The following is a 144,179-nucleotide window of genomic DNA, read 5'->3' on the forward strand; positions in this document are numbered from 1 at the left end:
AAGTTTTTTTCTTGTTTTTTTAATAAAAATTTTGAAAATTATAAAAATTCAACAGTAAATGAAAAAATTAAAAAAAAAATATAATTTTTTTTTGTGTTTCACTTTAATTGTAATTGAATGAGTTTTTTTTTTTTATACATTAATTAAATTTTTTTTTCATATTTTGAAAATTTAAAAATATTTTCTGTTCTTTTTTATAATTAATTTTTTTTTTACGTTTTTTTTTTTGTTTTCTTTTAATTCTTAATAACTAAAATATAAAATTACATAATAAAAAGGGTCATTTAATTTTTTTTTTGTAATTTTTTCATTTTTTTTTTTTAAATTTATTTTTAAATATTTTAATAATTAATAATTTATTGATTTTAATTTTCTCCTTCTTTCTTTTTCTCTTAAATTTTATTCAATTAATATTTTTTGTTTTTGTTTTTGTTTTTTTTTTTTGTTACTTAAAATATATAAAAATTGATTAATTTTTTTTAATCTTAAAATATTTTTTTTTCTGGATTGTTGTTGTTATTTTGTTTTTTTGTTTTGTTTTAATAATTTTATGGTTGTATGCGCGTTTATTCACTTGTTGTAGTAATTATTGTGTGGGTTGCTATTTTATCAGAATTCAAATAAGTTTATATATAAAATTTACATATATAATAATGACATCAAAAACTTTTGGTGGACATTTTGGTTTTTTTTTTTTTTGTTAAATTTTGTAATTATTTTTATTTTATTGTTTCAATTTTAATATTTAATATTTGTGAAATTTTACATTATGCGTTTTAATTTTTGTTTTTTTTTACAATTTTTTTTTAATTGTTAATATTATTTTATTATAGTTTTCATTCATTAATTTATGTATGTAGTATATACAGTCGGACCATAATCACATTGAAAAATTGCAAGATGTTTTTTTGTTTTTGTTTAGGATTAGAATTTTGTTTGTAAGCTTATTGAAATATGTTGCGTGACATATTGTAATGTCACAATTGAATTTTAGATGAAATTGAAAAAAATTTTTAGTGCTCAAAATTTTTTCTGTGTTTTTTTTGTTTTTTTAATAAAATGCACGCTCGATTCTAACTTGTTCGGCGGTCTATGCGTTTTTCACTCACAGAAGAGTAGTGCCCCTTTCTTTCTAAAGCGCACGTTTTACCTCCTGTAAAACAATGACAATAAATGCAATAAATGTTGCTCATTAAACATAATAAATAATTTTTTTAGTCATAGAATTAAAGCCCAAGAATTAAATTTTCACTTTTTTGTTTTGCACTGTTTGATAATTTTTATTAAGTTAATTTTGCTGTAAAAAGAGAGAACAAAAAATTTTTTTTTTCGAAAATATGAAAAGTGAGCATTTCTATTTGTGGTAGATTCACCGCTGATTAAAGGAATACAACAAAAAACATAAGAAAGGTATTAATGCGACGAATTTATTTGCGTTTATATAAGGTTTTTACTTTGTAACTGATCTGTTTATGCGAGTATATAGATAATTACGAACAAAAGAGTAGAAAAATGTACAAAGCCGACTTTATTTGTTTCTGCTTTTTTTTGCTAATAAAAGAATATTTTTTTTTAAGTGAGATGCTTGTATATGGGTCGGACTGTATATATTTATAATATTTTGGATTTATAAAATAATTGAACTGTATATATTTCAATTATATAGAATGATTTCGAAAAATAAAAAAGGAAAATTCAATTAAAAGAAAAAAAAAAAAATTCAAAAATTGTTTTAAAAAAAATTAATTTGATTAATTTTTTCTTTTTTAAATTTTATTTTAAATATTTTTGGCAGCCATTTTATTAATTTTTATTTTCACATTTATAAAATATGTAAAATACTACATATACTAGATATAACTGTTTATAAATTTGCAGCCATTTTGATTTGTGTTTTTTTTTTTTTTATCAGCCATTTTATGTCGTCGTTTACAATTATTTGGCAGCGAAAAAAAAATTATTTATTATTTTTTTTTTTTGTATTTTCATTTTAAACTTAATTCATATAAATTTTTTTTTATTTATTTATTTTTATTATTTATTTAAATGTTAATTTACATGACGTATATAGTCTATAGATAATTTTGAATGCATGTATGTATGAAACAATTTATGAATTTTTATATAAATATCAAATTATTTTGGTTTTTTGAGAACATTTTACGAAAAAAAAATTATTTATAATAAAGTAGAAAACAATTTTATATTTATTTAATTTTATTTTATAATTTTTTTGTAAATAATTTTTAAATATAATTAAATGAAAAAAAAATATAAAATGGAAGAAAACAAGGAAAAAAATTAAAATAAAATTTTAAATTTAATAATTTCGATTTAATAATTATTGTTTTTTTTTTGTTTGTTTTAATTTTGAATAAAAATTATTTTAAATTAATTTTTTTTCAAATTATTTATTTGATTTTTCGTTATGTTGAAATATTAATTTTGCGTTTTGTAAATTTCATTTTATTTAATTTTTTTTTTTTTTTTTTGAAAATTCAAAGATTTGTTTTTTTTTCTTTTTATTTTTTTATTTAATATTAAAATTATATTTAATGATTTTTTTATTTTATTTATTTATGAATTTCTTTAAATACGTTCTGTTACATATACTTTAGCAGTAGCTGGAGCATTTGATCTTCGTACAGCAAATGAGACAACAATACCAATTGCAACTAATACCATACCAGTTGATTTCATAACATATTTTTCCAATTCGGGTTTTGTGTTTCTGTTAAAAAAAAAAAAAACGAAAAATTTAAAAAATTGAGAAAATTGAAAAATTATGTATGATTAAATAGTTCTGGTAGTTATTAATATATAATGAGCCTTAATATGTTTTTTCGACCTAGACAGTATTTGGCACATCAACTCAATAATCGTGGAAATGACATTATAATGTCATAATTTGACATTTAATTTACCTCTTAGATTGTGCTCACACATTGTATTAAATTAAAATTGTGAGATTGAATTTGATAGAAAATTATAACACATGGTCTAATAATTAAAACAATTTATCTATAATAATTCAAAATTTTTAAAGAACTGGAAGTGATCGGACTAGGACAAGTGGTTATAGAAAATATATAAATTGTAAGTAAAAAATTCTTTTCTGCTCGAATTCAGTTAAGTAGACATGGTAAATTATTAGATTATGTTTCATATATAAATCGCGAGTTTTCTATCAGGATAACAAAGCTACTTCTAAATTCTTTCAGTCGTAAGAGAGCCACTGTCTGACATTCACACAATAAGTGTTCCACCGTTTCATACGTCTATGGCAGATCTCGATTATTGAGAGGCAGTGTCCAGTGAGTACACCCATCAAGAACTTCAAATCTGGTCGACGAAATAATATAAATTTGTTGAATTGAGGTCTGAGCATTTAGGATAGAAGAGGTGGGGTTTCTGGTTCGTTCCTCCCAACCATTTAGGAAGTGCAAGAAAACTCCTCTTCAGCATTCAAAGTATGGCTCCGGTCAAATGAAAGGAGTTGCCGCTGGGCGAGACCATCTCCTTATTTCCGTCTACGTCGTAATGCGCTACCACCCACATTAAACTTCCCTTTTTATACCTAGGCAGGACGGTAAGAGCATCAAGCATTCCCTTAGCAATTCAAATTCCATTATATCACACGGGAGCACCCCAACAACGGTCATACTGGTCAACTTAATAAAGATCGTGCTCTTAAATCAATAGTTAATTCATATTTCATTTCTATTTTGTCCACAAAATAAGCTTGTGCTTGTTGTCGGTAAGTGAAAATGGCAACATCTATTGGAATTGATGCGATAACAAAACATTATTATAAAAGGCAATTTAAAAATAGAAATCTGTTATAGTCGTATCGCATTATAATCTAATAAAATTTTTATAGTTGACGGAGAAAGAGTCTAAGCTTTGCGGGAGATTAAAGTGTTAATAATTGTAAATTTAGAAATGAAAAAAAAAATGCACTAAGTGATTTATTGTAAAAATTATTATGAATGTTTTAATGAATAAGTTTGTGGGAAATTGTTTTTTCAATTGAAAAATGCGATCCAATTTAAAAATTATCCCAAATATATACAATTGCGGCGTTGCGGGTACATACATATTTTATGACGTGCTAGTATAATTTTTTTCATTTGTTTTTTTTTTTGCATTGTCTTTTAATTTATACGATAAATGAATTTGATTCACAAGTTGGTATAATAAAATAATTAAAAAATTATGAATAAATTTTGTTTGTACGTATATAAATATACTTACTCGTCATATGCATCTAAAATTCCTGTAAGAGCTGTAGCAATTGCAAGCATTAATGTAACTACACCAAAACTTGCATGAATTGGTACCATAGCTGATCGACATGAGTATGTATAATTTTCGCAACATAATAAAATTAAAAAACTAAAATAAAATAAAAAAACATATTTATTTATGCACATATTAAATCAAGTCACATCTAATAATAATAATAAAAATGAAAATAATTTTATAACATACCTAAAGAAACCGACAACAAATTGTAAACCAAATAATCCCATTGTTACCAATCCTAACCATGTATGAAGTGAAGTAAAATGTGGTTTATCTGGATATAAATTTTCATGTGATTCAAATACAGCTAAAAATCCCAATACAACACATGGTACTGCACAAGCATGGAAGAACATATGAGCCAATTTAACATAAATATGTTTTAAGCATCTGCATAATCTGTACAATAGTATTGCTATACATAGATGTGTATACATATGTTTGATGAAGAATTTGAAAAAAAAAAGAAAAAACAGAATATTTTATTAATTTTTTTTAATATTTGCATTATTTTAATATAAATAATATAGTAAGATCTCATTTTTTGAATATATTCCTTTCGTTTTCTGTATTGACTCATAGCCAATAATATGGTAAAACAGAAATTTTTTGTTGTCTCTATACAATAGACTATGACTTCGTAATAAGGCAAAGATGATGCTCTGCGCTGGGGATTCGATTAGACCCGGCTAAGACCATGGTGGTGATTTTCAATAGAAAATAAGTTTGGGATGTCTGCGTGCATTACAATTGCAAGGAGAAATCATTGAACTGAAAAGGGGTTAATCATTGAACTGGAAACCCCTTGTTAATTAACATTTGACAAGGGGTTTCGGTGCAACAAACACGAAGAGGTAGTCATCGCAAGGACTACCAGAGCCATCATGATGCGCAGGGTTACACGGCCAAGTCTTAGGATGTGGCTCTTATATCATGGGGTGGATGTATATGATGACGGTGGTGACGTTTCTCACGTACGAGGCGGGGGCTCAAAAGTACAAAGTAGAATTTGGGGAAGCTGTAAAGGTAGGCATGCCTGTACATTACAGGTGCAATTAAAGAACAACAGCAACAATGGAGGTCATTCTCAACTTTTCGTGATTGCATTTGGCTATTGTGAATGCAGCAAGGGCCATCATCCTAGGGTTGAGACAATCTAAAACAAAAATAGTTGGCGGTAGTAGTCGGTTAGCTACCCGACGGAAGGCCACACTATAGATCGAAGGAAAAAGGTCTACCGTTAAACGTGGGCTCAATTTAACCTGGGTAGGGGTTACTGACGGAGCGATATAGCAATAATATACCAATAAACAATTGTGCTGCCATAAGGGCTCTAAATTTTTGTCAGATTCTGGTGTTCCGTCAGGAAACCCGTAACAACTCTCACACGATTTCTCGACATACTTATGATTGCCTTAAAGCGATCATCTTCTAAATGAGTCTGGAGCATTGACCAATGTGAAAAGGGACAACTGGGGGTGACCCTCGCGGTATGTCGTTATTGGATATTTCCGCGGAAAAGCTTTTTGGATTCGTTGAGTACTCTAGGCTAGACACTAGGCTCTTTCAGAGTGGACTTTTTTAGTCACAATAAATTTTTTTAGTCGCCCAATCTGCAATGATTTTACAAGAAATGAGTCGATTTTCGATGTAAAAAATTATATTATAATTAAATTTATACTTACAGTATCCTGAAATAGTTACAAGCCCACCAACCATTAATACTGGATGCAAATTAAATTGTAATTCAGGTTGATTTGACCATGCTAAACCACCACGATAATATAATACCCAGAAGAGTATTAAAACAATAACACCAATTAGGAGTATTGTTGATAGAATTACAATTAATAAATATTCAAACCATGATGCACAATTCCATGTATTTTGTGAACGATCTTCATAGCGCCTAAAAAATGATTATATAAAAGAAATTAATTAACTAATTAAAAATTTACCTTTTGAAATTTAGAGATATTCATTTTATAAAGTGTGTAATAATGTATGTATGTGTAGGTTATATTAAAACCAATATAAAATATAATAGCATATAGATATTTTAAGGAAAAAAAACAATGGATATATGTTCAACGTATTTAGTTTGACTGTGATCCTTGGAGAGAAATGAACACAGAACTGTGAAATATGAACTGTGACTCTTAACAAATCGTTTTCTAAAATTTTAGATTTTCAGTTCAATTTGACCAATGAATTAACAAAGTATGAAAAGAAAGTGGACTTTTTTAACGGATTCTTATATTAGAATATGAATAAGGCATATAAACGGCAAATTCTTCGGCAGCATATTGATTTTTGAAAGAAACGTTTCATATTTCGCCTTAATTCGCGATAGGCTCCCTCTTCATTGTGCATGATTTAAAAATTTTTAAAGATTCTCACATTTATAATTACCAATGCCTTCATATACGAGTACTTAATCATAAACTGAGAGCACACGCACAAATACTAAACTTTAAGCTCAATGAGTAAAAAATAATGAAAAGCTATGTAAAGAGCAAATAGGTAAATTGAGAATTATTACATAAAAAAAATTTAATTTTACAAAATCTATAAAATTAATTCTCTTTTAATAGTTTAACAAAACTGGGAAATCACTTTCGATTTATTGAACCGAATAATCAATTTAAGTGATGCATTTTACCCTTCATTTGAAAAAAAACCAAAAAGGAAAAAGCGAGAAAACTTTTTCTCTCTCTCTCTTCTGTTTAATACTTCTTCAATTAAAATCTTATAGGCACTCGAATTCAAAATAATTATCCGATAAAAATATTTTTCAATTGAAAAAAAAATTATTTCTAATATTTGATTACTAGAGAATTTTATTTTTTTTTCAATAAAATTTTTGAATCTCTAGAATCCAGATTCTACCTCTAGAAGTTTGAATTATGTTATAGGGAGAGAAGTAAATGACAATGTAAATTACTCAATATTTCTTTCAATTCATTTATTTTTTGATTTTTGCAAAATCATTCGATTTCCTATGTCCTATATTTTCTATTTGTTAAATATGGTTTATGAATTATGATATGTTAAATTAGAAGTGTTGTCAACGAATCTGAGTTGGGTACTCAATTTTTAAGAATCGATTTCTGTTCTTATTCTTGCTGTCATTTATTATTGTCTTCAAAATTTTCCCGAAAACGATTTCATTTTTAATGAGTGTTTAATTTTAATTTCACCCCTGTAGCAATTAAATTGACGTCATTTTCTCAAATATTAAAATTCACTGCTTTTTAATTGAACTGTCATAGTTAAAATCTATAAAAATTACTCTTATTATTTGATTAGTCTTTCTCTCACTTATGATGTAGAATGAAATGATGTGAAAATTTCAATTTCTTGTTATTCACATTCGCAATATTTCAGTTTAAATTTTAATAGCTTTTTTATGGAATATTGTTTTTCAATTTTTGTGCTTGTTATAACAACATTGTCATATTACAAGTAAATATTTGGAGAAAGTGTCAAAGCATTTGTTGAAACCAATGAAAATTTCATCGTAATTTACAAAGCTGTCATAGTAACAAAATCAAATTCTAAATTAAGATTATAGAGGGTCATACAGCAACCCTGACTTTGTTTGACAACATTGTTGTTGTTTTTTTTTTTTTTCTGGTCTTTACTTTTTTCCATTCTGGTCTATTTCGTCTTTATTCCAGTTTTTCATCAGGCATTAAAAGCAACGGATTTAATGGCATCATTTTTTTATCGTGAGTGTGACAAAGCGACTACTAATCATCATTTTAAAAATTGTAAAATGGTTGAACTTGTGACAGTAAATGTTTATAAAAAAAAGAAAAAAGTAAAAATATGTTTTTTTTTTTAATAAATTATCCTGCATGTTTTTTAGACGAAAAGGAATAAAGGAACTTCAATAATATTTTGATTTAAAAAAAAAAAGGAAAAGGAAGTGAAATGCTGAACTCTAAAAATAATGATTTTGGAGAACTTAAATTTAAAATCCAACATAATTCACACATTTTGTATGATTTGAATAAAGTTTGATGAGAGTTTGATGTGTAAACGTTTTTTTTTGCTAAATCGAAAAATATAGATGTCATCCGATTGCAATCAAACAAAATTTAAAAATAAGATCGTAAAAGTCTGATTAAAATTTTAAATTCCATTCGAATAGCATGTAATACATGACTGCTTACTAAGTATACAAGTGTCAGAACAATTTTAAAGTTTGATCAAACTATTATATAGCTTGGAAAACTTTTCAGCAATTTTTGAAAATTGTTGCAAGCTGTAGTTTTAAGTTTTGTCATAAGGTTAATTTCCATTCTAGAATAATAGAATATAACTTAGAACAAGTGCCAAGCAATGGTTATAATGTAAATTTTTGTAATATTAACACCATATATTTAATGTCAAAATTATTAAAATGAATTTATTAACCTATATAATTAAAAATATAAATATGCAGCTTTATAAATAAACAAAACAAATACACAGAGAAAAATAAATGGGAAGGAAAAAATAAAATGTGAAATTTAATATATTTTTATTTTTATAATAAATAAATATACGATATTAATGATGCACAACCAAACATACGGGTAATAACAACAAAAATTATTCAAGAAACAGGAAAGTGTAAACAGTATGATTTTAAAAAGCATCAATGAACGCTTATGCTATCCTCATTTTGCCATTTTAATAAAAATAAACCGAAGTAAAAAAAGAAAAAAAAATGAAAAATAAAAATTTTTTTTTTATAAAAAATAATTGAAACAAGAAACTCTTTAGAGTGAATGGCATGACTGCTCTTTTGGGTGTCATACTCATTTATAATATAAGGAAACTGCAAAAACACCTATACTTTTACTAAAATATAATAAATATACAAAACATACGTACCACAACTTACAAACTAGAATGTAATTTAATGAATTACCCAGTAAACCAAAATAAATATGAAACTACACAATTAATTTTGAAACAATCCCAATTTTGAATGCTAATTTTGATAATATTTTAAATTATCTAAAATATTATAATTATCGAATATTATTCTGACACAAAAGTATTGATAGAGTTACTAACGTTGGTATTGCTTATATGAGTTTATATGACGTTCGGCATTGTATATTTGAATTTATAGGTTACTTGGTTAAATTAAAGTAAAACTGTTATACAGATTGTATAACAGATTTTTTTTTTGTATAAAAGATTTTTCAAGCTAAACAAAACAAATCATAATGGTACGAATAATTCTAAAGTAAATTTAAATGTTACAATTTACAAAAATTATCGAACTTTTGGTCTTACTGGGTTATTTGTTATACTAATTATACTGTTATATTGCTGCATTCTTATATTGTATTACTGTATATATAACATGCACATTCTTTACTGTTGAATGCAACACAATATTATCATTCTAAGAGAATAAAAAAAATATGTAGAAAAATTATGAAGGATTTATTATGAATATTACAGTAAATGAATAACCATTAGAATTTAACATTATGTATAACAAAAAACAAAAAAGCAAAAAAAAAACTATTGTAATCATTGTTGTATGTCAAGTCAACGCTAGTGTTATTCCTTTTTTTTGTTTGTTCTTACACGGGAATCAAAATCCTTTAAATAGAGCGCGAAAAATCTTTATTTTTGTTTTGTTTTTGTCTTTACATCGCGAACATTTAGATTATAATATGAAAGGATCTGTGATTTTGTCATTGTTGTATAACAATATCTTTTTCTTTTCTTGTTTGTCTTTTTTTTTTATATATATTTTTTTTTATGGTTTGTGTTATATTGAGGTTTTCCTTTATTTCTTCTGTTGTCTTTATGTTATTTTGCATTTTTTTTCCAGATTTTACTTTTAGTAACTTTGAAGGATTCTGTATCAGGAACTATGAAAATAAAAATATGCCAGAGAAAATTTTTTAATTGACATGATGGGATTTAGGGGTTCTCAAAGGCAAATGAAATTTTTATTGTAAAATTTTTTTTTGAAATTTCTTGTTTTTGTTTTGCATTAAAATAAAAACATTTTTTTTTTCAGTGAAATGTCAAGATGATGAAAATTTTCAGGTATAAAGTTGTTTTTATTTTTTCATCGGGGAAATTTAGGTACAAGAGAAGGATAACATTGTTTCTGTGCATTTAATGTTGTGTTAAGAATAATAGGTAAATAATTAAGAAAAATATTGAACTATATTTATTCAAGTATTAAAAGAAATTAAAAAATTCGAATTTTAATTCTAAATAATTTTATTATCGTTCTTTGAATCCATATGCAATATTTGTCTAGATTTTTTCAATATTAAGACATAGAACGAACGAATTTAGACGAAATCAAATTAAGAGTATAGTAATTCGTAAGTTATCTATTCATTCTTTATTCGTGAGAAATTGAGAAAACTCACGAAACTTGGAAAACAAGAACGAAAAAAAGAGAATGTTTATTTTCTCTTTAAAATGAATAGATATTTTGATAATTAATGAAATATTCAAGAAATTACAACTTTTGGGGGCATTTGTAGATAATTTCGTAGCCCTCGTTCGATTTCAATTCTTCCGATGAGCTCAACTTGTTGCTTCGCTATCGAAACTCGTAGCTGTGTATAGCTTTTTAGAATTTTGGTTTGCTTCAATTTGTTCTTCTAATAATGTTCTCTCATTTCAGTATTGTTAGAATTCACCACAGAATTTTACAAACTAATTTATATTCACCATAGAGTTTTATTACCAAGAAATAGTATTTCTATCTTGAATTTCAAATAAAACTCTATTTAACATTGTGTTTTAAAAAATTTTGTCTTATTTTAGAGAATATTTTTGAGTTTTCTTTCTTCAACTTTTCTAAATTCTCTTCAAATATGAGTTTTCTTTAAAAAGGTGAATATTTCGGGGTGAACTTCATATAATTTGTCATTCGTCTCTGTTATAATTTTATCCAATTTCTCAGCATTTCTTTATTATTTCTATTATAATATTGTTTATGAGAATCATAAAAATTTTCCATAAAATTCAATTTTAATTTTTGAAGAGAATAAAAATTCTTTTAAAACATAAAATACTTAAAAAAAAACTCTTTTATTCATAATTTTATTTTTGTTTTAAACACATTACATATGTATGTATGCGTATGTATTTGTGTGCCTTTGAATGAAAATGTGTGCGGTTGTGTGTATAGAATTTTCAAATTAGAGTTTAATATTCTATAAAAATATAGAGTATCAGTAGGATTAAATTCTCCTTCAAGTTGTTTTATTTTTTCTCATTGTTCTAGAAAAATTTTCTATTAAAAAAGCGCACATAATAAAATAAAAAAAAATTTTTATATTCTGTTTTTAATAAAATAGCTTTAGGGGATGAAAACTAATTTTATTTTCTTAGAAGTATAAAAATGGATTTTAACTTTTTTCTCTTTTCTTAAATATCATATTTTAATTTAATATCAATTTAAACAGAGTGTATACTAAAATCTATTGAACGTGATTGCCGTGTTTGCCATTTTCAAAAAGACAAAAATTGCTGAAAGCAAAAAATATTTTAAAGAGTAGACGAATGAGAACTTGAGCAGTAAATAATATAAACATGACGTTACTACTTTTAAAATTGAAAAAAAATTTTGGAGCATGGTCTGTAAACTTGCAAGGTTTATTGGACAATTGATGACAGTCATAATTTTTAAAAAATCTGACGTCATTTGGAAATATTTTATATGGAGTAATATAAGCACGTTTCTTTAACCGTTTCCTTCTTCTTTTTCCCTCCCGCCGGATAAATTTTTCTTCAATGAGGTAATATTATCAAATATTAATGCTTCTTAATTTGTAGAAGATCTTTTCGAGTACCAATTTTCAGGGGAAATTGACTCGAAAAATAACAGATCGTAGTAATAAAATTCTTTAAATTTGAATTTGGTATGTATTTAATATTTTGGAGCTCATTTCTCATTTCTTACATTTCTTTGCTTAGTTTTATTTTAAACACTTTGTTGATATTCACACATTCACATTCATACAAAATATATATATACACATACATATATATCCAAAAACATACAAAAACATAAGAATTGTTTTTTTTCCAATTTATTTAGAAAAAAAAGGTCACAAATTGTCATGTTGTGTATATATATGAACAGAAAAATAAGTCAAGAATTTTATGTATAACATAAAAACCATTTCAAAATTTTGAGAAAATAAAAAAAATTTAAAAATAATTTATAAAAAATTTAATTTAATTATTAATCAAAAGAAGATTAAAGTATTTTATTCTATTTAATTGTTGACAATTTAATTGATAGATGCTTTCATACAATTTAAAACATTTTATTCAGGTTGTGAACCAATAGTATGAAATTGTTGAATAAATTTACATAGATAAATGGTAGTTAGTAGGGTTAAGATATCAAATATTGATTACACACAATAGATTGCGTTCTTTAAAAATTTAATGACATTTTAATTTCATCAATCAAACTAAATCGTCAAGTATTATTCAAAAAAGTAGGTTTGATTGATTATGTCTGATTGTATACGTAAGTCTAGAGCATTTTATTTATGATCAAACATAAATTAAGTTTTTTGGATAAATAAATCATTAATATTTGTCGGTATGAAAAAGAATTGGAATGAAAGGAATTGAAATCAAACATACACAAGCTCTTATCAATCATACATCATTTAAGCTCCTTCCTGCTAAAATTTTTGATTTATGTAAAAATTTAATTGCCAAATTAAAATATTTAAATTCAATAGTTTTTTTTTTTAAATTAATTTATTAAAATATGTAAAATTTTAATTAATTTGTTAATACCGCCTACGCATATAACATGCATGTTTAATATTCAATTAAATGAGAAATTAAATTTGGTACAAGTGTAAATGTATGTACATTCAAATTGTATAGCTCATAATATGTTTAGGCTAAAATATGTTCTGTTCTCTTTGATTATAGTTATACAAGTATACTCCAGCCAAAATTACGTAAATGCATTAGTAATATTATATGAGATCTGTTATATTTTATTGTAAAGTGGTATAAATCTCATTAATTCATTCTTATTCTTTTATATACGAGTATACAAATTAAATACGATGAAGACAAAAATTATTTTATATTTTACTTACATACATGTTTTTATTTTTTCACATTGAAAGTAAATACAGGGTGTGTACATATAAATAAATAAGTAGTTTAAAGGAAAGTCAATATTTTTAATTAATAATGTAATTTTCCTTATTCATATATAACTAATTTAATTAGCAATATTTTGAAAATTATTGAATAATAATTAGGGTAAGATAATTAATTTGTAATTTATTAATTAAAATTAATTCAGACTATTTCCAATGAGGCGCAATAAATATTTGTAAGAAAAATAATATTATGTTCACAGCAGGGACGAAGCGGTAATTAATTGTTGTTTCTAATTTGTACTTCAATCCTTAATTGTTTAAAGTAAAAATTACCAAAATTAAGATTCAATATTTGCAATTTGTTCATACGAAATACATAATTTAAAATTATATAACATAATTTAATAATATCAAACATGTTGTAAGCTTTAATTTTGTATGATAATACTTTAAGTATGATTACATTTTGTATGAAATGAAATTTAAAGCTTGAAAATAGAGAAATTTTTAGTTATATGTTTTGAAATATATGTATATAAGAATTGAGAATAATATTATATAGAAGTTTTAAGTTTAAAAACGAGAAAACACCTTGTGTTATACAAACAACAATATTTATCATACAAATGTGTTATACATATATGTATATATATACATAAGGTACGAGTATATAATATTGTATTAAAAACCATTTTCGAGTAAATTATTAAATAAAATAGTGAATTAAAAAAGAAAAAGGAAAAAATTAAAAATACAAAGTAAGTTTGTGTAAAAATAAATAAATAAAACTGAAACGGAAAAGTTTTTATTCTTTTCTCGAGAAAAATAATAAAAAAACTAACAAAAGCAACTAACAATTTACCAACTAATCATCTAACAAAAGAATTGAATAATATTAGATATATTGCATTACATATCCTCATATATATATTGTTATATAATAAAGCCATGCACACACACACACACACACTAGCAAACACGAACTCATATTATTTTAATTTTCAATTTACACTCTATTTCATTTTTCCTTCTTTTCCATTCATATTCAAATATAAGTGAACATATCCTATACACTTTGTATTTACACAATATTATATTCTTCAGTGAATCTGTAATGTGTGATATACTTTACAAGTATATAAGTAAAGGATACATAACATATTTAATAATAATAAGTACAATTATGTATATATATAATAATATAAATATACATATAACAATTTTAAATATAGGTCTATTTATTTTTGGTTAAAAATCGTAAAGTACTAAGTCATAAAATATAACAGTTTTAGTTGATTGATTTGCAAAAAAAAAACGAAGATGTAGAAAATTTGATTTTTAAATATCCGGCCATATTAATTTATATATTAGTATTAGTGTACGAGTATTTTAATTTAGCTATATAATTATAACAGAGTAATTCAATTATTATGTTAATATTCCTTAAATTTCTGTTTTGCCCCTCAGCGTATGCAATAACAGAGCTTATAGGTTTTCGTTTTGGTTTCTGTACAAAAACCAAAAATTTATAAATTTCTAACCCATTTCCTGTCCTTATGTCCGGCACTGGCAAACTACAAGGAAAAATTTCTTGGGTCTTACTTCTTCGGGTGCATTACAAACTGAGCGAATGTAAATGTTAATTGTCTTTTTCAGTTTTTAAAGAGTTCGGGCCGCGTCTACCTAAATTAGCATAACTCACTTTCAATAAATATATAAAACTCAAAATATTTATATTATGTACTTAGGAAATTCTGCTTTTTAACTGGGGCAATATAAATATATTTGGCATAAAATATAAAACTTTAAATATAATTTATGCGTGTAAATGATATACAATTTTATTATACATACATTTACTTTATATATAACTAAAAGTAAAAGGATATATTTACATATACTTTAATATATGAATTTTAAGAGCTATTTTTATTTGCATTTTATGTACTCTTATAAATGGGAGTAAATGGTATCTGTATCAGACGAAGAAGAAGAAGGATATAACTCAAAAGTTTTTACAAATATACATATGTATATAAAATTGCTTAAAGGGAAAATTTACAACATGATCCACTTTACACTATATTAAAGGCACATATATGCTTCATAAATACACATACATACAAAGTAAATATTAAAACTTCCACTTTACTTATGATTTACAGTCAGTTATTTTTCATGATAAACTTTTATACGTACGTATACACAAAAAAAAATGTATAGTGTGTTTCAAACAAAATTGTAAAACTTTGCTATCAATAAAATTTTTATATCGAATTAACGACAACGTTTGCAATATGAACGCGGCATTAAATGGAGTAAAATTAATCATAGTTGAGACTTTACACATAAGCTCTCAGTTTTTTAACTTTTATGGGATCTGTATACCAATAAATAAGTGCCCTTTATTGAATAAATTTGAAATAAATTTTTAACTATTATGTGGAAACACACACACAAAATTTTCGGAAATTTTTATAAAAAAATTCGATAAAAGAACGCATTGAGAGAATAATTATTGAGAGAATTTGAGTTTTATTTAAAAATAAACTCAGAAAACAATGAGATGAGTGATAACTGAATGGTTATCTCATTTATTTAATTATTGGTTATTAATTAAATTTTTCTTCATAAGTGACAAACAACAAAAATTAGAATTTTCAATGAAAAAGCTTATGAAGCTTAATTGATAGAATTAATCCAATATTTGCATTTTTGAATATTGTATTTTCAATATTCTCTCAAATTTGAATTTTCATTTCTTTTTTTTATAAAATTTCTCCAAAACAAGAAAAGCAAACAAACAAACTATGGTACTTTAAAATTAACCTTACCGAATTCCCCACAGTTTATATCAAAAATTCTATTGATTAGAAGAGAAGAGAGAAAGAGTATACTTAAATTGACAACATGTCATAAATGCCCAATTGTACATGTTTGTGTACACAAAATTTTGACATCTAATCAATTTTATAAGTGTCAAACAATATTGTCACTTTTTGTGAATGGTTTTTTTTTGTGATACACATTTATATATACGAGTACACAATGTTTAATATTTGTGATGTTGTCAGCGTAGCTACAGTGTGTATGGGAAGATGCGAGCATAGGTTCATTCTTTTTATTATTATACTAAGAACGTATATATAATAGAGAACGTATACAGTTTAAATTGAATTAAGAAATTTTTATACAGCTATTCTTTTACAATTTTAACAATAAATATTAGATTTTATAGATTGAATATAGTTGTAATTCTACTATAATAAACTTAACTATTATGAGATCTTGTATATAAGAATGAGAGAAAAATGAATTCAATAAAAAAATTTATAAAAGAAATAAGAAATGCTTGTATTTAAACGGAATGAAGCAAATTACAAGTGATTCTGTGTGTGTGTGTATTGTGTTTTTCAAAGAGAGGATGATATAGGGAACAAAATTTAAGGATAATAAGGAGGACAGAACTCTTCTTTTTTTTTTGTACAAGCGGGTGTTTATTATATAGTATGCCTTTAGGGTTCTTGTATCATATTCATCATTGTTCAAAATAGGGAATAAAATTTTGTAAAAATGAGAAAAAATGATAGAGAAGAAGCAAAAAGTTCTTGTACAGTTCTTTTTTTATGCCATTTTTCTACAATTTTTTCCCATTTTCCTTGGTTTTTTTTTTTTTTTTAGCATGTAATTTTCGTTATAGTTATACTTGAAATTTTTATACACTCAACTTACATGCATCATTTGGAAAATCATTTTTTTTTTTTTTTGTGAATGAATAAATGAGAAATATTTTGTCTGCATTTGTCGTACATAAAGTTTCTTTCACATTCACACATCACCATATGTGAATGTATGTCAATATTAATGCTATATGCTTGTTGAAATTCACATAATGTGAAAAAAAAATAAAATTTTTTTTTGAGATTTACAAATCACTTAATGACAAAATAAATTTAGTCAGTTTTTTTTTTTGAATTCTAATTTAATAGCTATCAAAAAATGTGATTTTTCTATAATATTTCACTTAAATAACTTTAATTTGCTTAAATAACAAATTTGAAAAAATTGCATATATTTAGGAGTAAAATGAAAATTCTTAAAAAATCAGTAAAATAAATCAGTGGTGTTTGCACATTTTTGTAATAAATTTTGATCGAATTTTTCAAATATTTTATTTTGAAAATGTTTTACAAATTATTTGAAGTATTATGCAAATTATATTATAAATATGAAAAAAATAAAAAAAATGTCCGAATTATAAAATTAATATTAATTATGTTTTAAATTTATTGTCTGTCGACTGCTACGGGTATTACGAAAGAGAGAAATAGTTGGGATAGACACAAATATTAGGGTTAATGCGTTTTTTGTCTAAAAAAAATATTAATAGTAAATTTTTAAATTAATATTAGTTAATTTATTTAATTGCATATTGTTAGGGACTATATATGTTAAAATAACATTTCTTTAAAAAATTTATTTAAATTTACAAAAATTGACAAAATTTATTTTTTTTTCAAATGTAGTATATGCTTTAATGTGTGTAATCATTGTATACCATTGTGAATACGACAATATAAATCCTAAAAGTATGCTTTTCTTTAAATAAGCATGTATTTTATCATTTGTTAGTTTGACATTTTGTAACACTTCAATTTATTTTTTTTGTTTTTGTGTGTTTTTTCATATTGTTGTTTTTATGTTTTATTTTTGTGTTTTTGCTTTTTGGCTTGAATAAAAACAATTTTTTTTGTTTAACATTTTATGAACTTTTGTACATCAATTTTATGAAAATTTTTGTTTTTTATTTTTGCATTCACATTAATTTTTGATTTGTAAAAAAAAAAAATATTTTTTATTTTCATTTTAATTATGGAATGAAATTGTTGCCATTTCAATACTTTGGTGTTTTTATTACAAAATTATTTTGAAGAGTTTATTTTTTCTTTTGAGAGCAAATGAAGGCAAAAGTTGAACAGTAAAATTTATTAAAATTAAATGCTTCATTAGATTTGAATAACGAAAAATTTTACAATGGAATTTTTTTATGTAATTGCTATAGATAGAGAATGAAGGATCATGTATATAATTTGTTAAAATACGATAGAATTATTCGATAACAATTCCAGCAAAAAAAATTTACAATGAATGTAATTGCGGACACAAATTTGAAAAATATGATATTAGTTAGGAAATTTAAAACACACAGCCAGATTGAGGCATGTTTTTTAACCCTTTGTGTCGTAGCTGTATAGGGATTTGGTAAAAAATAGGCCAAATTTGCAAACCCCTAAATTGTTTTCATTTGATGACATTATATCTAGTAAAAGTAGTGATTAATCTAGTGACTGGCCTTATATCTGAAGGCAAAATAACGGCCTAATTGTTGCAAGGAATTAGTAACATTTAAGGAAACGGCAGATTTGTGCTAATTGGGACACCGTCTCGTCTAGGTTATGGTAGATACTTAAACCAACTAACTAATTAATAAGAAATTAAGAGTTAAGGTATTTCATAATTTAAAATTAAAGTATAATATAAATAAAAATTTTCGAAGGATTCATGCTCTTAAATTCCATCCGTCATTCAATATTTTAAAATACATGTACTCACACTATAATTATGCATTCAACATGCCAATAATTTCTTGATTAGTCATTAGTAAATTAGAGATGAGCTAATTATGATTAGCCGATCTATATTTGGAATAACACAACTTTCTGCTCTTATCCATTAGAAGTTGAAATTTTATTATTTAAAAATTTGACTTTAATTTTAGAAAATTTTCATTAAATCAGGCTAACAATTCACAATAATTCCATAAATAAAAATATTTGTATAATTTAGAAAATTTGCAAAATAAAACACATGTACCCAATTTCTATTTGTTTTCAAAAAGAGGATTAAGGTTGGGTAATGTAATCCTAATATTTATAGAGTTTCCAAGTAAAATTTTAAAAGTAAATAATTTTGAAAAAAATATTTTATTAATAGCTTTAAAATTGGTCTCAGTTTTAAAAATAAAATTATGACTGGTCATATGAGTTATTGGCCGATTCACAACTTTAACATGTGTTTTTTTTTTGCTGGAGTAAAAGGTTAAATTGCAAATTTTTTTTCCATATTTTTTCTGTTCCATGTAAAATTTATTGTCAAAAGAAATAGAATAATAAAGAAATGGCAACAACAGGAAATTATTTTGTAACAATTAAAAGCATATCAAAAGTGTGTGTGTTCGAAAAATTTAGAGCTATTAGAACAAAAAATAATTTTTCTAACAATAGTTTTAAAAAAACTCTTATAAAAACTTTTCTTTATGGTATTGGCTTTTGTTATTTTCCTTTTGAAAATGATCCTTTTAATAAAGAAAAAGATTCAGAAAATTGTTAGGATATGAAACAAAATTTTACATAGTGTTATACGAGTACACAACATTACACACAATATACTATGCTAATGTAAATGATAAAATTTTTTGAGTTTAAAATTCTGAAGCATATTCTTTTTTACTCAATTTGTTTATAATATTTCTCTGGTAGCTATACGTTAGAACAAAAATATTAAAGAGTATTTTTAAGAGTAAATTTAATGTAAAATATAGCGGCATAGTAATAGTATACTTTTACATTTCATTCTCTTTCCTATTAAATCGATGAGAGTGAGAGTATAAATAAAATGGAGATTGTTATTAAATGAAAAGTAAGGGGTCTGGCAAACATTTAAATTTTAGTTGTGAAACTGTTTGATTGCTTTGCATACACATGCAACATGTATGATCGCATGCTATTGAGCAATCAAACAGTTGTTAATTTTTTTGAAAACTGATTGCAATTGAATTATTTTAAAGAGTTAAGTTGCATAAGTGTGCGCGCAATTAATTTGGATTGAAAAACCAAAATTTCCATGTGTACTAAAGCCTTAAAACAGTCCTAGTTGTGTGTGTTTACAACAACTTTCTGTATTATACATGTATGATAGCTTTCATACATGTTGTGTTGTTTAAATGTTTTTTGATAATTAACAGAACATAAGAATATTAAATGAATTGTTTGCGGTGTTGATAATGGTTTATTCTTAATAAATAAATTTTTGAAATAAATTTTATTTAACATTAAAAAATAAGAAAAATTTTACATTATTATAATTTTAAAATTTATTTTCCATAAATAACACTTTTAAATAAAATTTTTTATTCTCGGTTTTTAAAGAGCTTTTATTTTTAAATCGACAATTATACGAATTTATTTTTTCATAATATTTTTATAAGAGTTTCTAAAATAAATTTCTATTGTTCGTTATAGTTTTGTTACAATTTGTTCTGTTTTTGAGTTCTTGAAGTACTTGTGTATGTATGTATGAAGTTTTATGTAAAAAAAAGAGTTTTATGGCATTTATTTACAATAGTACAAAACAAATAATACAATTCTGATATATACTTAGAGTATGTGTGTACATTTCATACTATATTGCTAGGCACTATTTATGTAGTTTTTCTTTAAGGTGTGTATAAAATTCCTGCCTACTTTTCCATTTAAATAGTAGGAGAATAGTTGAGGAGCAATATCAACCCGAAAGTTTACTTTAATACATGTCAACTAGAATTAGCACAACTATAGTTACTATTCTGTAACTTTCCTCTACTAGTCATTCGGGAAAATATAAGGACTTGCAACATGCACAGATTGTATACTTATAGAATAACTTATTGTATCCAAAACGAACAGCTTGAGCCCCTTTGATTTATAAATGTCGACAAAATTTGTATCCGTCAATACTAACTAAGGAACTTATGAAATTGTACCAAAATAAAATTTAAGAAACATGTGATATGCGAGTTGTACAACATAAATACAACAAGAATTGAGTAGTCCTTGAGTGAAGTCTAGAGTACAAGCAGATCTAGAAATTCACAAGAATTTTTAATCAATCGTTGTGAAGCAGTTAAACGCAATAACAGGAGATGAGAGTTTAAATGTTATAAGAAATATAAGATTCACTATGTTACGTGAGACAAAGAGGCTGCCATTGCATTTACCTTACTTTTTTTAACAAGTTAACATTGTGTTGTACAGTGAGATTAACATTTCGGAATCTAGTATGTTAATGTTTTTGTAAATGTTTTTGCGCTCTCTAGCTGAATTTCGCCTATACGGCTATAAAAAATGAACAATATAAATTGACATTCAATTGACATGCCAAAGAGTTTGGCATTTGACCTAATTATTGAAAAAATTAAAGCCATGTACCGAGATAAATTTAAAGCAGTAAGTAGTTCATTATTTTATTTCTTCAAACAGCCGGCTGATATACCTAAGACAGCATATAGCAACTATAAGCTTATTTGTTATACAAATTAAAGAGGCACCAGTGGCACGGAGGAATAGACTAAAATTGAAAAATCTCTTAAAGAATTATTTTTTAGAAAACGAGTGAATAAATAAATTAATTTTGACATTATATGCAACATTAAATTTTTGTTTCAACATCAGCAAAAACAACAGCATTTTCTCTAATTTTTTATTTATTCTAAAATTTTCCTTTCAGTTTCAATAAAAAAAAATTAAATTTTATAAATGAAAAGCAGCTTAAAAACTAACGAAATAATTACAAATAAAAAAATTAAATAAAAATTTATTGTAAAGAGTTGCATGTTAACAAATTTTTTGCAACATGCAACCATCAGAAGACGAAATAGAATAGAAGAAAAATGAAAATATTTTCAGTGGAAAATTAAAATGAAATTTTCTTAATTGATAGAAAAATTCGTTTTCATTTTTTTTTTCTACTCGTAAATTAACAATTTTCTTCTTCTTTGGAATTTTATTTGTTGTCGGGGGTTACAAAATTGTCGGTGGTTCCATAAAAAAAAGTAAAAGTATATTGTAATTAATTAACGGAATTTCTATGGTTGCAAGTTACTACAATTTTAAAAGCGAAAAATTTCTTGAGAAATGGGAACTTTTTCAGATTTTGATAAAATTTTTCAAATTCCGTTTGATAATTTATTCATTGCTACTATTTCGAATTCCTTTTACATTTTAGGAACTCACACATTTCATGTCATTCCTCCTACATTAACGAAACCGTATCAAAGGCTATAATATTTAACGACAACTTATATAAAGTTCAAGATGGTACGAATTAAATTGGCGGAACTGGATAACATATTTAAGGTTTGGTATACAAGGTTAAACAGGCAATTTGTAATTGAACGTATAAGAAATATCTTCTTTTGCAAATTTATACCAGTTTTAATCATTTAGTGTATTATGACCGCAGTTCAACAGTTCAATCAACAACATTATATATTATATAAGTAAATTTTAAATACATAGTGTAGGTGTATGCATTCAAAGCTACCCGGGTATGAAAAACATAATTTCTAAACAATTTTATATATGAAAATTTTAATTATATTTAATTGAATTTAACCATGAAATTAAAAAAAATTTTATTTAATTTCATTTTTCTTTTAGGTTCTTCTTTTGTATGGAATTTCCAAATTGTATTCGAATTTTAAATGTTATAAAATTTTTGAACTAATTACACTTATAATAATACAATGTATGTACATTTTTGTTGCGTTCCTTTTACGGAAATATAACACTTAAAATGTATATAATATTTCTGACTACATTAGCCTATATACAAGGGAGAATATTGTATTGCAGTAGCTATTGAAGATAAACCATTTAAAAATTACTTTCAACTAGTTCGGAGTAGTCGGAAGTACATTCTAAATAGAAATTTTGTTATACATAATGTGTATAATAGTGAAATCTAAGTATATTTTTTTTAATATAAAAATTTTAAAACAATCTATGGGAATAAATGTGCAAAAATACCTCTTGTAAACATATACAATTATAAGTGTTATACAGGTAAAGTGTTATACGCTTAGAGTTAAAAAACTATTTTATTTATTGTATGAATTCAATATAAAAAAAATTATATAAAAAAATAATGAGCTAAAATTTAATAATATAACTGTTTTATAAAATTAAAATAGTGAAGGTAGAAATATAACAGAAGCGAAATATGAACCTAAAGTTAAAGTTCTTTTCAGTGAAATTTTCTCTTTATTACAATTAGGAGCATAATCTTAGATAAAGCGGTTCACATTCTATAATTATTTACAAGTACATTTTCCAAATATTCATTGGTGTGTGTCGATTGTGCTATATGCTTCATTATTTTTGCATCAAATTGGAAACCATGTTTAGTTTGAATACATCCTGATGCGGAAATCGGATCTATTTTTCTTTTCTTTCTTTTAACAATCTATCAATATAGTTTTTTAAATCATAAAATATATAGAAGCAATGATACTACTATTTTTTTTGTTTTCCAATTTTTCGATATTTTCGATAATATTTTACAAAATAAAAGTAAGTATAACAATATAGATTTGTATAAGAATATGTTATACAGATCCATAACAGTTATATAAAAATAAAATGGCTATAAATTGTGTTCTCTCGCAAGTTATTTTGTTATTTTTTTTTATCTAGTTTTAATGATCTCCAATTTTGCCATTTAATATTCTTTGCTTCTCTTGCTTTGTTTTTATTTGTTCTCTTTTCTCAGTCAGTTCCTTTTCTATTTTTAAGGGATGAAAAATATATTATGTGTTATATTTCTTTTTGTGTACTCTGTATGTTGGTTTGTGTGCAACAGTATAATTCTGAAGCATATATATATATGTATGTATGTAAAACTAGCATAGTATTATTTATTATTATCGGATTTTGATTGAAGATTTAATGATATTTGGTAAAAGGATGATTTTGAGGAGAGGATTAAAGTATATAAATAGTGAAAGAGAGAAGATAACATGTAAATACATATACAAATATATGCAAGCATACTGTATAGTATAACTATAGTATAACACTATTTTATAACATTTGTTTTTTTTTCGGTATATTTTAGACATCGACATGAATTCAATGATTTGCCAAAATCTTTAAAAAGAAATCTTCTTGTTTTCTTTTTACGTATATCAATGATATATTGCATGCAGATTTTATGTATATGTACATATATATATATAGGTATAAACTCTACCAATGACAAAATAGGGATAGGATGTGCGGTTAAATTTGAATCTTTAACTCTTGATAATATTACGGTTTATATAGTATATATGACAATTTAAATTTTATGGAAGAAAAGAGATTTCTGTAGTGTGTATAATATCAACAATATGTTCTCTTTTTTGCATATGTGTATAAAATAAATAAGTATGAGTAAGAAAGTATACCTTAATCTTGTATATTTTAAAAAAAATTATGAACTTTGACATTTGTGAACAGTTTACAGTAATGCAAACGAAAAGGCAAGAGAAGGGAAGATATGAGAAGAGAAGATATCAGAAGAGAGTATAAAAAATGAGATTTTATAATAGCTTATGGTAAGAATCGAATTTGAAACATCAATTTTCATTTTTTTGATCAAAGTATGCTTGCTTAATTTGATTAATTGAATTTTTTTTACAATTATATTTATTTATTCAAAATATAATTTTCTCGCTCGTATTTTTATACCTGTACGAATGTTAGATGTTCGTATACTGAATTTGTTTTTTATCAGCGTTGAATTTTGAGTCGATTTAGCTTTGTCTGTTCGTCGGTCCGTTCCAACAATAACTCAAAAACTAGTTGAGCTAAGTTCACAAAATTTTCACAAATGATTTATAATAATAAATGCCAGAACCCTATTTAAATTGGATGTGATCGGGGTACTGGTTCGGGTAGCTGCCATGCAACTTCAAAAGTTATTTGGTTATATCTCAGAAACTATAAAAGCTGTGATATTGAAATTTCACACAAGCGAATATATTAGTAGGGCCAATGTGTTTGATAAAAGTCGTGAATAAATAAATGTTTGTGTTTTTGTGAAAAAAAAATGAATAAATTTTTGTGTACATTTTAGAAAAAAATGAGATACGCCGTATATTGCGTATTCTTCTTACTCGAAAATTAAAAATATACGGTAGTTACTCATTTTCTTCTTACTTGCCGAAAACGCCTTAATTCTCTTCATATAAAATCCAACGCTTCCCTTTTCTTATGATATCTGGGTAAAAAATACACTATAAATTTCAATATCACAGAACTAATGTCAAAAAATATAAGCCATCTATCGGAATTAATTTGTTACTCATTTTTGTTCTTCTCAATCGATCTTTTGTATTATCTATGGTGTATCATTGCCACTCTCGAATACCGTATGTTACCGGAATACTGTATATACGAAATCTATATCACTTAAAAATAATTTCGATTAAAATTTTGAATTTAATTCTTAATTTGTGGAAATTATTAAAAAATTTTTTAACCACAGTATTAAAAAATTATGGCTACAAACTTGGAATTAAAAAATTTTCTCACACGTTACCATTTTCTAACTATGTATGTATTTACAAATTCAAATTGTGAATTCAAAATGAATAACAAGAGTTTTATTAATTAAATTTTTTAAATAAAAACAAAAATAATTTTTTTTTTTAAATTTATTAATTCATGTGAAATTTCACCGGAAATGGTTTTATTAAAAGATGCGTTTATTATAAATGCATTCTTTCTGTTTTTCTTTATTTTTTAATCGTTTTTCCCTTAGTTCATTTTTGTTTTTTTCCATTTCAACATGAAGTCTAATTAATTAAATTTGAAAGGAAATGATGACACTTTTTGTTATATATATGTATGTGTGTATGGATGGGACAGTGTTAAATATTTTTATGTATTTGTGTGATTATAATGAACGATTAATTATAATGAAAGCAAGTGTATAATTTTCAAATAATTCCTCTTGTTATATTTGTAAATGCGGTCTGATTGCAATCAATACAATATTGATCTGACAGATGGCATTCTAGACTAGTAATCCTGTTAAGTACTATAAGTTATGTGTCAATGCTTGGGCTGTGTGAGTTAAAGTGAGTTATCATTTATAATAATAAGTCAATTAAAAGTTATTTTTTAAGTTCTTCGGATATAACTCAGATGTGAACATTTTTCAAATGTAAAAAACAAATGAATAATATTAAAACGTCAAAAAAATGTCAAACAGTCAAATGGTGTTCTCATGTGATTAAATTATACACGAGGTAACAGTGCGTAATAATAATCGATTGCCCTCATTATATAAATTATCATGCATTTTTACAGTAAAATGTTTTTGAAATGGGAGGATATTGGCCGGACAGTAGACAATGAATTGCTATGAATATTTTGGTCTATGGAAACTATTTAATAAAACTGTAAATCTATTATGTCTCATTTCTCATTTAGTGTGAACGCGCATAACTGCATAATATTATTGTCAAATCAAAATTTCTCCAAATGAGAGTAACGTTACAGGGAAAAACAAAAAAACAAAATTAGAAAATGCTGTTATTGTGATTAATAGGAACTTTTCTCTTTAACATACACACACATATTTTCATACAAACTGTGACTTTTTCAAATGAATAATTAATATTATAAGAATGACGTCTATTGCATATGAAATTGTTACTCATTACAAAATTTTTTTTCTTGTTCAAATGTGTATTACGTATACCTAAGTATACCTTTTTCGACCTTCTTTTTTCTTGTAAATTTTTTTCAAATTATTTTTTTTCTCTTTTATCTTTTCCAACTTTAATATAATATGCGTGTATGTACACATGTTTGTACACAACATTTAACTGCATGTTTGACTATACCTTTGACGACTGACGGTTTGTGTAAACCTTTATTTTTTGTGCGGTTAAAATTTTCTTTTTTGTTTTTCATTAGAAAAATAGTGAAGAAACCAATAAGTGAAATTTTTTAATTTTTTTTTTTACTTTTATTCTTAAATCTAGAAATTCAGTGTTATGTTAAAAGAGTATAAGGAAGAGATGGTAAGCTGATAATTATGTACAGAAAAGAAACAAAAAAATTTTTTTTTTTTAATTTTTTGTACTTTTGCCTACGTAACCATAAGTTTTTGGTTTCATATTATGATGCACTTGACAGAAAATCCAACCATAACAATGGATGATTATTAAAAAACAAAAAAAAACTAACAATACAATGTAAGTAAGTCTGGAAACAAAACTCTTGGGCAAGAAGAGGAAAATAAAAACAGAGTTTGAAAAACAAAAAAACCGGTGTTTCAAGTGCAAGGGAAGTCTGTGATTTTTTGTTTCTCCTATTTTTTTTTACACGAAATTATTATGTTTTTTTTGTAAGTTTATTATTAACATTGTTGGATTTTTACTGTTACAATGTTTACATATTATATAGGTGTGTACTGTGTTTATGTATGTAATTATATTTTTATTATTTTTAATATTGGGGCTATACAAATAAAACCCGTTTTCCTTTATATCAAAACAAAATTTAAGAAATCATTTTTAATCAAGGTTTTGAATGCAGTCGGTGAAGCGAAATACAAAATAAATTTACATTCTTAGAAGTGTTCGGCATTTTCTTAGATTTTTGAAGAGTATTAAAAATTACTGGAATTCATCTGTTAAAGAATGTGTTAAATTTAAAATTAAAATGAGTATGAGAATTCCTGGACCTTCCAAGTTAAAATAATTCTAAAATTTGCCAAATATCCTTAATGACTTCAGCCATAATTTTGAATAAAAAGCTTGACCAGTCTGAATTTCCTTTTTTGTTTTAGAAACTATACTATAAGTAAAGTTCCATAAAACGAGGCACCGCATTTACTGTACCATCTACCATCAAAATGTAAGGATATACGAATTTCATAATTAATTAAAAATAATAATAATTATTAAGTATATTTAAGCTAAAAATTCTGACTGTACCATAACGACGTTATGTTACGAAGAGCATTACAAAAAATAAAGAGAGAGAGAAAACTAATTTAATGTTCTGTTCATATTGCTATGACACTTCAACAACAAAAATCATACGGGATGTGACAGTAATTTAACAAAAAAAAACTTATTTATTTCGCAATTTTTTAATACCGTAATTAAGAGCGACGCTTGTCATTCAATTGTCATCGCATTTTGCAGCGTGAGATATTCAATTTTCCGAAATTCTATGACTGTCTGTGTCACAGTTTCGCAGTAATGTGAACAATCTTTATAAACTTTATCATCTAATTAAAAAATGCGATTGTCAACAGTTTTTATATTTATACCTATATAACAGTTAACAGTTAGTTGCATTTACATTATGCATTTCATTTATAATAAATTTTCTTAATTAAGCCTACATACATATAGCTATTTATTTTCTATTCTATTTCATATTTTCATAACTAAAATTATGAAGTTTATTAAAAAAAAGAAGTAGAAATTCATTTAATTAAAATTAATGTATATCTTTGTGTTCATATTTACATACTTACTCACAAATAGTAAATTTACATATTGTGTACTCATAAAAAGAAAAGAAATTTTAAGTGAATCTTTTAATAATTTTTAATTTAGAGATGAAAAAACTCAACATATTATTCTCATTAAATATTTAACTGTTATATTCTACTCACATATACATTATGTATAGGTATATTAGGTACAGTATATAAAATAATAATTAGGAGACAAAAAAAATAATGACTATTTCTAAGACCTTATACTATAGAATTTTCTATATAGCCTGTCTGGTCATGTATATAGATCTATATTTCGGTTTTTTTCTTTTTTCGGATTCAAAAATATCTTTTCTATAAAAATTATCATTCTTTTTATCATACTAATTCTCCTTCATATATGAATAAATAAAATGTACAAATGCATTAGCCATAAAGTAAAAATTTCTCTCTCTATATGATGTACACACTCACAATGTGCATACATAATAATTATTAAGTATAATGCATGTATAAAAGTCAAGGAGTGAGATGTACGTGATGTATGAACATTTTCAATATACATATACTCGTATGTACATATTATACATTGTATAACAATTTATGAACATTTCTCTTATAATATTATGACCGACCATATATAATGGACTGTATATATATATATATATATAAGTTTGAAATATTTTTTTTTAATCTTTGCGGTAAATTATAAAATTGTAATGGTATATAAGTAAGTGAGATTTCATGTTATCCTATATATAACAGTATTATAAAAGTGTACTAATACTTTAATTATAAGGAAATTTTATATATAAGGAAAGAGTCAAGACTATTATACGTTCCGATTATCGAATTTTTATTTTTAAATTTAAGACTCTTATTAAAAGGTTGTCAATTATAATTTAATTGTAAAATTTTATTATAATTTATTACTGAGTATATGTGTATAACACTTGTAGTATAGGGAATTTGAATATAATAGTTTTTTTTTTAAATATTGTAAATAGCGTTAATTATTTAATTAAAATTTTTTGAATTGCTTGAAAATGTGTTAAATTTTAATAATTAATAGCTAAAAATAAGGTTATGTATTGAAAAATATATTCTCATTATTTAATTATATTGCATACCATTAGGATCGCTAATTTCCAATATAGGCTATCGTGAAAAATCTTTTATGTACTACCGAAAATGTTGCAGTTTTGATGAAAATTATAAGTTTTTCAAAAAAATTATCAAAAAATTCAGCGGAAAATTATTTGGAAAGTTTTGGATTGTTCGAAAATATTATTTCATACTATTTGAATTGGTACAGACAACCTTGAGGTTGATTAATTCGACACTCATTTAATTTTATCAATATTTCAACTTAATTGTGAATTAAGATGAATTTTGATTTGCTTATGGTCTGAAATAAATTCACAAGTAGCTGTTATAATTTAAATCAATTGATTGTGATTGCAATTAGTTAAAGCTTCCTTTAATAATTGAAGGTTTCAAAACTAAAATCTTAATTCTATAATGCAAAAACCAAAAAATATTGCGATAGAATAAAGACTATCATCGAATTAAGAGTGTGAAGTCACTCTGAACGTAATATTTAAAAGCTTTCCGGGAAAAATCAATGACCATATATGAATCAAAAAACTTATATGGCAGGCGACCTACCATTTAATTATTATTTACATAAAAATTTTCTGCTTCGTTTGCGGCCACGTACCTTCAAAATATTAATAAATTTGAAAAACGGAATTCAAATTTCAGAAAAATTATTTCCTAATCAGTTAAGATTAAGATTAAGACAAAATGAATTTTATCTAAATACTTTAAGATTTTCAATGATCTTGTCATAATTATGAAAAATTATTTTTAAAATTTTTTGCATTTTATTTACAAGACGAGTTTACATATCTTCAAGTAAAAATAAATAATACAAATGATACGGGTAAAAGTATTCAGAGAAGAATATTATAGCTGCTAATAAATGCTACCATGCCTATAGAAAATTGTGTAAATTGAAATTACTAACCAGAGATTGTAAACTGCAAATGTACAGGACACTAGTCAGACCTGTGATAGCTTATGGCGGTGAGGTATGGATATTAATAGCGGCAGATGAAAGTTCCTTGCGAATATTTGAAAGGAAATGGGATGATGACGGGAATTACTTTATAAGATCATACTCCGAACAATTGGACTTAATTAAGATTTATCTGAGAGTGCAAGACTGGAGTGCAAGATTTGAAAAAATTAGGTTTCACCAACTGGACAACCTGTGCTGTTGATAGAGATCTCTGGAAGAGAATTGTGAAATAGGTTATGGCTCACTCCGGGCTGTACCACCATATAATGATGATTTACAAGACTAAGAAATTTTAATAAAATTATACTTAAGTTGTATGTGCATAAGGATACTGATATTATTCATACATTTAAGGATTTTTTTTGTATATTCTGAAAAATATTTAAATTTCACAATATTATGCAATATATTATATAATATAACAATAAATAATCCTTTTTTATTATCTTGAATGCTTACAATTTTTTGATAAATGCGCGGTTATTTATTGCATATGCAGATTTCTCCTACAATATTTATTCACTAAAAGAAGTTTAAAAATCCATTAAAATTATATGTATATACATATATATATATATGTAAATATATATATATATGTGTGTATCATAAATATTTCAAATTTGATTACATTAACCTTTTTATATACCATAAGTGAATTTCGTGTTTTTTTATTTGTATACACTTTAAAATTGCATATTCTCAGCTTCTTCTCGTATCTTCGCTCTTATGCACTTTTTTTTAATATTATGTATAACAGAATATTGTTATTCTAAAATTTATAAAATTTATCATTATCCTTATAATAATACAATAATATTATACAAGGATAAATTTTCTGTTTGATAATTTTTTTTCTTCCCGCATAATCTTTATTGAAATAATAAATTGTATCAATTCTTATATATTATGTATGTACGGTAAGGCTTCGTTACATCCTTTACTTCAGGATTGTTAAACATAATCTCGCATCTTCGTCGCGGCAATTACAATAATATATGAAATAAGAATTAAGAAAGAGAATTTTATATCAACTATCGTTATAATATACTGTTATATTGTTATGTGATATACTGTTATACTGTTATATAATATGATTATATTCTTTATTTTCATAAAATGAAATAATGTAGAAATTTTACTGTAATAATCTTATATAATTCAATTTTGTTTCATGTGCTGTTGTGTGTGAACAAATTTTCATGTCATTAATATTGTGTGATGTTAGCATATATTGGATTAGTATGTAATTTGTTGTTGTTATACTTGATTTTCGTAAAAAAATATCAAATGAATTTTTATTTTAAAAAATAACTTTAATTTTGTAATTTAGAAAGGTTAAGAGAAAATCAGGCTATATATGATTTTAAAATTCCAAATTTTTCAATGTGTGATTAAATTTGTACACAAAATTTTTGTAATTTTTATAAGTGTCAGCCTGTAATATGAAATGTCAAATAATTTTCCTTGTATGATATATAGCTGTGCTGCTTTTAGCGGTAGAAGTTTTGATTAATGACAAAAATATTAATTACGAACATCTCAATCGATATAAAAAACTAATAATATAGAGAAGTTTTCCGCAAACAGGCTATCATTCTGTCAAAATATTTTCTACAACTGTCAAATTAATGACATTTACTGATAATTACAATTTGCTTGCCACTAGGCTTGTAATTCGAAAAAATTATTTTACGATGTTATAAAAAATGGACAACAGTACAATGCCCTAAAAATTATCCTTTATAAAAATTAAATTTTAAACTTTCAGAACATTGCGAAACTGTGAGTGATGCCATGGTTCCAATACAAAAAAAAAATTCAGAAAACTTTTCTATTAAATGATAACCTAGTTAATGTTTACTACTTTACTCAATATAAAGTCTAAGGGTACCGTTATTATTATTTACAGAAAAAAATATGAGAACAAAAAAAATTACAACAAAAATTAAATAAAAATAAACTAATTTTTCCCTTCATTTAAATATTTAATTAACAGTTATTTTTGTCATTTTTTTATTTATTTTTGTCATGTTGTTAATGTAAAATTTGAAAAAAAGAAGAGAAGAGTTCTGTTGTTGACATAAAAATGCCTAAAAAAATAAAACATTATTGTCTTTTTTATTGTATGCAATATAACAAATATGTATGAAGAGTGTATGTATGTATTTCTGTGTATATTACATAATTTTAACCCTTAAGTTCACAACAAAAAAAAAATTCATTAAATAACTTAATTATTAAGATTTTTAAAATTTAATATGAAACTTGTTATACATAGCCTAAAAGAGGTCAAAACTCAAAGTGTATAACATTATAATTAAAATTAAATTATATGAAATGCAAATTGCAGATAATAAAAGAATGTGAACGTAAATGCAAGTAATATATAGAAGTTGTGAATTTTTAATTTGCATACTAAAGTTAAAGGTTAAATGTTCATCAATTTTTTAACTGCATTCTTTTTTTTTAATGCCGAAAAACTTTTAAAGTCGATAATTTCCAGAAGAACTTTTCTACATAAATAGGAGGCTTGATAAATTAAAAGAAATTTCATTTGGGGTAAACTCTTGAAAAATACAACATGAGTGACAACGATTTGTGATCACCTCAAAATAGGATTTTGTTTAATATTTTGTCATTTAATTCAAAAATTGGAACCGTATTAAAACTGTATAATTCAGCATGTAAGTACGCCAATTGTTGATTAGTTTAATATAAGACAGAATTTTTGCAATAATTTCGACGTTTGGTAAACATGTGTTTGAGAAGACATTTTTTTTTATTTGCAGTGGTTCTTTCCAATTGCAGCCTAGTTGAATTCTATAAAACTTTGTTTAATTGCAATCAATTTTTGAATTCAATGAAAATCAGTATTGTCTGCTACTGTATGGCAATATTATTTATGATTGATATATAAATAAACGCAACGTAAATAGAAATATATAGAGAAAACAAAAATAATATAAAATCATTAAAATGCAAATAATATGCAATTTCTGAATGTTTTTTTTTTATATTGTGAATATTCATATAAAATATGTATGTCAAAGGCGTGTATTGTGAATAAATATGTTTCAAAAGAATACGACTACAAAAAAAAAGGATTTAAAAACAAAATAAATCCATTTTAACTGTATATATGAAATCTGAATTCTAGAGGGAATAAAATTATTTTGTAAAATTCTATCCTATATGAAAAAATGTTATTTGAATCTTTGTTTACCCATTCACAATCATCTAAATATACTTATTTGTAGTCTACGTATATTGAGCCATATTAACAAATGCAAATATATATACAAAATGTTCTTTTTTAACATTTTTTTGTTAAAAGAGAACATTTGACATTATTCAATTGGAAAAACTAAAAAAAAAAATGTTGGTTTGTGTATTCTATTTGGGTCAAAATTTTGTTTATACCAAAATGATGATGAATAGAGATTGATCCTTTAAATTTTGTAATTTTTTTTTTGTTCTTTGCACAAACAAAGTAATAAAATGAATATTAAAAATGTTTTTTTTTATTTTTACCATATCTGCTTATAGAATAATTGACAGAACTTCACCTGATCCAGTTTTATAAATTACTACCATTATTTTATAGGCAGTCCTTATTTTTTCTCTTAAATTATGCTTTTGTACCAAATTTTATTTTGAATTTGTTTTGTTTTATTTGTTTTTTTTATGCGAATTTACAAAGCAAATTTATTCGTAATATTTTTCATATAAATACTTTTAAAGGCGAAACGAAATATTGTTTATGAAAATTCCCTTTAATTGTGAATGAAATCTGTGAGAAAAAGTGAAGGTACAGAAAGATGAAAAGGATTATTAACGAAAAACTTTTTATTTCCATTTTATAAAGGGAAGATTTTTCTGAAAATTTAACTTTGAAATTCAGAAAGAAAATTTTTTCACTCAATATTTATTTATTAAATATAATGTGATGCGTTTATCAAAATTTCATTCTCAAATATTTCGAATAATCTCAGAATTTTATTGAAAAATATCAAAAAAATAAATATTTAAGATTAAAGCACTCTACACAAACTAAGTAATTTTCATAATAAAAATTACAATTGTTGTGAAACAAAATTTCCTTCAGAAATTTCCCCTTTTCTTTTGTATTATAAAAGTATACCCAAATAACGGTATAAAAGTAAATTTTCTCTAAACTTTTTTTTTCTATTTAAATAGACTTACGAGAAAAACCAGATATAAATAAGAAATAAAAAATTTTATCGCAATAAAAATAATATTTAATTCACAATAATGCATTAAAGTACATTATTACTGAAGTTTAGATTAGATTGAAAGAAAATTGTAAAGTACAAAAATAATTAATATTCAAATTTAAGAAGAAACATTATTGATTTAGAGATTTGCAAGGATAAATATTTATTTAAGATGCTTTAAAGTAGATTTTAATCTTAAAAATTTTGGTTTTGGTCATTTTGTTCCGATTTCGGTGATTAATGTATATTGCAATTTTCACATTTCCATTCTTAATTCTTCAGTGTCATCACAAAGGGATAATGTCAGAAAAGTTGAATTGCATATAACAAAGCTGTAAGAATACAGTTACGTAAAGGCCCATTCAACACCAAAAAAATTTGAATTACTCATAATTAAAATAATTTCCCACAAAATTTTTTGAATAAGTTTGTATGTATATGTAAATTTAATACCGCATATGCAATATATTTGCGGTTTTTTTTATTTTAATTAAAAATAAAATTAGTTATTAATTAATTTATTGCTGGAAAAAAAAATTTAACCTTTTTAACCGGATATTTGTAAAATATGAAATTGAAAAAAATAAAATCAATTAATAAATAAATATAGCTAGGGTTTAAAGGGATTAATTGAATGATTTAATTAAATATTAAAATGAATAAGTCAAAAGTGACAAATAGGCGGTGAATAGATAAACTAAAGTAGATAGAAAGAATTTCAATTAAAATTTTATTTCTTCAACGCATATACAGAGTTACCTTCGCTCTCTATTTCTAACTACTCTGAAAATTAATTTTGCAATTAGATTTTAAACGAGAAATCTTTATAATATTATTGTCGATGTCATTTTAATGTCACAAATGAAAAGGGTTTTGTACTTTTGTAGCTTAAATGACATGTAAGACATTTGAGCAGTGTATTTTGCAATAGTACTTTTTTTAACAAATTTTGTTAAAATTTAAGTTGAAATAGTTTGTTTTAATTTTTTATTCTAAATAATAGAAGATTTTCTTCAGTTGCCTATAATAAAAATAAAAAGGTTTTTATAGAATTGCCTTTGCTTATAAAATTATTTAATTCAAGAAGAACGTAATTTTTTTTAAGTAAAACTATAAAAATGACCTTTGATGTTGAATTAAATGAAACAAGAAGTGAAAAAAAGAAAAACACTCTTGATTATTCTAATTTAGTCATTTTTTGTTCATTTTGTACTTCTTATTTAATTTCATTTTAGTAGTGAGTGTAACTATAAGGTTTTTTATTTTCCATTCAATTAAATATTAAAAGAAGAATTCAATTACCGTGAATCAAATGCTCAATTAGCATCTTATAAGGAAACTAAAAGAAAATTTTATTTATTTATTTTTTTTTCTAAAAAAAACTTCTATATTTGCTTTGTATTAGGTTTTATATTGTTTTGTTTTTGTTATTTTACAATTTATTCTATATGAAAGTAGGGCTGAATGTATTAGGAATTCACAATCTTAGTAATTTGTAGTTGATTTATAAAAAATTTTACGGAATTCAGAAAAATTTTTACTTAACTTTATTTAATATTATTTTTGCGACATATGATCACCATGATTGATTATTTAATTACGATCTTAAATGGTCATAGGGTTAGCTTCAGAGCCCTCAAGATAATTTTACGATAAAGTTATCTTTATGTAGATTGAGCGAACCGACAATTTATTTTTAATTTGATAATGCTATTCAAGTTTGGGTTCTGTTTAAAATGAAAATGAGTTAAATGACCGTGCATTGACCACAAATGTCACAGAAATATGCAGCATAGCAACTCGTTTGACAGTTAACTCTTTCTAAATTTCTTTCGATAAAATAAAAGCAGTCGAAACACCCTATTTTTATTTGAAATTTTTTGTAGAAGTGTTTTGTATTCATTCATTTACTATAAATAAAATTTGACAAATACACTGTAAATGACAAAAAATTTGACTTATATTGTATTACAAATATACAAGCACTTAAAACAGGTTAGGAATACAAAAAACGCCATCTTGTTTACGTAAGCGTCATCTTATGCATTTATCTTAGTTCTTATGTCAAAATAAAGTTGAAATGTTCTGTTTTTAAGCCACTTATTTGTGATTTAACTTGTTTTATATTGTAAAGACAAGATTAAAATTGTAAGTTTATTCTGTTATAAACACTTATATATAAATATTATGTAAATATACACATATAAGTACATCTTTTGTATTTTTAAGTCACTTTTCTTTTTTAACCTATTTAAAATTAAAAATTATTATTATGTTAATCTTCTATTTGATTTTTTAGAAGAAGAAAGAAGTCGGCGTCTTTTCTATATATACTAATTCTATTCAAATGCAAACAGCCAGACTAAAACATATTAAAAATAAGAAGAAAACAGACTTATTCAATTTAAAATAATTACTTATGTATTTATGTAAGAAGTCTATCAGTAACTAGCTCTCGGAACTTGTTTAAAATCGAATGAAAAATAAAAGTGGGATACTTATAAAGGCATTAAATGCTTGGCTGCGAGATCAACTTTAATCTTAAATTTAGAATTTCAATCATAATAAGGTGGTCTTAATAATATCACTGGATTTTTTGAATAGTTCTCTATTGGTCAACCCTATATTTTACTTAGAATTTCCCTTATTAACCATAAGCATTTTATAATCTTTGGATATATTTGAGTAGGTACTACACACATAAATTTGTGGAATTGCTGTGTTATTTCGCGATTAATTGTATAGAAGTGTTTACAATAACAACGAAGATAATGAAGCAATTGAATCTCTCTCTCTCTCCTCCCTCGCTCTTTAAAAATAGCAAAACTACAAATAGTGAAATTATTGTTAATTAACAATTTATTAACATTAATTAAACTTTAAAATGTTGTACTCATATAGTGACCGTCCAATTTTTAATATTACAATATCGTATGTATATCGTAGGAATTTGAAAACAAAATTATTACAAATTTAAATATTCACAATTTTGAATAATGTAAATGGTTAATGTAACTATACAAATATTTACAGACATTCGTACACATTAATAAATTAAAATTAATTAAAACATAATTTTTTTTTTAGGAAATTTGTAATCTTTCTATTGGATTAATTAATGGACTTGTAACTAAAATAAATGATCCATCTGTTATATTAGTAATTCGATATGTATAAAAATATTCAGATTCTTCTAAGTGGAACAACTTTAATAAAAATTAATAAATCACCATTATAAAAAAATGTTTAAAAAAAAAATCTTAAAAAATATTTTAAATGTATAAAATTTTGTGATCCAGAAGATGAAATCTTATTTGCATAAAATTCAGTGAAAGTAAATTAGTATGTAAGTATTAACTTACATACTAAATACATAAAAATGTGTTATACATAATTGTTTGGCCGTGATAACAATCAATTTTATTTGACTCTTCTCATTTGATGTAAAATTATTACGATTTCACTCGGCTCACAAGAATCTCTCACAAAATTTCCTGTCGAAGCGTTTAAAGTGCTCTGTATTTAATCTGCATTATCATCACTTTGAGTAATTTCCCCGGAAAGAGAAAGTTAAGTAGTTAACATAGGAACTAACAGACAAAATAGAGAGTAAATTGTTAATCAGAGATAGCGCCTATTTACAAAAAAGAGTGAGCGAAATCACTATACAGCACGAATAAATTATTAAAAAAGATCTCGTTCAAAGAGACATCACCAGAAGCCCACCTAATTTACTAAAATCGTATTTTGGCCATAGTTTTCTTGCATTCCTACACGTAGGAAGAGCTTTCTAACTGCGATCAGCGCACGATATATGATGCCTTTAAATATTAATTTTAATAGTATGGGGAAAAAAAACACGTTCTACCCAAGAAATGTCCATGGCTGAGTATTAGTATTTTCTACTCATTTAGGTTTAGTGTAATGTAAAATTTTAGTTTACTAAACTCGTAATAAAAACTCATCGAATTGCCATGTGTTTGCAAAATCAGAATACGAACATAATTTGATCTTTAATTTAATTATGATAATTGAATTAAATTTTCCTATATAATTAATAATTATTAATTATGAATAACAAATTTAATCATAGGCCCCCATACATTATCAAAGATTACTAATTGGAAATATTTTATTATTGCAAAAATACATTTTAATTTCTTATTGACTGATATTTGAATATTTTTACGTGACTGATTATTAAAAATTTAATAGTATTTTAAAAAAAAAAAATAATTGTTATTATGAAGCCATAAATAGATTTACTTAGTCTATAACTATAGAAAAAATCCATCAAACTTGAATTGAATTTTAAAATTTGAACTTGAATAGTAAAGCTACTACTTTAGAATAATTAATTTTTTCGTGTTCGTGTAATATTTATTATTTAATTTAATTACAAAAAAAAAAGCAAAAATTTTAATATTTTCATTATAGTGGCGTAATTTCCCTTAAAATAAACAATTTTTAATTTGAATTTTAGTGTACATATATATTAAAGCTATATTAATGTGAGTGAAAAATTTATCACATTTTAAAACATGTGATTTTAAAATATTTAATTTTATATTTTCGTAATTTATTTTAATTTTTAAAATAAATTTGAAAGAAAGTGAAAATTAAGTATTAGTATTGCAGCTTATGCTGTTATATAGAAAATAATTTTCGTAATTACAGAAACGAACTACTTTTTTTGAGTGGCGCTAGTGAGTTAAAAGCTTTATTTTAGAGCAGAGACGCTCAAAAACAGTAGTTCGTTATGTGAATTTTAAACATTCCTGACAAAAGTAATTATTCTGAAAGTAGAATGTTTTTTTTAAGAAATTGATTTTATATTCACCATGCATGGTGAAATGGTGAGTTGAAATTCACCATATTTGGTGGAAAATTATTTGAAGGTAAATTCAGAACTATTTTATTATAAATAAATTAATTTTGGTATTGCACACAATAAACTAAAGCTCGGCAACAATTCTGTGTTTTTTATAAAATTTTAAAACCAATTGCTAAAAAAATCACCCTATATTTTAATTTTTTTTATATTTGTTCTATAGGATTCTTATACATTAGGTTTTATTTCAAAATACAGCTATTTATTTCAAAAACATTTCATAAGCATGCAAATAGTTTACACAAAGGTTGGAATCCTTTAATGCTTATCCTAGTACTATTCTCTCTTTTAAATTCTCATATATTATAGATGTAAAATTTCTCGATTATTTTTACTAGAAATATTCATTTCCAGTCCGTTTAACTGCATAATATGTATACATCTTGTATTATTATATTTTTATATTAAACTATTTATTTAATATTAATATAAACTTATTCATAAACATTATATTGGGGTATAGAGAGAGTAAATATACGGAATCATAAAATTCTACTTGGTTAAATTTCTATCATTTAAAAAAAAAAATGTTCATATTTCAAAGGAGTTTAAAAAAATCTACAATCTATTACAAGGATATTGAATTTATTATTGTTTTTATGTTGAACAATAATATTTTAAATATTTTACATTCATTGTAACACATAAGTAACGCAAATAGATGTGGAATTTTTCATAAAATTTATGCCACGTAGTAAAATGAAATAAAAACAAGTAAAAACGTTTCAGTCGGTATAAACCGATTGAATTATACCCTGCACCTTTCGTTGTTGTGTAGCAATTACTCAAACCTGTGAAACCGTTCTATAGAAATTTTACGGGTATGTTTGATTTATAACTCGACATACAACTGTCAAGTTTCATGAATCTGACTTTATTATTTTTCCAAATATTTAAAAGAAGCTTTTGGAGTTGTATGGCAAGTACCCGAATCTGTCAAGCAATTCCACTAAAACTTCACAAATATATCTGATATATAATCGGACACACAACTGCCAAGCTTAATGAATCTGACTCTATTATTTTTCCAAATATTTAAAATTAGCTTGTGGAGTTGTATGGCAGGTACCCGAACCTGTCAAGCAATTCCTCTAAAACTTCAGAAATATATTTGACCTGTAATTGGACACATGACTGCCAAGTTTCATGAATCTGACTTTATTATTTTGCCGAATATAAAAAATTTGCTGTTGGAGTTGTATGGCAGCCAATTGGACACATGTATACAAAATTTTGTATTTATAGCTTAATTAGTTTTTGAAATATTTAAAATAAACTCTTTGAGTTGTATGGCAGCTACCCGAACCCGTTGTCCGAATTAGTCCAATAACAATAGGGCTCGTCCTTGGCATAAAAGAAAAAACTTGTGAAAGTTTGGTGTCGATTGCATTATTCGTTTTTGAGTTATCGTGCGATCGGACGGACGGACGGACGGACGGACGGACGGACGGACAGACGGACATGTCTAAATCGACGCAGAATTTTACGCTGAGCAAGAATATATATATATGTCCATACCGCAGATGACTCCTTCAAGTAGTTACAAACTCCATACCAAAGTTAATATACCCTTCACGAAGTGCAGGGTATAAAAAATAAATATTTAATGTATGTGTGTATGTAATAAAAAATATTAAATTTAAAACAAATAATATAGGAAAAGACAAGAAAGGGAAATATTAACGACATTTCGTAATTCTTACTTTAATAAATCAATTCTTTTCTCTATTCATACTTGTATGATCGAACACCACAATACAAGTTGTATTACATGAGTTTATAACTATTTAATTTGTCAAATTAGTATTTACACAACAATACAAACCCAACAGTATTATTGAAGTTAAAAGGGACTGTCAAGATTGAAGCGAAATTTCTGCCTTAAATTTAAACGATGGCGGTAAAATAGCTTATAAAGTCCTATTTTAACACCACTAGTTTTTTTTTCCACATCATTTGTTTCAGGGTGTTGGAGACATTATAATATGCAAAATACTGAACAGATAATTATGCCGTTTCGCTGGTTTTCTGTATTTGGCTTTGTTTTCTATAACTACTGACGATAATATTTTTTGTCTTAAAATGTTACTTGAATACGGGAGTAAAAGTCTACAAAACAAAAGATCTGCAAGAGAGAAAATATTATTGAATATTGTAGATTTGTAAAACCGGAGTAACAACGCACCAAGTTTAAGGATCTATTGTTGCAACCCCTCCAATTCTGAGTGCCGAGCATGCTCTGTAGCATCTGCTAAAGATCGACTCTCCTGATGGTTTCGAGGACTTTGTGAGGCTCGGGACGCCGCAACTCACTCGCCATGAGAACAAAACTTTCCAGTATCTCTCTTCTACGACAAGAGGGTGTATCACATTCTTACAAAAGGTACTGAGCTGCTCTCTATCTTTACAGTGCTTCAATAAGACCTCGATGAGAATATACTTTAGTATTATCTAAATCTTAATTAAATTACTTCATTGGTTTGTGAGTTGCCGCCTTATTGCTTAAATATTTTACTGTTACTTTTTACGATACTTTTGAATACACGAGTATGTTTCTGAGTGCTTGTAAATGAAGTGGTACGCGTTCCATTAGTAACAATTTTCCTAGAAAAACTCAGTTTTTATTTAAACTTCATAATTTAAATTATTTGAAATGTTAAAATAAATAAAAAAAAATTTCTTCCATGTTAACGGGTTGATCTCAGTTTTAGACAAAAAGATCTCAAATTTTTTTTTATGCAAAATATTAAATTTCTTTTTTTGTACTCGTATTACTTTTAATACCTTTACCCATCGAGAAAATTAAAATTGTAAAATGAAAAATATTAAAAAAAAAAAAATTTTCTTATCTTTTTTATAAAAATTTATTTTTTTTTTAATATCATTTTTTCCAATTGTACTTTATTTGTAGATCCTTTTTTCTAGGTAAGCTTATACTTTCCTTACATTATTCTAAAAAAAAAACAGGAAGAAAGAAAAAAAAAACTGTTCTTTTTCGTGTTGGAAGAAAAGCCAACATAATAAAATTATTTAATATTTTCTTTTTTCACTACATGGGCTGCTTCCATACACACACATACACCTGTTATATAGAAATTGTAATCGTATAAGTGGGGAAAAAATTTATTTGTGTTTATTATGCGTTGTAAAATATTATTTTTTTCCTTGAATTGAAAGTAAAAAAAAACCTGTTTTTTTTTATGCTATGAGTTCGGAATACTTGAAGTTGAAAACAGAAAAAAAAGAGAAAAGAAATTGAAAAATAAGAAAATAAAAGAATCCTTTGAAAGAATTTTTTTTTCTGTGTGTTCTTCTTTGGATTTCCTATTCAGATCACTGGGTCTAACATGAAAAATTTATTAATTTTATTGAAAATGATGCGGAAATTTATAGTTTTCTTTTACTTTATTTAATTTTTATGATTTTTTGATTTTATTTTCGAATTCATAATATTTTTTTTGCTTTCTTCAGAGTACAAGTCCCTACAAGATATGAATATATGAATAAAATATACTTATTTAATTATTATGTAGGGATATAGATGAAAATATATATATATATATATGTATGTACACCTGTTGTAACATTAATAAAGTTGACCTGGATGAAACTTTTTAATAAAATTCGCACGAAATTGTAAATCGCATAAAATTACAGAATATTTTTAGCAGTGTAGTGATATTATGTAGCATATTTACAAGCGTACGTTCTGTTGTTAAATAGAGAATTTTGTTATAAAATATCATTACTCTATCGTATATACCTATTAGTTTGCCTTAGTTACTCATGGTATTCTTGAAAGCTTTTATTACCAGGCGTTACCACAAAAATTAGCCCCATAAAGTGGATTTAGTTAATTATCTTATGTTTCAATTTGAATATTTTGTAAAATATTTTGTAACATGTGTTATAAGTTATCGTTGATCTGCGAAACTTGGGTAAACTTCCTTCGTAAAATAGAAAAATTAGATGGTTTAACTCTCTTGAAACTCTTCCAATATTATAGAAAATGGAAAAAAAGCATACTTATAGGCTGAAAATAAAACAAAATTATAAAATTTTGTTCAATAACAATGGAATGAGGAAACAATTTCCATTTTTTTAAACAAAGTCCAATTGAATTCATGAAATGCTTTATATATATATTTAATTAATAAAATTTCTTAATTATTAATAATAATTCAATAGATCTAAACTATATTTTTTAAGTAGTTTGTATTGATTTCAGAAAACTAGAAAAATTTTTTTTAAACATAATTCGTAATTAAATTCGCATGCCATCATTTTACAATTGGATGTGCTAATTTAAATTTCCATATTTTTTTGTTCATACATATACACATACATACGTACATGTTTATATACATAAAGCTTTAGTTGTATAGAATCAAAAGATTGAGATCGATTTCAAGTAGAATAAAGAAAATAAAAAAAAAAATTTTGCTTTTCATTTCAGTTTTAAATTCATGCTATCCTATATGTACTCGTAGCATAATACATACGTACAAATTGTACATCAGCTCTAATTTGGAGCAATTTGCACACATCCTCACATATATAACTGTAATATCTATATATTTATTCACATAATAAAATTGTACTCATCTTCAATTTATTCAAAAACAGAAGTTTTAAATAAGCAAAAATTCAAAATTTATGACATGCCATTTCGTTTCAATTTATGAATTTTTATTATGTTATACATGTGTCAGAGTTGCCGTTTTGGAATATTTCCTCCAATATAGGATTATTTTATTTTTTAGCTGAAAATTTTATAAGAATCTTTCTTAATTTAGTTCAAATAATTATTGTTATATTTTTTTGGATATTAGGAAAATGCGACTAATTTTTTTCAGAACCGCTAGTTACAAAAGGTGGCTGTTATGTTTATTGAGAGTTAAAATGTCAAATATCTTACATGTCAGTGATTAATAACTGTAGACTTATTATCATAAGTCGCATATACTGTTTACATAACTGAATATTGTTGTTTTATACGGAAATATGGGGAAAAAAATGGTTTCATTCAGATAATGGCAACTCGGAATAAAAATAAAGTGAATGAGAATTAATCAGAATAAATTTGTGCGTGTATGTGTGTACAGTATACTTAAAAATTTATAACAGTTTTTTCATATAATTTTTTTTTTTCTTCTATTTTACCACCCATATGGTTTTCAATTGTTTAAGAATAAAAATTGTGTTCCAGTTATTTTTTTTCTGCTACATTTGTACTTTTTTTTCAATTTTTTTTAATTACATAATAATTAATATTCGCATATGAAAGTGATGAAAAGAATTCTGTTTTACTTTTTCTTTGTTTTTTTTTTTACTGAAATTTTATACAATACTTGGGAATATACATAAATTTATTTGTTTTTATATTGTACTATTACAGTAGATTCTAACTATATTGCCGCCGAAAATATTTATGACATTGGCAGATTTTAAAAATTCTTTTATATTGGACAAAATTGATTTCGTTTTTCAGGTAAATTTTAAGCGCCGATAAAGCAATGTTGATAATTGATCTATGAAGAGAAAAAATTGCAAGACTAGAATTGCCAGAGTCAGTGAAAGTAGTACATTAATATTACATTTGAAATTTGACTGAAATTTGAATATTCTATTGAGCATTTTAAGCAAAAAATATGTGGCACGTGATTTTATTTCAAGTAAATTCCGATTATTAAGATCTTACTGTTTTTAATTTATTAACATGATTTTTTTTGAGCAATTTTTATGTTTGTTCATATATGGATGCTATACACTTTATTACAATTATGAACAAATTTATTAAGAAAGAGTTCATTGCATATTATTAAGTGTTAATTAATAGAATATTGTTGTAGGGTTGAGAAATTTAAGTTTTTGATTACAGAATAAAAATAAAAAAATTTTTCATTTTAAAAATTTCATTTCAAATTTTTATTGAGAGCATTGAAGATTAAATTTAATAGTCAGATGGGTTTCTGACAGGCATGGGATCCAATTTCTATTTAAATAAAACAAAAATTAAAATTTTTGATAATTCGAAATTTAATACAATTCAATTCGTATTAGAATACAAATATGTATAGGCTTAAGTTTTTGTAAAAGTTATAAAATTTTTTTTGTATATTGTGAATATGAATATATGTATATTGTGAATAATTTGATAAATATGCGAAAAATCTTCTTAATTAGTAAATTTATAATTAAACATGAAATATGAAAATTAAACAAATGGACATACAATGAGAAAATTAATTGTTCTATAGCATTATGCACCCTACACTTTGTAACAAATGTAGATAGAGTAAATTATAACAAAATTCGAACAAAAAAAGTCAGAAATTGGAAATATTGAATACTTCAAAAAATTTATTAAACAAAAATTTTCTCTCTCCCTTCCATTTGCTTTCGCATCGCATAGCTAATGCGAAATGGTTTATTTTGTTAGAGAGATTTTTTAACAGGAATTCCCGGGTTGTTTTGATATAGTTTTTGTTACTTTAATCAATTATTTTTCAATAATCAAAATTTCTATAGCTGTCATGTTATTTAAATTTTGTTGCTGTTCGCGTTGTCGTTGTTATCGTAATTTATTTATACAAATAATCAATACGGGATAAAAATTGCTTAGTATTCAAATTTAATATTTTTTGTTTGTTTTTGGAGACTTGGTTTTTAAAATGTCAACATTTTTTTCGACGGAAAAAATTTCTCATATTTCTACTACACATACATATATACACATATTTTATACTTATTCATATTAAGTTTATATAAATAAGTTCAGAAAATTTTAATTGAAATTTATTTTTAATTTGATATTCGTGCGAAAAATATTTTTTTTTAATTTCCAATATTTTATTAAAACATATGACAGTCTTTTAATAAAATATTTTAGTCATTAGTAATAATATAGTTTTTTGTATGTCATAATATTTGTACATAGAATATTTAGAGTTCGAGTTAATATTCGAAGGGTTCAACGAACAGATAGAATTACTGCAGTAACATTTATTGCGACATTCGACAAAAGATATCTTGTATCTGCTAGACCTATGGTAGTCACAAAGCCATTTGCCACAGAGAGAAATTCTACAATTTGGAAATCATAATCACATAGTTCTGCAGATGCAGAGATGCAGATTCCGCCTACCAGCCAACAATAATAGAAAGGCGGGCATTCACAGAAAACGTAACATTAAAGGAAGTATAATACGAAACTGGTATTTGCATTTTTCAATTTAGAAGAAAAATTGTTTTTGAATTTTTAATTATTTTTCAAATTCTATAGCATTATATTCAAAGTTCTTTTTAATTGAATATTGTGAATGTAAAGTTAATTGTAAAATTACCTATACATATACATATTTTCGAATTATTTAATTCAATATTTGTCAGAAATTTGGATCACTTGCATAATAATATAGTAGCGCTAACATTGAATTCCATGTTGTAATTTAACAAAAAATTCTTAGTTTTGATTTCAAACACTTGGTGGAAAGAAAAAGCAGGTTATTTAAACATATAAAAAATCTTTTAGGTCAATTTTTTTTTTGCTTCAAATTGAATGAATGAAAGCTGGAGCACTTAAGTAAAAATTTTTTGCCTTTTTTTTCTGAATTTTATATAACAACAAAAAAAAAAAACAAAAATATTTGTTAATATTCCATATTTAGGTTAAAATAATTTTATAATCCTGCCTATTAATTTAATTTTTTAATGTCGATTTTCTTCATCATCATCATCGCCATCACAATCATTATCATTAGAATGTAGAGTAAATCTTGTATTGTAAAGTTATTGAGAAAAATTTTAAAGAAAAACCTGTTTCCCTTTACCTACTTTTTCATGTTATATGAAAATTCCTCATTCAGTTTATGAAAATCAAGTGAACAAGTACAATTGAGCAGCAGAATTTTTTTTCTCATTTAAAAAACGAACAAAAAATAATATTTTAATTCTTATTTTTTGACTTTCAGTCTCAGATTATATCACAGTAATCATCTATTAATGAACATTCAATATAGGAGCAGAATTTTTTTATTATTTTAATTTTTTTTTTACAGAATCAAAATAATCATTTCGCCCAGTACATGAGCAACAACAATAATAAATTGCAAGAATAATAATGAAAAATAAATAAATTTAATGGAGCATATCGCCAATATGTATAGATGGAGATATAGGTACACATGATATTTTTAAAATGGAATTGAATAAGAGACCGATATTGAATAACAACAATCATGTATCAACTATACATATAGCAAAGTACATGAGTATTTTGTATTTTTCAATTTTGAAAATAAAAAAAAAAATTGAAAATTCTGGAAAATATGGAAGAAGTTACGGTCAAATTCCAAATGAGAATATCATATTGCAATCAGACTAAATGAAAATTTGGAAGAAATAATAGCAATAAGTACAATTGCAAGTGAAGTTAGTTATCTAAGTATTTCTATCCAACATAGTGAAGGTATGAATCCTTTGCTTAGAAAATTCGTGAATAATTTAATTTTTACCAAATCATAGATCAAAAATTATTCCATTTTTTCGGTGAATAATTTCCGTTTTTTCGAGCAAATTTTAGTTGAAAAGCTATTTTATAACCCTATTTTGCATTGTGTGAAGCATGTTAATAGTTTCTTTTATATTTGTATACACCGTTTTAATAATTAAGTATACCCCATACCCCATATTTTCGGCCATCCGTTTGCCAATTTCACCTAATGCAGAATTCACTTTATCTTTTAATTGTTTTAAATTATCAGTTTCGAAAACGTTGCATATTTTATCAGAGTAGGAATATATATCCACAATATCACTTATATTTTGAATACTATCCATACAAAGGCTAAACCAGCTAAACAATAAAGAGTCTAGAGTGCTATCTTGAGGAACCATAATGCTATAATTCAAACAATTTAATTAAAAAATATTAAAATTAAGAAAAATAATATTTTTTTTCGCTTTACTCCTCATTCTCTCTCTCTCTCCGTCTCTTAAAATTTTATAAACTCCGTTTTGCTTTCGGAATTCCATCTTAACACGTAGAACTAAGTACTTAAATTGTACAAACATATATATGCATGAATATATTTAGAAATATTTGTATTTACTTCTATGCATATATAGGTATCGTATATTCTATATATTTTTATTGAATATTGAGTAACAATAATAGAAAGGTAATTACTATTCTATATAGCCATGGACTAAATAAATCAGGTGCACCTGCGGGAATAATAATAGTCAAAAAATCAACAAAAATTTTTCAATTTTTTTTTTTTTAAATTACCTTTAAATAAGCGTGTATATAGTGTAAATGTACACGAATTTTTATATTGGTCCATACATACATTTTATATAACATTATAATTTGGAATATCTGGCTATTGTTTTGCAAAATAATTTTTGTAAACTTACCTAAAATTAGAAGAAAAAATGAAATAAGAAAAAATTAGAAAATCAAAATAAAATCATTATTTATAATTTTCAAAAGAATTTTTGTTATTTAAAATAAACTATTATTTAAAAAAAAAAAAAAAAAATAGTAGAATAATAATAATTAAATATTTGCTTGTAATTCGAAATTAATTTCGAAATCAACATTATTGGGATTGGAGAAAATAATATTTTAGAATTTTTAAAAAATTTGTTAAGTAAAGTGTACAGTTACTTCTCATGTGAATCATTTTTGTTTTTTTTTTGCGATTTCGAAATTTTAGTATTATTCAAATTTTAAGGTGCGGTCTATTAATAGTTTTGTAATATTATTTGTGTATGTAGTACAAAAATTTGCATAGACATGTTGATTTTTAAACTTGGTTTTGAGAAAATTCGAATATGCATATGTGTACAGAAAATTTCATAATACCACTGGGAAGATCAATGTTACTCCAACGCAAACAAATTGGATTTTAAGTTGATTCTCGAATTATTGTTATACACGATTAAATGATAAGCGATAGCAGTAATGGAACAGTCAGTCTTGCAAATTTTAGATTTTTCGTACAAAAATTCGAAATATCACACTTTTCGATTTTCGAAAAAAATTTTGTGTTCGAAATTGAGTATTATTTACGAACCGTAGTTGAGTAAACAAAAAGATAAATTAAATCAATTAAAAATTGATTTATTTTCGATTTATTACAAAAATAATTTACAACACTATTAAATAATAAAAATAGTAAACTTAAAAGAATTTTTAAAAAAATTAATTAAAATTTGATTTCATGGTTTCTTTTTTCAATGAAATTTTAAATTTAGTTTTAAATTTCAAAACATTTTTGTTATAGACATGAGCTCAATAGAAGGAAACTATTTTCAACACTATAAAGTCACCACAGTGTTTAAATATTTGCACTAACTTTTACAAATAACAGTGTGTAATGAATATCACTTTGTTATTGTTATAGAAGATATTTAAGACCAGTTGGTGGTATTTTATATATTATCAATACCCAATAACGCGGAATTTAGTGCAAATATGTTTAAATAAATAAACATTGATCAAACACCTGAAGGTTGTAACCAAAATAAAAAATACTTTTATTTTAAATTCAATAATAAAGTGAAGCAACTTTTAAAGTTATTTCGTAGCAACTAGTTTAAGTAAGTTCAACCTCATGTGAGCAAATGGAACAACGTGTTACACGATAACGAAGTTGTGGCCAAAGCTAGACGTGTGCAGCACAAGGGATCTGATATATTTCCGAGAGGAGGATATCGGTTCTATAATAGGGGGATGATGTCGGTGCATATAAGATGACCGCCCCACAAATGAATTCTGAAGAAGCTGCTGTAACAACAAGAAGGAGGAAGCCGTGAGTCACCTTCTAGGTTCATATCCGGCGTTGATAAACGTGTAAGTGTTAGGAAGCTTAGCTGACCTTTGACGAATTTGTGCTGGTTTAAACGGGGAACAAAACAAATAGAGATACAGCGGTATATCTTTTTGGGGAGGCGGGATCAATTTAACTAGCTTCAATTATTACTTATATTTTAGTACCTCAGAACTCGAATTCGTAAATAAAGTAATTTCGTGAAAAATTGGAACTTGTTCTAGAAAACGAATCACTAAGACGAATGAAGAGTTTCATTGATACTGGTTTTAAATACGTGAGGCAAAAAATACCGTTTAGAAATTTATTTTGTAATATCAATAAATTTCGTGCTTATATGAAAAAATAGTCTTCAGTTTATTGTAATGGGTTCTGTTCTACTTTCAATGCGGGTATGACCGAATTCTTCAAATCATTCTACCTTTTGTCTTCATTCTTTACGGTGGCATAAGGTCGTCGAATCGCTTCAGTGTAGAATAACATATTTATGAATATAGTGTGTTTTAGATTCATAATGCGCTTTTTCATTAAATTTTTTTCTAGAAATTCAAATGTTTCAAAGTTAGCCCAATTATTTATTTATAATCTGGTTTAAAATTTTAAATTATTCAGGAAATTCAATAAATATTTTTAAAAAACATTTTATTTTAATTTATGTTGTAGGTACTTATATAGATTTTCATTTGAATGAATAAAGGAAATGCGAGTATCACAATTACATAACAGTCGGAGTTATATTAAAATATTTTGTTATACTTCATAAACTACCTATAAGTACATATAGAATAAATAGAGAAAACAAAGTATCAGGTGTTGTTGCACACAAGATTAAGTCTTTGTTATAAATACAGGTATTTATGAACGTTTGTATATTTTTGCGTACAGAATACAAACAGCATATTTTAAGAACTAAGAAGATTATTTTTTTTTTTGCTAAAATATTGATTATTTTTGTCACGTTTGATTGGCAATAAAATGGGTGTGTAAAATTTTACTTAAATACCTTAATATTTCTATTATAAATTCAAAATTTTTATTTTAGGTACACAAAGTAGATTGTATAGATAAATTACATAAATAGATTTTATTTTTTTATTTTTTTTTTTTTAAATGTTGGTAAAAATATACAGTCGAATTTAAGAGCACGGGCGGGTTACTTTATACTTTACATATTATAAAGAGGAGTGTACTAAATTCAAGTTCATATTTAAGTAAATTGGATAAATTATTGGTACTTTTAAGGGTATTCGGTAATAGGTTAGTAGTTGTCGAACTATGGTCAACTAGAAGATGACACAGGTTTCTGTAATTGAAGAGATTAATGAGATTTAATCTGTAATAAAAAACAAAATTATTTGCATAAGTGTATGAAAATTGCTCACACAAAATTCAATTAATAAAAATTAGACTTACAAATTTTATTAACGGTCTCATTATTTGCAAATTTTTTTTATAATCCTTTAACATATCATACACATGGTATATAAGTATTAACATATTGTTTTAGTTATTCATTTAAATTCTTATTGTTATAAAAAGCCGAAAAGAAAATAATAAAAATTGTAATAAGAAAATAAAAATGCGCACATCAAATAGAAAATGCAGACAATAATTGAAAAGTGCCATCATTTTATTACAAAAAAAATAAGATTAAACAAAATATTCTTCAAAGCAAATGTCTTGCGGGACGCAATTTTGAGACTTCATTATATTCAAAGTGATTTACACATTTATATGCCTTATATTCGTCATATCAGTAGCATAAAAGGGCCTCAACAATCAGGAAACATGCATTTTTTAGATTTATGACTGTTTGATTGTTTATTTACGCAACACGCGCTCGCACGCACACAAACTGTATGATTAGAATCAAATAAAGCAAGCAATCAAACTTCTCGAATATTTCAAAATAATCTAGAAATGGTGGGTGCCAAAAAAAATATATTTTAGATTAACAATAAAATTTTCAATTATAAGACAACAAAAACCTATTACTTATTTATCACTAGTAAACTTAAAGATATTATCAAACATATGGTATTAACAAACATACATACATATTATACATATATGAATTAATATACAACAAAATTTAAGTATGTACAACTTGTTGTCTGCATTTGATGTCAAGAGTATAAAATGTGATGCAATTTTTTTGCAATTGAAAATGAAAATAAAAAACAGAAATTTATTTTTTCATAAATTCAAACAAAATTTTAATGTATTTGTATGTGTGTATGTATGATTTTCTGTGACTCTGCTTGAATGGAACAAATGTAAAAAACAAATTGTTTTTCCTACTTACACGCAGACATTTTTGATCTGATTTTATTTTTTTGAATTTTTTATTTATAATGCACAAGTGTACACACATACTGACTAACACAAATAAAAAGTTTAAAACAATGTACTTAAAAATATTGTTTGTGTTTTAATTTTTCATTTTGTTAACATCAATATTGTAATGAATAAATACAGGGTTCTTTAATGAAGAAATTTTTAAAAAGAATGTTTATTGAATTCTTAATATTTCTTAAATATTTTAATGAATTTTTAGTTGGAGAAATATTGAAAGTGTTTAATATTGCATTGTCTAGTTGTCGACCATGTTATTTGTGGCCGCTTCAAACTAACTGAACATAATTTGTATGATATCTTGTGTGTTAACACGGCAACATAGAAATTTTTCTAAATTAACTATGAGTGAAAGTGAAACTTTTGTCAAATGTGACAATTAAAGGAAATTTTACTTGAAATAAAACCATAACGAATCTCGGTAGCGAAGTTAAATTTCACAAGATTTAGAATTTAATTAAAAAATTCCCCGAAAATTCAATGTAGAAGTCAAATTTGTGAATATACAGAGTATACTACTTATAGAATCAACACACATATGCTTTGCACTTAATCTCTCACTTTCTTAATTTTGAACTTAAAAAGAGCGATAGATGGATAGAAACACAGGATGAGAGTATAGGGAAAAAATTTATTGTCAAACTTTCAATACATGTTTGGAAAGCATTTTGAGAATATCACCCTACATGTTTGTATCCAAGAGTTATCAAAGTGTAATGAAATAATCATAATGATGATGATGGTAATACTGTTGGTTGTTGATGTTGATCGGTATGATGACGAATATAATAATCATAATGATGGTGATGATAATGATATCAATTTGGCCAATTAAGCTTATAAATTGAATATTATGTTCTTTATGGAGATTTTATATACCCTTAAAGCACCTAAAAACAAAAAAACAATAATAAAATAGAATAAAAATATCAGAAAAACCAGAACAATGAACTATAATGATGGGTTGAATCCAGTCCAATATTGCAATTTTAAAAGAGTTTTTTGCTTTTAGTGTTCTTTTAGCGTATACTTTTAGGCTTGAAGATGTTTGGAAAATAAAATAAATATGATTTATAAGTAAAATTATTTTTATTATTAACTGTTATACTGTTATAGTTTATTCCGTTTATATTGTAAATAGTAGAGAATATTTAAAATATTTTGAATTTTATTGGCTATCAGTGAAAATTTGCCTTTAAACAATTAAGAGAAACGTCATTCTCTCTATTTTTCGAAGAAAATTAATGAAAATTTTAAAAGAAATACTGCTGAATTGAAATCCCGTTTTTATTGTGAAAATGAAATTGAGAGTGATTGCGAATAAATTGAGAGTTTAGAAAATGTTATTGATAAAACTTAGAAAAACAGTGCGTAATTTACTACAAATTATTTTTGAATTGAAAATTTAGTGAGTTAGTATATTATTGCCGTATTTGAAAGACGATCATGATTTTTGAACTTTGTTTGCAGTGCTATGAAGTGAAAATTTCACTTGGAGATTTTTTCGAAAATGGGCTCCATGAGGATCTTCGTCCCAAGAAAGTTTCAAGAAGAGATTAATAAAAATATATCCATGCGGATTACCGTCAAAAAATGTTGAAGAACTGTAACACAGCTTTCTTTCTTTAAAAAGAAAGTCGTCGTCGAAAAGCTTTGGAAAAACTTAATAAGTTTTTTTGGCAACATTTGTGGAGATTCATATATTAGAGGCTTACCGATGGTCTCCGAGGATTGCAAATTCAAACTTCGTTCCATTAAATAGGAATGAAATGAATTAAATAATTAAAAGTGACTTATAATGACAGCGTGTAATTCAAATTTTAAATTAATTCACAATAGAGAAAAAAACAAATGCTTAAAATTTTTTTAGCTTCATTTCAGAAATTCAATATTCCAATCAAATTGTTTAGTATATAAGTACATGAGAACATATTTAAGTGCCATAAATCTATGTATGTATATTCTGTTAGTATATATATATATATATATAAAATGTACATAAAAATAGTTAAGAATTGTGAATTTAAACACAAACATACATGTACATATAAGATTATTATTTTAAATTAGAAGTATTTTTTTTATGCTTTTACTTGTATATGCAAAACCATTATAATCTGATCGAATGATTTTTTTATAACCAGATGTAGAAAATTATAATGATAATGATGGTGGTGATGAGGATGATTATGACGATATAATGATGATGAACGATGATGGAATTCATAATAAATTTTTATAATCATAAAGTCTATATGAGGAGGAAATCAATTTGTATTTATGTACTTGGTATATATATTTTTGTGAATATGAAAATAATATGCATATATGCATATAGCATAAATTATGGGGTGGATTTGAAAAAATAATTTTTTCTTTTTTATTTTACTTTCCATTTTTATAAAGGATGTATAATTATGTGGTACTCTATGTGTGCATTTCAAAAGAGAAAAAAAAAATTCAATTTACATTTAATCACAATATTTTTATATACGTATATGTACATATATGTAGTGTATAGTTGTCGTGATAAGTTGTGATGACAGTGTCGCATATATAAAATTACAAAATGTTAAAATTTAATTTGCAAATGTCATAGATACGCCCAATATACGCACCTACGCATAGTAATAATATTATTTTTAATACGTTTCTTTTGTAACTTTATTTGTAATAATATTCTGTAATCCAATGACTTTGTATGTATTTATAATGAGTACTTGTTTAATATTTATGAGAATTAAATATTACTGAACAAATTTGAGGAATTGTCAATCATTTTAAAAAAGAAGAATAATTTTTAAATATTGAGTTGAACATTGCATCTTCAGTACTTATAGAATTAAGTAAGTAAAATTTATATTTTACAAAGTTCATTAATTATGAGGCAAGATTTCAATTGAAATTCTAGAAAGGTGAGCCCTAGACGTGACTATAACGTCACAAAGCGTAACTCGACAGCAATTTCATACAATAAGGGAGATTATGTGGTGACACAAAATTTCGCATGTCAATATTTCAGTGGAAACGCACTTCTCTACACACGTAGAACATGGAGAGCCCGCGTACATCCCAAACTCTTAAACCGATTTTGTCTACGTATGTGATTTTTAGCTACGTATGTCACGGATTGATCAATTTTTTTTTTTGGCAAACCTCGCAAAGTAATTTTACATTTTTGATCATTTTTTAACAAATTATTCAGTACAAAATAACTTTAAATTTTATATATCAGCTTCGTATGACAGTACGAGATATCACTTAACTTTTGGAATAAATCATGTGTTAGCGACTGAACTTTTGGAATAAATCATGTGTTAGCGACTGAACTTTTGCTACTACCCAAATTTACACTTTTGTTCATACACAAATAAAAAATAAACCAATTTCATTGAAATTTAATTTTTGAATTCAGGATGCTAAAACAATGATGAGAAGAATGAATATTAGAGTTCGGAAACTATGAAATTATACTATAGGGTCTTTGCATTTTTGGCCATAGCTAGATTGTAGATTTTAAACGTAGGGTAACAATGAACCCCGACCACGTTAAGCGTCGTGAGTAATTTTTTTTTTATTGTCATATTTTTTTATTTAAAAGTCATTTTAATTTAGCACAAAATTTAATCGTATAACATGTATATATAATTATTCAAACACGTGTGTATAGACTCTCTATACTATTGTGTGTTACAAATATTTTAAAATCTTATTTTAATTGCTACACCTGTTATAACTTATAATATGCGTATACGAGTTTACACTAAAACAAAATTTTTTGTAATAATAACCATAAAATAAACATTTTGTATTTCATGATTACGTGTAGGAATTTGTATAGAGCAATTTATGATATTATTCAAAGACCTAAATCCATAAATTAATATTAAAAATTATAAATAAAAATAAAATTAAACCGAATTTTTAAACTGAATATTAGTTTTAATATTTCAAATGTAGCCCAAAGAATACAAAGAAATTTTTTTTTTTTTAAATTTAAATTTAAAATTAATTAAGTTTTTAAAATCCTACATCAAAAAAGATTAAAGAGAAAATTAAAACACAAAAAAAAAAAAACCTTTTTTTACAATAAATTTTCGACATTTTCAGAATAAAAAAAAAATTTTAATCTGTGAGCATAATGAGATGCACATACATAATTATACAAAAAAAAAATCTGAAATCTATTCTGCAGAATAATTAATGGAATTTAATAATACTCGTTAATCTATAAATAGAAAAAATTAATAAATGAAAAACCTATCATTTTGAAGGTTTGATAATAATCGATTTAAAAAAAAAAATCGATTGAATTTTGAAAATTCGTTTATAATAATTGATTTACGAGAGTTACTGATCAAATATTAATGAATTAAAGCGCGCTGTCAATAATTGTGGTGAATAATTAGGCGATTTTCAACCTTTAACCGATGAGGTGGTAGTAAATTGTACATCCTCCGATTTTTTCTTTTGTAATTACTCCACCATATTGAGAGTAATCCAGTATTACATTAGAAGGCACAGAAATTATGAAAGGGTAGGAATTCTCTCTCTCACTCTTTCATAATTTCTGTACCCCTCGTATTATTTTTTGCTCTCTTATTCGCTATTAATTTTGTTAACGTGCATAAAACACTTACAGAGAAAATGGGAGAGTGGTGCAACAATTACTACCATATCGACAAAAATTTCACCTCTTATCGTAGGATAAAGCTTAAAACTAAGCAATTAGCTATCAAGCTCAATTTTACTAAAAAATTTTGATTTTTTACTTTGAATTGAACATTGTCAAAAGTAATATTGTGAGCTATTCTCGATTCAACAATATTTTGTTATATCTTACATAATTAAGGTGACATCTTTAGTTAATTTTACTATACTAAAACTAAAATAAATATAAATTTAGATTTATAACACAATGATTAAGAAATTAAAAAGAAAGTTAATTGGCCGGTTGTGTTAAAATAAAAGTAAATCTCTACATAGATTTTCCTTGACACATGCATTATGCCAATGTACCTACCTGAATGTGTAGCAATTTTTAATGACCAATTAACTAATGATCAAAACTTTTCATTAGTAAAACTTTTCAGCATTAGCTTGACATTAACAAATACATATATTTTTATATACCTGAGTATTTGTGACGTAAAGGAAAACAGTTTACAAAGAGAAGCGAAAATTTAGGTCTTACAACAAGAAAAAAGTTTGTATTTTATAATTTTATCACAAATTCATAAAATCATGCCGATATTTTTTTTTAATTTTTATTTTTGTTTTTTGAATATAATAAAATTAAATGCGTATGTTTGCTGGTAAAATAAATGATAAAAGTCAATCTTAGAATGCTATATGCATACTATAGTGATTGACCTAAAAATAAAAGAGGTTTGAACAGGTCAACAACAACAAGCGTACGAAAAATGTTATACGAAAGTTTAGGTATACCTTTATATTATTAGCTTAGATGTTGATATGTAAATTACGTAAATGTATATGTATGTACGTAAACTTACGCATACTAATAACAATTATAAAAAAAATTTTGAAGGTGCTGTAAACCTATTGTGCGTATTCGAATATGAAATTTGAAAATTATTGATAAGTGTAGGTATACAAGACGGTTTTCTTAATTAATCGCCAGGTTGTTGACGTGTATTCAATTGGTAAACCTACTGATAAGTATGCGAAGCTCGAACGGGGGAAACGAACACAATTTTTTAGAAAGAAGACCGCTTCTTATGATAAAATTAAAAAAAAAATAAAATATTCAATGCGCCACTCAAAATGTTGATCTTCCCTGCAGTATTTAATTTTATGCGTGTAAAAAAAAAGTAATTTTTTTTTTAAACCTTACCTTTCAACATTATGCTTCACACAGAAAAAAAAAGTACACTAATTCTCTTGAGAAATTAAAAAAAAAATAAAAAAAATAGGCGTTGAACGAATGCATTTTTTACGCGGCCGGCATTTTATAATGGCGCTATTTCGTTTTTTCTTACCCAAAGCTCGTTTCAGTATTTTGTTGTGCCCTATAATTTCTTCAGATTTTCTTTATTTTAATTTAGTATTGTAAAATAAATTTTGTTATTTTTTTATTTTTAAATTATAAAAATATGCATGTAGTTTTTTTTGTTGAAATTGTAAATTTTTGAATTTATTTTCAAATGCTGTCACATACTTTCTCTTATGTTTATAATACTACTATTGACTGACAGAAAAAATTCTTGTGATGAACAATGTTGTCCTAGGTGATTTGTTAGTTATTCTTATTTAAAACTATCAATATGTTTGTTTATGAAGCTGTCTTGAAAAGGTTAATGAATTGGGCAGGCGCAACCGAATCACTCATTGTTGGATACCAGGCCAGGTGGGCGTAGAAGGATATAAGGCAGCTACCGCACTGGTAAGAAGAGGTTTTGTGGACCTGAAATGGGATAACGTTATTACCCCTACGGGGACAGTATGATGTTCTTGATCATAAGAAAAGGGCGAACGAAGTTTCGGTCTGCTAGGCATCACAATATGCTCAATTATATCAGTAGGGGTAGTCTTGAGTAGGCACTGTGAGGCACGCCCCGCTTTCAAAAGGGGGCACAATAAAACCTTTTACGGGGCCACGGTGCTTTGTTATTCCGGATGTGCAAATCTTTGCTAAGTTTTGGCATTTGCTGGCTAACAAGTTTTTTGTGAATATCTTTTTCGAGTCGTATCTAGTTTATGAAGAGAGGACTCTCGAAAAATTTGACAAAAACAAATTTTACGTGTCGTAAAATTATGAGATTCACGATAAGGAGAGGCTTGTGACCCGACAAGTTTTGTGGTACGTAAACTTTTTTACAAGTTATAAGTTTACGTCAACAAAGTTGCCATTCAAAAATTTTTTTAAAATATTTTTTTTTGTTTCAAATTACTAATAATATCAATTATTTGAGACTTTGGCGATTCCGCAGAAATAAAAAAAAGTTGATAACAGTGAATTAAATCTTCTCAGGCCAAAAGACTTCATGCAAATGTTGTGACACAAATTACAACTCTAATGATGATTCTTCTGCATAAATGAAATTCTTAATTATTTGAGTGTGATTTGAATTTTTATTGTGTTGCTGAAAGCAATTATTGCATATTGACGCATATTTTAATTATGGATGGATCTAAATATATAAATGATCTGACTATATCTTATGTATATAAAAAACATGTATAGCTTATTATATAGTATTAACACTTTCTTCAAAAATATTTTGGCATGTTTAAGTACCTGTATTATATCTTTTCGCATTTAATATCTTGTTCAAAAAGTACTAGCTATACGATTTACAATATTATGATGTTTTCAGTGTATTGAATATGGTATTGCCAGGGAGGGATTAGTCAAGAGAAAAATCAAAACAAAAAGAGTATAAGTGAAAAAAAAACGCATAAGAGAGCAAATATAAAGTTGAGTTTACTTGGCATTTTGCGACGAAAGGTGAAAATGATTTTTTTTTTGAATCGTTGACCTTTTTTTTCACCTCTAGTACATATTTGACACGTTTTGTTGTTGAGCAAAGCATAATGTTGAGAAACATACCTATGCAAATATAAAATGTATGCGTGTTTTGAAGGAAAAATAGTAACAACTCTTTGACTTTTACTTATTATACCGAAGTAAAACGTAAGCATACACAAATACCTGCTTCTTCTATGATTTTTTTTTTGAATTAATCCGTTTTAACAAAAGTTATGCCAGAGGGCTTCGTCTCATTTTTGGTTTTTTTTTATATTTAATGAACCTTTTTATGTAAAACATTAAAAAAAACTTTAACATAACTTTCATAGTGTTTAACATTAACTAGAAAGAAAAAAGAGATGAGACATTTTTATCTACATAATTATTGTAATATATTTCGAGAAGAAGAAAAGGCAACGAGATAATGATTAAGTCAAACAAAATTCAAGAAATAAAGTAAGCGAAACAACTTAAGAAAAACGGGAATAGATAGAGTTGAGCATGTCAAGTTTGAGAAATAACCAAACGAGCTACTGATACAACATGGTGTGTGAGAACTACCATTTAAATCCATACAAATTTGGTTATATTGAAAATTTTTTTTGAGATGAAGGTCTTGTTATCAAATTCATTTGAGCAAAATGTTGGTCCGCTTTCGTTTTAGAAGCTTTCAAATTACTTTGAAAGCTCGGATTCGGATCTCGGATTAAATTCTTTTCTGGTGACCACTATCCAAAATAATTTTTAAAAAGTTTATTAGAGTAACCCTAGTAATGCTTAAGTTATGAGGATACAGCGAGAATACTTAACAAAATGGGGTATGACAGACCTTTATTAAATTCAATATGGAGTGATATATTTAAAATATAATTTACCATACCAGTCGCATAAACAGAGAAAGCAAAGTATAAAGCAAACAAACAGAAGACAAAAAACATTATGAACCGTCAATAAATGTAAGTAAAGAAGTTTAAGATCAACTAAAACTGAAATAAGGGCATCAGTATTCATATCTAAAGTTACAAGCAAGATGCATCCGGAGATTTATATTTGGCTACTATGTTGCTCTTACTATAGTAGGCAGCAGTTTTGCAGAATTATTTTGCTACCAGCTAAGTACATAACATTTATTTTTTGCTCTCTTGTTTTTGTTGCTATTTTCAGATTTCAATTTTGTTTTGATCAATAAAAGATTGATTGCTATATTGATTCATTCATGATAGCGGTAATAGTTATTAAATGGAAATGCATATATACATAAATATGTAAGTACTTGTTAGTAGGTATGGCAATGTTTACATACACGTATTTAAAACTATTTTTATAAAAAATATATCAGGTATTGAGATCGACTTGTCATGTAGTCAATAAAAGGACGTAAAAATATTTTCTTTATATGAAACTTTTATGAATACAAGATTTTTATTACAAACGTATATATACATTTAAGTATTTAATATGGAAGTCCAGTTGAACATGTTTTTTCGGTTTGATTATTGTACTTTGCAAAAAAATAAATGAATAAAAACTTTAACAGCATCATTGGAGGCAATTTTAAAATTTACAGAGTTTAAATGCATTGAAATATTAATAGAAATACTTAGCGCTTGCGATGTGCTGAAAGTTTGAAATGTTGAGCAGAGGTGGGTAGCGGACTAATATAAGAGTATAAAACTGAACTTTTTTCTTAAAAAATGTACTAAAACCTTAAATTTTTTTATAAAACGTAAACAACTCCATATTTTTCCTATAAAACGTAAAAAACTCCATATTTTTCCCATAAAACGTAAAAAACTCCATATTTTTTACAAAACGTAAAAAATTAGATTTTTGCTACTCATGATATAATTTTGCAAATTTCTCTTTTAAATGTAATAAAAACTTTAATTTTCCTAAAAAACGTAAACAACGCTAGGTTTTTTTATATAAAACGTAAAAAACTTCAAAATTATTGAATAAAATGTAAACAATTTCTTATTTATGTCACAAGGAATGTAAAACTCGGTTTTTTCTTATAATAAATCAGAAAATCTTTGAAACGTAAAAAACTTCCAGTTTTCCTTTAAAACGTAAAAAACTCTACAATATTTTTCCTAGAAAACGTAAAAAACTTCAAATTTTCCCATAAAACGTAAACAAATCCATATTTTTCTTATAAAACGTAAACAACTCTTTATTTTTGCTACTAAAAAATATAGAACTGAACATTTTTCTTAAAAAATGTACTAAAACCTTAAATTTTCCTAAAAACGTAAACAACTCCATATTTTTCCTATAAAACGTAAAAAACTCCATATTTTTTACAAAACGTAAAAAAATTCCATTTTTGCTACTTAGGATATAAATTTACATATTTCTCTTTTAAAATGTAAGAAAAATTTTAATTTCCCTATAAAACGTAAATAACTCCATATTTTACCCATAAAATGTAAAAAACTCAATAATTGCCGAATTTAATTTTCTTTTCCATGAAACGTAAAAAATTCTACATTTCTGCTATTAAACGTAAAAAACTCTTAATTTTGGTGTAATTCACAAGAATGCCAGCGTTTTCCATTTGAGATATGAAATTATGAAAAATTATAGCAAATGTGCAATCTGACTATAAAAAAAAATTCTTTGGAGAGTTGTTGGAGACTTATTAATATTATTAATTAATTCACACTATTTTACTTTTCATTCATTAATATCATCAATAATATCAAGTAATAAATCTCAGTTTCAACGAATTTCAAATTTATAAAAAAATATTAAATCTGCTTTGGATATTTTTAAATATAAAAAAATCTTTTCAAATTTCTCAATAATTTACTGACACATTTTGACCTTACAACAATATCATATTAATGAAGTTTTTCTCAATTGTCCTGAGCATCTTTAATTCTGTACAATAAAAAAATTTTACTTTTAAGTTGCGCTTTATAGCAGTTAAGAGTATTTAACTTTTTCTTTTTTCTTATAAATGTACTTGTATAAGAAAACTTTTCATTATTTACTAAAAAATTTTCAAAAAATAAAAAAAAAACAAAATTTCTAAGTTGAATAACATTGAAATAACAGAGAAGAAAAAGTGAAAGAAAAGTTTAGGTGTACTTAATGTTTGGCATAACGGTTTGCGTCTTCGAAAGTTATTTTCTCGATATTCTTCTAAATTTGTGTAAGTATATATTTGTGTGTTTGTTGCATGTATGTAAATATGTATTTGGTTTTGTTTTCTTAATATGATTGCATCTTTTCCTTTAACTTTTCAATTTACTTTTTGAATATTTTATAAAAATAAAAGTTTCCACACCAGTATATTCCGCACATATGTATATACACTTTTCTTTTGTGTAAAGTAGAGAAAAATTGACAAAAAAAGAAAAGTTAAATAAAAAAATATTTGAACCGAAGTATTCTAAAATTTATTTGTTTATTAATATTTATTGTTGAATCATATGTGAATACATAATTGAAGAGTTGATAGGTAAAGAGTCGAAAATGTATACATATTTAAAATTTTGAAAATAAACAGTGATAGTGTTCATTTTAAAGTGCTTATACACTATATCTTAGATTTCATATCACATATACAGAATTCGTATTTATTTTAGTAAAGTTGTACTTATGTATGCCGTTGCACCCAATTTAGGACTCACATGTCTTCAGGTTTTAATATGTCAACATGAAATTGATTTGGTTTATGGCGTTTTCGCCAAGAAAAGAAGAACGCACTCCGAACAAGGATTCCAAATTGTTAATATATAATAAAAATTATTCAGGCATTGGTTTATTATGAACGCATTCATGTTGGTTATAGTGTTCATTGGATTTGACACCTCTTCGATTGTGCGAAAATTACTTTTTGTTCCTGGCATTCAAATTCAGATTTGGATAATATTGAATGTGCATGCAGTGATACTCCAGTTCGAATTACTAAATAACACTAAAATTGTGCCCTTAACTCGAAAAAAACACTTAAATCTCAGTAGTGGCACATACCAATATAGTACTTACAATGGTATGTGCCACTACAGTAAATAGGATCAATCGATTTATCAATTCAAATGAAAATTATGGACGCGAATTTGTAATTTTTCTCTAATGTTTTAAAAATTAAAAAAATCAAATGCTCAAAAAATTTATTATTATAATTAATAATATGCTTGATTAAATTAAATAATATTAAATTTATTTAATCAACATATAAATCTAATTATAAATTATATAATTATTTTTTATTTTAAATTTTACGCTTTAAAAATCAAGTTTTCTATATTATAATTTAAAATAAAATTGCGGTAATGTTAAAAGATAAGTTCATAACAATCAACATAACAAATGAAAAATACAAGCAAATATAAAACTCTTACATCATTAAAATTTAGTGAAAAAACTTAATATAAATATATGGGAAGTAGCTAAGTATGACGGTTAAACGTATATTAGTTCTTAATTTATAACATTTATTTTATTGTTATTATTGTTATAATTTATATAATATATAAAATAAAAATTTTAATTGTTTATTTTTCTACATTCACCATTTTTACTTTTACTTTTCATTCATACTTATTACATTGTATTAAAACTGATTTTATAAATTAAATTTTCCATTTTAAACTCACAAAACTAATATTAAACTCACAAAAAATTAATATCATTGAAATCTATTATATCTAGCACAAAATAGCTCTGATATCAAAAAGAAAAAGAAAATGGAAAATCTTATAACCTTTCATTTCTATTTTTTCAAAATAATTGAGATGTAAAAATATAGAAAGTGAAAATATTCATATTAAAATGTGAACATAACCTTAAATTATGGTAATAAAAACAAATGTATATAAATAAATAAAATTAAAACAAAACACGGTAAATAGAAAAGGAAAGAAAAATTTAACGGGATTTGAAAATGTTATACAAGTATTGAAAACATTGAAAACAGCAACAATATCAAAACTTAAATTAAAATTGCCAATTCAAATCTCAAGAAAATGAAAGGAAAGATTCGTGTGAAAATAGAAATAAATACATTGAGAGATCAGAGAGAAGAGAGCAAGGGAGCATATAAATAAATGTGTGCCTTTCAGGGGCTTTACACCATAGGTAACAGCATTTCTTATTTTGTTTAAATTTAATATTTTAATTCTTTGTTTTTATTTTGCTCAATTAAACTAGTTTTATTCGCAAAGTGCATTGTGTTATACTTGCATTACAACAACGTAATAAATACTATAACAATACTGTTATACAAGTAATTATTATAATTAAAATTAAGTTGAAAATTGTACATATATAGAAACAGTAGTAAACAAAAATAATAATTTCAGATTTTTGTTTTTATTGTAATACTTAAAATACTAATCGCTTAATACTTTTAACATCTTAGATCAAAATTTTTCAAGAAATTAATTTAATTTTGCCATTAGCTATATGAAATTTCAAATGAAAAATCAAGAAAATATTGAAAGCCATTTTAGGATTAGATATTTACCTATAATCGATTTTGTTACGTGAATTTAAATTGTAATCGATTATGTAAAAGTATTGTTTAAACTCTCTCTAAAATTCTCTTTATCTTTTATGTTTACGTATGATGTATAATTAAATGTTTTAATTTTTAGGAAAACTTTGATTACATTCGATGATTAATTTTGTTAAACCTGTTAGTATATTCATTTTACACTCTGTCATTTTCTATGAACTCAAAGTGAGAAAGAATTAATCGGAATTTATCGAAACGACGCGAAGCGAGTTACACGTTCATTACCATATTGAACTCAGTTATGAGTCTTACACTGCAATAACAGAATTTTCTTTTATACGTAAGCATTTTTAAAAATTTCTGAAAAAATACAATTTATAACAGTCAGACAATATTTTGTTTATTTCTTTTCAAGTATAATGTAGCGAAAGAGAAAAACACGTGTCTAGTCTATTACTTTTACAAATTTCTCTTTCTTTCTTATTGGCGACAAAATATGATAAGTGGAGCGACAAATTTATAATACGCTTGAATTGCTGTAAAGTGTACAAAAACACAACACAAAACGAATTATGAATTATAAAATTTCTTAAAAATTAAATTAAAATTGTCAATCCCATTCAATGCCATATTTTTTAATAATAATTATAATTTACAAGAAAAAATAAGAAAATTAAAAAAAAAAAAACAAATATTGAAAAAATCAACATTAAATATTTGATTTTTTCCTGTTAAATCAAATGAAAATTGTTAATAAATTGTGAAAAGTTGAAAATTTTTTTCAAAAATAAATTTATACGTTAACATCTATGTGTGTGTGTTTGCTTGTTACAAAAAATTTTATTTATTATTATTGTTGTTTAATTAATAATTTTCATGGTTATTTATTTTCCGCTATGTGAATGAAAATTATTTATTAATAATTACTAATAAAAGAATTAATTTGTGGTATTTTTTCATCATCGCTTTACCATTCGGTGTACCGTATTTGCTTCAATGTTGAGTTGGAATTGGTGTAAGTACTACACAGGTGAAAATATTAATTTTTTGTTTTGAAGTTTTCTATTTTTTTCTTAATTTATAATACGCGCCTTTTCTTTTTTGCAGATTAGTTTTCTTTTTTTAAACATTATAGTTAATTTTACTTTACGGTATCTACATAATGTGTATATAAGTTTTAAAATTGCAACTTAATTATGCTTTCATGCTAAAACATAGATAATTATAAAGGTAAACAAAAAAAAATCTGATGTGGTCAGGAAATAACCGATCTCAATATCTTATTTTTTGTGATTAAGATTAGCAGAAGTGATTAAGATTAGCACAAGATTATGTAAAAGTCTTGTTAAGATACCTAGAAAATTGTCATTTTGGCTCTTAGTAGAGTTTCACTTTATGCCATTCGAATTCCCTGAAAAGTTTGTCAGTAGTTGGTTCTAGTAGCAAACAAAAGTCAAATATTAAATTTAAAAAAGTTCTGTTAATTGGTTGCTTAGATATAGTAAATAGTATGTAAAGTCGGTCTCTGGTTCGGTTTCCTCTTTTAAATATTAAATTTCAAGGAAATTTATTGATTATTTCTCTTAATACCCGTAATGAAAAAATCCAGTTAAAATTAGGTGTTTTCTCGTACTCTTACACGAATAAATAAAATTTCTATAGTTAACATATTGAATACTTCCTCAAAAATAATCAAATGGCAGGTAAAAAGGTTCACTTCCCGAGATCTGACTCATATTTACTCAAAGTGAACTCATATTTACTAAGCCGAACTTATGATACACATGTGCACATTCAGATCGACAAAATTACAAACCTAAATCTTTCTAAAATAGTTTATTAACACTTCACTGCCAAGGAGAAGATGTATTTCCACAAAAAAAAATCGACAGGCGAAATTTGGCACCATCACATTACCTCTCTTATTATATACAACGCGGTCAGTAAAAAAAAAAGAAAATCTTCAATAATGCATAAGGTGATGGCGGTTTTAAAAGGGAATTTTTCTTCACTTATGACTTTCTAATTGAATAAATTACAACACATACGCGGTAATATTGTAGAAAATAGTGATATTAAGAGGCTTTAAATATTTGGGATTGAATACTTGAATTTTATTAAAATAATTTCGTTTGGGAGCTTCTACAAATACATAAAACGGAGTATAATAGTTCCTGGTCTGTATGTAAGTGTATTGTATGGCAGGACGCTTAACTAGTTGCGCGTAAGATTCTATATATGTATATATATATATATTTCAAAAGTTTATGCAGTTTATTAGATTTTGCCACATACTAGACGTCATTTTTCATTACAGTTGAAATCTGAGCCAATGGTTTTTTGGAAAAATGTGTAAAATTTCTCAATATTTTTTATAAATTATCCAAACTCCATAAAAGTTTTATTCAAAATCGGTTTGGGTTCTTTTCATTTTTCTATACAAATTACTTTAATTCGAGATTTAGTCAAAATTATTAATTTTGACTTAGACGGGTTTTCCATTTTGCAACAGCGTAATTTTATGTTGTTTTGGTTATGAAAATTTTTCATTTTTCTTCTTTTATTCAAGATAAAAATTTTCATTTTAACATTTAAATTGTTTAAACATCAAGTGCACTTTCGATGTGCAACAGCATTTTTACCATTTTAGAAATGAAAAGAAAAAAAAAAAATGAAAATAATTTCTCCCGCATACTGCACGATAAAGTGAAAAACGAAGAAAATTTTCACATTTAAAAATTGTACGATGCATTCTTCAATACATACTCAAACCTTAGTGTTTATATGGAAACTCACACAATATACAAAATATATACAATATGTTATACACATTATGTGTGGTTTTGTTGGTAGTTCAACGCAAAATAAATGCAATTTTCTAATTTACACTGAAAGAAATTTTTTTTTTTTGATTTTCATTTATTTTTTTGCGCTTTTCTTTTAAAATCAACATATTTTTTTTTTTTTTGTGGTTATGATTTTGGTAAGTAAATGTTGAATACTTCAATAATCTATTATACATTCTATTATACATATAAGTATATATTGTACGAAATGAGTAAATAATAAAGAGAAATTTATCCAACTTTAACCTGCCATTCTGGTAACACAGACAAAAAAAAAAATATGCAGCAATAAACAAAAAATAAATAAAATTTTATTAATGGGAAATGTACGTAAGTTGGAGGCAATCATTTATGCATTATACGAGTATAACACATATGTGATTTTAAAGGAAAAATTTATTTTTTCTATAAATTTACTTAGAAAGGTGAAGGTATTATTAAAGTTTTTCAAAAAACAAAAAAAACTTGAAAAGAAAATGAAAAAAAAAAACGATCGATCAGAGTACTTACTACTTATAACATTAATATAAGTGTTGCCATTATGTGAGAATTGAAAAAATATAACTGTACACATATAAGAATCGTATGCCATCAATATTTCTATTGATTTATGATAAGAAATAAATTTATGAGTGGAAAAAGAAAATTAAAAATGAAAGGAAAAGTTTTCATTGTTGAGTTTTTTTGTTTTTCTTTTGAAATTTAAAAATTTTCTAAATAAAAATTATTATTTTTTTTAACTATGAAAAACTTTCTATACTTATACTTTTATTTATTAGCTAATATAAATATTTTATAGTGATATAACGATAATTTTGAAAGTTATTAAGATTTTTTCAATACAAAGTGTTTTTTTTCGGAAAATAATTTTTGTTTTAAACGAAATTTAAAAACGTGATTAAAATAATGATGGAAAAGAGATTTTTTATTGAATTTTAAAATAGCTGTATTTGGTTTTGTTTGTAAAAGTTGTTCGGCATTTGCAGAATTCACAATAAATTTTCGTGCTGACCTATTCGGGATTTTTAAAGACACAACAATCGATGGTGGAGGAGGGGTGGCAATAGATAAAAATTTTCTTCTAGAAGAACAAGTTTTGTAATATTGCAATTAAAGTCTAATTACGAGAAGTATCTGTTGACAAAATCTCATATTGCTTTATGACGCCTCCTTCGCAAATTTTTGAGAGATGATTTTCGGCTTTCAAATTAAAATAACTAATACGAATGACATGTATTGCTTCTGTTCCCTTATTATTTAAATATGGCGGAATATACTTGAAATTTAATTTTCATTTAGTTTATGCAATAATTTTGTTTATCTTTTAAGAAACTATGATAAAAAAAAAATTATGCAAAATGTTAATTAACAAAAAATGAGTGTTATTATTACAGTTATAAATGTATATATAAGTAATTAATTATTCAATATTGAGTTAGTGCATGTTTGGACTACAAAAATATTTTTTTTTTGCTAAAATATTTCAAAATTTAATGTTGGCTAATAATCGATTATCGTTAAATTTACCTTTATAATTATCTATGTTTTAGCATGAAAGCATAATTAAGTTGCAATTTTAAAACTTATATACACATTATGTAGATACCGTAAAGTAACCGTTAAAAATATTTTATGAAAAGAAAGTTATAATTATAGTATTTTTTTTAAGATTTAGCAATTTTGTTGCAGAAATAAAATTAAAGGAGCATAAAATTTTAATTTTTATCTTACAAGTTATTTTGTAAAAAAAAAAAACATGAAAGATGATTGGAATTTTATTTCTTCTTCAAAATGATTAATTAAATTCTATAGTTTATGAATATTAAACCGAAAATTAAATTGTACATACTTTTTGCTTAATGTTTATTATGCATGTTCATAAATTTGGAATTTACATTGTAAAATTTCCAATGTTAATGTAAATCCGTTGTTCTCAATTACTTGTACTTATAAATTAATTTATTTATTAATGCCCATAGTCAAAACTTTAATGAATGCATTTACCTTAATTGTGCGAAAATTTTTTCTTAAATTGAAAGTATAATATAAGAATTAAAAAAAAATTTCAATCTGTTATACCTGTTTAACTGTTATACTAAACTGCTGACTGTTATACATAATTAATAACTATTCCACCTAACTGTGTGATAAGGAACATTTTTAATCTGTTATACTTATGAAACTGTTATACGTGACTGTTAACTGTTATACCTAACTGTTATACTTTACACATTATATTTCGAAAGATGGTTACCTTTATTAATAGCAGATTCTACTGTCACAGAGACATTAACGTAAATGATACACAAAAATCTATTTAATCGTATCGTAATATATATATTACGAAAAACTTCAGTTTAAATGTGATCTACAAACTATTTACTTTTCTAAATCATTATTTATTCTTAATTTAAATATGCATTATGTTCAATTTAAAATTTCGATTCAGTTTAATGTTTAAAACGTATATATAGTAATAAATAAAAAAATGTGCGTTCTTCAATGAAATTTTTATTTTTCGTACATATTTAATCTTCATCATCATCAGGTGCCTAAAAGCCAATTTTTATATTCTATTAAGAAATCATCATTATATCAGCATATCTAAATTAAGAATTTATTTGTTTATATTAACAATTTTATTTTTTTTTTTTCAAATTATAACACTTCACTACACTCAAACGTTGAATATTTACAGAGAAAATAATAAATTTGCCGATTTACCTTTGTGCTGTATTTGTCGGGAAATATAGTTATCATAAAAACAATTTAATGTATAAAGAATGATTAGTTTAATAAAAATTTTGATTTTGCAAGAACGGCTACGTGTGCGTTAAATAACATCAATAAAATTATTTATCTATGGATATGCAAAAACTCAAAATTAAAAATACACGAGGAGAGACCAATCCAGGCAGTAAACGGGGATATGTGACATGCCGTATTGTTTCCATATGAACAAGAACACTATTGTTGATTTTTTTTCAAGCAGGAAGCTAAAATTATCCTCATTTTCGAATTTGGTTTACATAGTCTGAATGATTAGGCGGCAATAGCTTCATGTTCTATCTGGCCGCCAAGTGCAATTTAGTGTGTAAATGTGTTGTAGATTCTATTCAATAGAAATTTTATTTAATGTGACGTAATTGAAATATTATAAATGACAATTTATAAAAAAAATTATGACATTCTGGAGATCAAAATAATACACCGATATTAAAATCGATGACGTTTAAAAAAATTACAATTGCATTTTGTCTTTCATCAATTGTAATAGAATTTATTTTTAAAAATCACAAAAAATTATTTATAAAACTTTTGAACTTACATAAGAAGCTTGTTGTATCGTTAAAATTTTTTTTATTTTTTTAACCAAGAATAAAGAAGAAAAAAAAATTCTTAAGAAAATAAAAAGGGAATGAAATAAAAGCAACACCATCTAGTGTCAACATTCAACAAGAAAACTATAATGACAGCAAAAAGTGTAATTTGATATGAGCTGCTCATTCAAGTGTTGATATTAGCCATGAATAATAAATTTTTTTCTTTTCACCTGCTTCACCTTATTTTCCCTATACATTTGCATGTTGATGAAATTTAAGATGATTTTCATATCACCGTTGAACATTTTTAATACAAATACGAGTATTCATTTGATCACTCAAATTTATATGAGTTTGTTTATATGAATTTTTTCGAAGCATTTTCAATTAAATTTGATTGGTTTTGATTTTACAAGCAAGTCGCTTTTTTTTCATAATAATAACTGTATTTTTTCTTTTTATTTTATGTAGTATTTAAATGTTCATTGGAGCTCAATGGAATTTTAGAATAAACGTACGAAAAAATATTTCTCAGGTTTTCCAAGTTGAATTTTTCTGATTAGTTGCTGTGTGGAAAGCAAGTCATCTAATTCCAAAAGTAGGACTTTCTTACATCTGAATTCTAAAAAACTTACAATGCCTTTTTCGGAAGAGACAGAGAAAGAAAGAGAGTTAAAATCATCTCTGCTAAATAATTTACTCAGAAACTATAATAGAATGTAGTAAGTCTGTTCCTGCATATGAGTAAATATCAAAAGACTGCAAAGCTTTCATTAGTACGTTCTCTAAAATTGATTAACATTAAATTTTAATAGTTTAATTTAAATAAATTAAAATGAAAGATAATTACATAAATTTTTGACAGATAAATAAATTAGACTTGTCGTGTCAATTATACAATAGGTTTATAATTTCAAATTTTTTAACAGTTTTTATGTAATTTCACCATGTAATTATTAAATTCAACATCATTAATTTGCAGTTTTTCATTCATTTAACAAAACAAGAAAAAAAAATAGAAGAAGCTTGTTAAAAATTATTTATAAAAATAAAATAATAGAATTGCAAATTTTTATAAAAAATATTATTGCACATAACTTACTTTAATCATAAACTTTTGATTAATTTGTTTATTATTAAACGAAGGTCATATATTGAACTTCTCTAATGGAGATTAAAAATTTTACATGGGAATTAATTTTAAATTTTTTTTTTTATAAATTAGCGATGTTAATTGTGTTTTGATTGCACGAATTAGTGCAACAAAACAAAGAAAGAGAGAAAAGAGAGAAAAATAAATCATTGTATGTATTTGAAATAAATTTTGTAATCATTATTAATTGGAAACACGAGAATTTACAAAATATATGATAAATCTTACATACATATATGATAAATCATTATGGATAAGTATGGTATTTGGATTATTAGCACAAACTAATGAATGAAGACGTTGCCAAATATATTTGCTTTACTATGATTATTGATTTAATTAATTTTTTTTTTGTTCTGTTTTACAGAGTGGAGGCTAAGAAGTCACATAGCAATGTAGTTTTGCAGGACTGAAAATATTGAATGGAATCGTATACTGAAAATGTAGAATGGTTTATATAAAGCAGCAGCTCTTCTTATTCTACATATATTTCAGTATATAATAAATTCAAAATGGTGGTGATACTGATCACTATACTACCGAGAAAATTAATAAATCTGAAACAAATTTGAAACATTATTTTTTAATTTTTCTGATAATAATGATAAGATTCATGCGTCTATTTAGTATTAGCTACCAAATCAGTTACTTATTAGGGAATTTAACTACAATACTTTAAAATTTTAATAGTATTGCAGCTGAAATAATTAATTTGACGTGAAACATGGAACGGAAACAAAGCACTGTCCATTTGTAAGCCTACAAAAGTTGAGTTTTTTTCAAAAATCATTATTTAACATTTACTTTTTCATAATTCAACTGGAAATAAATTTTATAAACACATATTTAATTATTTGATGGAACTGTTGAGTTATATAGGGAAGACTATAATATATTTAATAAACCGTATAAAAGAGTAATGAAACATTAGAAATACTTACTTATGTACAAACATTTTCGTTTCCATTATAATAGTTTTTGACCTCTTTTGATTTTTTCGCGGTTACTTATTGTTTTTTTTTTGCAGGAAAACCGCTAAGTTTCTTTCGTAACTACATAAAATGCCTTATAAAGAAAAGTAAAATTTTCAAATATTTTCGACAGTTCAATTTTTCCCTTTTGCTTTTTTTATTTGTTAATTTCTAAAGCATTAAAATAGTTTATGGATTTATGATTTTTTGCTCACAAAAAAAAGGGGAAAAAAATTACAAGATTTTCATTTTTAACTTTTTCCAATATTTCAATATTTTCTTCTTTTGCCATGACTCTTATTTTTTTTTATTTTTTATTGAACAAGAAGCATTTATTGATTTAATTGATTACGTTTTGTGTCAAATGTCAAATGATTCAAAGTCAATTCGAATTCTGTTTGCTTTGTTTTTTTTATTTTTTGATTTTTTAACTTTTTCGTTTTGTATTTACAATGCACGATGTAAGAAAGAAGCTTTAAATTTTTTTTTTAAAGTCTACATAAAACAATAAATTGAAATTATATGTAAAAACGTTTAAAATTAAAAAAAAAAAAATCGATTGAAATTTCATGAGAGTTACAATAGGAGGTTGCCATATATGTTGATTTATTGTCAAGTGTTCAATAAAACAAATAAATTTATTTTGTACTTTCATATATATACACGTCTGTATACTGCAATGTACACCATGTCTATAGGGTATATATAAAAGTAATGGAAGTTGTAGAAAATGGCACAAGTTTTAAAAATAAAAAATTATTTTTTCTGTTTTTTTTTTTCTTCTCTTTTAGCATTTTACTTTTAATTTACCTTAAATGATTTTTTTATACATAAATATGTATATATATATATATATGTATATATACGTGAATTGATATTGAAAAGTAAAGAATTAAAGTGAAAACAAACTTTAAATTGATGGCTTCAGCCAGTAATAGTATTATTATCAAGTTAGGTATATAGCTACTAAAATGTTTTATAAATTTTCCGATAGGTGGTTCCAATAAACGCGTATTGCATAGCTACTATAAAGAAAACTATTTAGTAATAATTCAATCTAAGTAAGTGAAAGGAGTAAAATTTTGTTAATTAACAATTTTTTCTTTTAAAGTGGTAAAATACACACATAAATGGAATATAATAAGCTATATTTATGGATTTATTAATTAATTAACCACTTTAATAAAAAAAATTATTAAAAATTTTTTATTGATCGAAATTTACTCATTTGAGCAGTATTCGAACTTCAATAAGCCAGGCCAATTTTTTTCATTTTCAATAACGATCTTTCAATTACGGTCGAAATTGGGCAAGTTTTAAACGAGTCATCAAATAAACGTTTCAAGAAAAAGATAGTTGGACTTTGAATTCGTTTCTAAACATGATATAACGTTTTCGTAAATTTAAAATTCGCAAAAAATTTGACAATTAGTTTGCCAAACATATGCAATAACAGGAGCTCTTAAATATCTTTTATTATTAAATTATTTAACACATTTAATACTATTACTCAGGCAGGGAAACCAAAAGCACTAACAAACTAACTGTATCTGCTAACTGTAGGTATAGATTCATTTAAAATGATATTGATAACAGTAATTTCAAAATAGAATTCAAACATTAAATTTTCATATTAATTAAATTGCATATTTTAATAATATAATTGTACTTAATAAAAACCGTAATAAACCTTCAAAAATAGTAAATAATCATTGAAATTTTATGAAGTTTTTTTGAAGTGCAAGTGCTTTTAATTTTGTTATCTGTTAAATTATATCACATTATAATTATTATGAAAACTCTGATTTTAATTACATATAATAATAAATTTAATTAAAAAAAATTTATTTAATGCCCAATATCATTATATTACTTATATGAATTAATCATTTTTTCTGCATTTTGAATTCCAAAATTTAGAAAGGAAAACTTAAAAAATATTCTTAAATACCATAAACAATGAACTATGTCCGACAAATCACCGGATATATCAGTTAACAAAATATAATTTTATCACTTACAATAATAATCGTGTCTATATATCACTTGCACATATACGTATATACACATTTGTATGTAAATAACAAATGATTGTCATAAAATATGACATTGACCATCATAAATTTTGATTTTATTTCAACAAAAAGAATAAACAAATTGTTTTTATTTTATTTTTGTTGTTTTTTCTCTTGACTTCTGTTCTTTATTGCACACACATTTTATTATTATTGTATTATTAATAAAATACTTTGGTTTTTCCTTTTCATTACATTAATACCAATATAATGCATATATGTATGTACGTTTATCACTTTTAATGTGATATACAAATGTACATATGCATAATAAAAGCATCATAAATGCTGCCCTCTGTGGTCGTTTTTATATAAATACGCAATTATAATGGAGTAAGTAATTTAATGTCACGTAATGTACAAAGATACATACATACGCATGTATAACAAATATTAGCTGTCATCAAAGTCATTCTTTAATCAACAATATTAATTTAAATTTTTTTTTGGGGAAAATTTATGTACTTATCATATTTTGTATATAAATAGTTGTTATATATATATGTATATAGTTAAGTGTAGATACGTATATATATTACATTTATAATAATATAAATTATATGCACATTAACAGTCAAAAATCGTTGTCATTCTACTAAATGATTATATCGCTTATACGCCAACAACCCCACAAATCAAAAATTACAGTTTTCGTGTTTAACAAATTGTAATAATTTCATTGTATAGAATATGTGTTATATACATGTAGAATGCAATTTACTGAAATATATGAAGCATGAAATGTATATCAGTTAATTTTTTGTATATTTATATGTATTTATTTCGAAAACTATTGTCAATCCGATTGAAACTAATTTTTTTTTTAACATTATCTATTTTATGAAAACAAGTAATTATGATCAATTATAGGTAATAGATTACAATTTTTCGATTTAATTGAGTAGCGGAGTGTTACCAGAAAAAAACAAAAACTAAACAATGAGTATAACAGTTTTATAATGATTTTCTAATTGTTTGAAATTGACAGTAAGTGTAAAAACACAAAAATTAATATGTCCAATCATAGTCCAAAAATACACAACTATAATTTTAATTTAGTTTTTGCATCAAACAATGTTTTTGTTTGTGTTGTATAATATTAAGATGTATAACACTTTGATGTGAAAATAGTCTAGGTCCATAGCACTATCTATCTACACCAATTTATCTGCGTATAACTTTTCAAGCATTATCTTATAATAACTATACATGAGCCTATATAAAGTAGAAGTTGAAAGGAGTAATGACTTTTATTCCGATTAATGGCTAGTTTATTGTCTAAGCAGTGATATCAGTATAGTCCTGCATAGTAGAATACTAAAAGACATACCATTCCAGTTGTACATATATACATATTGTGCGTTCATACAGATTGAATGTAAATAAGTGCGACATTTCAGCGAAAACCTGTTGAATAGTTAAAATAAATTTTGTTTTTCAGCCTAAGGTTAATTTTCCTTTTAATTTTCCAATTTTCTACCATTTGATTCCTTTAAAATAAATTTTAATCAAATATTTTTTAGCTCATTTTTCTCTTCATTCTTTATTTAATAACACAAACATATGCATAAGTACATATACATACATCTGTATAAATACTTTAGTACATTGTTATGATTTATGCAATGCATAAGTAGTGTTATATTGCAAATGCACTCGCATACCATAGAGTTAAATTTAAATGCAATTATTACGCATCACAGGAAAGGTATGTACCTATTTTACGTTTATCAACAAAACACACATTTCATTTACATTTACCTACAGTGAATCACAATACTACCAATATTTTATACAAAATAAGAAAAATTCAAAAATAAATAAAAAGCGCATTTTAATTTCGACCCTCATTTTTCACAAATAAAAATTAAATTATTATGTTGGCTGTTGTGTTCTGAAGAACCCTTATTGTTCATAATTTATTTTTTTTTTTCGTCAAATAGCACATACGTATAACAAAAACAATTGCTAAAGTTTAGGGAAAAAAAGTCACCAGGATAATACAGTATAGTGGCATAATACAGATAAAATACAAGCCTGTGTAGTGTGTGTGTGTTGGTAAATGATAATTATTTCGCAATAATGCTGTGGCGTAAAAAAATATTTGTATGCAAAAATAATGATGGGAATAAATAGTTGGTCGTATCAATACTGCGGTACTTAAACGTGACTCATGTAAGATAAAAAATATATTCAAATTATTTTTAAAGGTGTTTGAGAACTACTGTTATATATACTAGTATTTAATATGAGTTCAAAGCAATTTCTTTCATTAGTACAGATAGACAGATAATCATACAGAGATCGCTTAATCGAATCGGATTTCGACAATAAATAATAGTAAATATGCGTATGTATGGGTTTGTATATTATAAAAATGGCTAAATTAAAAATTCCTTTATACAAGTAAATTATTTAGATATGCAATTGACGATGACTGAAACAACTATGGTGGGAGTTAAAGTATTTTCAGGATTTCAAAATTTTAAAGACAATTAAAATTTAAAAATAAATGTGTTCAGACAGACGTCAGAAGAAACTAGTTCCTTTAATTTCTGGAAGTACAAAACTGTTATACACCACCAATGAATTTTACTCAAACTATTCGATTTTTTATTATATTCGTAATTTTTTGATTACTTTAATCGTTAATTTTAATAATATTGTAAAAATCAAAATACTTTTGTTATACCAAATTCTACATAATTGGTAAATTAAACTAATTTTATGGTTTAATTTTTTAAAAAATTAAAAAACTTTCATCTAATGAGGTTCATTAAACTTTCTCAAAATTAAAAACACAATTATAAAATCAAGAGTAAACGAGCTCATAAAAATTTATAGCAAATTATAACAATGCAAATGAATCAAATTATTTGGACAATAAAAATGTGATTTATATAAGAAAACTAAAATTGCAACAACACAAGAAATAATAATGGGGAATTACCAAATTTTCGAAATATTTTCCAAATTTTCAAAAAAAAAAAATAGTTTCCTATTAAAAAACCTACAAAATATTAATGGAAATGATTAAAAATATTTTGTCATCAAAATTTCCGCAATTTAAAAATATTTAAAACATTTTACGAAAATTAATACCAAGTTGTTGTTGCCAAAACTGCAAAAAGATTGAAGAAAAATTTTTGCGCCGCCAAAAAAGAATTTTTTTTTTTCGTAGACAGTTTGCATTTTTTTGTTTTTGTAGTGAAAGTTTTAATTTTATAAATTTTTATTATTTTTTTTTTTATTTCACTATTTTTAAAAAATATTCTAAATTTAGAATTTTTATTTCGTTGCACATCACTTTTTTTTGCCTTACGTTGTTCGACAAAAGGAAATTATTTTCTTAATTTTTTTTTTATGTTTTTTTGGCAATGTTTACTCGTCTGTATTAAAATAAAACAGAAACTAAATCTGTGGCGACTTGAAATAGTTGCTTAATTATAAAAATAAAATTTTTGCAAAAAAGTCTACTTTTGATGTAACTGTTATACGGGGTGTATAACACCATAGTTGGTGTCTATATTCGGTGCTTGAAAACTAAAACTATAAGAAATATTTTTAGGAATTTGTAATGAATCAAGAAAATCGGATTATATTTTGAGATTATAGTGGCAATGAATTATAATATGTATAACAAATATCTAGAGAAAATGGTTCTAATTTAATAAATTGCAATTTCATTCAAATTTTTGAATTATTACTTATTACCACAGAATTTATAAATATTTCAATTTGAGTAAATTTTCATTTCATTTCCAATGTTTATAGTTTCAGAAATACAAAGAAAAAAATTTAAAAAAATTATGCGATTTAAAAGGTTATTTGTCTCCCTTTTTAGATTCTGACAGCAATAATTTGTTGTCACATTTCTAACATTATAAATATTTTTGGTATAAAATTGACAAGCAATTTAAAAAATGAAAATTAATTATTATTTGAAAATGGTTAGGTACTAAGTTCTTCAATAGTGAGAATATGAACATTAATACGTGTTGTGTTCGATAATGAATATAAATGCTTGCCCGATATCCCGAGTTTTCGGGCAAATATTTCCTGTAATGAGTTGGAATTACGATATCCCGACTTTTTGTGCAAATATTTTCTGTAATGAGTTCGAATTCTAATAAATTCTCTTAAAGTTCCCAACAAATTTTCAGTTTATCAAAACACACTCGGATACTATCCATTATTCGAACTCCAATTTTCTAAATTGTCTTAATGTAAACGAGATTAGAAATTCGTCAAAAATTGCGAGTTTTTACTCTTGTTTTTAAGAATTTCGTTGCTTAACTATACATAAAATTAACATAGAAAGTTGATTAATTGATTATTCAAATTTTAGCTATTCAAATCCTAAAGACGCTTATCATTTGCATCCATTCAATTAAGCAAGTATATGAAAATTCAAATCTTATAAGGAAATAATAAATTTTTTCTGAAATCATTTTGTATTATTCCCAATATACTTTCATTTTTAAGTGAAATTCTATGATAGCATGATAGAAATACAAGCCCCTTTTACATGCCATATATTTACTTGTTATATTATGTATTACAATATGAAGTAACTAATATTACGTATATACGTGATTGCATACAAGTATGCATATTCAAAATGCAAAATCTCTTGCATTGTTAATATTTAACATAAAACATTTGCATAGTAAATATCTTTATGTACATACATATACGCTTATTTATTAAATTAAAATGCATATAACAAGTTAAAAAAAACCTTTATTGCTTTCTTAATTAAATTTATTATTTTTTTTTTGAATTTCCCACGTTAAAATTTTTAAATAGATGTACTTATATGCCTATACGTACATTTTTGGAAAACAATGGTTACTGAAAAATTAAAAATCGCAAAAAGAAAATTTAAAAATGTTTTACAAATTTTACAAGAAAAAGGTGTTCTACATATAATACTTATATATTGAAGCGAAAAAATAGGTGCATTTTAGTTAAATGCACTTAACTTTTAGACTTTTACCTTAATGTAGATGAGTATGGGTACTTATTTAATTAAGAGTTTATGATATTTTCACATAATTTGTATGAGAAACGAAATCTTTATTATTAATAGAGAATTTGATAAATTTCATAGAAAGTTTTACTCATAACATGTCCGAGTTCAAAATCATAATTATTTAAATAATTAATTGTCAAATAATTGAGACTTACAATGACTTGAACTTTTGCTATAATTTTATAGCTTTTAAACGGTATGAAGTAATAATTCAAGAAGACGTACATTCAAAGTTAAACAATTTTGAGATTTGACAAGAAAGTAGTAAAGAAACAATTTTTTAACTTACATTTCGGACTTGAATTCAATTTATTTCTTGTGTATAACAATTTTCTTTACTAACAACGGTAAATAAGGTAATTAAACCATAAACATTAGATAAGTTATAATTGTTAACAATGTTGTTAGTTGAAGTAAATTGGATATGGTCACGTTATAATTTATATATTGAATAAGATGAGCTGAGAAATAGTTAAATTAAAAGGCATTGTAAATATTTTACATATATTAGAAATATTTTAGCTATAGTGTGACCATTTGGATTCACTCATCATGAGAAACACATTATTCAACAAAATCTCTATAATTTTCTTATTCCACATCATTATTCCTTAATGTTCCAATGTATAAGGATGTGAAATAAATGTACAAGCGAACAAACTTTAAATTTAATTCGCTAATATTTTTATAATATTGCCACAATGGTCACCATAAATTCAAATTTTATATTGTATATCCTTTAAAAATTATTAGGGTTTTAAGTAATTTTCTAAAATTCTGAATAATAAAATCCAATATTCTGATTTAAAAATTTAAATAAATTCTCAAATGGACATACAACAGCATGAAACAAAAAAACAATCTCTAAAAAAAAGGGGTTATTAAAAAAACAAATAAAAAAAATAAATATTCTCATCCAGCTTAATAAGGGTGTATTTATTTTAAAACCCTTACAGTATATATCATTGTATGAGTATAACACTATATAAATACATGAGTATAACAGTTTATAAAAACTGTTATACTCATTGAAAATCCTATGAAATAACGAAAAAAAAATAAATTGAAGAGGTCATTTAACAAAATAATAATATAAAATAAAAACTTACGTTGTTGTTGTACCACCCCTTGGCATTTTGCTTCTTCTTTCACGCATTAAATAATTCCAAAATTAATTAAAAAGAATAGAAACAAAAAAGTTTCAATTTCAAAAATATTATGCAAAATAAATATTATTCTTTTTTATATTATTTTTTAATTTTAGTTTTAACACAAAATTGTAATATTAATATTAGTTCTCTAAAATTTAAATTATAAAGAAAAAAAAAATATACAAAATTAGAAATATTTAAAAATTAAATAAAAAATAAATTAAAATTTTTTTTTTAGTAATTTCAATTGATTTTATTAAAATTTATAAATTATGAAAATATATTATTAAAATTTATAAATTTAAATATATAATTATTATAAAATCAAAAATAATTAAAAATATCCAAAAATTTATAATAAAAAAACAAAATTAATTAATAATAAAATTTTTTTTTAATTTTTAATTTTCAATTAATAATTCTTGCCGTGACTGTTTTATACAAATTTTACTATCGTAATTGTTTACGTATATTTAAGTAAACTGTTATATTCTATATTTATATGGCATATAAATGTATGTAGGTGTGTGATTACAAATGTAAACTACTTAATTTTTATTTGGTTTTCCTTTATTTACTAATTTTATTCAAAATTTTCTTTTTCTATTTTATTTGTTTTGCTTTATTATTTTTTTGTTATCACTGTTAATTTAATTCACCTTGAAAAAGATCATATAATTATTATTTTATTAAATTTGTTATATATATTATGTACGTATGTATGTATGTGTTTAAACAAATAAATAAATAAACAAACATGGATTCTTAACGTCAGACTCTTGGTACGTGCCTGCGTAAATGAAAAATTTCAAATTTAATTGAGATTTAATTAAAAAAAAAGTACCTACGCAGGACAATTAAATTTTATTTTAAAAAAATTGAGAAATAAAAATTTATTTTAATTAAGTAATTCTTAATATTATTTTTGTTAAATATTCTTTTAATTTTTAATTAACAAATTTTAATAAATTTAAATTTAAAATTTGAAAGAATTTTTTTAAGTGAAAACGAAAATAATAAAAACCTCGTGATTTTAAAATCAATAGAACAGAAAAATTTTTTTTTTTTTTTTTGTTATTTTTTTTTTGTGCTATTGTACCTAAAGAATCAAATAAAAAGGTAGATTTAAAAAAAAAATTACATTTATCAAGTGACGGAACAACGGTGATAATACGTAAATAAATTCTCTTATTTTTTTAATATTAAAACTCTATGCTAAACACTATAATAATACACGAACAACACACTCTTTTAATGTTCACGATCAGAAATCTACTGAATGACTGACTAAACAGCAAATTTAAGATCATATGAGGAGAACAAAAATTGAAATGATAAAAATTGTAGTACAATATTTTGTTGTTATGTTATTCTTAATAATGATGTAGTCGCCTTAGATATGACTGCGACAGTGTGGCAAGACAATTATTGATGGCAACAAATAATAATATTTTAATTCTATATTGTTTATGTTTGATTTTGAACAGTTTATACACAATTTGTATGATTAGAGTACGGAGAAAATACTGTTGTTGAGTGTTGCGTTTTTTGTAGATTTTTTGAGAGCAAAATTTAGTGTTTATAATTTAGTGTAAAAATTTACTTGCAAAAAATTATTTGAAATAGAAGAGAAAATATGAAATTTTGTAAAATTGAAACATATTGTGTGTTGTGTTGAATTTGAATATTTTATTTTTAAATATTTTAAGTGTTACCGTTTTCTTATAAAAATATTATATAAAAAATTATGTGTTTAATTCTTGTTAATTTCATAGAATAAATTTGATTAATTAATCGGTAGAGGGGCTTTAATTAAATATGAAATTATTTAAACAATATTTAAATGGTAATCTTTAATTGAAATCATTTTAATTATGTAAAATATAAAAAATTTTCCCAATATTGTATAATAATATTAATCAAATATTTTGAGTTTTATTTCCTCATTTTTCATATTAATAAAATTTTATTTTTTATTGACAATAATATCAGGTTCGAAGTGTCAGTGACATATTTGTGGTTAACATCAAATAAAAGTTTAAGCATCATAACTGTATATGTAAAAATAATCACATGTTTTTAAGTTAACCTCAAAAAATTCTAATTAAATCTTATATTTGCTAATAAAATCTTAGATATCAAGTCTTATCTAAATTTTTTTTTTTAATTTTTTTTTTTATTTTACGAGAGATAAGATTTCTTTAACCTAGGAAGAATGATCTGTACTATTACGTAAATAGTTTATTAAGATGTGAGTACATATGTGTGTATGAAATGTGTGTGTAACATGGGGTTGGAGTTGGAAATTGTTTTTTTGTAAGAAAATCATCAATTTAAACCAAAAGACAATTTCTATATAACAGTTTGCATAAATATTTGATCACCAGTACCAATATTTATTCTATATTAATTTTGTTTATTTTAAATAACAATTAAAAATTAATTAAAAAATGTTTACCGAGAATGAGATAAAAATGTAGGTCAATTTGAATTGCTATACAATTAGATCGTGAACCTTATAATCCGTATGTAATTGTAACAGAAAATATTCTTCAAAATTCCCAAAAATCCACAAAAATATTGAATTTGTTTTGGTTTTACTCTATCTACATTCACCCTGTGTGCTTATACTAAGAAAATATTTATAAAATGTTGCCTATGAGTAGGTGTAGTTTAAAAATTAAATTATTTATAATATAAAAATTATTTACAACATCCTTAATAATTTTAATAATTTTATAGTAGAATTGCTAATAGAATTATTATATAATTTGTTTGAATTATTCAATTGTTTCTATGTAAGAAAAAGAACAGAAAACAAAATGGAAAATATTTTCTTCTACTTAATCTTATTGTTGCTTTTAAAATAATTGAAATATGTAGAATTTTTTTTGTACTTATAAAATTATAAACAAGATTAAGAAGAAAATAAGAAAAATAATAAGAAAATAAAAAAAAAATAAATAATTTTTCTAAATTGTAAAACTAATTTTATAATTTAGAAAAAAAAATTCTTATGTTTACACATTAAGTAAATAATAGATAAAAATTAAAATCAAAAAACAAAAAAAAATATTAATAAAAAATGATAAATAAAAATTTTATTCAAGATCAAAAACCACAAACATACTACAGGACTACAAATATGATCAAAATCATACGGTATGATCTTGGTGTATGATCAAACATTAAGAGAGAATTTAATTTAAATTCATAATTACAATTTATTAATCTCTTATTATCAGAGGGAAATTTTCTCATTTTTATTTTACATTCGAATATTGTGGTGTGGCTGTTGTGTTTATTTACTTAATAATACCACAATTTTGTAGTAGAACAAAATAAAAATTTATGTTTATTAAAGGAAAATATTTATTTTTTCTTATCAGAAATTTTATTCTTAAAGCCTGATCGTATATCTCGCTTTTTTATTCACTCTTTATTCACTTTCCAATCAGAATTCTCAGTATTTTCTAATGGATGTCTCACTTTTCCAAGAAGATTGCTCATTTTTTCAGTTGAATTTTTGCATTTTTTCTCAAATTATAATGTGAACGTCTCACTTTCAAAAACAAAGTGAATAAAATTTTGTATACATTTTGGAAAATAAACGAGATACGAAAAACAAATAATTCTTCTCACTCAAAAATTACATTATACAAGTATAGGGCATTTACTCATTTTCTTCTCACTTTCCGAGTAGAATAGCGAGATAGACGATCAGGCCCTAAATAAGATTTATAATTTTATAGTGAGTGTTTTGAATAATTTTTCATGCAAAATAATTTAAAATTGAGTACCAGTGAGTAATTTTATTTTAAATTTTAGACTACATTTTGACTTCTTGACTCACTAAGTGCGTTTGAAATTTGAATATTTAAGGCTGCTTTAATAATAAAAACTTCAATACTTTTAAATGATAATTAAATTCTAATCGCCATCTAATTTACAATTTTTATGACATGAAAACAATATGGCAATAATTAAAATCTAAAATATCATCATATGAATTTTTATATTTTTATAACAACATACAATTATACACACACACATACAGCTAATGTTTTCCATTTACATAAAAGTACAATTCCACAAAACCCACCTTATTCTTTATTTCGTTTAACCTTTCCAATTTAAAGTTACTTAAAATTTATTCAAAATTTTTATTTTTATCTCTTTTACACAAATTTTTTATATTAAAGTTGTTGTTGTTGTTTTTTTCCGCGGAAATGTGCCCATCAAAATTACATTCAGGCTGTCAAGACCAAAACGATAACGAACGATAATTATTATCCTAATTTGGTTGAGTCATATATCCTTTTTGTGATTCCTTTTAATTTCCTGTTCTTTTTTTTTTTTATTTTAATGTTCTAATTTTTATAATTTTTATATTTTTATTTTTTATCTCTGCTTACGATTGTTCTTATAATAATAAAAAAATGCCTAAAAGGCTCAACAATTTCAATAAGAACAACGTTGGAAAAATGAAAGAAAGAGAGAGAGAGAAAAAAAAAAAGGACAGAGATAAAAAAGAAAAATTGAGACCGTCACAATAAAATGAAAATAATAAAATTATACAGAATGCGAAAATTAAAAAATAAAATGGGAAAAATTTTTAGGATTAAATTGAAATATAAAACTGGAAACCGCCTTTTGTTTTCATTGCACAACCAAAATGAAATAATTTTGTGGTTTAATAATTCTGGCCAACTTAAAGTTAAAATTATTCTAGACTAGAATTGGTTTATGTGTTGCCATTCTACCAAAAAATTCTTAAATAAAAAATGAATTCATTTCGCTTCATTCCGTTTTTTCAAATCGTTTCAGTTTTAAAATGAATTGCTTTCGTGGTGAATAAATAAAGTCTTACTGAAAGTTGGAAATTTACCACTTTTGTTTACTTAACGGAACAGAGAGAATGAAAGAATTTTGAAAATGAGAAAATTATTTCAAAATCAAATCATTTTTGTTTCTTATTCTTTCAAATTTCATTTATAAATGATTTATGTAATTTATACCGGTAGAAACTAAACAATTGTGAATGATCTTTTTTCAAACTCTTATCGAAAAGAGCATAATTAAGAGAAAATTTCAACTCATCCAGTTTATTTATAGATAAAGAGGGAAATTGAGAAAAGAAATAGGGAAATTTATAACTGTTCCTTCTTATATTTTAAATTTTCAATAAAATGTTATATAAAGTATATTATATTGTGAATGGTAATCTAAAATCACAATGATTTTCAGTTTGTATTTATAAAGAGAAAATATATACCACTATAAATGGAAGGGATATTTCTCTTTCCTTTTTTTTAAAACCCGCAGTTATTAATTATAATTTTTTTTTAAATTGCTTTTTATTCTTTTTTTTTTTGTTTATAAGCTTGAATGTTCTCTTTTTATAAAAGAGAAAATAAAAATCAGTATATTTTTAAAAAGTTCCCCTTTAAGCAAGAATTCCCTTTTATGTTTTCCGTTCAAATTTTGTTTCAGCGAACTAAAAAAATCATGATTTTTAATGATTATAATGATAATGATATCAAAATGATAATAATTATTAGCAATACCGTTGGCTATAATATATGAATATGCTATCATAAATACGTAAATCATAAATTCTTTCTCATTTTCGCCTATAGTCTCTATACAAAATATATGTAAAAATATATAAAGAGATAATTTTAGGCAACGGCACTGTATAGATAGGTCATTAAAATTTAAGGAAATAATTTCATATGTGGGAATTTTTTCAAAATTTAAATAGAGAAAAGCTATGAAAGCTCACAGAAATATAAAAGAGCAATTGGACTAACTGATGTACTATTTCGAACGGTTATCAAATATTCTAGAACTGCAAAATTTGAGCAGTAATGTAGCTCTAAAATTTTAATAGAACATTGTAAAATAAGGAAATATCTGACGTTAAATAAGCTGTTTAGCTTACTAAACAAAATTGTTGATATTATGACATTTGCATATTATATTCTATGGAACTTATATCATGACGCCCTTATAAACAGCATAGCTTAAATATGAAAATAAATTTTTTGTGATTGGATTCCAGATATAGTGTAATTTTGTTTTGTTAATTTCACTATACAATTGTGTGTATAATAAAACAAAATGTCCTTTTTAATAAAAAGTTGAAAGCGGGTCATTGTTTTTCCATATTTTTTTTTGTAATTAGATTACAATTAAAATCTCAAAATAATTTATTTGCTTAAAAATTATTCAAAAATTTTCATCCCTCTTTAAATAATCGGAGTGAATTTATAAAAAAATTAATGTTAATAATTGCGTTTTAACTTAATTTTGTGTTGCAATTTACAATATACACCACTATTGAGATGGGATGAAAAATATAGTGGTAATTATGTGAATAATTATAAAAATATATTTTTTAGGTTCTTATATGACTGTTATAAATTAAAAGTTCGTTAAATTAGGAAATTGTATGAGAATTTATAATAAATATTCTCTCGGTTACCCCAATCTTATACTCAATTATTTTAATTGAATTAAATATTATTTTTTGAAGTTAATAATTAACCAACCAGGTATAAAGTAATTAATCAATTATAACTGTGAAAATTTTAATTTAATTTTCACTATATTAATTACATATTAACGGCAACACTTAAAAGGAAATGAGAAGCAGCAATACTTACTTATTATAGAAGGACGCGTTGCGTGTCAAAAATTTGCTTAATTGATGATTTGAATAGAGAAACATTTTAAGTAAAATTCTACAAGTTGTTAATGGGCAGTTTGTTGGAACTGTATATGAAATATATATGAAATATATACAGCTCCAACAATGACAGAGTATTGTAAATTTGACGAGCGCGAGCAAATTAAACCATTGGCATTCGTGTGTATATCAACCAGTGATTTGACATTTCTCTCTCTTACATGAAATGTCACTAAAATAGGATTTAAATTTTGGAACATCAGAATCGTTGACGAAGCAGAAAGAATGAGATTCCTACTTAAATTAGGAAGTGTACTTAAATTGGCTTTTGTTTTTGTAATAAATTTTAAAAAAAATTATTTTATTAATTTATAATATGAGAGAGTAAATAAAAATTTTCTCAATAATTTCAAAATTTCCCACATTAAATCTAATTTTGGTACAAAAATTTATTATTGTTTTAAGGTGACAACCTTCTGCTATTTGAAAAAAAAATTAGGTACACCTTAATATTTATCCTCTTCTTGTAATAATTTTGGTATTTTTAATTTTATTTAATCATATAAAAACACCAAAAAAAAAAAAAACAAATCTCTGAACTTGAAAGGGTCATAAAAATTTTCTAATAAATTTCATTTTTAATATACGAAAATAATTTTTACATAACCTATAAAATGAACACAGTAAAGGGTACATAAACCGAATAGACGCGGAAAAAGGATGTGAACAATCACATAACACTTGTGAATTTACAATAAGTTGTACCAACATAAAAATCATATAAGTATATAATATAGAACCAAAATTATAAGGAGCAGACTATATTGGAAATTAAATACAAAACCGCAGAACAATCAAAACGGAAAATATTTTCATTATTAAAAGTACTTATAGGAAAAGAGAAGGAAATATAAAAATTAAATTCCTAAAATAATTTTATTTCAAAATCATTATTACGGTAGGTACTTACTTCTATACGTACAACTACATGAGATTATTAGAGGGAAGTATAACAATAGCAAAATATGACAGCAAGACACCTGTGATTAGGTAATTTTTATTGTCCTCGAACTCCTTCTTGTATATACCTCGAACTCGAACTCCTGCTTGTATATACCTACATATATGTATGTATATGTACATTTGACTTTATGAGTTTTCGTGATAAAACTTAATAGAATTGTTAAACACCAAACAATATAAATAACAAATAATTTTATGCATGTGAATGAATGTCTGTGTATAAAATACAGTACGAGACATTTAAATCTAAAACGTTATTAATAATTTAAGTAGAGTTTACGAATGCAGTTCGAATTATATGCATTGGCGAGAAAGAACGATTCCTGATCGGCTGTTCTTACAAGATCGAATTCGACAAAATTGACTTGCAGTTCTTTTATGCATATCATCATGGAATTCAGAATTCGAATATTCGTTTTATTATTATGATGCACAAGTGTCTAGGTTTATTTGAATCGATCGAGAATTTTAAATAATAAACATGAGGCGAATTACACCATAAGACCATTGCTTGTGAATAATTTGTGGAATAAAAGTTTTAAGAATAATTTTTTTTATAAAATCACCAAAAATAATTTTGCCACCTGATGTTACCAGACAGTAGACGATTAATTGGTAAGAATTTTCTAAAACTTGTAATAACCGATTATTATTTTGAAAAAATAATCGAATGATATCAGAGTATTAATGAAGCCTCTTCTGTTTCTTTATGAAATTTTAATCCTTACTGAATTAAACTGAAAATAATAAACATGCTGTTACTTCATGTATAACCACACTACATAAATTGAAATACAAGCACTCATATATTGAAAATTCCGTTATTAATTTATATTGGTTGTACAGGCTGTTCTTTGGCATACATGCTTTGAAAACCTTTGGAATTCTTCAGCTCTTCTTCAATTCCAAAAATTTTCTATTGTTCTAGTTCAACTGAATTCAGTTTTGATCTCAAATTTACGAATTGAATTTAGAGCATTATTTTAAATTTTAGCGAACTGCATAATTTTTATTACCTGTAGTGTACTCATATATTCTTGTTCACGTTTTTATTATACCGTTATATGAAAAACTCTCATATTTTCATATTTAATTTCGACTTGTCGTCATCATTATATTGTTGTCTTCATGTTGTGCAACAGTTGGTAGTTATTTTGTTTTTAGAATTTCGTGACTGAATGCGTGTTAAAAGTTGTTAGAAATATTTTTGTTTTGTTTTGTTTTTTAAATATTTTCATAATCGGAAGTTTTCCATTAAACCATTATTATTAACTCGTATATTTATAAGAGAAAAAGGGTTTAAAATAATAACAATAATAAAAAAAATTGATAAAAACAACAACAAGAATAGCAACTGTAAATGAAAAATTTTCAACTTTAATCAAGGGTGGAAAATATTATTTAAGCTTTTATGATTTAATGATCGTTCTAAAATAATAAAAAATTAATAAAAAAAAAAGAATGGAAATGGTATAAAAAGTATTAAAAATGTTATTGTTGTTACCTTTTTTGAGTAGAAATAAAAATTAATCACTTTTAAAAGTGAAATGTAAAATAAAAACGAAAGGAAGAACAAGAGTATACAAGGAAGCAAGACGGAATGAGAGGGAAGTATAAAAGTAAATTGTGTTATGCCACCTTAACTTTTCTAACACATACGATACGACGGTATATGCTGTAAGAATTTAAATTAGAAATGTGAGAGTACTTTTACTCTTTAAATTGAGTTTTAAATTTATTTATGAAAAATTTTTTCCCCCCTGTTTTTAGGAACAAAAGCTGCAAAAGCACAAACAGAGAAGAATAATTGATTGAGCGTTTTTTTAATTGAGAGATTCAAAAATATTTGGAAGAACAAAGTAAGTATCGCATTTTTCCACTCTATTCTTTTATGTCTAGACTATATTTGGGCTTAAGAGAATTAGGCAAATAAGATGCAAAACCCTATTTCTAAGATTCATGTATAGCAATGATGAAAATGCTATCTGATGGCTTTAATTTGAACAAATTATGTATAGAATAAAAAATTGAAATTTTTTATAGAACTAAAAATTTCCTTATTTAATATGGGAGCCTAGCCTGTGGCCTTCCCCATTGGCCTATACTCAAAGGTTCGTTTTTGTTTGCGCTCTTCAGACATGCGTGCTAACTCTTTATTTCTTACATTAGTTTGGTAAAAATTTCATAGGATAAGTTTTTACTAGCTCTTTCAAAAAATGTTTGATTGAAGCTTCTATCTTTTTTACAATGGAAATAATAAGCAACAAAAAACATGGGCAAGTATAGAAATTTCTCGAAAATTCGTTTAAATCCATGTATTTCAGAAACACTTGAGATATGGAATTCACTCCAGAACAAAAGGTTTACTCATTTTTGATCCTCTATATACTAATAGTATATACATATATCGCTGTATACCTTTCTCAATCACTATATACCATGTATACTCGTATATATCCGAAATGGTGATCTCTAACATTTTTTGATTTAAAAATGAAATTTTCATATAATTTTCGTAATCTTTTTTCTTTTACAAATTCCACACATAAAAATCGGTTCTTCTTTGTCCCAATTGGCACTCACATCTGAACAATTTTAAACCCATATAACAGCAGACACATGCAAAACCAATATTATACCAGTTTTCTTTAAAATAATTAATAAATAATTATAAAATTACAATTAATACAAATAAATTTTACTAATCTGCCATAAAAAAATTGGCAAAATTGATGATACGCGCTCCATCTATTGGTATTTTATTAAAATATTTTGGAAGGTATTCAATATGCCAATTTGTTTTTCCATCTAATATACAAGATTAATCAAATTTAATGTTCTATAATAATTACAAATTAATTTTTTTTTCTTCATTTTTAATTAACACTTTATTCATGACTAATAATTATTATACTAATTTTATTTTACCTTTAATTGAAATTAATTAATTTTTGAACTTTTGTTTTTGTGTTTTTTTTTTTTGTTTTGTATTTGAATTGAGAATATAAAAGATAATTTTTCATTCTTCTCTTTATTATTGTGTTATATGCTATCATTTGTTAGACTTTACTTGAACATAAATTACTGTTATAATGTAGAAAATATTTATATACATGTATGTATGTATGTGTCATATAACAAAACAAATGAAAACACTTTTACATAGATATATTTAAAGGAAGTAAATGAGGCTAAAATAATATGATTTCAGGATATTTAAAAGAAAAGAATTGATAAAGAGAAATTTATTGAAGCATTATGTATATACATATACCTGTATATATATTTCCCGTTACCTATATACAATACGAGTATAAAAATATTTTAGCAAAATTAAATAAATAAGGATAATTACTCATTCTTTATAATTCAATGTTTAATTAACACTATCTCTGATTATAATTATCTTAGATAAACAAACCATATTGTACCCACTGGAACTGTGTATACAATAAAAGAGAGAGAAAAATTTTTTATATAAGATTTTTCTTAAATCATCCTTGCCTAAATATATGCAATTAATTTTTAATATAAATTTTCTTATATTTAAAAAATTGTGTGGTGGATGAAATTTTGTATTTGTTCATGACATTTTTTCTGACAGGAACAAATATTTTTTATTTCTTTAATTATAATTTCCCCATTAAATTTACCTACATTTTATAAATGAAGAGAAATCCTGAAAAAAAGTCATAAAATGAGAAACCCATACAGTTAAAATTTAATAATTTTCTCTGTTTAGGATTTTGTTAGGAAAATAGTGTTTATGGCTAAGATAGAGAACAATGGTACTTTGGATTAATTGTAGCATTCAGCAATAGAAAATTACATTTTTTTTTTAGCTTTTACTGTTATTTTCTTTAACAGCTATTTAGTGAGTGAGAATAATGAGAAAAAACTAAAACTTCAAATTATAGAAATAAAAACTTCAACTGAGAGAAAATAAAAAATTAATGCTCTTGATATTCTAAAATTTTCGAAAATATTTTAAAGCAATTCGAAAAAAGAACGCTCAAACCATCCGAATTGAATTAAATCGAAACGTAAAATATTTTTTCCAAATTTAAAATATTTTCTGTGATAAAGGGAAATTTTGGAAATTATTTTGAGCTTTTAAAATTTAAATTGATTTTTCACATATTTCTCATTTATTAATTTTTTTTTTTTGATTCGGGAACGTAAATTTAATCGAAATCATAATATTGAGAATATTGCTATCAACTTTATATAATTTTAGAAACCTTAAGATTATATTACGGAGAACTGTATACAACAAAGACAAAGGCGAATTCAACAAATCTGATTTATAAGGTTTCTTAAGTTTTCATTCTATTTTCTTCATCTAATAATCATTTTCACATGGATAATTTCAAATTTTAATAATAATTCCAAATAATAAATTTTTAATACCAAAAAATATTTTTAAATAATTTTCAATGAATTTTATGTAGCGACACATAAAACACACCTCGTACACTAAACAAAAAAATTATTTAATAATGTTAAAAATTTGTTTTATTTTTTATTTTTTTCACCATATTCACCCATATTTTATTCCAATCTCAAATTATAATAAAAGAAATATGTTGAAAATCATAATCATTTTTCCTATTGTTCAATATTTAAGCTCCTCTTCAAATATAAATGGAATATTCCAAATTTATTTATATTTTATTTTTTCCTTAACACATCCTTCAATTTAATATCCTTAAATATATATGTATTATATATGGGCTAAATATTTTATTTTTCATACAATAAAGAAAAAAAAAAACAATATTAAATAAGAAAATTTTTAACGCTATATAAAAAGTTTATTGACCAAAACAACCATATATTACATGTGTATAACAGAAATATCCATATAACACTTACATAATATTTTCATATATTTATTAACAGAGAACGTATTTCTTTTGTTATACTTTGTATTACCATTAATAGCTTTGACAACCATATTGAATAAAAATTTTAGCCCCTTATAAATATAGAAATTCAATGATTTATGAATTTTGTAAGGATTTTCAATCAAAAAAATATTCTCACGAAGAAAAACGAAAATCCTACTTAAATAGGATGAAAATTTCACTGTTGCTTTTAAGGGTATATAGGTGAAATGGGTAACATTTTTGTATATATACATATACATTTACAGTATATACATACATGGATATTAAATTTTGAGGTAGAATTTTGGGATAAAATTCAATATTTTTATTATTATTGTTTTCATATTATGTTTATTGTCCACCTATACATATATATTACATAAAATCCCATAAATTATTAATTTTTAGCACCTTTGTATATAAAAATTATTTAACAATGTAAATAATTTTATTTGGTCGTGTGTAAAATATTTAAAAGAAAAATCTGATGTGATCAGCTCATAACCGACCGCAATGTATATTGTCTAATTTACAGACAGACAGATCGGTATACCGACATCTCTCTGAAAATAGTTTATTTACACTTTTCTACTATAAAGAAGTGTGTTTCCACCGAAAAATCATAATTATCAAAAATATGAAATTTGAATTAAAAGAGCTAGAACTCAAACAACTCAGAGCAACTCAAACAATTCTTTTTCTCTCTTCATAAAATGTTTGTTAATTAATATTGAATTTTTGCCTCTAATAAAAAAGAATTACAAATTTCGTCTGTATTTCATCATATTTTTCAAACTGAAACAACGCTTGCTTTTAATTTTTTTAATTTAAAAAATTTTTCTGACATTACTCAAATTATGATGACATTTTTCATTACAATAACGATCGCTCCATAATTACTTCTCACAAGTTGCTCATCATTTCTGTAGTATAACAGTATGAGCGAATTTTTTTTGTTTATTAAATAATATTTAACGCAGTTTCTCATGAGAAAAATTTAACGGTCCAAATAATTTTGTAACTATAACCACAATTTACTCACATACAAATATATTTTAATATTCTCATTTTGTTTTTTTATAGAGAAAATTTTTAAAATTATCATTTTATTTTTAGAATTTTAATACTTTGCACACGCAATATCAAAAAATGTTTATCACTCTATTAAACTAATCTTTTGAGAAAAAGTTTATTTTCCTCTCTCCTATTTGTTTGCTTCCTACTATCACGCTAAATTCTCTTTATACAAGAATTCTAATAAAGTTCAAAATTTTATTGAATTTTCTTTTATATTTTTTCTTCGTAGAAAAAGTCTTATTATTATACGATCAGCAACAACTTATAAAACTGTTTTAAAATGAAAAAAAATGGCAAGGACATAAAGCTATAAAATAAAATATAATAATAATAATAATAAAAAAAGTACTGTTATAACAGTAATGTGATTTAATCCGCAATTTCCATTTAAAATTTTTTTTTCTTATTCCAAACATTTTCAACTCAATTCTCTTACCAATTATACCAGTAATTTTAAGTTTATTTCATTTTTATTTTTTATTTTTTCATTTGTGTGGTGTGCGGTTACAAACATACATACATACGTCATTATAAAATTATCTCTTACTTATATATTGTTAAGAAATTTTTTGAAAAATAAAAATTTGTTCTCAATTTAGTGATAGCTTAATTTTCTTTCTATGTCCTTTATACTGCTAATTCTATATGACCCGTTAAACTTAATCTACTGCAATTGAAAAATTCTTTAAAATTAAATTTTATTTCAGTTTCCTTGTTATACGATACACACAATATAACATGTTTTGATCCCATCACATTCATATAACATTTTTATTATTTGAAATTCTTATTCTCCTTTCATCATTTTTTTTTTCATTAAAAAAAAAAAAATTTTTATCAAATAAAATGAGTATTTTTCATTTTTTTTTTCTCAGCATAATTTTCTGCTCTATTTCTTTTTATAACGGGTTTTTCAATAAAATTTCCTAATAATATGTTCCCTAATTTTTTTTAACACAATAAAAATTTATTCTCGTTTTATTGCCGCTCAGACCTTGAAGCATTTAACAAATAATTGCTCTCTTTCAATTTAGTGTTCATATTAAGAGAGAGAGAGAGAATCATATGACACCTCGCTAAAGCATCGTTATAAAGCATTTACTCGTAAGTTGACATTCCTGCGACAGCGACAATAAATTTGATTTCAATATTTTGTTTATCATGTAGCATCGGTTCAACTTTTTTAAGCTCAATATAATTGCACTCTACTCAATTTTTGCTCAATTTTAATAATCTAATTTTTGTTTTCAAAATTAAAAATGACATTTTATCATTCAATTGAGTAATCGTACAGATATTTAATTTTTCAAAACTTTATGCTACCCAGTATTGCACGCCACAGCAATTACTACTAACAGTTCTAGCAACAGTTGCTGTCGTGGTGTTGCAGTTATGTGAACAGCTTATTATATAATGGTAAAATATGAGTGAAATTTTCCTACTTCTCTCTTTCGATGTCGTATATTCTCTAAATTTATATTTTCCATTCTATAATATCGTTCATTTCTCCAAAATTATATTAGTTTCTTAAGAAAATTATCTTTTATTTCATTTAAAATTCAATTTGGAACTCATATTTTTATCATATTGAAAAATCCTATACACACACATGCATACACATAATTTCTTATATAAACTTTATCTACTTGACTAGAAAAGATCATCATCATGTTCCTGAAAATGTCTATAAAAACTAAATGAAAAATAACCTTCTGGAAAAGAAAAAGCAAAAGAGAAAATGTGGTAAATAGAAAAAAAATTATTCACAAATCAAAGCGTTTCTTCTCTTCTTTCTTTTTTCATCTTATTTGACTTTTTTTTAACTTTATGTCAAAGGAAAAAATAAAAACATTCTACAATTTACTTTTACTTTGACATAAAAATATTCTCTGACACACAATGTACTTGTATAAATATAAATGCGTAATAAAATAAGGTTTATATGTCAAAAAATGTAGAATGAGTGCATGTGTGAATGTAAATTTTGTATATGCGCTAATATTTTGAACTATTTAATATTATGTACACCTCAACCTTTACTTATATACTTGGACTTGCCTAGATTAGAATTTTTAACAAAAAATATAAACTTATGTTTCAGTTTTTGGTTTACTTTCAATTTTCTATACACGTAAATTTTACCCTCTCCCTCTCACTAATACTACAATATATACTGTTATAACACTAAAATCCACTGAACATCCTAATTTTTTTAAGGATAATATGAATTTACACAAAAAAAACATAATAATGGAAAAAAAAGGAAATCCTAATGGAAAAACGTGACCTATTCGAAAAGAAAATTTTATCTAGATAAAAAATAACAAATCAAAAGTATCAAATGTGTGTGCCTTCATCAAAGTCTTTAAGCAGTCTTTTTCTTTCTTTTCTCCTCATTTCCTTAATATATGCATATTAAAAGAAGTAACAAAACAAAAAAAAAGAGAGTGAGAGGAATAAAAAGAAAATGAGAATTTTTATTTCAAAACTGTAAAAATTTCGTTTGCAATGTTAGCGGTAAAATTGTACGTGTAGCAAAAACACATTTCTTAAATTATCAATTGCCATTAAAAAAGAGCTATAATTTTTTAAAATTATTTATCCCTTTCAGTATATTTGACGAATGCACTCATATTTGACGAATGTACTCACATTTAACGAATGAGACCCGTTGCACTAAAATCAAAAATGTCAAAATTTGATAATACGGGGTATTGTGGTAAGTGATTCAGAAAAAAATTTTATTAAATATATATTGTACAAAGCTTAAATAGCACAGATTTTGTATTACTAAAATCAAATGAGTTTTAGTAAGGTGAAGAGAATAAATTTATTAGAAGGCTACCCGGAATTTTGATCGAGACCGTAAACTTACACAAGAAATTTTATATGTGAACAAAATTCTGAAAGAAAAATTTAGTGAAGAGAAAAAGAGAAAATTATTTTAGTGAACACAAGAAGTCAACTAGTATGCGATCGTTTAGCTAATATAAAAATTAATTAATATTCAAGTACTTTTGTGGCCGTAAAAATTTTACAATGTCTATGGCCATTTAAATAAAAATATTATTTAAGATATTTTAAATATGGATAGGAAGTTAATTGAGCAAATTTCTAAATATTAAGAGAAGAAGCTCATATACTAATCAATAATATTGAGAAAATGTATTTTACGGGAGCGAGAGATATAGAGAGAAAAAACTTAATGTTCACTTCAGAAACGTCACATAAAAATTAATTACAAATACCTTGTTTTAGTTCGGCCAATAAACACTTAAAATCTGTTATACATTATTAATTTCCTTAAATAGTTTTGTATTATACCAAATATATTAGATCATATTATACTCGTATAAATTGCCAAAAACATTTAGAGATAATAAAATAAAAATTTCCTTGATTATCAAATTTGATCTCACAAAAAAGAATAATAAGAAAAACAAGAGCACAAAAAAAAAAAAACAAAATTGCATGAAACGAAAACTGAATTTATATTTTGTTGAAATAATGATTTGGGAGAGAGAGGAAGAGACAAAATTTGTCAACTTGAAAATGAGACAAAGAAAGAAAAGTAAGAGAAAAAATCATAATAAAGATCCACAAATATAAAATCCAAAAATATATTTGAGAATTTTATATGAGAAACCTTTTATTTTTGTAACTGAGTATAACAAAACAAAAAAAAAACAACAAGAACAGTATTTATGTACTGTGAAAAAGGATATTTGTGAGCACACATGTCTATATACATATATATGAGTTCGAGTAAGTTTATGCATTGTTGAGTGCTGGAGATGAAATATTTGGATTCTGAGATGAAATTTTAATAAAATATTTTTTCTTTTTATTGTTTTTCCCTTAACATGTTCTCTTTCACTTTATTAGATGTCAACAGTTAATTTTCAATGATATTAGAACTGGGCACCGAGAATGTTAATAAAAAATATTATGTTATATGTAAGTGTAGTATAAGAAAGAGCAAAAAAAAATAAGAAAAGCAGAAAAAATTTCCTACAATTTTTGTTTTTTATTTTTTTTCTTCTCCTAAATTCATTCTACTATATAAATTCTAATTTAAAATGTAAGGGACTTTTACTATTTTTATTCTCCACATATTTTTTTTTCTTTGTGTTATACTCATTTCTTTTAAGAATACTTGTGTATAAAAAAAACCTTATTTTACTTAATAGCGATAAGTATTTGATAAACAGTTTAAAGAAAATAAGGTTGATATTTTTATACTTAGTTTAAGAATTTACACAAATTTACTATGCAGCACAAATTTTTAATAATTTTATTCTTAAATCTACTCTATTTCTATTCCAACAATATGAATGATAATTACAGCAGAGCCTTCACAATTCGAACCTTATAGCTCGAAAATCTCGCTACCTCTAAGTCATATAAGAGTTCCCTTAAATATTTTCATAACTTTTTTTTTCTCTTAAACTCGAAATCTCCATAACTCGAACTGTTTTAGTGTTCCCGTGCGACTTCGAGTTATAGAAGTCCCACTGTAATTACAAAATTTTATAAACAAAAAATTTTGAACGAAGCTTGCGAGAAATGTTGAAGCTGCCAATTTAAATAGAAATTTTGTCATCTTGCAGTACAACATTCTTATATGTGTGGTGAATTTTTTAAAATTTATTTCAAAATTTTTTAATAATTTATAAAATTAATTGCATTTAAATTAAAAATTAAAAATATTTGTTATACATATGAAAAATGTATAACAAATATTTTAATTTGATAAAAAAAAATCAAAAATTAGTTTTAAACATTACAAATGACACAGAAATTAATAATGAAAAGAAGTAAAGTAAATTCAAAATTTAAAAGTTTTAACTAAAAATATTGCATATCAATAGGCGAACCGAATAAATCAACCATTCTTGCTTTTAAATGTTAAAAATAGCCAAGCTAATATTTAAATTTTTTTTTTTTTTAAGATTTCTTGAATAACAAGTACAATTATTAAAACTCTGAAAATTCTATACAATTATTGAGACCCTATTTGCTATAGTAATTTTCAAGTATTCATAATAATTTTTAATCACGGAATTTAATTACGGATTCTAAATATTTAATATTTTCATAATTCTTTTAATCATAATAATGTAGACTTTTAATTTTAGAAAATAAAAATGGAATACTCCAGACCTTATTTTAGGCAAAAGAATAGTGAAAATCATTAAGACCTTCAATTAAGTAAATTTAGTAATTTTCAAAGTTCCTGCGATACTTTTAATTTAATTGTTGTAATTTTCGTATAAATGAACTACATATTACAAATTATAAGTAAAAACTAATTTGAAAATTAATAAGGAAAAATCGGAATTAGGTTTCGGCAATATTGTACTACAATTAAAACAGCAGAACAATTGCTTTATTCAATTTTAAACAATTGGAAAAATAAAATCAAATAGCTTATTGAAAATAATGTTGTAATTCTTAAAATAGCAAAAATTAAAGAAAATTTATTAATTTTGACAAAAGTACTAATAATAGCAGCAATTTTGAATCGCCACACAATTATTCACAGTGTCGTTTTTAAGCTAAGACCATTCGTGAATAAGAGAATAAAATACAAAAAAAACTTTCTCAAATAAAAAGTTTTATGTTACGGCACAGCACCTAGTTTACTTTAATATTCCATTGGAATGCAATCTTTTTAAACTTTATCCCTCTTAGAATAATATTTGAAATTTTAATATCCTGGTATTCTTATATATATCATATAACAGTAGGCATATGTAGAAGTAAGTATATAAAATGAATATAGGAAATGGTTCAAATATTTGTGAACCTTTCTGTCATAAAACTAAAATTTATTTTTTCTTTTACTTTCATGAATAAATTTTCCCCCTTTTTGAATTTTTCATTTTTACGGTACAGGAATTTTCTTACCCTTTTTTTTTTTGGAGAATATTTCAATTGACATTTCTCTTTTTTTTTTTGTTATACAAAATACATATGTTTCGAAAAAGGATAAATTAGTTTTATTTTTCTTTTGAGTTTTTTTATTGTTTTCCATTTATATGAGCTCATTTTTTAAAGGGGTCCACAGGTAAAATGAATTTTCAAATTTAGGTGACTTTTTGTACTTCTTACATGTTTACATTAAAGAAAATTTTATACAATAAAATTTACAATTTTTTTTTTTTGACCGAAATTCATTTTAAAAAATATCAAAAATTTTGTATTGTATAATTTTATTTTTATGTTTAAATTTCGAAGAAATTATAAGAATACCAAATTATTGGAATTGATTTATTTATATCGAATTATTTCAGGTATTGTGGAAGCTGTTAAGAGATTGTTTAGAAAAAAGTAATTTGTGTCGAAAATTTGTGCCTTATTCAAGCTTACTGTCCAGCTAATTTAGTGTGAGAGAAATGAAAATCAATTTGCTGTTAGCACATTTAATGATTTAATCGCCATGAAGGTAAATATTCCACGGTTATTTTAATTTTCTCTTATATGTTCCCTCTGCTACTCAATATTAATCTTTTGACTAAAATCCATATGAATATAAGCATTATTACAGTATAACAGTTATTTTTGTTTTAATTACATTATGGTGCCAATTATTATAATTCGTTATACTAGAGCAGTTTTTTTATCCAAGATTTTTTCTGTCATTTATAGTTTAAGAGAACATTTGCAACTTAAAAGAATTGAGTTGTAAAAAGAAGAATTTATAAAACGATTTTTAAAATTGTGTAAGAAATATAAAATATAACAGTTTAATTAATTTCAAATTGTTTGTCAAATTTATTTGCCATGTTTTTACTTTTTATTTTACTCGTAGTGTGCAGTTGGGGAAGCTTCAGAAGTTGACTTGTCTGAGATTAACTGGAGCAATGAGGTCGGCTCCTATCACTACTCTGGTGGCATTTGTTGGACTGCCATTGTTGCACCTATACATTGTGCGAGAAACTTAGCTACTAACCAACTGACTTTTTACTGGCAATGATGTCGTAGGGAAAACTCTGTTCAATGGCACTCATAATTCTCGCCGAAAAGGCTGATTGCATTGACCAAAGGGGAGAAGTTCCTTTGTTCATATCTTTCTCCAATAATCCACAAACTACAAGTTACCCCTAAGTTTATGCAAGCAAAACATAGTTTGATGTTTTCGGTAAAACTTCGAATTTTTCTTTAACCTATTCAATTATCAAAATACTTCAATTTCATACACATTCCATCTTCTTATATAATTATTCAAAATTTCAAGATAAAACCTTCATAATACCCGAAAATAAATATTTTCTTTTTGAACATTAATTATCCTTTTTGAATTTTAAAATATATTTGTAGATATGCTCATGTTGTGTGATGTTGTTCATTTCTAAAATTCAAAAATAAATTGATAAAGATGAAAGCTATCAAAATCTTGTACAAAATTTTTATAACAAACAAGTCTCCTACCTTACACATGTACCTATATAATTGGTACAATTTAAGTTTTAATGTTTTAAAAATTGTTCTCCTCTAAAATCTTGTTCTCCTCTTTTATGTACCTACACATTTATTTTAAGATTTTTAAAAGATTTTGCAATTAAAATTTTGTATACGATAACAGGGGATTTCTTTTATCTTCGTTTTTTGTTTTTGTTCGCTTTTTATATTTTAAACCTATGTTCGTCTCAAATAATAAGAGACAACAATTGTGTAGTACGAAAAATTTTAAAAACGTTCTTAGAAATTTTCTTTAGAATTAAACAAAATTTCCCTGTACTTAAGTATAGAAAATTACCTATATACATACATCTACACACCTACATTAAAGAATATTTTTTTTTTTGTTATACACGCATTAAACTTTTATTTTGTACACAAACCTTGTACAAATTTTCTAATTATCTCATTTAATTTTTAAGCAGTGTTTTCGTTTTGCTGTTTTGGCGGTAGTTCTATTCCTTTTCAATTAAGTTCCATATTTATATTTTTAATATCAAATCTTAATAGTGAGAATGAAATGGAAGAATTTTATAATTCATCTTCTTAGCAAATAAATTTGGTCAATTTATGTTATAAAATGTGAAAGAAAACGCTTTTAAATTTTCGCTCTGCATGCAAAGAATGGTCACAAAATTACTTTTAATTAATTCAACTGCTTGTAACTGGAACTAAGAGTAAAGAAAAATCTACTGCTTTCCTAAGAGAAATACTGTTTTTGTGCGAACTGATCTACTGCCAATTTAAAATGTAAAACGATTACACTATCTCTAAGCATCAAACATTAAAGAGAATTTCTTTTAAATGAGCTTTAGTACCTAAACTCCTCACCTCCTCCACGTTTGCATGATAAGAGAATGTATAAAAAAGAAAAACTAGAGTGGGCTGCTTAAACTAAAATTTAATTGCGAATATAACATAAAATGTAAACAATTATACATATATAATAATTTGTTATATAAATATATGCGTAGAATGTAAGCAAGCACAATGTTTCAGATTTTTAGAAAAAAAGTACACTGGAGAAATTTTCATTTTCTCTTGAGTTTATTTTCTCTTCTTTTATTTTTGTTTTTCTTCTTTTAACTCTAATAAAAGACACCAGAGTTCTTGTATTAAAGAAATAAAAATGAGAAAATATTAAAACTTAAATTTAGAAATAAAAATAACTTTTTTTTTTCTATTCTAACTAAATTTAATGGAATTTCTTCGAGAAAAAAAAATTTATAACAAGAAAAGAAGAAAAGGGTTTACTACTTTTCTGTATATTTGTCTTTTAGTTTAGAACATAAAAACGATAGAGAGAAAGCAAAATACAATAAAATCACGCTGCAACCCTTTCTCGCTCTCCCCCTCCCCAAAATTTCTTCCCAACTTAATACATACGTTAAAACATAGAAAAAAACGCTACAAATACAATCAAATAAAACAAAAGAAAAAAAAAGAGGTTATAAAGGTGAAGAAAAACTGCTTTAAGCAACTAAAAACTACTAAGCACGAAAAAAAACGACAATAAAGAATAGAAAAACAAAACATAATGAGCCCCTAGGGTCCCATTCATTTAAAAAGCTATAAAAGGCAACTTAAAACATGTTTATGGAATGAACAATTATTTAATGATTTTTCGACTCGGTCCGTACATATACATTACAAAACTGTCATATATGTAAAACTGTTATACGTATATAATTCAAACTGTTATACATATGCTTTTCTTTTTCAAATCAAGTATACGAATTTAAGAAAAAAATATAAAAAAAAAAAATTTTATAGTTTAAATAGAAAGATTTTCTTTTCTACTAAATTTAATAATTAAATTTCTACTTCAATTATTTGTGTGTGTTTCAGAAAATTTTGTATGGTTTACAGTTTGTATGCATTGGCAAGCAGAATATGAGTACAAAACTCTTTACTGGGAAATAATTGGATTTTTAACTAAAATTAACTTCTCTTATACAAATATTTTGTCTCGTTTTAATTTTGTCAATTTTTAAGAAATATATTGTTATATGAGAGGATTAATGTTTTTTCTCTCTTGCGTATAACAAATTGTTCTAATTACGATTTATTATACGCGTTTTCTAATAACAAATTATCCCTATACCTAATTCAACTATACTTTACCGTGGTTGAGTCCGAAAAGTTTTCTCTTCTCATATGCAAAAGTTATATGCACTATTATTATTATATTAAGCTCAAGCGTAAGTGAGAAAATATTTATCTCATTTGTTTTACTAATACAAAATTGAAAACTCTCTTTTGAATCTGTTCCCATTCGAATTTCTCAATTAATTTAAATATAAAGTATAAGCGTTTTAATTTCGAACAGAAAATATTAAAAAAAGATGGCGCTTCAAAGCAAATCTTATTTAAAATATTTTTGTGTACATATAATAAAAGCCGATTTAAAATTAATTTGAATTGCACCTACATACACACATACATGATTTTTAAATTATTTTCTTATAAAAAGTCTCAACATTGTTCTCAGAAATCAAGGCAATTTACAATTTATTTTTCAAAAATTTCTTTACTAAAAGCAAACATTATTAGAAAAACATTTTCTAAATTGAATTCTTCAACAACAAAAAAAAAAACATTCTTAATTATTTAAACAAGAGAAAAGAAAAATTTATAATTAAAAATTTCCAAGGTAATTTGTTAAAAACAGAAATTGCTTAAAATTAAATTTGATTAAGAAACAAAAAATCAGATACCAATGCTAAATTCTAGGCAAGCAAATAAACGCACACCTTAATTTGTAATAAAATAAATTTAATATTATATAAGAAATTGGTATACAGTGTGCTTCCTATAAGATGACAAATAATTTCAAGGATGATTTTGTTTTTGAGCTGCAGTCTGTTAACAAAAAATGTACCAGATTCTTTCTACATATAAACAAATGCTTATTGCTTCGGCGAACCATGTGGTATAGGGTAACCATTGGGGGAAATGTATGAAATTTGCATTTTTCACATGTTTTTTAAATATATTGAATAGGTTTTACTGGAAAAACGGTGAGCTCACATTTTAACCGAAAAAGAAATAATAACACAAATTTTCGAGAAATTTCGAGCTTTCTGAAAAAAAATAAAATGAAAAAAATTTTAAATTTGACGAGTTGTATCTCGAAAACTATGGCTCAAATCAAATTGATTGTAAGACTGAAAATAAAGAGCAATCGATCGCCTGTAAAACTAGCCCGCGATGTCTAGCCCCCACCCTTTTCCCCACCCCCTCCACCGACTCAATAACCACACAAATTTTTACTAAAAATTTATTTTTTTCCGCCTTATCCCAAACACTCTGTATATGTATATAGGTAATGGGTACTGGGATTGTTCTTTGGATTTTAACAAGAATATTTGTCAGGTATGCCATAAAATCACTTCGACTTTTTATTAAAAATTCATGATCTCAAATACATGAATAAAGGACATGAAATTAAATGGTATCTTGTGCCCTTCATTGATCGAATCGATTATAAAAAATAATTTTTATTCTATATACGTAAGGAAGAAAGGATATACAAAAAGAAAAAAAACTTTAAATTAAAAGTATATAATTTGATTTTTATCCTTTTCATGTAACAAAAGAGGATATTAAATTCCAAAAAAAAATTTTCATAACTGTTATATACAATATATATAACACATTATAGAATACACCAACATACATACAACACATGTTTGTACGTGTTCGTATATTAAAAGAAATTTTATGTAAATTTTTTCTCATTTTTTTCTTTTTCTTCTTGTTCTTCTTCTTTCAAAGGAATTAGTTATAATTGTTTACGTTTCATAGCTGTGTATGACACTAAAAATAAAAAATTTTTCTTTTAAAAAACTTTGATCCTTGGATCGCTTAATATCCAAAAATGAAAAAAAAAAAATAGAATTTTTAAGTTTTTTTCCCTTTAAGAGAATAATAAAATTCTTAAGAGAATTTTGTTATACAATATTTTTTTTTTGAATATTTCACGTCTTATGTATACCAGATTTACATAATAAACATATATGTATAACAAAAAATATATATAATATTATTGTTATATAAATTGCCCTTGGGTACATTTTTTAATCCTTAAATATTATTTTATTAAAAAGGATCAAACAAAAAAAAATGATTTTATTAATATTTTTTTTTGTTATTGTTTTGTGTTTCGCTCCTTTGCGATTAAGGTAGGATCAATAATTTTATTTGAAATTGAATTAACAATATAAGTTTTATATATATACGCATTAGTATATATGTATGTGAGTCCTTTTTATATTGGGAAAGGAAACAGTTTTATTTAACTATAACAAGGATATTTAATAATGACATTTCAATCTGTTATATGTTTTTCTTTTATACTGGTTAATATAAGTATGAAGGAAGAGGAACATATGGAAAACTTTTCATAAAAATATTTTATTTATGAAAATAATTTTTTTATTGTCAAATATTGGAAATATTAAAAAAATATTAACAATAAAATTTTTTTTTTTTAAATTCTTCTCGAAGATAAAAATTTGAAATTTATTGAATTTAAATTTATGAATATAAATTATTAAAAGAATTGTTCACAGGATGCTTTAAGTGTTATACAAAATTAAAATTGAACGGAAAGGAAATTATTCATTGTTTAGACGCAAGAAATGCTGTTATTAGATGGCTAAGCAAGATTGTTCTCATTTAAACATAGAACGAAAAGGAACAATTCGAAGTAAGTAGAAATCCGAATTTTGTATTCAGTCAGACATAGTTTAAATTAAGAGAATGTCTAAAATCTATGATAGTACTCTTATAAGTACCAGTAATACCAAGCTTACAATAATCAGTTATTTTTGGTCATACGAGTGATAATCAAATATTCAAGTTAGAGAAACTTTAAAAGTAAGACACTTTTAATCTATTTTTCTTAAATATAAATAAATCTATTTATTTAGATTAGTGTGACTGGTAACAGTGGTTTTTAAAGAAAAAATTTACTCAAAAAATATTCTCAATTTTATATTCGCTCTCGTTAATAAATATTATATTATAAATTTACAGGACTCTTTGAGTGTTTTACATAAAAATTTAATCATCCCATGTCAAGTTACAGTAACAGGGCTCGTATTTTAGAGAATTTTTTGCTTAAAATTTTTAACTCATTCTATAATAACCTGCTATAATAATTAAGTCATTGCCATGCACTCCAATTTCATCGAAAATTTTCTATTCATAAATATTTCGTTTTTAATTTTTTTTTTCAATTCTGGCTATATCAAATTTAATTTCAATTATAAAAATATTTTTAAATCTTTTATAATTTGAAAAGTAGCTATTCTAAAAGTTTTATTTTCTCATAATTTTTAATAAAATACAAAGAAAAGCCCTCCAGAATAGAAAAAAATATAAAAAAAAATTACTTTCTGCCGCCGCCGATAGTCTTCGTTTCTTAAAATATTTTTATTAAATTCAAAGTAAAAAAGAGTTTTCATTAAAAAAAATTCTTCCTAAAAAAAAAATTAAAATAAAATTTTTGTTGAATACAAAATAATTGAGAGCAAAACTAATGAAATTTATGCCGTAATTGCGAGTACAAAAGTTTTTGTAGAATATCAAAATATAAGCATTCATCTAATTGTATTCAGTGAACCTAAAAGTATGCAATTTTTGATATAATTTTCATAATCTAGCACAGTTCTAGATTATAATTCGCTTCTTAACGAGTTGACGGGCAGTTCGAGGCAAAACTTGGTTTGGATCCCCAGACATAGTGGAAATCTGGAGAACTATAACGATAGGACGAGTTTGCGAGACATGGAACGATCCTCGGGATTCTGCAACAATGAAGCGCACCAACTTCAGATCGAAGGATCGAACAATATATAACGTGACAAAGAAGTTTTAGTAAAAGCTAGACTTCCGTTGCACAAGATATCTAATATCTCTCCGACGGAAACTGTTGTGACAAAAAAGAGAGGCCGGTGATAAGAAATGTAATTCAATAGCACGAGTAAATAAAACTGGACTGTGATTTATAAATAATGATAAGATCACTGTAACACAAACTGTAATATATGTATGAAATATACTTGACAAACAAGTTCAAACACTAAGGGAGAATCAAACAAAATGTATGACATACAACAATTTCGATAAACTGTTATACAACAAACTGTTGGGCAGTATATGGGAATAAAAAACCCCTTCTATTTCTTTTTTTTGAACAAAAAATTTTTTTAAAATACTAAAAGTCAAATATTTTCTATATAACAACTCCATTTTGTTTTTTTTTTTTTTTTTGCTTTTTTTTTTAATTCACATTAAAAATAATATATAAATTATAAATTTCAAGTACCACCACCTTTGAAATATTTATGGTAAAATACTTTTAAATAAAATATTTTTTATTTTCATTTTTCTTCTCTTTATAAACTCTTATGAGCTTAATATCCTTGGAAAAAAAAAACCAGGCTTTTTAAATGTTTTTTAGATTAAATTTAAACCAAAAATATTTTTTTTATAAAATACAAAGAATATTTTCAAAAATAAAAGGCCAATATAGACACTGAGAGAGAGAGAGAGAGAGAGAGTGAGTTAGAGAACAGAAAAAAAAGGCTAACGACCATCGTGTATTGCCTATTTTTAAAGTACCCGACCCTTAATATATACAAGTATAGGTTCATACATTCATACATAAATATGCGCCCATTTATGTTATCAAATAAGGATTATAAAGGAAAGGTTTTTATTTACTTAAATTTTATTTTATTTTTGTTATAAATGCGAATTTGTATATGTGTGTATGGGTTATAAGAATTAATTTTTGTTTTTTTTTTTGTTTTCTGGATAAATGCCATAATATAATGTACAAAAATAATAAAAGAATTACATTTATTTTTAAGGGTAAAAATACTGTTATACTGGTGCCTATGTTGATGTTTGATCGTTTATTATGTTATTCGGAAAAATATACTCTTGTTTTGGTGACTATAAAAACATATTATTGAATATTATGTTCATTAAATTTTAATAATTTAATATAGAAAATTGAGTAGATCATATGTGTATGTATAGGGTGATATTTGAATTCTTTTATTACATAATAATATTACCCAATAAAATTATAAGAAACGAGTATATATAAAAATAAAAATTAATATGAATTCAATAAAATTTCTATATTGAATATTGTAAATTTAGTATAATTGGATAATTTCAACAATTACAGTTATTCTATAGAATATTTGAGTCTATTAAATTTTATGCGAAAATATTCGGAATTTAGAATTTCTGAATAATATTCTAAAATAATTTTTTTAAGATATAATCGCTTAACAGTTGTATTATTGTAGGCTGCATAATTATTCGTATGACGATGCAATACTGTTGTTTAAACTGTACTAAATTGTGTTATATAGGATATACTATACATTTGCTGATAATATACTAACACTTTTCCCAATTTTATTATAATTCAGTAATTATAAACTATCAATAAATGAGAGTATTTATCGAACAAATTATTTTAATTGAATAGTCATACAAGCTTGAGCATTTTGAAATTTCTTTAAAGAGATCATTATATTAGGCTCAAAATAATTAAGCTCTTTTATGTTATCTATCCATTTACTACTATAAATTCTCATGCTTTATTGTATTAGAATTTGTATTGCATATAGACAGTAAACTATTCATTATTCACTCCTCTCTCTCTTTTTCTTTTGTTCTACATAACAGTACCTGATTTGATGGTACTGGCACATTAAAAATACTATTTTCAATAAAAATTTTATACAACTAATAAAAATAATAATGAATTTGGCTTTTAAATCGAGAAGAGGAAGAGTCTCCAAATGGAGAGAATTTTAAGTTTAATATTCATAAATTGGTGAATTTTTGCTATTAATGTTACATTACTGTAATTGATATTCCATGACAATACCTGTAATTGTTAATATAATTAAATGCAATAATAAACAATAATATTACATAAAATACACAGAAGTAAAATTACTGTTATAACAGTATAGTATTGTTTCAATTAATTGTGAAATAAATTAAGAGTATTGCATTTAAAAATAGTATTTTACTCTACAACATAATGAGAATTTTTAGAAATTTTAAATGAAAAGCGACATGAGTCGCTTTCAAATTTCATTTTCTACCGAACTGCAATATATGTGCATATATTTAAGTCCTCTATATTTGAACAAAGCCTCTTATATTTTTTCAACAAAATTTTCGATACTCAATATATCTCTCCTATACAGCAAATTTAAATTTTATTTAATATAAAAAATAATTTACATGCTATTTAGAACATATAATTTCAAATACCTACATATATATTTCAATTAAATTTCAATACTAAATCAGAAATGAGTTTAAATGTTATACGTTTGAAAAATTAAATTCTCTTTATATGTAAAAACAACTTCATGATCCTCCCTACAGTTGCTACATAAAAAAAATTGAAATAAATAAATAATTATATATGTATATTAATATGAAGCAACAAATATCGAAAAATCTTATACAACCAACACCATTTGTATAACAATATTATTAATAAAATTGTTATACAATATTTGAAAGGTTCCATATTATGTGCCATCGCGCGTATATTCTTGTTAAGTATATGAAATGAATTCTCATTAAAATCATATTAAATATTATGTAAGTACCTAGATACTAAATAATAAAAAAAAAGAGAAAATTTTAACAATATTAACAGAAAAAATAAGTACTTATTACTCGTATTTTGTATTTATAAATTATATGAGTATAGAAATGTATAATTATATGTATAACAAAAATATATTAAAAATTTATATTTTGAGTAAAATTTATATGCCAAAAGCAAAACGATAATGACGTATACATGAGATGATATGAGTACGAATATTATGCAAGTTATTTGTTTACAGAGAGAACTCTGTATAACATTTATATCTATATATATATACTAGGTCTACTTGAGTGTGGTTTTTTTTTTTTACCTGAATCTGTTCTTTCTTTTTTAATAAGAATTGAAAGCTCATTATGGTGGTTGGTTATACACATAAATCTTACTGAAGGAGAAACAAAAATAAAATGAGAAAAAGGAAAATAAGGCGAGAAAAAAAAGGAAAAAAATTTCCTTGCTCTTTCTTTATACAAAAACAATTTTTCCACTCTGATAAAATTCTCATTTTTTTTTTATTTTTTTTTTAATGTGAATAAAATATAATTTTAGTAGGTGCTTTTTTCCTTCTTAATATGCAAGATTTTTTTCTTTTATATATTTTGTTTTTTATTTTTTGTTATACTTTAAAGGATATTGAACCACAATATTTTCAACCTCTTTTTTTTTCAGATAATAATGTACTCAGAACACGTTCATACATACGTTATATGAGAATATACTTGGTGGTACTTGTTCTTTTTTTTCTCTTTTTCTCTCTTGAATTGTTATTTTTAATAATATAATGTGTAGGTAGTACAAGATCACTCAATACAGTTTTAGTGATTGTTAATTAAAAATGGTAATAATTTCATTGAGTATTTGTACTGTTAGCATTATTGAGAATATTATGAGTAAGATAAAATTATTTATGATTAACAATTAGTTAGTGTTATTTGAGAAATGATTAAATATTGAAACTTTTCAAAACGAGTAATAGTAACCTACGCCTACCATACCACAACGACATACTTTTACAACACAACGTGATTTCAAAAGAGAATTTTTCTAATATAAAATAGAGAGCATAAATTTTAAAATAGAAAATTTTGTGAGAATTTAAAATTATATGATAAAATTGTTTGCAGACTATCAATTTACTTTTTATATTGTGTACGATTTAAAAACTTACTGCTGAAATTTCCGCGCGGTAGTCGGGAAGAATTAAAAGCTTATTTTCATTGTTTATACATTATTTTTATAGAAGCTAATGATGCGCGGAACAATTTCGGTATGCCGCAGGCGGCAATTTGAAAATTTTGAATAAAGTTTCAATTTAGCAGATTTTTTTGGCGGTATATTAGAAAAAGTATATTTGGCGACTCTGTACCGCTAATATATCAAAATTTTTAAGAATTTTTTTTTTGTATAATTATATTCTCTTATACATATTATATTAAAAGAATAAATAAAGTATGTGTTTAAAGCTGCCTCTAATTACTTAATCAAGAAGAAGAAAAAGAAGAAGAAACATTAAAATTAACGATGACATTAAAATGTTTATTATTTCCAAACTTCTTATACTACATTTTTCTTCCCATTCTTCTTCTTGAAAATGTATTGGAAAGGAAAAACGCATCCCTTTTTTAATTAGTTTATTTTGAATGAAAATATCCTTAAAATATTTTTATTCTTTAATATTTTTTTGTTAAAAGAAGATCCTTTTTTATATTGTTAAGATAATTAAATACAAAAATTTCATAAGAATGAAAAAAAAAAAATTGGTTTAATAAAAATTCTTGAATATTTTAAAAAAAAATTTTTTTTTAGTATTTCTAGTATCTTAAGTTTGAGAGTTCAATAATTCATTTTTAAAGTAAGAAACTGAAGAATTTAAATGTAAATTTAAATAAGATTTTTAAATCAAATAATTTTTATAAAAATTCGATACATTCTTCGATTTTGTATGAGCAACATGTTTGATTTAACATCAAACATGTTGGTTATACCAAACCATTTCTTATTGTGAAACATTAGGCGTCAAACATTCGGTTTGATGCGAATTATATTGTGTTCTAAATAGTAAATTATTGTAGCCAATATGCAATAATCAACTATATTTAAATTATGTAGAACTATTCTTACCTCCTACCTGAATAGTATGTGTATAACAGTTGTAGTTTATTATTGCACATTAATTATAACATTCCTACATTTTTAATTTTAAATGTTCACATACATGCCTTAAATATAAAATATTTATATATTTTTCTTTTTTTAATATTTCTACACTCATAACTCTAAATATTATTAATTAAGGTAATCCTTTCATGTTAAAATGTAATTAATATTAGTTTTAATTTACAAATTTCTATCATAATACCCAGTTTTGTATATATGTATATTACATATGAATATATTTATGGGAATTTTCGAAACAATCATTAAAAAGATAACCTTAAAATATATATATATGAATAAAATGTAATTAACATTTTATTATTTTGTTATTATACTATTTAATAGTACAGTTATAATATTTAATGTAGCCAGTATAATATTTTAAATCTGATTACTGTATGTAAATCATTTCAGAAAAGAGAGCAATAAAAATTTAAGTAGAAAATAATTTGTTTAAATTTATTAAAAAAAAAATTAAATTTTCAGATTAGAAAAAATTGTTAGGCTTTTTAGGATTTAAAAATTTAATGACATAGAAAACATTATGTATAACAAATTGATATAGGATTATGAAAAATAAATCAAATGAGAAAAATTATAAAAATTATTTTCAAAATTTTTTATTTGAGAGAGAGAGAGAGAGAGAAAAATTAATAATATTAATATTTAATGTTCCCTCTAAGAGGGAACAATAAAATCATGCAATAACATTCCGGATATTCTAACAAAATAGATTCTGTCTAATCTAGAATTTCTCACACAAAAAAATCAAAAATTTCCAAAAACAGTTATACATTCATTAAACCCACATATAAACGCAGAGAAATTCTAATATAACAATAAAATAACATGTAAAAAATCGTCTTAAAGGGCGACACTACATTATCAAATATAAGATTAAGGTAGAATAAATATAAATTAACCGTTAGATTAAGGTAGAATAATTAAAAATAAAATTCTAGAGAAATTAATTTTGTAGTTTGCAGCTTTGTACTCTCACCAAAATTGGTTAGTAACTGCAAATCATTATCATTATTAAATTAAAGTAGCATACCTCAATTTTAAAAATATTTTCAAGTTTGGTCAAATTTTGTTGTTTGGTTGTTTGATGATTGACTTTTTGAAATTGTTTGATTTACAATAAGTTCCCATACAATTTCGTTAAATTTCCTTTTCACCATTTTAACATATTTCTTTATTCAAATTTCCGTAAAATGTGAAAAATCTCTCAATTTCGAAGTAAAATTGAGAGATCTAATCTCAGAGTACTTTTCTGTTATTTCAATTTTCACCTTAATTGCGTTACAACATTCAAATTAATTGCGTGAGAACGAGATCTTTTCTTTGAAATAAAATCGAATTTACAATAAAAATGAACGCTTCTATAATTGTAAAATGTCACAATATTGGAGTAAACTCGTAAATTATAAACAATGTTCTTACATATTTTTAAATTACATACTTATAGAATAAATTTCAGTTTTAAATTTTAAAAGATAATAAAATTCTAAATTTAAAAACAATTTTGAAAACAGAGGATGTAAGTAATTTTCACAGTATAATATTATAGTCTAATACCTACATATACAACATTTCTTTACTAATAATATACGTACAAACAGAAATACATAAAAGCATCTTATATACTCGTACATTGCAAATATGAATTTATAAATTTTGATTAATGCAAAAGAAAAAACAAAACTTATGTCTGCCCTTATTTATAAAATAGACCTTTACATATATTTATACATTTATATAGACCTTTACTTATATTTACAACATTCTTATACATAAATTCTGAAATGCACGCAAAATGAATATATTGTAAGATGTCAACGTCATTGTGACACGAACTCAATCGTTTTTAAGAATTTTATACGGAATAAAAATGATTCACGGTAATTTTGTAGCAACTTCAAAATTTCTAAATCACATCAATGTGACAATTTTATGTCTAACAAGATTAATGTAGTTTTGAATTTACTATATGGCGTAACTAGTTCTTCCGAATGAATTTTTTGTACTCATGAATTTAACAATAACTATTCGTATTCAATTGACCAAATCACCCACAACGTAGTTTTCACAAAGTAGAAAACAATTTGTATAACAGTTACCATATATGAAGATTTATACGGGTTTACTTACATCGAAATGTAATTGTAGGTCGTAACCACATAATGACGTTGCATATGGTATTTTTCTTAAATCTCAACATCATTTCTTACTTAATATTGTCAAAATTCTTAATACAATTCGAAAAAAAAAATACCCTGTGAATTAAATAATAATTTAAATATATGTACAAATTATGAATATATAAGAAATATATAAGAATTGTGAATATATACAATATATATAATTTATAAAATATTTTTCAACTACAATATCTTTTTTTAATGTAGCGATAATTTTTTAATTTAAAAGTATCTTTTAAAGTGTATACACTTGATATACTTAGTATAACATTTACATTACATACTTTAAATTTTCAATTGGAGACATACGTTTCTCAAGAGTACTCTTAAAAAATAAAAAATATCACCCACTTTTTCATCATAATAATCTTATATGCATATATATATGTATGAATTTTAAAATCTGTATTTGTTATACTTATAGACACGTTAATGTATATGAGTTACTAATGCATTTTAATAAATAAATGAACTATATACCACCCCCATATTACACATTATTATCATTATATGATAATGAAAATTAAGATAAACTGTTTATATCATCCATATAAAATATAATTTTAATGTGAGAATTGTATACATATACATTGACATACATATAAAGATTAATATAGTGTAAATTCTTACATTATTTTAAATGACAAAACTATTTTGAAATTAAAGAATTTCTTCATTTAATACATTATTTAATATTGAGTGTATATTTAGAACGCGGTATGAGTGAGTATGTGTAAAATTGATGTAAAATGAACTGTGCCGCCTGTTGTTAAAAAAGTATAAGATGGCGGAACATGACTCTGCGACTGTGAGGCTATGACTCGCTTAAGTCAAGTTGTTTCTGTCGGAGCTTTGTAACCCCATCGAAGGTTTCACGACATACCGTTATTTTTAACAATACATTTTCAATTATCAAACCTGCTCAATTATAATAAATAACATACTCGTAATTGTACTATTTACAGAATCATGATCATAAAATATACATACATTAGTAGATTAATATCTATTGTTCAAAACAATTCAATCAACGAAGCTTTAACATGTTTGCAGGTCTTGTTCAATGAAATTTATGTTCTGTGTTACTTTTCAAACAAGCTAATCGAACATGTTCGATTTCATTCTAATTTATGTTAATCAATGTTAAATTTTAGGTTTCAAACAAATCAATCAAACATGTTCGATTTCATTTTAATTTATGTATACATCGAACATTTTAATAAAACTTCTGGAAATCTTCTTCTATTCAATCTATGTTTCATGTTATATTCCAAACAAATCAATCGAACATGTTCGATTTCATTTTAATTTATGTGTAGTACGAACATTTTAATAAAACTTTTGATATTTGAATGAATCATTTTATATTTTTAAAATTTCACAAAATATTCTTTAAATTTATGTTGTGTTATGACATTATTAAACAAAAATAATTTATAAATTAATTTAATAAATCATATTTTTTTTGGTTATTGTTGTTTTAACAATGATACAAAGGTGCTAATTAAATTTATTTTAGTTTTAAAATTAACACTGTGATGATCTGTTTTGTGTTTGGGTTTCTCTTATATTAGCTAGAATATAAAATAATCTAAACAATAAAATTCAAATGAATTTAATCTTTTAATTTTATCTAGAAATATTTTTAATTAAAATTAAAAATAAAAATATTAAATATTTTGATGCAAACATGTAAATTTTCTGTGTCAAAAAAGACCTGCTTTTATAACCTTAAAAAATTGTTCCATTTACTTTATGATTAATGCAAAGAAAATAATAAAATGAAACAGGTGATTTATAATATATTGTTTAGACAAGATCTAGCTGACAAATACAAAATAATATTTAACTAATGATTAATATACAATACACACTTAATAAGTGAGGAATGCACATTAAAAATATTGCAATTTAGATAAGATATAAATAAATCTTATCTAAGTCCGAATGGAATTTTCAATTTGTTTTAAAATTTTATAAGATTTTTCCCAAAATTTAAAAAATTGTTTTATAAAACGGAGACCTATTGAATTTTTTAAACAAAATTCTTCTGCCTAAATAAATTATTGACTATATATTGCAATTAACTGATTGCTAGTTCAAATTCCTAACACGTCAAACATGTCAAATAATTGTCATAACTTTCAAAGGCTCCATCAACAAATAATTTCTCTTCAGAATGGTAGATTATAGATTTTTACAACCAGGGTAGCAATGCACCGCAACACTGCCCAAGAATCTGGTTGTGTCTTCTTTATCACCCGATGGAAGCCCTGTTAGGCCCGGGAGACACCAACCCCGCTTCTCAATTGTAAATTCACAATAAATAGTAATTTAAACAATGGTAATGTATATAACATTACATTTTAAATAATATCATAGTTTTTATTTAACAGATTTTATAACAGGTTCAAAAACAAAATCAATAATTAGCATTGAATAGGCACGACAATTTTTACTCAAGGCCTTCAATTCTCACATGAAATATTTTATTAATTAGCAATAAAATTATGTAAACTTAAGAAAAAAATTTAATTAACAAATACATTAGTGTCATTATCATGTCGGGAATTTTTATTTATTTATAAAGCTTATTAAATTTTATAAGAGCTTTAGAGAAGATTTCTTAATTTTTAAATAATTATTGACAACGTGCTTTTGAATCTTTCAAATTAATTTCATTAGATGAGAGATATACGTTAGCATTGGTATGGGCATGTTCGTAAACTCAACTTCATACAATATGTATGAACCTATACAAACACAAAGGGTTTCGAACTATAGAAACTATTATGTAAATGTATTGAAGATTAAACACAAGTTGAATAGAACATGTCAGGCAGTGCTCACCTACAACTAAAACCTGTGTAAAACAAAATTTGTGTCTGAAATTTGAGTGAGAAAGTTTGATATGTAAACACAGTTTGATATCAAACATAATTTAAAGAGAGAAAAATTAAAATTACTCTATTCTCATTAAATTTAGGAACCGATCAGAGTAAAATGAGGGAAAAGAATTTTCTGAACACTGATCCGCTGATTTTTATTTTGACTTTATCGAATCATTTTTAGTCGCTAGGTGTGTCATACAAATTTGGTATGAAATAAACACAGTTTTCTGACTTTGTGCACTCCAATAGAAAAAATCGTATATTTTGTTGCATTTGTAAAGTGAACAGCTTGAGCATAATAATAAACATTAAATGACTTTCATTTTAATAACTGTAAGAGAAAAATTTGTCCTTATAATTAAGGAGTTTCTTAAAACATTACATTATGTGTGGAGGAGCTGCAACTAACTAAAATATTATAAATTTTGTCAAAATAATTATAAAAAATCAAAATTTCAATATTATTATTACACTTACTTTTCATCCGGAGGTGGTGGCATATCATTTGCTGATGGACTTGCTGGCGGTTTCATTTCATCATTTTCCATCATTGCTAATGGCGCCTCTGGTGGTGGCAGAGGACTAACGGTATTACTATCCATCTTTAGACCGAAAATTTTGAAAGATTTTTTTTTAACAATTTCACTCAGAAAAAATTTATTTTATATTTTACAGTTGAATTTAACTGTAAAAAAAATTTTAATGTTTAGAGTCTGTATAGAGAGTTGTAATAACTGTATATTAAAGAGTAGCTATTATATAAGAACCGAATTAAGACAAAAAAAATTATAACAATTTAATATTAAAGATATTTTATAAGACAAAACGTTTTTTGTTTTAATGATTCTTCCTTTGATCAAAAAAGTTATTAAAATACAATAATGTTGTTGTTGCTGTCGTTGATGGCGCCTGATGATGGGAGTAATGGTGGTATATTGGTAGTAGTTAAGTTAATGGTTGTATATACTTAAATGTATTTTATTTTTACCGTTCCGTATTCCCGTTATTTTATTCTTTAATATTTGTTTTTAGTTTTTATTTTTATTTTAGAACAAATTCCGCCGAGAATGAAACGCGAAAAATGAATTTTACTTTAAAAATTCTTTCGGTTTTTTTTTATTTTTAGATTATTGTTTTTTATATGAAATCATTAAAAAATATCCACAATATTTTAAATTAATATTTATGTATATATGTGTGTGTATATGAACGCATATACCTATATAGCACAAGTAAATTACACAAAAGAAGAAAACTTGCTCGAAATCTGTTATACTGTGTGTTTGTTTTTTTAATCTCAGTAAAAAAAAAATATTTTTACTTCACTTCGTTTACTTTTTAATCCTCGAATTGTTTTCAATTCAAATTGTTTTTATTTTTATTTCTATCTCTTTTTCTGTGTTCTGTTTTAATATTCTTCCTTCTTTTGATGTACTTCTTCCGTTGTTATCCTGTGGGAAATAAAAAAAGAAAATGAGAATTTTCAAGAAAACAAAACAAAAAAAAAATGTTTTTGTTTTAACAAAAAAGAAAAATTTTTTTTTAAAGAAACTCTCAAATAAAAAGTTAAATAAGAAAAAATTAAAACAAAAAAGAGAAAGGGGGAGAAAAAAATATGTGATTATTAAAATGATTGAAGAAATTTTTTTTTATTTTCGTTTTTCTTTTAACTTTTTAGAATTTTTCAGAAATCGCAAGAAAAATTTAAGATTAAGGTATAAGAAAAAAATAATGGTTCTATATAAGAATTAATTATCAAAAAAAATTTATTTTAGGCCTTTGTTATACAGGCCCTGAAATTAAATTCAATATACTTTAAATTGAATAGGCAGCCATTTGAAGTTGTAAATTAAATATAGAAAGAAATTTTTAAAGCAAATTAATTTTTACGGTGTTAAGTTTAAAAATGGAATATAAAATGTCTACCAACTACATTATAGGGTTAATTATTGCTATTTATTTTAGATAATGGGTTAGATAGGGGCTTAATTTGGGAGTTATCGATAAGGCTTCCTGGTTGACCTATTGCATGCACTTCCTGATAGCTGGCTGGGCGAAATCCCCCTTTCTTACTAACAAAACAATTAAAAACTAAGTCATAACGATATCTTAATTCTAGTTGATCGAGTTTGGGATCTAGTAAAATTTGATAAAATTCGAACCATTTTAAAATGATCAAATGAAAAAGGTGCAATTGCCCCATTAAAATAAAATAAATTTATTACTACATTGTATAGTTTATTTAAGAATTTAAAATTTTCCCAGTAATTGTCTTCAGATTATAATTAGGAAAATTTCCATTATCACCACAGAAATATTTATTGCTTTTATTTAAATGCATTTTTCCAAAAATTAAAATATTTTCAATAACAAAATATAAAATAGATTTAATTTCTTTAAAAGCGTAAAATTTTTATGGTTCTAATAGAAATTTAATAAAGTTATTTAAATAATAATATCGAATTATTATTGTTATTATTTTTATTATAGAAATTTAAGTCTTATTTTAAAACGTGTTCAAAATTCTTTGAGAAAAAAAAATTATTATTTTCTTTTGATGGTTTCACTTAACCTAATAATTGTGTACACACACACACACTTCACATAGTATGTGTCAATACTCTATAATAAACTCTTGAAATGTACAAAATACCACCATTATCCCTCTCATAAAAAAATATGAGAATATAAGTTAAAAAAAGAAAATGGTGTTAACAAGAATGAAGAAAAAAGAGAAGAACACCAAAACCGTTATTAAATTTGGCAGAATACCGACTGCACTTCTTACCATACGTGATAAAAAAAATTTCCTTAAGAATTTTTTTTCTCCTCATTTTCATTTTTTATGTCCTCATTTTAGTACATTTTGTTTTTTTTTTTGATACTTTTAATTCAATTTTTGCAATATATTTTTTTTTATATGATTATGCCATACAATGTTTTTAGCTCAGTATAAATTTTGTTTTTGAATAATAATATGTAAATGTAATACATGTGCCTGTGTATATGCCTATTACATACATAGCATACATATTTTATAGTAATAATAAGCAATAACAGAACACAATATACTCACATACGACAACGCTCAAAAAACTTTTAAATATAAATAGCTTTAAATTTTGTTCTCCTACACGTCCCTTTAAATTTAAGTATTGCCACACACCATTAGTAAAATTTTAAAGAGCTTTTGTATTTTCCAAAAAAAAAAAAATTCTTTTTTATGAATAATATTTATAAAAGGATAAAAATAAAAAATTTTCTATCTATGCATATTATTTAAATTTTCCACAAATACACATGTTGTCTCTTTCCTTCAATAAACAATTTTGCATATACACATTATTTTGCATATTTAACCCTTAATGGCACAGCATATCACATATTTCTATCATTTCATTTGAAATAACATGTTGTCTTTGTAATTAACCGTCAATTTTTAGTTCCATATAGGAAAAAAAATAGGAATTTATTGCGATTCTACTTATACAGGCGGTTTTGAATTGCGAAAATTTGACATAAATAAGCGTAGTCCGTAGAAAGTTAGATTTTTTACAATTAATTCTAATTTAATTTTTCTAATGTAATTTCTAATTTAATTAATTTTTTTTCCTTGATTTTATTTAATTTTTAATATTTTCCCGGGAAAACTTTATTTTTTAGCATTTGCTCATTTTACGCTAAAGTTATTTTGCATAAAAACGAGTTATCATGTATTTAACGGATTTCAGGGTTAAATTATTCATAAAAAACTATAGTGGATTAAAAAACTATTCCTGAACATATTATTCTAAGTAAATAGTAATAAAAAAAATTTTTTTAAGCTACATTAACGCTTACGAGTATTATACAGTAATATCACTATATTATTAAAAGAATACACAGTGACAGAGCAGCATAAAGTCAGAATTTTGTACACTTATAATAGGTCAAATTTGATACAGAAGAAGGATTAATAATAAAAATAATTAATTTTTAAAATAAAATTACTTAATTTTAAGTAAATATTTTTAGTTTTTACTTTCCTACATTGCACAAATTTCATAAATTGACATTTCCTCTCTGTCTCTCTCTCCCTCTTTCTCTCTCCCTTTCTCTCTTTTAACATTTTAACTCACAAACTCTTATATTTATGTTTGCATTCCGAATTTTAATTGAAAATATTACCGGTAGAGTTCCTTAAAAATAAGTTAAGTTTTTAATTATAATGAGGAACCACTGTATATATTCTAAAATATTCTATACATAACTAGATGATATAAAAAAATCACTACAGATATTTAGAATATGTAGAGTAGGGATGAAAAAAAAAAACAAAAATAATAATTTTATATTTTTTTCTTTTCACTTTACTCCTATTTTTTTAATGCTCAAAGATTATGGTAATAAGAATTATATATAACGTTAAGTAATTTCATGTGTGTATTTTTACGCGAAATCACTATTATATATGTAAAATATAATGTAGACTTGAAAGTGAGCACTAAGCGCTCTTCTTTATGCAATATACTCCTATGAACATAATACATTTTTTTATTTCTCTTGAACAAGTTCCTCTGTCTATCATTTTATAATATGTAAAGTATATTTAAAAAAAAAAAGAGAAAAAGTAATTTATTATCGATGGAGTTTAAAAGTTAAAGAAAGGATCCATAATGATGTAACATGGTGAATTTTTTTTATTTTTCTTCATATAGTAACAGAATGCTCATAAAGTATATTAAAATGTATAAAGGAATATAAAAGTTTATACCTTATTTAAATGTGCATATACGATACAACTGCAGGATTATGCCAATACAGATGAATCCCTTAATATCGAATTATTTTCAGATAAAGCAAACAATTTCGATATTAATGTATAATTAGTTATTTTCAATAAATATGTAATGTTAAATAATTTTAATATGGTTGGGAAGTAAATTTAATACCGCTATTATTGTGTTAATGAGAGAGTTTAATCTGACAGTCAGAATTATTTCTCATTTAAAAATATTCTACTCTTTATTTCATATTCTCTTTTAATAAAATTTTTTTGAAACTGTCCTGCCAGCTTGTTTTCATTTAAGAAATTTTTGATAATATAAATTGTCGAACAATCATATATGTACATTGTAGACAAGATTTGATGTCAAACATATAAGAGTATGTTGTGTGCGCTGTGTCAATTTTAAAGCGTGTACCGAAATGGTGGCGTAGCGCGTAGCACATAGAACGTAGGTAGGAACATACGCATAATTGAATTGAACACATTGTATAGTCAGACCATTTTATTGCCCAAGATTTTGTCAAAAATTTGTTATACATATATAATTTTATATGGGTATAGAAATTATTTTCCATAAGGAGTAGGAGCATTAGAAAAAAAAGTTTGGTATTAGGAAAAAAAGCTCCAACGTGTTGCCAAAATTAAAAATTCCAATACGTTGCATAGACGTGTATCTCATTTAGGTCACTTAATTTAAAATGTACTGCTATGAGTAAATTTTAACAAAAGCTCTACGCGCGTATTGAAGTACACCCCCTAAAATTATTAATAGATCCTAAAATTATTACAAATGTTTGAAAAATTTCTGAATAAAAAAAAGAGGCTAGAGTAAATATGTTTCTCTTTTCAATTAAAATTACTTTATTTTTGTTTTGAAATACATTAAGGCAGTAAGTAAATACCAATAATGAGAGTGAGCATTTAATTCAATCCTATACTGTAACTTTCGCTAAATTCTATATACTGTTATTTTCAAGTATTAACTTTCATTTCAACTTTTATGTTCTTCGCTTTGTACCATTAATATAATTTTTATGCTATCTACAATTTTCAATTAATTGTATACTACGTGTCAAAGAATAAATAACATTTTATGAAATTTCTTGTGCCTCTTTATAATTATTTTAGTGCTCTTTAGCAAAAATAAAATATTCCAATTGAAATTCAGTAAATTATTGAACTCTTTTATGGAAGTAATAATTATAACTGCGATAAAACAACTATAAATATTTACATTTAAGTGTATATATTTTTATTTTAATTAATTTTTCTTTTATTTTATACAGAAATTATTCAAAGAGTCGCCCAAAGGATTAAAAAGGTATCTGAATGTAGTTTAAAAAATATTAATTTATTCGCGATATGGGAACTTATTGAATTTTTTGCAAAATTATGTCAGGAGAAAGTTTTGAAGTTTAATATGTAAAATATTTTAAATTAAGAAAAATTATTAGTAAAATTCTCGCCTTTATATGTATAACCCAATAACTTGCCCGCACAGAAATTTTTCACATTTTCGAACCCATAATAAAATTTCAATTATAATTTACACAAAAGTTACTAAATATTTACAATATTATAAATTTAATTAATTAATTTAAAATCAATTAACAGGTGAATAATAATGTAATAAAAAATTTGTTAACATTTTACTGCGAGAACAATTTTATTGACGCACAACGAAAAATTCTTATCAAATTTTCAATATTTTTTTTTTCTCTTTAAATTTGCCTTAAGAGAATTTTCATTTACATGCTTTATGAGTTTCTTTTTCAATTTATATCACATATATATACACACTCTACATATATGTATTACATATGGTTTATGTTGGAGCGAGTGCATTACATTCTGCGAAGTGATAAATTATGCTATAAAAAAAACATTACAGAATTCTTTCTCATATCTAAAAATTTGACAAAACAAAAAAAGGATGTAATAAACCAAATTTCTTTGGGAGGAAATTCATAAAAAAGAAAAGTTAAAGAAGAAATGGAATATTAAAATATTTTTATATAACAGTTAGTATACATGTATAACAGTATGTGTTTACATTATGTATGTGTACATTTTTGTGTGTTTAATAAAATCTTCAATTTTCATTTTTCTCCTTTAATTAAAAAACAAAAAAAAAACAAACAGAAAATTCCTTGATAATATTATTGAATGTTTTCACTTGACTTTGAAAGAAATGTCAAAAAGTATGGCAAAAAGATAAATAATAAATTGAATTTTATACGTCATTTAAGTAACCGTATGTAAGTTCACACACAAATTGAAATTTAAAATGATTTTTGATTATAAAATTGCATATCTTCAGGCATTTATGCCTAGTGAAAATAAATTCAGAGATGATTTTTTGATAAATTTCCAGCAAAAAATTATATGGGTAAGGGAGGAGGTGCAGATATACTCTTTTTCGAGATACAGCCTGTTCCTTCGAAAAACAGCTTCGAAGTTATGGACTGTAGGGTAACCATTAGACATTTGTTTTATAAAGATACTTAAGATCTTTGTTTTTGTTCCGACAACTACTTTAATTGGTCTTGACCAATTGATTTGACCTTTAGTTTTCCATAAAAAGCTACCCAAAGTGAGAATTTTGATTTTTTTTTTCGAAAATTTTTTAAAAAAACAAGAAATTTTCCGAAATTTTTTTTTTCGGTTTTTTTTATAGAAAAGTTCTTCCTACAATATTTTCTTCGGTGCATAATTGTTAACACAAAAATCAGTTATTTTTTTAACTCAATTTAAAAATAATAGTTTTTTTATAGTGTACGTACTCGTGTATGAAAAAATTGAGGTGCTCAGAGCATTAGTCTATCAAAAATCCAAAATATTTGATTTGAAAAAGTGAGTTATTATGTTCAATAGACTTGTAATGGCCTAAAGAACTGTTCGACATTTCAAAATACCCAGTTTACTCCTCTTTTTACTCTGCTTTGACATAATTTGGCAATTTGCACGAAATGTCAATTTTGCTAGCAGGCCACTAATGCGCTGAGCATCTCAATTGTGAATTAAATTTAAAAAAAAATTATTTTTCTATAATATTGCTGTAAATTTCAATTAAATTCTTCAAATAAATTTTATATTTTTCACATTTTATTTTAATATTTTTGATATTATTAAATTTTTTCATAAAATAATTTCAAGCTACTTTATTTGCTTATATCTTGTTAGTAAATAAAAAATTTAATTAAGAGTGTATGTAGTTTAATTAAGAGTGTATATCGTGTTAAGTGAAGTTCAAATATAAAACTTGTATATTTTCTTGAAAATAAAATTTAAGATCTCATCACCTTATTATTAGTTTGGTCCGTCCCTACGCCATTTTTTGATTTTCAGAAAAATTACTTTTAAAAAAGTTGGAAATGAACACAAATAGACTGATGTTGTAATAGACTGCGTGGTGAGTATTCAACAATGTGGTGAATTCGAAAAAATTATGGATATGGAACAAAATCGACACATAATTTCTCAATAAAATATTCGACTCTTAAGTTAAAAACTCGAAAAAAAACGGAGAGATGGGTAAAATTTTCAACTCTTAAGTCCAAAATTTCAAAGAAGACTAATGGACCAAACTAATTTTGAAGTGGTAATAATATATTAAATATAGCATGGTACGTCTTACTTTATTTAATGCTGTTCGTCATGCAAAATTAAATATCGTATACAGTGTAACAAACTTCATTATAATGCGAATATTGTGAACTAAAAAATTTAATAAGCAAAATGTCACTAATTTTTATTTTTAAATTTTATTTTACAAGCGAATGTGTGTGTATTCTACAAAAGTAAAGAAGATTCTCTTTTTAATAGTGTAACAAGTTTACGTGCTTTCTTTTCTCTTTCTCTTATATTTTTGTTTTTATTTCTTTATTCATTATTCAAGAAAAAGAATCTGATATGGCGGAATAAATGAATGAATGTATATATGAAAAATATCCTGTCATTTGATAAATTTGATTAGCCTAATTGAAAAGAAGATGAAATAATTTTTGTATACACGTATGTATGTGTATACTCGTATGTTTATTTGTTATATTTACACAATATAACATGCTCCCCCTAATTAATATATATACTTGAATATAGAAAGTCAAAAAACCAAAGTATGTACTATAAATTTCAGGTAAATTTTATGATAGAGAAAAATAAAAAAGAATTTTTTTGATGATAATGAAGAAAATTAAATTAAGATATACATATATGTATATATTTATTACATAATACGTATACATATGTGCGTATATCAAAATTTAAATCAATGTTATCATTATCATTCTCATCATTATAATCAATGTCATATCATAATTAACATTTTCAACGTCTTTATCATATTGCGGTTATTTTCACCACCAAAATCATTACCATTATGATTCTCATCATCATTACTAACAAAGAATCATACTAATATAAAAATATGACTCTAAAATTAAATATACAACATGTATATTGTTTTTTTGAGAAATTTTCTCATTATATGAGTTCATTTAACTAAAATGAGTACGTATAGTTATAATATTCAAGCCAAGTTGATAAATATGAAAAATTTGGAGGCGAACTGAGTAAAAAAAGCTACAGTTTAAAAAAAATTTACTCCCACCTTTTAAAACGAGTGCTGCTCACTTAAAGACCCTATAATTATATATTAAAAATTTTAAATTAACTATGATATTTCGATTTAGAGTAAAACTCAATACTTTTGAGTATTATATACACTCCTTTCAAAAAAAATTTCCCTCAAAAAATTAATTATCTAGTTTGTACTAAAAGTTCACAGTTGTAAGGAAGAGTACACTAAGCTAAATTGATTATCACAAATTTTTGCTTTGTTCCCTTTTCGTTTTAACATTAGAATACCATAATGTCCTTTAACATTCTTTGAATTCTTCACACACAAGAAATTCAACACTATGAGAGAAAACTGTGTATACGTATAATTTGGAATTTTTTTCCTACACATCTCCATATTATATTCGATATATTATACATGTACATGAAATGTGTTTAAATACGTGTACAATATAATTAATTACATACGTAAATTAAATACAAAAAGTAAAAATTAATGAATAAAATGTAAATAAAGTAAAAAAAAACTTTCAATTAAATTAAAGTATTCATTTCGGAATGGAAAGTTTCTAAAAATATTCAAAATATTGTAAATGAAAAGTTTTATACATTTTGTTTCTCTTTTGTGTTTTCTTTGTTTTTGTTATACATATTTGAAATAATATAAGAGAAATAATTGAAATTGTTATAAAAATTTTTGTTTGAATGCCAGAATTGGAAAAAAATGCTCTTTTGGAATATTTTTTGCTAATAGTCATATGAGAAATTAAAAAATTTCCACCTCATTGTTTTTTTTTTAAGAAAATATTAAATAAATATTTATTTGTATTTAAAAAGTAAAATTTAATATAAGAGAAGACAATTATAAATTTAATTATAAAAAAATAAAATTTTGAAGAATAATGTTATATAAAACTATGAAATTTCCCATTATAACTCACATTTTTACAATTTATTGTTATCTTCAATTATTGACATTTAATACTGTGCTATACTAGAAATGAGGTGAAATTTCACTTAATTTCTTGAAACAGATCACTTGAATGTGATTTATGTGAAGATTATAGTTAAATTTCTTAAGTTCGGTTGTAGCTTAAGATTATTGAAATCTATAGGGTATATTTCTGATTAGACCATTTAAAATCGATTTGGAGCCTAGTACTCATTACTTTTCAAAAATGTTATATAAAAAATTGTTAACATAAATGCAGGTATATAAAAATTTATTATAAATTTACTTATACAAAATGAGGCTACAAAAAAAATTCTAGTATGTTATATGGATTTTGAACTCAGTACCCAAAACTGGCTGCATGCGCATATATTTTGTGTTTTAAAGTATATAGTATGCTGTAAAATTTCAAAGTGCGAGGCTGTGTTGAAAAGATCTCTCACTCAAAAATCTTATGTTTAATCAATTTTTTTAAATTTTTAGCAAAATATTATTCTTTAAAAACTATAAAATTTTATAATGCTGTACACAATCTCTTATATTAAATTCATTCCCTTAGGTTAATATAAAATTATATTTGTGTATAATCAGTGTCTTAGGAATATACACATATTATATTATTCGTATTACGCTCTAATTACAAAATTTTCATTTAAATACTGAGATATTTTTCATCCCCTCCACTATTTCAATAATCTCATTCAAAAAACTCATCACTATTATTTACTTTAAAAGCAACTATTAAAATATTCCTACTTAGGCTATAAAAAAATTAAAGCATAATATTATATACATAAGTATAATCAGTTATATATGCGAACACCTATAGCTATATACTTGACAAATTATCCAAGAAAAAAAAAGGGTTCCCTTCATCTTTAATTTATATATATACATTTTGCACTCACATTTTGTATATATATATAGGTACATGTATATCTGATGAAGTATCTAATTGACATAATTATTATAATTTCCTAGAGTATACGGTAAGCCATATTTGATATATGAGTACCTGTATGCATGGTGTATAGTACAAATTCACCACACCACACCATATTTTTATACACTTTATATTCTCGATTACATTTTAAAGTTATATATAAAAGTACAGATATACCTGGAAATAATAAAATAATATTTTTCTTTTTAGAAATTTTACAGGATAAAATATAATGGCTTACAAATGCATAAACACCTTGACTGCATATACACATCTACGTACATACATTATTTTCAATATGTAAATCTTAATATTTTCATTATATGGAATTGGAATTGAATGAAAATTGAGAAAAACATGAAAATACTTTAAAATTTCTGTTGATTAAATGATTGATTGATTTATTGATTTGATATAAGCTTACATAAAGCATGTTCACGAGACTTTATTCTGCTCAAAATTTTAACAAAAGAAACAAAAGAGAAAGAGAACTTTTTCATTTCTACCACTCTACTTCCCCATCCCCTCTCAGTCCTTTTATTTCTCATTTTTTCTCTTATTGAATGAAAAATTGCCTTTTCATTAAATTTTCACTTTATTTGTTATGGAAAAATTGTATAATGACACCAATCGGATTAAAAATAAATGAAGAAAAAGAACTAAAGGCACAGAGAGGGAACAAAAAACAAAATAAAATGTAAGGGAATTGAAACGATGAGAGATGAATATTGGGGACGAGAACCTATAGTGGCGACAACATACAAGAATTTCAATTTTTTATTTTTTTTTCAACAAAACTATACAAAAAAACAAACAAATAAAAACTGGTTATAGGAAAATTTTAATTTAAAAAAAATATTTTAAATTTTTCTGAGAAAATAAAAAGGGTATACAAGGTGTAATTGATTTTACATTTTAATGTTTTCTATCAAAAGAAAATTAAAAGAAAAAATTTGAAGTGGAAAACTTGTAAAAAAAATAGCGAAGAAAATCAATTAAGAAATTTCTTTTAAATTTTCTTATAATTTATTGAAAAATTAATTAAGTGTAAGTTTCTTTTTAGGTGGGGAGAGAAAATTTAAATAAAATTTATTAAAATAAATATTTGTTTTGAAAAAAAAAATTATATAAATAAATAAAAACACGACATGAGTTTATAATTTAGTCCTGTCAATTCCACCAATTCACTGTCATGACAATAAAATTAATTTTTTTAATGAAATCTTGTTATATACTATACAAAACATAACTATACAAAAAATAAAACAATTAACTGTTAATGTTATAAAGAAAACAAATTAAATTTAATTTTAAATTAACTTCTCATCACAAGATGTCACTTACTACACGTAAACAAAAAATTTCTCTGTTCCACGCTATATTATTAAGGGTTTTTACATAACCTACTTGTGTCGGCGAAAAATAAAATCGAAAAATACACTTACATAAACTGCCTAGCGGTAAATTTAAATTGTAAATTAAAATATTAAAGATGATTGCAATGTCAACTGATTTGTATACATAAATGTCAAACGAGTTGTCAAAATAAATAAATATATAATGTGTAAGAGCAAATCTTTAAATCATTAACTATAGGGTTTAGGTCGAGAATATTTTTTATACATGTGAATCAGCAAATTTGCACTAATAGTCCAATGCTCGGCCAATGCTGTTTTAACGTGTACTGTTTGTGTTGTTTGTTGAATATTTTTATATGTTATGTCAGCTCAATAATCAAATCTCATAAATTTTGTTTTATTCTTGTTTATATGCATCAATTAAATTTTGTCAATTAAATTTGGTTTGTGTTTCGGGTGCATTTTTTCAATTTGAGTGAGAAGCGTATAGTTCCAGAAAAAAATAAAGAAGTTTAGGGAGTTAACAGTTATAACAACCGAATCTAATATAAAAATTGTCAAGAAAATTAAGCCATTTTTTATGTTAAATTCTATATGCTGTTAATCGCGATATTTGAATTCAAAATTTCATAATGTTATCCTTTATATTTCAATGATTACATTTATTTCTGATTCAAATCACAATATTATCCTCAATAAAAATCAATATCACTGTTAGAATATAAATGAAATTTTAAAAAATTATTCAATATTTTGTATATAAATAAAACATCCGGTATCAATTCAAATAATCATTATATAATTAGACAAAGCTCTACAACAAGATGACATTAAATTCTAAAAATTCATGTTGATTTTGTTTACAAAAATTATAGCCCATTACGGGAATTCTATGAAAATCTTACCATAAACCTAACATGAAAAATAATTTTTTTCTTTTCCAATATTTTTTTGGTTATATTGCTAATCCTTCTTGTTCTCAGACAAATAAATAGGATTTCTTTCTCTATGTCATGTACAATCTAATTGTTTTTGTGTAAAGAATATGAAATGTGGCACTTTCTGTTATAAGCTCAAACATTATAATATATACATATACATATATTTATATTATACATATATATTTAGATATAGTTGTACATAAATTATACATTGCATACTTTAAAAATTAAATAGATTATCACTTCAAATTAAGTGTATACGTTCAGTATGTTCTCATGTACATAAGAATAAGCCTTTTATTTGGTATATCTAACAAAATAAAGACAAAGACCCTAAATGTATTCAATTTCTTTAACGTCAAATGGGTACATACATACATACAAAAAGAGATGTGTAGTCACAATGTCTCATCCTTCATCATCTTAGACTTTGTATACTTTTCATTCTTTGTATCGAATATTAAATGACACTTCATACTGTCTACTGTATATTTACAGTAGAATATCTGTAAAATAAACGGAAGTTTTTTATTTTTAATCTAGAATTAAAAGTTCTTGAAATTCAGACTTCGCAAACACGGTTTATATGCATTACGCTAAGAGGGAAGAAATTTTATATTAAACATGCGGTATTGGATGGATCTATAATATTTGTAAAGTGAGCACACGCAATGAGCGCCAGAAAAGGGGGGCGCAACTATTATGCTCAATGTGCACTGTTTATAGCTTATATAGGTCATTGCTTTGAAAGAAGGGATTAGCGTACATTTCGGAAACCGTATAGAGCGTCGAACAAATCAGAATCGGACCTTTATGTACGTACACAGATATTTGCGGACATCGGATACTAAATAGAGAATTGTTATAATGAACAAAAATCCATTACGTCTTCGCAAATGTCAAATCTCTAACAATTTAATCTAACAAAAAAAAAATCGAGAATGAAGAGCCTTTATTGCAAGAGAGCAATACAATTGAGTCATTTATAGATTTGAAACAAATAAAAATATATTTTGAATCGAAAATAAATAATTTTTTTTGACAACAAAGCTCTATATACCGCAATTTATTAAACACTCACGTACTTATTACATATATGCACACTTGTCAGCTATTTGTGTGTTCATTTCATTCATTTTTATCAAATTCATATTTAATATAAAACCCTCACCACATTTCCATTTAGCACAATATATACAAACACCACATACATACATACATATGTATGAATATATTATGTAGCATATTTATTCTTCTTATTTGGCTTATTATTTATATTGAAATTTATCAATTTATTACCGTTAAAAATTCTCTCTGTCAGAAAAAATAAAAACAAAAACAACGAAAACTGACTAAGTGATAAAATAATAAATTTTCTTTAGTCTCTCGTTTTTCTCTTCTCACTTTTCCTCTCTGTCTATTCATGTATGTTTTTCTCATCACATTATTTTGGATTTTTTTTATATTTAATTTTTTTTTTTGGAAAAATGACAAATGCATTTCGAAGTACAAATGCATAATGTATATGTGTATATGTATGTATATGTATTATAAATGTATGTAAATATATAAATTCTAATAAAAATATAAATTTTCCTTTTTCTTTTGAATTTTTGTTTTTCTTTTATAACATTAAAATTTGTTTAGTATCGTAATAAATTTAAGAATATAAAAAAAAAATAAATTAGAAAAACAAAGCCATGTATTCTATATGGTTTAGATCCAAAGAACATTAGGGATTAAAAACTAAAAATTCAACATAAAATATTTGTCATTTTTCACAAATTTAAATATTTTCTTATAGATACTCTGCTACCATAGTGTTGAAAAATAAAATGATATCATTCACAATATATTGAATAGATGGAGCTATGATGCTTATTTGTGAATTGAGATGACAGGTTGAATACGTCTAGGATACAAACTGATTTAAATTTTTATCTTAATTTATCAAATCTTTATCTGACTTAGTTAAGATTGTTTTGATTTTTTACAATTTATGAGACTTAAAATAATCACTTTTTATAGAAAACCCATGGAGTAAATTTTCACCACATCAATTGAATATTGTAAATTCTCACCATGTAAACCTTTCGATTTCACCACAGAACAGAACTTGTTTCTTATAAATCGAATGAACTCTCGTACATAAATAAAAAACATATTTGAAATCTAATCCAGTATATAGAGACTAAAATAGGTTCTGAGTTCTAAAATAACAGAGAAACTTTGGAAATTTAAAATTATTTTGAGAAAATGTTGTCTCCAAAGGGAACACTTACAATTTCCTTGTTTATATTTCCCTGTATTTGAATACTTGATTTCCTTGAAATATCTATGCTGAATTAAACAGATTTATGATAAAATTATGCGCACTTTTTACATAATTTTGCAAGAAACACGAACTTTCACGAACTTTCACGAACTTTCACGAACCTCTTCATGAACTTTTACAAGAAATTTTTATTTTTTGACCACTCAATTTTTAATATACACTTAACACACATTTATTAAATGATTTCGCTTCCAGTTCGGAATCCGATTCAACAAAAAGATGAGCAGTTTTTATACCGAAATTGATGGAGTACAGCCATACTTATCCGGCTGAACAAGTTTACGAATATTATATTAATGTCAATTAATTTCAATACAACAGAAAGACCAGAATTTACGTTCCTGATCTGGATATGCTTAATTAAGCATAAGAATAATTAAAGTTGAATAATAGATTTATTTCTCAATTGTAAATTCATAAGAACGCTCATATTTCACAGCAAATCAAGCAAACGTAATAACAAATTTGTAATAATTTTTAATTTTTTTTTTTTTATATTAGAATTGAACAATCAGACCCCTCTGTATTTAAAATTATACTTATATAACAAAGTATACACATATTTGTACATATTATACACGTTTTCTTTTTTTGTGGAAAAGTGGAAATTTATGCTGTGAAAAAAGCATATCGAAAAGCATAAATATAAAAAAAAATTCTTATTTTTATTTTTTATTATGCTATTTGGTTGTCTTTTTTTAATGTAAACATGCATAAAAACGGAAACCACAAAATATTATCCACTATGCAAGAGCAACAGCAGCCGCAACATCAATTCTCCTCTGCATAAATAATTTGTATACACATATGTGTATGTAAAAATAGTATAAAAAATATAAAATGAATGAAAATTTTCCTTTTTATTATCCATAGCCAGTCGTACGTAATATGTTATACGTACTTACGTACGTACCGAAACTATATGTATAACACATAAGTATATGTTTGTGTATACAAGTTTAGTTTTCATTCTGATTTCATTGTAAAATATTTTCCCCATATTTATTTCGATTTTTATAATATCTTTCTATTTATTATTATAATTTTTTTTTTTCGTTTTGTTAAAACGTGGTGTTATATTGGATTTCCAGAGAAATCATTAAGAAATTAGATAGAGGGAGGTTGTATTATAATATATGTGTTATGATGATTTATGACATTTTGTTATACATATATATAAAATTGTTATACATATATATATAATGTATGTATTTATTAATATAAATTGAATAAAGAACAATTATACACATAAATAAATTCTATTATAATTCATAATAGTTATACTTATGTAAATGGAGGGGGGGGGGGGGGAGAGAGAACTTGCAATGAAACTATATTGTATAAAATGCATTAATAGAAAGAAAACCAAAAAAAAAAATTGTAATTTTGTAATGTAACAGGTTCAATGATATTTACAAAATTAAATATAATAGAAATATTATTGATTACATATTATAGTTTCTGGATTTCAGGACATTTTAATTAAGATTAATTGGAAAATTTTTTAGAAAATATTATTTTATAATTAGAATAATTTTGGGAATTGTTGCAAATTTTACAAAATGAATCCAGTGTTGGCGAACTCCAGGTAGAGATTTCTTGGCTCCTACTTTTTTCAGCGAGCAAATGTAGATGCTAGGAATCTTGGCCAGTTTCTGAGGAACTCAGTTTAGTTCTAATGGCTGAGGGGGGAGATATCCGGCTAATACAACTACAATGGGCCTAAGTATACCCTTCGAGGATCTGTGCAACCTCACCTACAAAATGAATAAACTGGCGCCCAAGCAGTAAAATTTCAACAAAAAATAATATCTTATTTCGGACATGTAAATTTGCCGCCGAGAGCATGCATTCTTACGTCCCTAAACATTCTAAGGAAATATTGTGAGAATTACGAAGAGTGATACTAAATTCTAATTCGAATAGGCTTTCTGAATTTGTTGGCAATTATTTTTATATAAAATTATATTTAAATTCAAGATGGCAACGATTGCATTTCAATTGTTCGTCAATCTAGATATAGGAATTATGTATGAATAAGCAATTTTTGTATATGTTAACTAAAGCTATTAAAAATCACCCATTTATTTACATAAATTTAAGAGCGTACAAAATTTATTTGTTTACATCAATATGGTTATCAGCCCAATATAACCAATAATAGGTTGTAAATTTTTGATTTTTAAATAAAATTATTGAACTCAAGTGAACTGGAATTAAATGCATTGTTGATTAAAATAGAGGTTGATTTCCTGGATATATATACTTATATGTTATTATGTAAGTCACCATTTTGATATTTCAATATGTAGCTTTACCATAATAAAATGATTTTAAATTGTAATTTGCATATATGCCTATATAACTTTAAATTTAATTCAATTTTAATTATATTAATGGAAAATTAACTGTATTGAATATACATATAAGTATATAGAAATCTATACTTTTATACAAAATATAACAGAATATATGCACATACACACTAATATTACAATTAGTTATTCATTATTTTAAAAGCTTGTTAAATAATATTATTAAATAAACGAATTGAAAATTTTTGTAACAGATACCGACAATTTTTTTAATATAGATGAATTAAAATTTTATTACAAAATATAAAAACAAGAAGAAAAAAAAACAAAATAAATAAATTTGCATTTGTATATCGATTACAAAAATTAATATAATCAACTTGTATTATTATACTGTCATTAGTATATTGTAGCAAGTGCAATAAACTGTCATGCTCTGTAAATGATGATGTTATGATATTATATTTTGAGTTATAGGTACATATTATTATTACTATTATGACAGTATAATATGCGAATTATATGATTATATAGAATATTATAATTTTGTTTAAATTCATATATACATATATAACAGTTACTTATATGAATATGGGGTGCGATATTATCGAAATTATAATTTTTTTTTCTAAACACAATTCATTATAACTGATATTAATAGATATATATATGTAGAAAATAATAAAACTATAATATGACCGAGTGAGTAAAAATTGTTATAATATATACGTATATGAGTTCAGTAATTTAATACATATATACATATAGCATACATATTAAGAAAATTTCACAGTAATGAATTTATTATTGAAAACTACTAATTTTATATCATAAATTTATACATATTAAGATCTGAACAAAATTATAAGAGCGAATACAATTTGAAAACTATTTATTAATTGAGAAAATAAATTGTCAGAATAATTTTAAACATATGTATATGAGCAAAATCCTTGCGGAGAAAATGAGTCAAACTAAATTGTTTGCAAGTAATTGAATTTGTTTCACTGAAAATAAGATTCTTGAAAACGTCCAAAGAAATAAACCAAAGGAATTCTAAATTAATTGTAAATTAAATTAGAATAGAGTTTAACCTCTCTAAACGAGGCCATCTTATGGTTAAACTAAATTTATTAAAATAATAAAAAAAAACTCAAAAAATATAACAAAGTTTCATATTCCTCCCGTATTTTATTCGAAATTTTTACAAAATCAATATAAGTATGCAATATAATAGTATTCTATCGTATTTTCTTAAGAATATTAAAGTTATTATTTCTTAAACAATTGAGCTAATCAATAACTTAACTGCATTTACTAAGATTCAAGCATTGAAACCCATTAATTTAAATAACTATACAAAAATATTATCTACTTCTAATTTTAATCAGCATTTTTGTTTTTTAATCAAAAGAGTTTATTATAAAAGAGTATATAAAACAACATCACATCAATTCTGTTACTTCTTTAACTGTTATAATTATATACTGCTATATTTATATTTACCAATAATTACAAGTAAAAAACCTTACATTGTATAAATAGAATATACACTCCACCTGTTAAGTATTATACTAATTTAATTGACAACAATTACTTACACGAATAGTGTAAGTAATTATTATTAAAGTTGTTGTCTGGTATATATATGTGCATGCCTATATAGAAAATATTCAATGACAGACGCTAGCATAAGTGACAATATAGAAAGGAAAAAAAAAGGAGTGAAAATATATTTTTTTTTATATTATTTGCTTTACTTTAATAACGAAAGAGAGAATAAAAGAAAAAAAAAAAACGTTCTTATAGACTCGCTATCATAATAGTATAAGATAATAATTGCGATATGCATCAGAACTTCAACCTTTTTATTGTCATCATAATGAATTTTTGATTTAATCAATATTAAGGTACGTGTATATATATATTGTATAACAGTTAGTCAATATTGCTATTATTCTTTTCTTTTCGCCATTTTTTTTTGTTGGAATATGTCACTGACCTTAAACAATAAATCGAAATTTTTCACATTATTCCTGTTTGTGCGGTATATTAACTACACTCATGTATCTTATGTATATATATATGCAAATAATATAGCTCAAACACTGGTATTATGCTCTCTTTAGAACCACAATACGTATATTATTATAGTTTTGTTATATAATATGAAGGTTTGATGCATAGAATTTTAAAAATGTAAATACTTTCATGTTAAAAGAGGTGCGATAAGTGTACTACATTGTAATTTGTATGTAAGTATATGAATACATAAAAGAAAATGTAAAGTACATAAGTATATTATGTATTATTATGTACATGAAGAACAAAAAATAAAGTAAGGGATGTACGAAAAAAATTATTTATTCTTTATGTAGGCACCTACATATGTACATATATACTAGTGTAGTAAAAGTCCTTAAATCAAAATGTTCTCTTTAAAAAATATTGTATAACAAATTTTTTACTGAACTTCTTATACACGTAAATTTATGAAAATTGAAAATAAATTTGTAATAAAAATTAAATTTTTTTTTTCTTTTCTCTTTTTTGAAATAAAAAAAATGTAAATTGAATTTTTGTACTCCTACATTATATGAATTTGTTTTTTTTGTATACCAATTTCGTATAATAGTATGAAGTATAACAGTGGATGACAGGAAATAAATCCGGAAGTGGAAAAGAAAACCTAAATTGTACAAAAAATCTTCTTTTTTTTTTAATTTTTTTTTCGGTCCAATTTCACTAGATTCCAGAATTTCACTAGAATTTTAAGAAAAATGTTGAAATTTTGCCAAAAATGTTATTAACCAAGTTATTTTTCAAATAAAAATTGTACTTGCTTAAATGTATACAACAAATACACTCAGTAGTAAAAAGCGTTTGAGAACCTCTTTTCAATCTGGTTTAAGAAATTTTTTGTGTGACTTTCATTTGTCGTAATATTTTAAACGTCCCATTATCGAATGTTTATCGCCAAATAAAATATTCTTATAATTCTCCAGAAATTCAAATCAGAAATTTTATATAAAATTTATAAAATTTTTTTAAAATTGAGGTGATTTCCCGAAATCTTTATACTAGTTTAGATAGATAATTGTTCTATGTCGAAACTTTGAACTTATGTTCCTGTTACCAAAAATTTAGGTACAATTTTAAAATACACATATTAAAACAACAACGAACATAATTTATTTATAAAGCATAAAATTTTAATATTGTGAAAAAAAAAAAAGAATAAGAAACAATTTTTTTTTTTAAATTAAAAAATTGCAAAGTATACAGATGAAGTGAATTAGAAAGAAAATTTATGCTCATAAAAGCAAAAAAATGAATAAACAGAAAAAAGAAATAAGAAAGGTGAATAACTTAAATTAGAAATTCAAATCATTTTCCATTTATGCACACAAAAACATACATACATTCATATTTATACTTTTAGTATACACCTACATATTTAACAATGCAATAAAATTTCAAATTTTAAGGATGCTTCTTATAAATGTTTAAGGCTATATATGTGGTTCATAATAAAAATAAAATTAATTTTATTACTGATGTTTCAATTTAACAAACAAAAATTTTTGAAATTAATTTTCATTTTATGTTCTTTAATTAACAATAAAAACAATTGGGTGGAAAAATTAGATGATGCAACAATGAAAAATTGAATTGAATAACCTGTAGAGTTGGGAAAATTTTTTATATTTTTTAATATGAAATTTAAGTGTTATATAACAATTTCAGCTTATTAACTTAGGCATTCAACCACTTCGAATTTTTATAATTATTTATTATGGTCTCGATGTCGGTATTTTACACAATTCATAAATTTTGAACAATAGCTTCGACCAATACATACGCAAATGAGGTGATGTGTTTTGTGATTCTCAAAATAAAATTTTAATTTGATTTCGTTTTATTAAATTGATTCAGCTGGTTATGGAATTAAATACAATAAAATTAATTTAGTCACATCTCAAACTCAATTTAAAACATTTATATATAGCAATTTTGCATATAACAGATTCGTATATAACAGTTTTCGTGTATAACAGTTTTCGTGTATAACAGTTTTCGTGTATAACAGTTTTCGTGTATAACAGTTTTCGTGTATAACAGTTTTGTGTATAGAAGCTACATAAAAATTTTGTGTATAACAGTTTTCGTGTATAACAGTTTCAAAATATTAAACTTTTTGTGTTAAAAAAAAATAGTATACGAGTTGACAAATTTTCACTGAGAATTCAATTAAAATTTAAACAAGCACGAGTATGTACGAATGTACAAGAATTCACAAACAAGAATGCCGAAGCCTCTCACTTCTTTCTCATTCATTAAATATAGTTTATTAGAGATTCACAAAGAGATCTAAGAATATTATTCAAATTATTTTTATAAGGCTGAACTTACACAAATTCAATATAAAAACATAAAAAATTGAATTACTAAGAAAACTTATACTCAAAACTCAAATAACTATTAATTAATTAATCACTCTTATAAAAAGTTTTTAAGTAATATTTTAAGTATTTATCACTCTATTTGATTTAATATGTCAAAATTTAATTAAAAATTTATTTTGTGTTGATTACTATAAATTTTTTTATGTGAAGATAAAAATAAATACAACATACAAAAATATTTTGCGAACTCAACTAAGCATATTGAGCAAAAATATGAGAAATTTCTCATTTATGATTGAATTTAATTGAATAGCCAACATTTAAATTTAATATCCTTTTCCGGTTTATTGAAATACTCGAACATCTCAATATAAAGAAGTACGCTTCTAAGAAAATTACTTTAAGTATTACGAGTAATTTGAATAAAATAATTGAAGAACTACTCAATTGTATCCAAGTTTTTTTTTAAAGTTTCATAAATATTTTTTTCTTTTTCTATTTTTATAAAATTTTAAGATTGTTTTTCTCTATTAAATTTACTCGATTACATAAAAAAACCATAATTTTCATGAAATCTTTAAAGTTCACATTAAAATACGCTCTAAAAAGGATCAGAATTTGTTCGCTATTGCCTTCATTGTTCCTTCTTTTCTAGCAGAGCAAAGAGAGGAAAAAATATGTTGGAATTTTTTTTTTTTTAAATAAAAAGAAAATTTTCATTTACATTTTACAGAAAAAAAAAAACCAAGAAACAAAAGTAATAAAAGTAATAAGAAAATTTCCAATTTGAAAAAGAGTTTTAGAAAAGATGAATATCTCATAAAACAGAAATAATAAAAATATTTGTAATAAGGGGTGTTTTAAAATTATCACTCCGTTCAGCACTGTTTAGCACTTATCACTTTTTCAGGACCGGATTCTGTACCAAAGAAAGTTAAAAGTGTAATGTGTAGAATAGTTATTAGTTGAACCCTACTTGAATTAGATCTGATTAGAGCATCAACTCGAAAAACTGTTATTGAGCTTTAGAAGCCATTAAAAAATGACTCGGGAAATATCCGAATTCCGTAAAGCCGCCCAAGTTTTACAGATATAGATTTGAAATAATGAATATTCGCGTAAAATTTAGTAAAAATTGAAAATTTTATAAAAAATCTAAAGAATCATTTTTTCGGAAAACCTTTACCTATAGCTGTATAAACGTTGATGAAAGTTGACTTCAAAATTAATACTAAAATTTTACTTAAAAAAAAAAGCCTAACAATAATTTTAAGAATAAAAACGAACGACGCAGTTCCAAATCTTTTGAAAGCTATTGTACAACTCTCAAAAAAAAATTAGCCGGGTACCATTTAGTTGGCACCAACAACTTTATCTTTTCTAAATTTTTTTTTTCTATTAAAACTTGTAATTTGAGGAGGAGAAATATAAAACTTTGATGAATTCAACAACGATTTCTTGTCCTTCTGTAATCAAAAAATAAAAATCGTATCTACATACATATACATACATACATATACATACATAAAACTTATTTTACATAAAAACAAGAACAAAAGAAAAATAATAATAATAGTGAAGAGCTTGCCATATAAAAAGTTCAACAGATTACATGAAATTTTTATTTTACTCTTTGTTATTTTTGGTATTATTTTGTACAAAATGTCCCTTAGCAGACACTCATACATATACATAATATTGTTACTGTTAAATTACTTATTCCACATATTAAATATAATTTTTGCTAAAAATTTATTTTAAGAATAATAAGAATAAGCATATACGTGGAGGTGAAAGGGATTAAATAATTATCCCTAACTATATGTATCTCGTAGTTTTGCACTATGTACGTG

The 144,179-nt window shown here is 24.5% G+C and overlaps 1 protein-coding gene across 3 annotated transcripts; it reads right to left on the bottom strand.

The window, feature by feature from the left end:
* Window positions 1-1,561: 1,561 nt before the first annotated feature.
* On the bottom strand, window positions 1,562-83,951 carry LOC129607252 (uncharacterized). 3 transcript variants are annotated; one of them, XM_055518112.1, is made up of 6 exons: window positions 83,811-83,951; window positions 82,628-82,817; window positions 5,991-6,214; window positions 4,492-4,720; window positions 4,255-4,395; window positions 1,562-2,731 (listed from the first exon to the last, which is right to left on the bottom strand). In XM_055518112.1, exons 2-6 carry the CDS (start codon window positions 82,672-82,674, stop codon window positions 2,590-2,592), a joined length of 783 nt encoding a protein of 260 aa, XP_055374087.1. In that variant the 5' UTR covers window positions 82,675-82,817; window positions 83,811-83,951; the 3' UTR covers window positions 1,562-2,589. The 3 variants fall into 3 exon arrangements, with proteins under 3 accessions (XP_055374087.1, XP_055374088.1, XP_055374089.1); XM_055518113.1 differs by having other exon boundaries at window positions 82,628-82,663; window positions 83,811-83,934; XM_055518114.1 differs by having other exon boundaries at window positions 82,628-82,660; window positions 83,811-83,903.
* Window positions 83,952-144,179: the final 60,228 nt, after the last annotated feature.

The sequence above is a fragment of the Condylostylus longicornis genome, unplaced genomic scaffold (assembly GCF_029603195.1).
Source record: "Condylostylus longicornis isolate FDR11 unplaced genomic scaffold, ASM2960319v2 ptg000027l, whole genome shotgun sequence".
Lineage (NCBI taxonomy): Eukaryota > Metazoa > Arthropoda > Insecta > Diptera > Dolichopodidae > Condylostylus > Condylostylus longicornis.

Bases quoted from the DNA above. Each gene is read 5' to 3' on its own strand.
- LOC129607252 (XM_055518112.1), bottom strand. From the start codon at position 82,674: ATGCGTGAAAGAAGAAGCAAAATGCCAAGGGGTGGTACAACAACAAC. The intron at 6,215-82,627 runs GTAAGTTTTTAT...ATCATTTTTTAG, and splicing joins AGGGGTGGTACAACAACAAC to GCGCTATGAAGATCGTTCAC. The intron at 2,732-4,254 runs GTAAGTATATTT...TTTTTTTAACAG, and splicing joins ATTTTAGATGCATATGACGA to AAACACAAAACCCGAATTGG.